At 48.2% G+C, this 121,896-nt stretch overlaps 5 protein-coding genes and 1 long non-coding RNA gene across 6 annotated transcripts; 5 read left to right on the forward strand and 1 right to left on the reverse strand.

Annotated features, from left to right (window-relative positions):
* Positions 1–5,126: 5,126 nt before the first annotated feature.
* LOC110354179 (uncharacterized) lies at positions 5,127–10,648 on the reverse strand. Its single transcript, XR_002405803.4, has 3 exons — positions 10,565–10,648; positions 10,425–10,482; positions 5,127–5,326 (listed from the first exon to the last, which is right to left on the reverse strand). It is a non-coding gene; the product is annotated as an uncharacterized lncRNA (long non-coding RNA).
* A 38,443-nt stretch (positions 10,649–49,091) lies between these two features.
* Positions 49,092–58,867, forward strand: LOC140002504 (maestro heat-like repeat-containing protein family member 7). Its single transcript, XM_072037771.1, has 19 exons — positions 49,092–51,184; positions 51,792–51,862; positions 52,005–52,133; positions 52,275–52,354; positions 52,514–52,637; positions 52,919–53,008; positions 53,095–53,199; positions 53,421–53,598; positions 54,328–54,434; positions 54,794–54,943; positions 55,165–55,319; positions 55,681–55,819; positions 56,094–56,231; positions 56,410–56,586; positions 56,943–57,098; positions 57,368–57,469; positions 57,679–57,781; positions 57,994–58,053; positions 58,700–58,867. Exons 1-19 carry the CDS (start codon positions 50,878–50,880, stop codon positions 58,825–58,827), a joined length of 2,499 nt encoding a protein of 832 aa, XP_071893872.1. The 5' UTR covers positions 49,092–50,877; the 3' UTR covers positions 58,828–58,867.
* A 4,475-nt stretch (positions 58,868–63,342) lies between these two features.
* Positions 63,343–71,726, forward strand: LOC140002505 (maestro heat-like repeat-containing protein family member 7). The gene is made up of 19 exons (XM_072037772.1): positions 63,343–63,799; positions 64,407–64,477; positions 64,620–64,748; positions 64,890–64,969; positions 65,129–65,252; positions 65,534–65,623; positions 65,710–65,814; positions 66,036–66,213; positions 66,943–67,049; positions 67,409–67,558; positions 67,780–67,934; positions 68,296–68,434; positions 68,709–68,846; positions 69,025–69,201; positions 69,558–69,713; positions 69,983–70,084; positions 70,294–70,396; positions 70,609–70,668; positions 71,315–71,726. The coding sequence occupies exons 1-19, from the start codon at positions 63,493–63,495 to the stop codon at positions 71,440–71,442; spliced, it is 2,499 nt and encodes an 832-aa protein (XP_071893873.1). The 5' UTR covers positions 63,343–63,492; the 3' UTR covers positions 71,443–71,726.
* Positions 71,727–74,327: 2,601 nt separating this feature from the next.
* Positions 74,328–84,340, forward strand: LOC140002506 (maestro heat-like repeat-containing protein family member 7). Its single transcript, XM_072037773.1, has 19 exons — positions 74,328–76,414; positions 77,022–77,092; positions 77,235–77,363; positions 77,505–77,584; positions 77,744–77,867; positions 78,149–78,238; positions 78,325–78,429; positions 78,651–78,828; positions 79,558–79,664; positions 80,024–80,173; positions 80,395–80,549; positions 80,911–81,049; positions 81,324–81,461; positions 81,640–81,816; positions 82,173–82,328; positions 82,598–82,699; positions 82,909–83,011; positions 83,224–83,283; positions 83,930–84,340. Exons 1-19 carry the CDS (start codon positions 76,108–76,110, stop codon positions 84,055–84,057), a joined length of 2,499 nt encoding a protein of 832 aa, XP_071893874.1. The 5' UTR covers positions 74,328–76,107; the 3' UTR covers positions 84,058–84,340.
* Positions 84,341–86,945: 2,605 nt separating this feature from the next.
* Positions 86,946–96,712, forward strand: LOC140002507 (maestro heat-like repeat-containing protein family member 7). The gene is made up of 19 exons (XM_072037774.1): positions 86,946–89,029; positions 89,637–89,707; positions 89,850–89,978; positions 90,120–90,199; positions 90,359–90,482; positions 90,764–90,853; positions 90,940–91,044; positions 91,266–91,443; positions 92,173–92,279; positions 92,639–92,788; positions 93,010–93,164; positions 93,526–93,664; positions 93,939–94,076; positions 94,255–94,431; positions 94,788–94,943; positions 95,213–95,314; positions 95,524–95,626; positions 95,839–95,898; positions 96,545–96,712. The coding sequence occupies exons 1-19, from the start codon at positions 88,723–88,725 to the stop codon at positions 96,670–96,672; spliced, it is 2,499 nt and encodes an 832-aa protein (XP_071893875.1). The 5' UTR covers positions 86,946–88,722; the 3' UTR covers positions 96,673–96,712.
* Positions 96,713–99,560: 2,848 nt separating this feature from the next.
* Positions 99,561–109,320, forward strand: LOC140002508 (maestro heat-like repeat-containing protein family member 7). The gene is made up of 19 exons (XM_072037775.1): positions 99,561–101,644; positions 102,252–102,322; positions 102,465–102,593; positions 102,735–102,814; positions 102,974–103,097; positions 103,379–103,468; positions 103,555–103,659; positions 103,881–104,058; positions 104,788–104,894; positions 105,254–105,403; positions 105,625–105,779; positions 106,141–106,279; positions 106,554–106,691; positions 106,870–107,046; positions 107,403–107,558; positions 107,828–107,929; positions 108,139–108,241; positions 108,454–108,513; positions 109,160–109,320. Exons 1-19 carry the CDS (start codon positions 101,338–101,340, stop codon positions 109,285–109,287), a joined length of 2,499 nt encoding a protein of 832 aa, XP_071893876.1. The 5' UTR covers positions 99,561–101,337; the 3' UTR covers positions 109,288–109,320.
* The last annotated feature ends 12,576 nt before the right edge of the window (positions 109,321–121,896 follow it).

The raw sequence follows: 121,896 nt of genomic DNA on the forward strand, positions 1-121,896 counted from the left end.
TACATCTTTCACCATGCACACAGAACATACACAGTTCAAGATTACACAGGTATTACCTGTTGGCTAACATAGCAGATAGCAAGGAATAACACTCCACTAGCAGAAACATTAGTGTGCCTACTATCTCCTAGGGAGGACACAGCCGATGAGTCTCTCCTAGACAGGTCGCTGTCAGGTAAGTCGGGAAGGGTTGGATTTTTCTTCTTGGAATGGACAGAATCTTGATGCTGCTGAGCTGTTGTCTTCTAATGCTCTGCTTGATGTTTGTTTTTGTTATTGTTGTTTTATTTTCTTTGTTTATTATTGTTGTTTTCATATTGATATTTTTCCCCCTCGTATGCTTGAGCTGTTGGCTACTACCATCTCAGCTACTGCACTTCTGTTTGTGCTTTCACTTTTGTCTTGAACAGCTTTAGCCCACATATTTTCTTCTGTCTTAATAACAACTTTCTCAGTGAAACTGAGTCTTAGTTTCAGAGCTGTCATGAGTCAAACCAGGCCTGGATCACACTCAGCTGAACCCTTGGGCCGTGGCTTACAACAGCATCAGCATTCACAGCTAACAGATTTACTCAGTGTTATTGATAAGCCTGGGTTATACTCTGTCCATCCCTGCTGAGCTTAATGACTTATCTGCTAGGCTGCCTAGTCTGCCTTCAGTAATGGCACTCACGTAGTTGTGTTGCCCAAACCACAATGCTAGAGAACATCAAGTCTGCAAAGTCATTGTTCAACTTTTGCAGATGCTGTAACCAAGTCAGTGATAGCACCTAATTCACTGCCCTTTCTATTTATGCATTCTGATGAAGACTAATCATACAACCACCTACTCCTTTCTTTTAAGTATTATTCAATCATCATTTAGGAAGGAGTCTATCAGTGCCTACTTGATATTATTATTTTCTGTCTCTAGGAACCATGTAAAAAATACACACACACACCCATACCTGGGAATTTTGTGTAAAAGGAATCAAAATCATCATTTTGTGATAAGTTTAGTGAATTTTTAGTTGTCCCAAGATAAGCTTGGTTTTGCTCCATGTTTACACCTTGGGCCAAAAAGGAGGTGTTTCCTTGAAGAGAAATTCTGTCGTGTATGTGATCAGCTTATCAATTACATAGCAATCTTATAATAGACTAGTATTTTTGCTTTATGTTTTTAGGTGCCTAAGTATTTCCAAAATCCTTACTTCTATCCTTGTCAACCTTTAAAAACAGTTATAATGCACCAGTGTAATTATATTCATAGAAACCTAAGAACAAATACTAATATAGCGAAATAAATTTTATTTTCCATATGTAATGAGCTGCACATCTGTACATAAATAAACCCTTAGAACTGAGAGCTATACTATTTCCACAGGAAATCAAATCCTTTACAATGGCATTAGGCCTGACTTTCCCTGTTTATAATAATTTATTTTCTCTGATTTGAGAATTTAGAAAGCAAGTTTTTGGAGTAGAGAATCTCTCTAGCCCTCCTTATTAGTCAGCTATAAGCCTCTTTCAGGGAGTAATTGGTTTAAATTAATGGTGGTATAATTGGGGAATTCATTAATTAATAAGAGATTTTACTTTCCACAAAGATATTAACATTTTTCATTTTAAAGACTATAGAATTTTCTCTCTTATAGCATATTTTGTTTGTTTTCCAGCAAATTCAATGTAGACTAGATATCCTGCTTTCTCTTTGGAAAAAAAAAAAATCATATATTTGCAAGTAACTTAAAAATAAGTGCACCTAAAGTTTTTTTTGAAGTAAGAATCATTGATTATTTTTTCCAGCAGCTCAAGTTCAGTACCATTCATCTGCACTACTGAATGCATGAGGTATTATCTGATACAGGGTCCTGATTTTTTAATAAGAATTTTGCATTTTGACAGTCAGTGAGACAGTCTCAGGTAATTTATGAACTCCTTTGCTCACAAATTAAACTGATTCTATTCTGGAGGAATCCATGAACTATTTTTTTCATGTGTGACAGTGTGATGCATGTTTTCCATGATGAAGTGATACCTTCCTAAACCCCTGTCTTTCCATAAGAGATTACTGATAATCTTCACTTTACTGAAAAGAGTCTCTCAGATTTATAACAATTATGCTGACTAATTTAACAATAAATGCCAATTGGCTGGCTGAAGTGCTCAGATGGGTCAGCAGTAAAATAGGCATTGCAGCAAAGGATTATCTACTGTTAATATAGATCATTGCTCCTTTTTTTTTTTTATAAAAAAAAAAAAAAAGTGAATATCAGCCACCCATTGCCTATATGTTGTTCACTGTTTCCTCTGGGGCAATTAAAATGATTTTAGCTGGAATATATTTCAATATAATTTAGCAGAAAGCAGTGGGTGTGGAAAGAGCACAATCAGTTTTGAATAAGTGAGGAATACTTGCAGTGGCCTGAGTTTAATAATGAACAAATTGTTTTGATGTAGTAGGCCAGTTGAAGGGAAAACACAAAGTAACCCCATAATGAAACTAAACACAGAAATAAAGATTGCTGTGCAGATTTTCTAGGCATGAGCATCAGTAAGGTATGAGCTTTCTCACAGCTGGTTTTTACTTCGTTTTACCCTATTAGGTTAGGTATTTTTCAGATTTGAAGAGTTTACCAACAACAGTGATGGGTGTGTTGCTATTTGTCACTGAAGAAATTCTCTGCTTAAAAGATGGCTGATGGCTTGTTCCCTTCCAGAGCCCTCTGCAGTTCCCTTCCAGAGCCCTGTGATACTGATCTGTATCAAACATACATTACTTTATAGTTCTTTATAGTCAGCAGGGAACTGACACAGAAGTCCTACACACCTCACTGGAGTTCACACCTTCTTATGTGTTTACCTCCATTATATAGTGTTTGGAGGGGATGAGGGAATCACTTGCAAATTGGATACTTATATTTTGTTAGATAGCCAAAGTTGTACTGGTCTCTCTCTATAAATTACTACCTTTTAAAGCAGTTTATTTGGCTGAGTCATTCCACATCCACTCTGAGCATATGTGCTCTCTTAAAGTACTGTAAATCTAACTGCCCTCTAAATCACCTTGGAGACTTCTCTTCTGTCAAAGACAGGATTAAAGCTATCAAGAGTATTTCAAAGGTTATGTCTTTCCAAAAATCATAATACTGGTTTTATTTTATGACTATGCAAAAGAATTATTGATTTATCCAAAGGTAGCAAAGACACTTTCTGAAAGTATTGAAAGGGATTTTGAATTAGAATGGTGAAGTGCCTATTGCCTGATGGCTGGTACTCTACAGCAGATAGCAGCTCTCCATCGTTACAATATATGCAACAGTCAGGCTTTTGCTAAAATGTGTTTAAGATTTAGAATGTATTATTTATTAAATAAACTTGACTTTCATTTTCTCTTCTATTATTCCAAAATATTTTTTGCATTTCTATTCAGAACAAGATGTTAAGATTGTAGACTTTCCTACTAGATGGGTGGTTTAAAAACACTAAAGAAATATATAACAAAAGGCAACATATACCCATATGAAGACTTGCCTGTGGCTTTCTGTAGCAGTTATATGCTTTTGAAAATTATATGCTTTTCTGTAAAAAATATGGGAGCAAATCTAAAGGAAAACAATAGAATCATCCAGGGTTGTTAATAAAGGAAAAGAACAACAGGGCTAAGAATAGGACAAGAAATATCTCCAGATATAACTGCAGAAAGAAATGGTAAGGAAAAAATGCAAATATCATACAGCACTATGAAAGCTAAGCACTGGAGGAAAGCTTTATAATGGAGGTTAAAATTCCATTTCTTCCAACAGTGCTGAACAGGATACTTAGTATTGCTGAAACAAGAATCTATGCTATTGAGCTAGAGAGACTCAAAAACAAAAGACATCTACTGAAAACCAACTAGAAAATTTACCTATACAGCTCCTGGTAATTGGTTGCATGGCTGAGGATATTTTGTTTGTTTTTTTTGAGGTGGGAGCAGGGAAAGGAGGATATGTGTGAACTCTAAGCAACTTGACCACATCCTTGCTTCAGTACTACTTAAAACCACAAAAACATCAAGGACATTCCTAGCTGTTTCTTCATAGCTGAAAAGGGTAATTATTTTTTTGTATCTCCAGCTTGCGGAGTGCCACTCTTACATAAAAAGGGAAGGAAGCCGCCTAGTAATTATGTACACACTGAAATGTACTCAAGCCATTCATAGCTCTTAAGGTCTTTCAGAAAACAGAAGTTTAGTGGCCCACAGTACTAGATCAAGTCCAAATTCTTTCTTTTCTCCCCAGTACATATAGGGGTAAAAAGGGTTGAAGGAAGAAGGTTGTTCATCACCCTAGAAAAAAAAAAATATAAAAACAAATAATCCTTAATTTACAATATATATATATGCAAAAAAAAAAAAAAATCTGATGTATTTGTTTATAAGATGTATTATATATAGTAATTTGACAAATAAATTAGAAAATAGTTACCCAGAAGCAAAGTGTAGCTTCCTGATTTCAAAAAGCATTGTAAATCAGGTGGATGCCTTTATCAGTACATAAAACCATCTATTCCATGGACTTCCACTGATATAAAGATGGGAAAATGAACTGAAATGACTCACAGCTGCACAAACACACAAAAACAAAGGTAAAGTAGTTTTCCCACACCAAAGCCTTAGTTCAGCATGTATTCAATCAAGATTGTATTCTTCTATCTTAGTAATTAAGCTGAAGATAAAGTGTACTTTCTTCTCACATTTCTGCTCTTTTGTACAAATAAATTGCTGTCTTCTGCTACACTTCCCCTGAAATTCTTATTTAGTTTTACATAGCCTGATGAACAATTTATTATAGAATAAGTTAGTTTCTATACTGTATAGCATGTAAAAATCTCAGCATGAATGGTGAATTCCACCGTATACATGTAACTTTTCAAACTGTTGTGGCTTAACCCACCAGGCAGCTCAGCACCACACAGCCTTTCACTTACCCCCACACACACCCCAGTAGGAGGGGGGAAGAGAATCAGAGAACAAAAGTAAAAGCTTATGAGTTGAGGTAAAGAGGGCTTAATACAACAGAAAAGGAAGAAAAATAATAATAACAGTAATAAAAATAATATGTGCAAAGCAAGTGATGCACAATGCAATTGCTTCCTACCTGATTCCTGATGCTCAGGCTATCCCCAAGCATCCCTCTACCCGGCCCAGACACCCCATATAAGCATGATGTCATATGGTATGGAATATCCCTTTGGACGGTCTGGGTCAGCGGTCCTGGTTCTTTCCCCTCCTAGCTCCTTTTGTGCATGCCCTGCCAGCGAGGAAGCTGGGGATCATGAGATGCTGAAGAGTCTAAGCACTTCTCTGCAACAATTAAAACTGTGTTATCAACCTTATTCTCATCTTAAATCCAAAGCACAGCACCGTAGCAGCTGCTAGGAGTAAAATTAACTTTGTCCTAGCTGAAATCAGGACAAAAACTCTAAAAATAAATAAATAAAATAAATAAATTTAAAAAAAAGTTTCAAACAAATAAACTAACATTGAATTGTGACAAAACATGTCCAAAAAAAAAAAAAAAAAAAAGTAGCAGAATGGATTCTCAGCCATGTGCCAGTGCCCAGATGCATCCTGAAGAAGATGCACCTCACTTTGTTCTCATCTCACATTTGCACATCAGTACTGCTCATCCCTCTATTGCAATTTCATGCAAATGATCTCCTTTCCCTTCCCCAACAAAGCAGGGCCCAGTCCTCTCACCTTTCACCCTCACTTCCCAATACTCTACCCAAGATCTACTTCATCTACTTCATCTCAGTCTATGCTGCATTTGCTTCACTATGCCTCCATATTCAGAAGGGAAAGCACAAGTTCTCTGCAAGAAATGCAAGCTCAGGTACTTGTTTTATGCACGTATCAAAGCAATTTGCCAGCTGGTATCGTTGGTTTTATGTAGATGATCTTACAGGCCAAATGAAAACTTCCTTACAGAAAATTTCATTGCTATCACTTTAAAGTGATTACACTCCCCAACTGACATATACACCACTGTTTCCAAACAACTGCTAGAGTCACTGAAATCTCCTAAAATAAAGGATGCAATGAAACATGTAGCCAAAACTGAAACACTTTACCTACACTGTATTAACGATGCACTTAGGAAACTACAAAGGACATAGCTTGTAAAGAACTGTCAATTGGTGCTGTCTGCAACACAAGATTAACAAATCTTATTGTTTGAGACCATGTACTAATTTTGCGTATGATTTTTCATATGTCAGCTGACTGAGCTCTCTATATTCTCCTATATACTCTTAAAATTTGCATACAAACTCAACGTATCTAAAGGGTATCTGAAACCAAGAATACTTACATATGCCATTTTTTCAAAAACAAACCTCCCTCCCCCAGTCTGCATTTATTTTTACTTCCACAATATTAATTTTAAATATTTTTAACAAAGAAGGTCTAATTTTCAGCCTAATGCAAACCATTCCCCATGAAACATGGGAAGTATCACACAATGCATATACTTTATGCAATATACTATTGCATAATAGTATTTCTTAGATGTAAAGGAATAGGTGATGGTATTGGAAGCTTTATCTGTTATTTCTGTAGACTTTGGAAAAAAAAAAAAAAGATATTTTGAAATGTATTATGTAACACTGTTTTTGAGTTCTTGAACGTTGTTTTTTCATGAGTAACATTTCATTTCACATAATAGAATTAGCATAAGAAAGTAATCCTAGTATTTGAAAAGGAAGACATCTGTCCTGTTCTTAGGGGCAGAGCTTGAACCAGCGCTTATCAACAAGGTTATTCAAATTTCCCAAGCTAAGACCCATGTTTGCTTGATTATGCTATCATGAACTTTGAAATCATTTAGTCTGGAGTACTCTGTGCTCTGAATGCCTAAATGAAATGATCTGTGTGCACATGTTCAAGGCAATGAACTGCCCAAACAAGATCAGAGTAAAAGAATTTGTAGTCAAATTCCTTTGTTTTCATGACAAAGGGTTTACATGCTGTGTGCTTTGTTGCAGACAGTTGCAAAGTTTATTCTGCATAGGAATTTCATTCAGAGCATTTGATTGAATCTTTCTTGGCCATATTTTACCTTTCAACAGTGTATTATAGATTACTGAAGAAAGAGTCAGAACCTCCATCTACCTGCTGCATCTGAATAACAAGACAAATATAAACTTGCATACAATCGTTAAAACCCTGCTGAACTTAATTACCTGCAAACTGCAGCTGCAGCTGTCAAGGATTTTTATATGAGTGTGCAATTCTTTACTGCTCTAGAATGTGTTGTGTGCAGGCTCCAAGAGGACCACAGAGATAAAACCTGTCCAGTATTTCCAGCGTCTCCACCAGCAAACACCAGATTGGCCTTTACAGCCAATGGATGTAGATAACATACTAGACATTCGAAAAGGAGGGACAAGAATCCTGACAGACACTGGATTTGAAATTGCAGAAAGTATAAATAAAGGAGAGGACCTGATAGAAATGATAAATGGCACTGGCTGGGGCTCAATCAGATGACAAAATACTATGATATTTTAATAAAATCCAGCAAGTTACATTTCCACATGTTGAAGTAAGACTGTATGGACAACTTCTGTCCTCTTCTGATTTGGGGATATTTGTCTTTTCAATTTTATTATTGATTTTTCTGTTTCTTTTTATAACTCACGAATAGACACACACAAAAAAGACAGTTAAAGGTTTTAGTAAATGTGATGTTTGGTTTAACTGAGTTATATTTTCTACTCAAAACAGTGATTCACCCCTTTTATTAGGCCATCTCCCCAAAGCCGGCAGCTTTCATGTTCAAGACCAGAATGAGATGAAATTAACAACTGCATCTTTTCACTAATTTTAGAAAAAAACACCTCTCAGAGCTGCACCTCTCTTTCCCTTTCCTGATGTTATTAACTACTGATTTAATTTTTACTGAAAATCAGGTTTAATTGATGACATTTGACTATATTTAAGCTAAACTGTTAGCTCTTGCTCATATTATAATTATAACATGAGCATGCTTAGAAATTAAATTGAAGACAAAATCGGAATTACCCAGCCACTCACAAGCTTCCTTCTGCTCATGATTTGCATTAGCAAGCTTATTTGTGGTGATACTTTAGTAATATGGCAGAGACTAGAGACCTATGTCAGGAGTTCTCATCAACAGTTTGTTTCTTTCATTTACAGCTCTGGGTTGAATATTACCTTGAATACTGCCATTCTGAACTTGTAATTACACTTCTGTAGCTGGCTCACTTCGAACTGGAACAGCAGTACCATGAACATAAAACAGCATTCAAGGAGGTATTTAATCTTGTCACAATAATAAATAAATAAATAAGTGAAAAGCTTGTTTGCTTTTTACAAGGATTTCAGGATATTATTTCATTAGACATAACTCAGGTTAACATTTTCTTGGGATTTAATGTAGGATTAATATTTGTTTACAAAGTCCATTGTTTTGTAGGAAGTATAGTTTCCTCACAAAAGTACTACATTTGCCTAGAATTAGAGCTGATAACTTGAGGAACATAATATAAAGATCTTTTTTTTTTTTTAGTTAACTTATGTTAATCCTAAGAACCAGAATTGTGCTTAAATTTCTAGGTCCATCAACTTTAAGAAAATCTTAACCAAAACTTACATTAAAAATAAAAATACTAATGGTGTTCACACATCTTAACATAGTACACAGTTAAGAGTTTCTTCAGTCTGTTCTTCATATAATTTTTAACTATAAGTTTCCCTGGTTTATATCTTCATTTTAGGGATAACACATACTCAAGCACTCTTTTATTTCATATTAATGCTGATATAGCTTAAACTAAACTGTAGTAATTTTTATTTAAGATATTTAGATAATTATTACAAATTTGTTTTTAAATATCCTAATTGTTCTAATAGAAACAAACAGAAAAAAAAGTGTTTCCAAATACAAATACTTTTTAAAAACTCACATGTGCCTACATTAGTGCCTATGAAGCCAATAAAATGAATCAAGCAAAGATTACACATTTTTAACTTTAAAAGTAAGCCTTATGTGCATTTAATGATTTGAAGTCTTTTTCAGATCTTCTTTTCTGAGATATGTGGAAAGGTCTATTTCATTTCTTTTAAATTTAAAGATATCGATACACAAAATACCATAGTATCTTTGTAATACAAAATTACTTATTTCAGACAGAATCACAGAATTGTAGGGGTTGGAAAGGACCTCAAAAGATCATTGGGTCCTACACCCTTGCGAAAGCAGGTTCCTTGGAGCAGGCTTCCCAGGTAGGCATCCAGATGGGCCTTAAATATCTGCAGATAAAGAGACTCCACAACCTCCCTAGGCAGCCTGTTCCAGGGCTCCGTCACCCTCACCGTGAAAAAGTTCTTTCATATGTTGGTGCAGAATTTCCTGTGCTCTATCTTGTGACCATTACTCCTTGTTCTGTCCCCACAAACCACTGAAAAGAGGTTGGCCAAGTCCCTTTGTCTCCCATACTTAAGGTGTTTATAAGCATTGATAAGGTCCCCTCTCAGTCTTCTTTTCTCCAGGCTGAACAGACCCAGCTCTCTCAGCCTCTCCTCATAAGATGCTCCAGGCCCCGTATCATCTTTGTGGCCCTCCGCTGGAGTCTTTCCAGGAGATCCCTGTCTATTTTTGTACCGGGGAACCCGGAATTGGACACTATTCCAGGTGAGGCCTGACCAGGGCAGGATAGACAGAAGGGATATGAATAGAATGGATAGACAGAAGTCTATCCATTTTTCAATTCTATAGGATGCAAAAAATAATTCTCTTCATCCCAGATGTTAAGGTAGTGTATTCACAACCATAACTAAAGGAAAAAAAAAAAAAAAAAAAAAAAAAAAAAAACACTTGAATATCAACATTATTTCCATCATTTTAAAGGTTTTAATGGTCAATGTTTCTCAACCAGAATTTTTATGCAATGTCAATTTATTTTAACAGTAAGAATAATATTTAGTAGAAAGAGCTCTGCTTTTCCCGTGTGTCATGAATTCCTTCCTTGTTATTTGCACAACTGTTAGAGGAAATGGACTATTTGGGATAGGAAGGAAAAGACTGTCAAAAAAAAGCAAGTGCCATAACAACAAGAAAAAGACAGAGGTTTTCAGTTAAAGTGATTCAGTAGTTATTCAACAGGCAAAATTAATACAACCCACAGATTTCCATCAGTTTATAGAGACAACTAGAGATACAGCCTTAAAACAGCAACAAGCTCAGTGTATTGCACATCACCAACTACAACAGACACCCCTATGCCCCTCCTCCCCTAAACAGTGCCCCAAAGCTTCTCCATGTTAGTCAGCGTTATTCAACATACAACAAGAACAGCCATCTGTCTTAAACTACACATATCCTCTGATTTGGTAAAAAATCAAAATAAGGAAGAAAAACACCAGCTCAAAAGCCCACCTCTTTAGTGCTCTCAACAGCCTCTCCCCAAGGACCTTCAAACATAATAGCTAGAAGCCTGCAAGGCCAAATAAATAAATAAATCAAAGACTTGATGTGGTTTGACAACTTTTAGTCATACATATGAGAAAATACCATACCTTTCAGCTAAGAGGAAAAAAGCAAAGTGAGTTCCTATTATGTCCCATCAGCTGTCATATACTGCCAGAAACAATATATATTCCTTCCTCTTAATCAAAATTAAGTGACTTCAGGTGCCCCTGTGCAAGAGGAGTGGTGGGAAGAATCACTGGTTTTGGGGGTTTGACATGTCTTATATAGTACCACAGCATTCAAACACTTCCGTGTGTTAATAGGAGCAGCTTACTCTTCAAAATGTTTTTTGCCAGTGAGGCACAGGAAGACACTGTTTTCACTTGTGAGAGCAAAGATGGAGGAACTTCTTTATTTTGGAAAAAATAGAAGGTGAGCCAGAAAGATTAAATTTCAACAGGACCCAGACTATGGAATACTAAGGTTGTCTGCATGGAGAAATTGCTAATTTGCTGGAGTGATAAAAAAGACACAGGAAACAAATCCTTCTATAGACATTCTGTGAATTCACACTTACAGTTACTACAGTCCTGTTTCACCATATAAACAGCCTTCTAAAGGAAGAATGCAGACTGATTAGGTAATGACAGTGTAATAACAGGTTGCAACATTTCAGAAGTGACTAAGTGACTTGGGATTTTCCCTTAGGAGTCAAGTTCTATTGAAAGCTCTTTTAAATGTATAAACAGGAATTGGTGACATAAACTATACACATATATGTTGATAAACATGAAAACTGAAATCACATTGAAGCTGCCACATAATGATTAAAATAGTTGCTGCATATTTTTAAAACTCTTTTGTACAGAATTCAAAAACATCAGAATTTTATTTCAGTGTCACCCTGCTTCTTACATTGCAAGGAAAAAAGAAACTGTGAGAACACGTAGACTCACTTATAATCTGTAACCAAATATTTCACCTTAATCCAGACATGGTTTTTGATTGAGACACTAATAAAACTCAGATCTAACCTTTTGATGGTTTTACCTAGACCATACTTAAATACATTTTGGAGGACACAACAGGCAGTTTCAGACAGGAAGGAAGGAAGGAAGGAAGGAAGGAAGGAAGGAAGGAAGGAAGGAAGGAGGGAAGGAGGGAAGACAATATCTTGTCAATTTTTGACTTCTACATACCAAAGCATGAAATAGATTCCCTGGTCATTTATCTTCATTAAAATGATGCATCAGGAATTTCAGAAAAAATCTGATTTATCAGGATAGTCTTATAACAGCAGCCTGGAAAACTAATCTCCCTCTCTCTCTCTCTTTTTTTTTTTTTTTTTTTTTCCCAGTTTTCCTTTGTCATGAATCTATGGTACAACATAAAAAGTAAAAGAATATTAAAACAATCCCAGTCTTTCTACAACAGCTCCCATAATCTTTCAGTTACAACTCCTTGACCTATGCCAATTGTGTAATTCATTATTTAAAAGAGAAAGTGATAAACTTATACCAGGAGAGCAAAACAGTCAAGTAAGTGTTGGGTATTGATGATGAGACGTTACCAGGAAATCTTGAAATTGGTTTATTACCTACTTATACGTTATTTGAATTCAGATCTTACTTATAAATTCAGGCACATTCTCCATTAGGTGATTACAATTACTATGTCTATAATTCAGCTCCTGAATCAATTCTATCAAGATGAAGATGATCCACTTAATGATATCTCATTTGCTGAACAATGATGAGTTTCTTTAATAAAAGAAATAATAATAATAATAACAATAATAATAATAACAATAATAATAATAATCTGTAAGAAGGCTAGACACAGTGGACTCCAAAAATGCACTCTACAAATAAAGTCCTGTTTTCTCTGGCATGGTGAGTCACCACCTAGCATTTGCATGGTGGAGTGTTACGTATAGATGGAACTGTCAAAAACTAGTTTTCATTATACAGGATGATAAATGTAATCCTCTTGAGAGAAATTTCTCGGCATAATGAAATCTAATCTCTCTAATTTCAACATTGGTGTCTGTACTTTTGTAAATAGATCCAGAGGACTGGAAGGCAAAAGATTCACTGTCTCTTCACTTCTGTTTTCTCAGCTTCCCTCTAATTACTGCTTTCTTTAGATGGGTTTCACACCTTATCACTCTCTCTGTCAGCTGTGATGAGAGAGAAGGGGAAGAGGCAGTAATGCCCCAAACTGAAAATGTTTCTTTCTTCCATGCACTTTCCTCCATGTACAATATGTTTCTCCCATTGCATCTGTCATAATGGTTCCCAGATGAAACATAGCAAGGTGTGCAAACAAAATCTGCTAGACCTATGCCAGCTCTGCCCAGTTAAATTTTTGTCTATTGTGAGTTCATGTACATTCTCCCATGCATTTAGACCACTTGACTAAAGCAACTATGTTGCAGTTTTGTCTTCCTGATTTCCTTGATTATTTGCTGTGTCAAATCTTTGTCAAAGCTTCTCCTTTGACCCTTTCCCTATCCCAAAACAGAGATATCTTACCAATGGTCAAGCCAGCTAAGCTAAAGAAGAAGTAGGCAGAGTAACTGCTGACAAGTGGCAAAGAGACCACTACAGTAGACTCATATGAACTCATATAAAGCTTGTTTTCAGAAAAGATTGGGAACTGCTGTTTTCCAGCATAAAATACCAAAAGAATCAAGATAAGGTATAATACTCTTAAACTTTTCCTCTTCTACAAAGAGATTTCAGTGCTTATATGCCCACTAAATAGTTTGTGTTTCTACAACAGAATTTACCCAAGGACCTCTGTGTATATATTCTGTATACATTGTGTATACATTGAGCTATATGTCTGTGTGAAAGAGAAATCTTTCCATCAAGTAAGGCAACATGGTCAGAGCAAAAGCAGCAGCACAACCTAATAAGCTCCGTATTCTGCTCCAATTTTTACTTTCATTTTGGCCATTTAATCCACTTTCACTGCATGCTTATGTCAGAAATTACATTAAATTATACATTATTAATGACTACTTTTATTCCACTCATTAATATCTGTGTGGATAAAGATGAAGGATGTGTCTGTTTTATAGTGTGCTTCAGAAAGTGAGATTTTTTAGATAGGCAGTAGAATCTATGTAAGAAGCTATTATTTGTTTCAAAACACAAACAATACTTTCTCCTTTATTAAAAAAAAAAAAAAAATCTGAAAAGATTACACAAAGAACCAAATAGCTGGCTACTGGTCTCTAAAAACCGTTTTAGCTTGTGAAATCCATGACTGGACACATAAAGCATAAATGTGCTTTAAAAAATAGATTATTCTATTATACATTCATCTGTAAGTATAAAGTAGCAGTATTCATCTAGCGTACCACTTTTTCAAAGAGAATGGATCAGATCAAATATTCTTAATTCACATGCAAAAGCCCATTGTTTTCATTGTGGTTGTCCATCATGTGGATGGAAGAAAGTAGAGCATGAAGAGTTACAGAAAAGGGGAAAAAAAAAAATCTATTACAACAGGAATCAAGACAATTGCCAAGATGTGATATAAAATAGAGTCAGTAAAGGTAATTTAGTACTCTTACTGAGAGTGGGAAAGAAATAATTCTCTTTCTTGGTCTCATCCCATAAAATTACTGAGGGTTTGCAACATCTTTCTTTTGTTGTAGCCTAACATCTGGTCCACTCAACAAGCTTATCAGTAGTGTTACTGCATTTTATGTTTCCATATAAGTTTTTGTGTTGCTACCTATATTGCCAGAGTTACTTTATCTGATTACACTGTCGTTTTGGTAGTTTGTTCCATTTCCCATTTGGGAGCAAACCCTGTTTCTTGACAACTGGAAGAACCCACACAGGTACAGTTTATGAATTCTGGTCCATAATGAAGTTGCTATACTGTTAACTGCTTCAACAGTAAGCTATTTCTTGAACTAAGTCCTAATATATTACCCACCATGTCTGGAAGGGGCAAGCAAATCTGCTCTATTTGTACACTTCAAGCAGAGGGAAAGCTAGGGTTGATTAAAATGGGGGTCAGGGGCCAAGAAGAGTGAAAAATCCCCCAAACAAAATAACAGCTGGGACCCAGCAGCCATTAATAATAACACTGAAGACAGCTGCACGCAGGTGAATCTGACCCCTTTGCTTTCAACGTTAGTACCTGCTGGAGAGACTGTCAGATGAGACAGTAATGTGTTCTCTTTGTGAATATGTGTGAAAACTGCTTTCCTATGGTTTCTCTAGGACAGACAGAGCTGAGTTTTCCTGAAGTGAATGCTGGGATTACATACATTCACAGTACCCAATAATAAAGCAAATGATGAAATCTGAAGGATTTATAGAATTGCTCTTTTCCTGCAAAGTTGCCACAAGCTCCTTCTGGTGGTCTGACTGCACCATTCTACTTCAGAAGCTGCTCTTAACAGTGAATGAAAGCTCGCAGAAGAATTGAGGGCAATGAGGGACAGTTCTTGTTCTGAATACTTAGAAATTTGTCCCCAAAGATGTAAGGGTTTTTTTTTTTTTTGGGGGGGGGGGGGTGTTTTGGTTTAACACATTCAATTTAACGCATTCAATGAGTGAGCTATGGAAAAGAAATGTAAATATGACCTTTTCCAGCTAGCATGGCTCCACTGGAGGAGTCAATCCTCTCATAAGACAGTAATAAAAAGACCTTATATTTCACGAGACATCACTTTCTTATAACTGGGAATTCTGTTAGTTAAAGAAATCAGTGTTTTATCATGTTTTATCTGGAGCTAGTTTCTGCCTTTCTTCAGGTAGGTAGTCACTTGCTTTGCGAGTCTTCTGTCACAAACATGAAGTTTGAATTTCCAGTCAGGGCTCCATATCTAGATGTCTTTCTGCCAGAGGCTTCAGAGGGAAACGTGATAAACTGATACCATCCAGCCAGTACAATATAGTTCTTAGCTTCTTCACCCTCTGGTTCTCATGCAGACACAGGAGGCAGTGGCATTTCTGCTTATGTGCGTCTAATATCTTTTCTGATTGAAATAAGCATAATAATTTTAAAATATAATGAAAAGGTTGAAAGTTAAAGTAATCATGCTGAAATGATTATAAGTTAAGAAAATGTAATACAGAGTCACTTTTTTTTTCCCATACAGAAGGAACTATGAAGATTACGCTGTGGTCAGTACTTAATGTTATCTCCATTTGCTCTTGTTCAGTGTGAGTTCAGGTCTTCAGATGGCCCCTCTGTGTCTGTGGGAGTAAGTATAAACTTCAGTACTGGTATTTGTAGGAAAAAACAAAAACAAAAACAAAAACAGAAACAGAAACAGGTGTTTGCTTGTCAAGTCAGTTATAGTATCCATAATAACTAGTTTGCACAAACCAACATTTGTTTGTGGTGAGGTAAACAGATGGTGGAAAATGCATCATATTTTCATACCTGATGCAAACACTTTTTTAAAAGCTTTTACAAATATTGCTTCAGTAAAGTTAACAGTGTCACAGACAAACATATTTAGCACCTCTTTTCACTTCTAATTCAAGGTACTGATGCATTTGTACTTTCTCTATCCACATCTATATTCCTCAAGTCATATATTATCCTTTAGATACTTAATGCTTGATTGCATTTTGGCCCTCTGCAAGTCAGAGAGACTTTTGCCATTGATGTAACTACTAACAAGATTACTTCTCCATAACCTGTTTTTACTTTAACCATAAGCTTTCTACCTATTTCATAATTCTGCCACTGCAGCTTAGATCTTCTGAATACACAGGTAACTTCAAGCAGACAATACTTTAATCTCTGATACTACTCATCTGCTTAGATCTGCTAAGCGTTTGTAGGATTAGGGGTTCTGTGATGACTCTGATCCAATTTTAACACACATGCTGGAAAGACACATTATCTTACTGTTTGTTGCTTAGAGCTCTGGTTAGAAACAAAGCACCTCATGGCTGTAGGAGGGCATAGAAATGAATATACTTCCCCAGTAACAAAGAAGTGTCTCGATTTCAAGGTACCCTCTATCATTTGTAAATGTTACCTTACTAATGTGAAACACAACCAGGTGAGCCTACTATAATAGCAGCATGTGCAATGATTCTTGTTGGAGTCAGAATACAGGTACTCCTACATGCCTGAAGCTGAACCTCTATGACATCTCTGGATGCTTTTAGCTCTCACGAAACTGAACAGGTCTGTAGGGACATATGACATACATCCATGGGTCCTGAGGCTGATGGATTTGCAAAGCCTCTCTCCATCATATTTGAAAAGTCTGGGCAGTCAGGTGAAGTCCCTAGTGACTGGAAAAAAAGGGAAACAATACTCCCACTTTTAAAGAGGGCAGAAAATAAGACATATGGAGCTGCCAACTGGTAAACCTCAACTCTGTGCCTGGGAAGACCATGGAAGAGATCCTTCTGGAAGCAATGTCAAGGCACGTGCAAGACAAGGAGGCAGTTAGAGACAGCCACCACTGCTTCATCAAGGAAAAACCATGCCTTACCAATCTGGTAGCCTTCTATGATGGCATGACTGCATCAGTCAACACGGGAAGACAGACTGATGTCATCTGCCCGGACTTCTCTAAGGCTTTTGATGTGGTCCCATATGGTAGCCTTATCTCTAAATTGGAGATATATGGATTTGAAGGGTGGACTATTCAGTTTATGAATAGAAGGAATTAGATGATTTTTAAGGTCCCTTATAACCCAATCTGTTCTATGATTTCAATGAAAGGTTGACAGTGGAAGCCGTAATATGAACAAAGCCTGAGAGTTTTGTCTGTATCTCACCAATTCCACTTGTCTTGGAGCTTTGATTGATGTTTTCTACAAGTCTTAGGTTAAAAGAGACCCCATATATATATATATATATAAATATAATCTCAAATATATATATATTTATATATATATATATATACATATATATATATATATAAATATCATTTCATTCAACACAAAACTACTTCATTTAACTTTCTAATTGAGAGATGAATACTGATCTTGTCTTGGAATACAAGTCATGGTCATCTCCATGCATTCTGCCCCTTTCTTTCACTTAATTTTCTTTGCACAGTGTGAACAAACACTCTCTGCTTGATCATTTGTTGGAGCTTTTGTCAGTAGGACAGAGGTATAACCCACCACTCACAAAAATCAGCTGACAGATTTAGTAGGTAGACTCACCTCAATTATTTCTTTCTACAGCTTTGTACAACTAGCTTACTAGCCTTGCTTTACCTTAATAAGAAGACAGAGACATTGCTGGAGGCAGAGCTCATGTTACATTTCTAAGATTTAATTTAAGTAGAAATCACACTATATTGTTTGCATTGGCTATAAGGGTGACTAGGAAAATTAATTCCTGTTGTAGACAGTAGGATGAAATCAGACCTCTGACCAAAAGAACTTACTATTTAATGTGGGAGGTAAGATTCAACAAGTCACTACAGCAAAACCTCAGACAATTGATGTAGATTCACACATAGCTCAAAAGGCAACAGCTAAACAGACAATATTGCTACTGCTGCTTCAGGATTATTCTACTAATACAGATAGCAGCAAATAAGTCAAGTGCTCATTAAAAATACAAGCTAGTGCAAGGTCTTACCATAGTAGTTTTGTTGGCTTGTGTTTTGTTGTCGATTTTATTTTAGCATCAGACAGGCTAAAAGGAAACTGGAGGTTGTGGTTTACAGCATTGTAAAACCAATGGCAAGCAAACTGCAGTCAGACATAAATTAGGAGATAAAGTTTCTTTTTAAAGTGTTGTGTAATTCAAAATAAAATATTAATATTGAAGTTAATAAGTATTTCCAGAATCCTGTAGAATCTGTTGGGGTTTTTGTGCTGCTTTGACTCTGGTGCTTATTTCCTCACAGAATAGACTCAGTAAGAGAGAAGGAGGTTTCCTGTAAGTCAATTTTGTCACCCAGTCATCCTGACTTGAAGCCTAACCTAATAAAATTTAAGAACAATATTGTACCATTGAAGGTTAATTTTGTTTTCAAAATCACTCTACACGGTGTCATCTGTAGGACTTTGTAAAAAATAGAACTTTGAAAAAAAAAAGGGGGGGGAGCCTGACAGTTCTCAACTTTCATTGGTGTAAAATTGAGATATATTTTCATTTCTATCAAAGGGAAGGCAATGGACTTGTTCTCAAATCCATTTTCCCACTAAGTGGAACAGAATCTACAGTCCTGTCTCTTGAAGAAGAGAAGAGAAGTCATGAAGTAACCTCTCATCTCCATATCCTGAATCTGGAAAACCTTTCCAAATGTGGTCATTAGAACTATAATTTTTCTAAAGAATATTTTGGTTTTAACAGACAAATGACTCATCTATTTTTTTTTTTCCTTTCTTTCTGATTTTATTTTTAATCTGCTTTGGCTATAACAGAGACTGCCATAGCAGCACCCAGAGGGGATGCTGCACTGCTGATGCCTGACTCTATAGATATTATACTTGTTCAGAAAAAAAAAAATAAAATAAAAATAAAGACAATTTCTTCTAACCCACATTATCAGTGATCAAGTAAGACTAGGGAGGTACTGTCAGGAAACAGGAAAGATAAATCAAGTGTAATGTTGCACCTTCGCAATGTCTTTGATAGGTGGAAATAGTTTAAAGGAGAACCAGCATCATCTTTCCATCCACTTCTCCTACAGCTCCTGTCAGTTAATGAATAGTATCATGTAAGCAGAAGGAAAGAAGAATGAGCAGCCAGGGGCCCTATAGCTTATGTTATGTCCTGACAGTGTTCTCTGTAAATCGTAGAGCTCTATTTGCATTGTCACTTTCCCTGGATTTCCTTAACAATAATAATAAAATGCAAGAAACTGCAAGGCAGAAAAGAAAATGCATTTATGAGCATAAATTACACATTTAAAGGAATACTGCATCTCTACTGTAGGAATCAGAGTTCAGTAAATACAGAGATTGTGTCAAATGTAGTCTAAAATAAACACTGTGATTAAAAAACAGAACAGAATAAAACAAAACTCCTAGACTGCTGCTGAATCAATTTTTTTTTTTGTAAATGTGATTAAGATTTAATCTCTCTGTCATAATATTACGAAAACAAAAATGAAAAATGAAGACATTTGGACAGTATAATAATAATAAGAAGAAAAATAAGAAAACTGTCTCAAAGCACAGTGGCTATGTTTACTCTCTTCTTCAGTAAATTTCTAAATGAGCAGTCATTGGCAATAACAAATGGTGCATATTTCTATGAGCATAGACTATAGGGCTGCTCAATTTCAGACACTGCTTCATGGCACTAGTATTCAGGATAGTAATAAAAGGGGAGTAAGAAAAGAGAACAGAGCAAGAAAAGAATGAACAAAATTAATATTAGCAGAGAGAATTTAGAAGAATGGGAATATAATATCACTACAGAAGGAAAACAGTAACACTTGTATCTGATTCAACGGTACAAGTCACAGAAGAGTGTCTTATCTGACAGTAGTCTTGGCATCAAGTCCAGTGTAACTGAACCTAGTATGAAACTACATCATGAATTTGTGATTATTCAGTGTTTGTTGATCAACTACAGATAATAATTTAGAAAAAAGAGACTTATCAGTTTTCATCTCCAATTTTTGCCAATACACCTGCATATTTTTGTGGAATCCATATATAATGATACAGTGATACAGTAGTCACAAAAACTTTTTATTTCAGTGAAGATCAAAGTCTTCATTTCCAAATACAGATTCTTTAGATATTTCTTAAGTATCAGACACTTTAATAGATTAAATCTACTTTTATTTACATCTAGACACCAAGTTTAAAAGTAGCTCTGTATCTCAATTAGAATACATCCTTCCAGATCACATCAAATAGCCCTGAAAATCACTCCACAATCTGACAATTGGTTATCATAATGCAATAAGCCATAAGTCCCATATGCTGTGCCTTAGGACACTGAAGCTAAGCATCTGTTCTGCTACACCACATTGTACATTAAGATGACTGTGAAAACCTGACTTCTTCTAAACGGTTCATAGCAAGTGGAAACCTATTTCAGATAAACCAACAGAAACAAAGACTCCAAAGCTGTTTCCCTTCATAAGCTACAACTCAACATCTTGCTCAGTGTTTCCAAAGCCATATGTTACTTTTCCTTTCTATTGTTTAATATATGATATATATCATGTTCTCCTTATTCCCATCAGTGGCTATCATTGATTAAGTTTGGTGATGCCTGTCACAACTTATACTTTAATCAGATATAGGAACTAACTCCTTCATTCCTGTTCATTCTGTATAGTAACACATGACACAAGTAAAGGGGTAGTAGAGACAAGACTGCAAGACTAGACCAAGAATTGAAAGGCCGAATAACCAAACATACATAAACTCTAATGGAAACCGCAAACATTTACTGGCTATTGTTTATTTCAGAAAGAACAAGAATACCAAGTGTAATGCAGGAATTTTAAGAACTTTTGCTGAGTAGAAATTAATTGAGCACTTGACTTGGTGACATTTGATTTGCACATTTACAAGGTTGTGAGAATTGTGAGAACTTTATGGACACAATCTGTTTCCTAAATAAAAGACAGATTTACAAAGATTATATGGATTTATGGATTTATTCTGGAAGGAAAAAAAAAAAAAAAAAGAAAAAAAAAGAGAGAGAGAGAGAGAGAACATTTTAGGATTTCAGGATTACCAGGTTAAAAATTAATAATAATGATAATGATAATGATAATGATAATGATAATAATAATAATAATAATAATAATAATAATGTCTTTTGGGCAAGCATTAATCATAAAACATAGGGAAAAGAACTACAATAAATCATGGATTAACAGAACAATTTATGTTGGAAGTGACATATTGAGATCATCTAAGTCCAACCCTCCTGTTCAAGAATGGCCACATACAGCAGGTTGCTCAGGACTACGTCCAGTCAGGTGTTGAATATCTCCATGGAGGTTAACTCCACAGCCTCTGTGGGCAACCTGTGCCAGTGCTTGGTTACCCTTTCTTGTGTTAAGATGGAATGTCATGTTGTTTTTTTTTTCATTTGTTCCCATTTCTTCTTTCTTATTTACTACTGAGAAAAGTCTGGCTCTCTTGTCTTCATTCCTTCTCGTCAGGTGTTTATGTACATTGATGAGATCCCCCTGAGACTGTTCTCCAGGCTGGAGTCCCAGCTCTCTCAACCTCTCCCCATACAAAAATTGGCCCAGTTCCTCCCTCGTCTTTGTGACCTTTTGCTGGACTCACTTTAGTAAGTCTATATCTTTATGGTACTAGTAATCGCAGTAAGTCTAAACAAACTTAAATAAGTTTATTCGTTGCTTTCTAAAATGTTGTAGAAAAGAGAAGTGACACAACACCTATTGCAAAGAAAAAGAAAATTTTCTTTGAAGAAGAAAGGAATTTGCATGTGACACAAGTTATTTTTTATACTTCCATTTGATTCCCTTTCAGATTAATAAAAACCTTAGTAGACACCAAAAGCAGAGGAAAATTTGCTGCAACATGCAAAAAGAGAACAAATCATTGAAGAAAAAGAAAACCAAGTAAAATACATAGATAATGTATTATCTATGTAGAAACTATTAACTGTAGAAACTTTTCTACAGATACAAGGCCACAATGACACAAATGAAAGCAGAAAGGCAATGCTACAGCAGCAGTAGTTGACAGTTAAGAAAAGGCCCAGACATAGGCACACTTCTGAAAAAGAGGAAGTCAATAAAGCAATCACAATCTACAGCAATATGTGAATATTCTGGAGTAAATACGCACAAGTAGAGATAAGCTAGAAAACTGTTCAAACTTTACATGACGATTCATTTTACTACTTCCTCACCTAATACTTATTTTCTCTTTTTTTTTTTTTTTTTTTTTTTTCTCTAGGCTTCTTCCACGATTGAAATGATCAGACATACATATTGAATCTGCCCATACATGCTCTGGCTCTTTTCTGTGATACTGGATACTCTTCTATACATTGGCTCATGTAGGTACCTAAGATGCCAGATGCTCTTTCTGTAATTTGTCAGCAAAATGTCAGAGGTGTCTAAAAGATGCCTTTTGGATCACATAGTTCCTCAGCGCACCTCTGCCTTGCTTTAGCCTTCATATCCCATCAGGGCATGCTGACAGTTCTACACAGCATGTTTATGCAAAGGTTGTCGTTAGGCCACCATTTTTGGGAGAGCCACTCCACCATGAGACCTGCCATTCCTGAGAGTAGTCTAAAGGTCTCAAATTCTGTCCGTTCTGACTGCATAACCCTGTAAAAAAGTATACAACAGAATGGCTGAGATCTCAGCCACACCCTCTTTACAGCACCACTTCACTTACTCTAACACAAACTTTAGAGACACTAAAGCAATGACATGGAGAATATTACAGCTTTTGCAGCACACGAAGCAAAAGCAATGGAGCACATATTACCTGAGGCAGGTAAAAAGCAAAAACCTAAAAAGACTTCTTTACAACTTTTAATTCTTGGGTATCTTTTCTTCTTCACAAATTATTATAGAGTTAATATTATTTTCTCTCTGGGGATGGAGTTTTGGAAGGATAACTAAATAAACTGGTCTAAATGGTATAAATTAATCCAGTGATTTTTGTGTTGATTCATGCTCATTAAGGATCAATGTTTGAGTCTACATTCTGTCTCCCATCTGCAGTTATTTTAGATTATACTTTCAGTTACATCTTTGTCTTTCTGTCCTTTTCCTTTTTTTTCCTGTCATACACCACTATTCTTCTCATCACTGCAAAATGCAAAGAGCAAAATTGAGTTCTCAAGCAGCTCAACCACAAACCACCTTACTCTGATGTTACTACAGTATTCTATCCTGTATGTTTGTTTATTTTCTCTCTTGCAGGAATTTTGATTTTCTCAACCAGACACATTGGCACAATTATTTTTACCTTATTTTATGCACCCTGCTGTGTATGTCTACAGGCTCACAGCAAACGTCTGCTCCCTCAGCAGCTGATAATCTTCCAAGCTCTGTGGGACTTGTTTACTAGTCTGTGCCAAAGGGGCACAATGTTCTTTGCGTGGCTCTAGAAGAGAGCTGCTGAATTTTTTACAAAGATGAAAATCAATGATGGGAAAAAACAAGGATGAATTTGCTGTCACTTAATTACATCAAAACAGTACATTTTTGAAGGACAGTCCCATTTACTCAATCCTGCTATTGTAAAGACATAAACCTTATAATTATTTGGGCTGTATTTTGTGGCTGCTTTTGCTGTTGTTGTTTTGTTTTGTTTCTAAACTAAAGCATAAATAACCAATCAAAACCTGATCTGAGGAAATTAGAATGGGATTTTGATTCTTTTTTACAATATCCAGGTTAAAATATTGGCAGATGATGTCAAATGTATATTATGGATATATAAAATCACTATATAGCCTAGCTAAGTGCTTAATCATGCCAAATTTGTTGTCTCTCTATATCCAGTATGTGCTGTTGAATCAGATCTCCACATATATATATTTTTAAAGCAACCACCTACACTATGACATAAATAAGATGAAACAAATAGGATTTTTTCTCCCTGTGCTCTACTGCACTGGGGAGACAACATGTCCCACTGGACAACAGAACCTAATTTTATTTCATGCAGTCATATTTCCTGTCCCAATTCAGCCCCTGGGTGTGCTGGACAAGTCATTTCACTTCTACTCCCATGATACAGGATCTACAATACTGACCTCAACTGCAGATTGCTTTGAGATTTAATGATGGAAACAAAATAGAGAACACAGGAATTATCATAATAATTAATATTTAATTGTTTGCACATCAGCAAAAAATGAAATTAAAAGGTAGTGTAGTAATCTTAAAACAGTAAATTCAGCTTTTGAAGACTGCTTTGCTGTGCATTTGCTAAACTTTATATTGATGGTTCCCAAAGTCTGTTTTCCAAGAAAACACTGTTACTTTTCACCTAAAGGTACATCAATTATCAGCAACTTCCCTTATGAACAATCACTTACTATAGATACATGAATTGCTTCTGTGAAATTTGAGTGTTTGTCTTAATACACTTGAATACTTTTAGCATGCTCAGATTTTCCTTTTCTACAAGGTAGAATAACTAATAACCACTTCTGTTAAACTATAAACTGATGGGACAAGCTCCAGGCAAAATTTAACACAACCAAACTTCACTAAAAGGTTGAGCTGGAACAGTATGCTTCTGAGATGGATTCCCTTTGGAGTAGAAATGAACAAATTGACTACTTCAGCTTTATCACCCTGAAACTCTCAAAATCATACAAGGTCATATTGCAGATTTTTCTGGAGTTTTGTTGTAAGAGTCTTACTAAACATAATCCTCAGAAAATCCTTCTGGTTTTGGTATCATCCCTTTAAAGAGCTTGGGTTAATTGAGTTAGCAAGATTAAAAATTAAGCGTGCTAAATAGCAGAAGTCAGCATCAGATTCTGCAGTTCATGCTACTAATAACAATTGCAGTAGGCCATTCATATCATGGTACCAACATCCACCTATTAATTCTAGTGCCTTTGGTGGGTACAAAATCAGGAATAATGTTTAAATTGGCTATTCTGATTGAGTAAAACATTTTACATGTATTTCTGAGTGTTGTTATTTGCCTTACTAGCCTGAAATATGATTAAGTGGTCATGATTATAACTGCATGATATAAGCAATAGTCATAGCTGTATGCTTGTGTTGTCGGTTTTAGAGCACGTAACAAATACATGCAGCTACAAATAGAAACTTTTTTTTTCTTGTATTCTAACCTATGTCTTCTATCCTAGTGGGAGTCCAGAAAAAATGAAAAAGATATGTACCAAAGTAAAATTATGTGACTGCTTTTCTCCTAGGGCTCTCACGAGAACAAAGGCATGGATATTGGGGGCAAATAGTCAGACATCATTTGACATGAAAAATAAAATAAATGCACCAGCATCAAGGACAAAAGGAATACAGGCTTGAGTAATAGGTCAAATTTCAGGCATCCTGCTGAGGTAACTGACAAATTTCCTGTCATGTCATGTGGAGTCACCAGGTGAAAGAATTTGCTATATAATGGTTAAAAAAACTTTGATAATATTCAATTATGGTAACTTTTTCTTCTTTACATGATATACAACTCAGGTATTTGGATGAACAGAATAATATCTGAACCTACAGCACAAGTGACAGATATAGTCATGCTGTGGTTTAACCTGGCAGGCAGCTAAGCACTACACAGCTGTTTGCTCACTCCACCCCAACCACCCCCAACTCCACCCCAGCTGGAACACACAAAAAACATGATGCACAGAGCAATTGCTTGCTACCCACTGAATGATGCTCACCCACTCCCCGAGCAGCAGCAACCCCACACACTACCAACCCCCCCAGTTTTATTGTTCAGCATGATGCCATATGGTATGGAATATCCCTTTGGCTAGCCAGGGTCAGCTGTCCTGGCTGGTGCACCCCCAGCCTCCTTTCAGGCAAGGCAGCATGAGAAGCTGAAAAGATCTTGGCTCTACATAAGCACTGTTCTGCAATAGCTAAAATATCAGTATGTTATCAGCATTATTCTCATTTTAATCCAAAACACAGCACCATACAGGCTACTAGGAAGAAAATTAACTCTATTACAGTCAAAATCACCCCTTATTCTATATCATCTATGTCATGCTCAGGTACACTTTCTAATACATCTCAATTAATCAACACCTCCTTTCCTGTCTTTTGATATATACAAACAGCTATAATTCCCATAGTTTATGGGTCATCCCTCTAAAATGTCCATTGAGGTTTTTTAGTCCATGGTCTGGGATCCATCTGCCATTAACAGTCTTGCAGTGCAGGAGAGATAGTGTGTGGTGTTGAACTGTTGCATGCTGAAGCCAGTTCTTTTTCCATCACCACTGTGCTTGTCCAGTTCTGTCACCACTGTACTTTTCTCAGTTCCATCAAAATTCATTTTTCATTAGTCTGGGTGATTCTTACTTTAATATCGTTGATATGGCATATAGTAACCATAATAGTACTGACATACAGTGTTATATAGTAATTAACATCATACAATTCAAATTATTGTCTACTCTAACCCAACATCAAAACCCCTAGAGGTAGACATTGGACTTCCCCATCCTTCCACATTGCCCATCAAGTGCAACCTGGTCTTTGAGCAAAAGTAATCCCACTGATGAATTTGCCTTTACCCGAGGCAGAAATAGCCCAGACTGTCCTCCCCAGCATGCTCCTTCTGTGCACTACAGGGACTTCATCCCCTTCTATAGTATGTAACAGTTTTATTGGGCAGGGCCAGGTTGGCTGGTAGATCAAGTGGTGGTGTTGACTAACCATGATTCGCAGTGTTGACCAACCCTGTGGCTTTTGCCAAATGTGTATCCCAATGTTTGAATGTCCCAACACCCATTGCTCTCACTGTAGTCTTTAACAGGCCATTGTGTCATTTGGTTTCCCTTGAGGCTGGTGCCTGATAGGGGATGTGATACACCCATTCAATGCCATGCTCTTTGGCCCAGGTATCCAAGTTGTTTCAAAGATGAGTTGGATTGTCTGATTCAATTCTTTCTGGGATGCCATGTCATGACAGAACATGCTTTACAAGGCCCAGCATAGTGTTCTGGCAGTGGCATGAAGCATGTGATGTTTCCAACCATCCAATGGTTGCTTCCATCATTGCAAGCACATGGTGCTTGCCTTGGCAGGTTTGTGGGAGTGTGCTATAATCAATCTGCTAGGCCTCCCCATATTGATGTTTAAGCCATCATCTTCCATACCAGAGGCTTTAACCTCTTGGGTTACTTAATTGCAGAACATGTTTCATATTCATGGATAGCCTGTGCAATAATGCTTTATGTTCTTCAGTGGCCTGACTGTTGGATGCATGAGAATCTATGTGACGTAATGTTACAACCAGGGTCTCTACTCAGGCAGCAACATCTTGCCATGATGTGGCAGCCCTGACAGGTTTCCTTCTGTGCTGCCAGTTTCTCTGCTTCCATTGCTGTCACCACTCCCACAGGGCATTTGTCACCAGCCATGAGTCAGTACAGAGATAGAGCATGGGCCACTTTTCCCATTCAGCTATATCTAAAGCTGTCTAAATGGCTTAAAATTCTGAAAATTTGCTCAATTTACCCACTCCTTCAACTGATCACTCCTTGTCTCTCCAATCGATGAATCACCTTATGGATGGAAATTAGGGTGTCTTGGTTGATGCAATATTACCACCAGAGCACCACTGAGGTAATGATCAGTACTTGATATTCTTCAACCATCAGCAACAGAAGGGTCCTCTGAGAAACTGGGCAAGGTAGACAGCTGTTTAATTATCTCTGTCTCCAAAGAACATGCCAAAAGCTTGTCAGTACCCTTTTGGGTCTTTAAAGTATCCTCTCCTGAGTTAGTCTATGCCAATGATGCACAGAGCATCCAGGCCAGTCACTATGGGGTGCTTTTACCACTCTTTCCCAGTTAGGCTCACTTTGGTCTCCAATAGAATTAGTTGTTGGGATCATATCCCATCCAAAACCAGGGCAAGTCAACAGATTACAAATGGAAAAACTTATGAAAATAAAACTAGGCAAGTACCTTCTGTAGATGGAATATCTGAGAGTTGACCATGATACACAAACTAAAACAAATATCCATGATAGAACAAAGATGGAATGAGGTAATATGGGACCACTAATTAATTTTGAAAATATTTATTTTCTTTTCCCTTTGACATATCCACTAACTTTTAAATTTATCATTACTCTTATTGGATAGTATTGGTAATGAGCTGCCTACTTTGGTTTAATCTGAATATATTGCTGCTAAGATTTAGCAGCCTAATGAAATATGAATAAATAATATTTTCAGTGTCAAAGCAGTTCTCCCTATGCAATATCACTATATTACAATAAGTTTTGTAAGCTCTCTGTGCATCTACATCCAGTGCTATGCTTACATGGAATGCAGATAAGCTCATTTAATAAAGAAAATTACTAATTATTCTGTAGCTTAATAAAGAAGGCCATATGGGAGATATTCAGATGTTTTCCTTAAGGGAACCTACTTTTCAGAAATATGAAAGAAACACATTTGAGGGCATATTCTAATCTAATATAAAAGGCTACGGAAACTGATAAACAATACAGAAATTCATATTTTAAACAAGCATATATTAAAAATATGTCTTTAAAAATTATGTTGAAAAATGAACTTTTAGCTCATTGATTCAGACATGAAATTCCACATAACAGGAATTGCATATTTTTTTCCACTGATCAGTCATTTCTTTGAGGCAGTTAAACAAGTTCTTGCAGAAATTCTAAACATTAACAAATCAAATTATCAGTTGTTCATGCAAACTTTGACTCTGCAAATATTAAGGGAAAAATAAGATTCGGATCTGTACATTCAAAAGTAGCTACTATACTGCTACCATATAATAACATGAATAAATACCAAAACACTTACAAAGTTTGATGCCAAAAATCTAATATCACAAACTATAAAATTAATCAGTGAATCCAATAAACCTGAACACAGCTCACTGGCCCACAAAATCATTTTGGGGATAGGAAAATTTAACATGTGCAGTACAGAGATAGTTCAGTGTCCTTTAGATTTCCCATGTGGATGGCAGTGCTCATTACTGGTGATTACAACTCAAAGTGGTAAGTGGGCTCTGATGGGTAGGGCACCTACATTCAGCAAAGAGGGATTTCTTGAACACTAAACTACTTTTAGCATGATTCTTAAGATTGTGTTGAAAACCACCTACACGTTCAACATTTACACCTTTAGAAAGAACATACACATCATGGGAGCAATTACTGTTAGAATAATTATTGTTTTTTCCTTGCTTTCTCTCCATGTCCATGTTAATTTGGGAAAATAAAATCTCCAAATGTTTAAAAATGGTGAGAAAAACAGGTGTCAATGCAGTATTTCCTGAATTAATGTATATTTTTAAAATATTAGTACAATTTTGCAATTCTTCTACAAATGAATAACTTACAGAAAAAAAAAAAAAAAAGTAGGTCAAGTTAAATCTATGGTGCAGTTCTACTGTAAATTGATTATATTATTATTAAAATGCACTTGGCAGTTGATTTGTGCCAAGACAGCGCATTCATGTTTCTAAAAAAGTTAAATGAGTTTTGGTAAATCCTTCTCATCTCTGAACTGGAACCTTTTCCTACTGTGTTTGAATCAAATGCATCAATGCACTGAAACCCACAGAACCAACTGTATGTCTGTGCCTGGAAACTTCTGCTACATCCAGTTTAACAGAGCAAAAAATTCTTTGAAGGCAGGGTCCCAAAATGTACTGCACTTTACCATAAAGCAAGGGATGTAACTTGCAAAATGTTTCCTTCCCAATGTGGAAGACAGTATTTCACTTTTGTTTCTAGTGTGCTTATAAATTAAGATGGGTGTATCTCCTTGACACTGCGAATTTTCTTAGGTGATTTTGCATCTAACCAATGCTCTCCATCCCTTTCTGATTCAGTTGAAAGGGTGTGAATTGTAAAGAAAAAACATTAGAAATTGCTTTATCAAGGGCAAACAGTTCTGCATACTATATGTCATTAAACCAATTTATTTCTTTTTATATATATATATATGTATATATAGGTGTGTGTATACATATATACGTGTGTATATACATATATACACACACCTATATATACATATATATATATTTGATATCTATATCTAGATAGATAGATAGGTAGATTGATAGATATTTGATTTGATAAATTTGATGTCCCTAATCTTGAAATCAGGCACAGAAAAATCTACATGCAGAGTATTAGGTGTTTTCTAGTCAACAGATTATAGGCAGAACACAGTAAGCACCCTAGCATAACTGACCAAAGTTGAGACTCAGACTGTGGATTTGAGACATGACAACACTCTGAGTGTGGACTAAACTCCGTCCATGGACTGGGGTCCTTGTTCAGCTCTTAAGATTCTGCAGTGCATTTATTTCTGACCCTGTAATCAGTGCTTAGTCAGCCTAAGACCACTCTCACGTTTGCATAACCTATACTGAAGTATCACTTGGTCTCTTACTAGTTATTCTTTGACTTCTCTGGGTTCCTCATTAAGCTTTCTTTTAGACTAATAGAGCAGGAGACAAAGGAGCGCAAATTTAGCCACGCTAAGCCAGGTTTAACCAAAGTGTATACCTTACCCTTGCTTTTTAAAACCAGTGCAGATTTGTGGTGATTATCTGTTCCTTTGTTGAGAAAAGCTTTCCTTTGTTTTGGCTATGCAGACAAGCTGCGTATGTACAGATAGAGCATTGCTGTTGCTGAGGAGACAATCCACCGTTATGAGGAACTAGATCAGCAGTTGTAGATATTAAAGATGATGGTCCTTAACTGCTTTCCCAGTCTCTAGCCCTGCAGAATTTGTTACTAACCTGTGGAATACACCATGGCAGATTTGCCTGGGCAAGCTTAAACATACATTGAACATAACACAAAGTACAAGACTGTCCAAAACAGATGCATGCCATGTGTCACAGCCACCTTCCACCACTCCACTTTCAGTTTAGAAACAAAACCAATCTGATGATTATTAGCAGTCACTGATGTTACTGTGTGACTTCTCAACCTTATTTTGTCAATGATATCTTAGCAAGGTTCTGGACAGGTTGTTGTGTTCTACTTAACTCCTGCTTCCTCATTGTTCTTACATTAGAGTGGAAATTCTCTACTGCTTCCTCTCCTAAACTGATGCATATTTGTAAATAAATTTCAGTTTTACTATTTTTAACTGACCAAAATGATTCCTGTAATTATTTGAGTTTCTGGCAATTTTTGTACCAAAACTGCTCCAGTTAGTGTTCCTATTCTTTTCTAATTTTCACTGCATCCATCAACACTTATAAAAATTCAAATCAACATTTCACACATCCACATTAGCTATGACTAGAGAAACAACTTACTAGTTCTTTTGAAAAAATCTACCCCCAATGAAAATTTAATAAATAATATTACAAAGTAAAGGAATTAGGATGTTGTGATACCAATTAAATAATGCAATGCTAATCTTACTTTACTCATAGTAATCGTGGTATTGATGACTTAGGATAAACAACAAAGCATGGCATATCCTCATAAAAAGGTAATGATTGGCAATACCTGGCAATAATCAAAATGATATTAAGCTGAAATATACTTGAGATTATAATTTTTTGTAAATATATTTGAAACTGTTAAAGAAAGGAAAGGCTTGGTTATTTTATCTGTTTGGCTCCTTATCACTTGTCACAGATGATAACTGTTTTCTCACTATATTCCCCCTTCACTCCGAATTAGTGACCTTTTACTATGATGGGATTTTCTTTTCGGCAAAACACACTAAAGATATGCAGGGGATGGATGTAGATCCTTTGTGCGTCATCAGTTTTGATGGTAAAAGCTAGGCTCCAAAAATCTAAGAGACACCTGCCCAAGTTCCATAGTCTTCTCTCTCACACAGTATGTCGGGAGCACGCTTGAAGTTCAGAAGATCTGTGGCTGAAATAATACAACTCCACTGCAGACAGATCTCCTTAAACTGTTGAATTTTTATGAGAAATAATAAAAACTAGCAATAGAACTAAATTGATGCCATACGCATAGCTCTCTGTAGTTATAGATTCTAATCATAAATGTATCTAAAACTATCTTTTGAAGTGGCTCCCAATCCCTCAGATCTTCAACTCTAACAATTCTCATTTTACTCCCACAGCTCAGTCTCCTCAATCCACACATTCTGTCCTTCAAAGGTCTCTGTCTTTCCAGTCTTCTAAGGAGACAGATCTTCAGTCTCATACACCATTTAACAAGTGACCCCCATTTTTTTGGATGAAGACAAGCCATGATCTTATATTGTCTTTATGAGAAACACATTTGAGTTGGCCAGCAGAAGCAGATTACAAGCCAATTTCTTTGACTGACCTGTGAAGATCCACATTTCTTTTATATCCTTTCCATTCTGGAAGACTGAGCAAGCTTTAATCTCTCGGTCAGTGACTACCATGCTTCAAGTTCAAAGAATAAAACATAATCTAGTGGAAACATATGATTTACTGTTACTATCACCAGGCCAGCACCCTCACGATTTAGAACACATTACCTGTGAGTCCTTCCTGAAATTTCATCAAGAGGAGATTAAAATCATGGAATATCATCCAGTTCCAACCATATCATCAAAACAAAATGTTATCCACTAATTATTACAAATCTGGGGGATCTTAAGGGTTTGCTTAATTTGTTTTTTTTTTTTTTTTTTTTTTTTTTTTAACCTTCTCTTCATTGTTCCTGCTTCTCTTAATCTTTTCCTTCCACCGTTATTTCTTCTCTACTGATCCCAGCAGACCATACTTCGCTTTCTCAGGTTTTCATGTCATCCTCACCTTTATCCTGCTCTAATTCTCACCTTCTTTTGTGCATTCTATTTTTTATTATTATTATTACATATATATATATAAATCATGTATTCAACTCATATTTTTTACTTCCACATCCTTTCTCTTCCTTTGGTTATTACCAAATATTTCTCTTCCTTCCTCCCACTTGATCTCCTCTCTATTTCCCAGCAGTTAATAGGAACTCTGCAGCTGACAGACTCTTGCCTCTCAACATCTTTGAGGCCTCCTACATGTACTCTACCTAAGAGCTAAAGTAAAAGGAACACCAGACACAATATGAAAAAGGGACCTCATTAATGACCGTATAATTACAATTTTCTTATCAAATTGCCAAAAGCTATCAGCATTTAATTGTTATGATTTGAATATATCCAGCCTCAGCTAATATGAGGAAATCCTAGAAAGTATATTTGGGACTATTTTGTAGTTCCAAGAGGTATTTAAGTCTTTACCATCTATCTTTACTGATATAGCACCAAATGGATGCAATTATGCCATTCCAGACCTTTTATTCTTTATATGGAAAGATGAAAGCTCTATTAACTCAGAGCATTATTATACTAGATTAACTGTATCCCTGAGGTTTTCCAGTGTTATGACTATTGTTAATATGTTACATCTTCTATGTATACACAAGATCTGAGATTATCTAGACACCTGAATGCAGTCATTCTAAAGGAAAACAGTTATTGTTGTGCAATTTGGTATTGCTACTGGTATAGAAGGATCCTGTATAGAACGTGCTTAGCATAAATAGCTAAATTTTCTGAAGCCTAAGGCTGCAGGCGGTTGAATTTTTACCCAGTTATAAGTAAGGATGGTCACAAAGATGTCTTGAACTAGAAGATAAGAATGTAAGAAAGACTGTGCTAACAGATTCTGCATTCATCAGCACATTCTACAACCCTGAAGATAGGAGAAAACTGCTCACGTAGAGACAATGAAAGGAACCAATCAAGAGCAGAGATCTCCAACCCTACTATCACTGTTCATATGGACTGCCGAGTAAGGGGTTGGAAATGTAGAGTGCAAGGACACAACTGCCCAAAGATTTATTTGTCCCTTCTTAGAGGCACCCAGCTTGAGCTGTTGCTGTAACTTTAACTCTGCAGGTTTTGCTTGTTGGTGTTTTTTGTTTGTTTGTTTGTTTTTGGTGGTGGTGGTATAAGGTTTTTTTTGGTGGTTAACTCTCATAAATTCCATAACAGCTTTGTGACATATAATTTTCTTTATTGTCAACAAAATGATGAATTTATTTCTCTGTTTCTAGTAGCTGTTTACTCCTGGTAGCTAATAACTTGGTGACAGTACCTGTTTTATTTTTAATTTTATAATAAAATAAGTTGTATAAATTTAACTCAGGCATTAGAGAGAATATATGACCCTTTTGTACAACATATATAATATTTCTGCTGTGTGTGGTTAATTTTAAACTTACTGTGTTTTTTGAATCTCTTATTCAGATTATTTTAAGTAGTGCTACTATGGTTTTTCAGATACATGCTTGGATGCAACTTTGAATTTTTTGTACAGGAAAAAAAAAAAAAAATCAGGTACCTTGTTCTGAACCAATATGTCAATATATATATATATATATATTAAAAAAAAAAAAAAAAGACAAAACATTTTACATAAAATAGACTTCATTGTCCACCTCCAGTGGGACTCTCGTGGAAATTCTGGGAATCGTTTTGTCCTTTAAAACATGTACTTAGGACACTTTGGCTGGAGGCAAGGTTTTCCATCTGATCAGGAAAGCGAGAGACACAAAGTCGATTCTTAGGGAAAAATACTGCTAGCTAGAGTGATCTGCTAACAAATATGCTTTGTTTTCTGAAAAGCAGAAGTGCCAATGTTTTTTTTTCATACCATTTCTGATAGACAGAAATGAAAAATTCAGAGTACATAGACTGTTTTCTGACATAACAGATTAGAGATTGCCATTGCAGTTTCTTACACTGTCTAACCAAGCTTACTGAATACAGAAATATACTCACTGCCACGAAGATAATGTCTCACACTGATCTCTCTCTTCATTGTCTGTATTTATCTTGTCATAATCCTACATGAGAAGGGAAAAGGCAAAGAAAGAAGATGTACTTAATTTGTTTTCAAAGTGGGATCTGTTTTCTTAACTGGAAGTACTGGGACACTCGAGATATACTCATCTGCTTCATGCTTTATCTAACGTATTTCTTTTCACTGGCACCTTGATCACAGAGTCTTCAATAACCCCAGTACTGTGCTCCACAGTACTGTAATCCATACTGCAAAGCAACTCTGTCACCAGACTTTACCCAGGTTGAACAAGAAATCTGCTGTGGAAATGGAAACCTAAGCCTACAATTTCACAACTTAAATCAGAGCCTTAAACCCTGAGCCATCATAAAATATTACTTACTATACAAGAAACCGTGTGTATTAAAGAAATACGTTGTCCTGAGAACAAGTTGGTGGAATTTATGTTTTTATGCTCTCCACTTCACTAGGCAGAAGACAGATTCTGACTAGAATTTAACAAATATGTGACAAAGCATGCTACATTTTGCCACTAGCTTTATCACCGCTTACAAAATAACATTTACTTTGACATTTAAATTGGCCTTCCTTTTGCTCCTACATACATTTCTCTCTATACTCTAAACACAATTTTATGTTTTGTCATGACAGCATTACTCTGACGAATGGTCTATACCAGTTATGTTTCAGTATATACAGGATCATGCCAGTTTCTGGTGGCTCAGTACCTGCACCATACACAGGATTATGGGACAAATCCCACAGCTTTATCGGCATACTAGTTGCACTGATTGCAACAGTGTTACTACTGTGGGTAAGATAGCTGTGATATATTTAGTACAACTGCATCAGCTATATATCAAGAGATATAAATTCTGAAAGTTATCAGTGTTGTATGCTATTTTAAAAAATCACATTTGTGTGTGTGTGTGTTTTCTTTTTCATTTTAGCAGATGCATTGCATGGCAAAATCCTTCATGGCAGAGAAAAAATAAACAACAAACAAAATGCATAAATGGAATGAATTAATAAATGAATATAAAATAAAATGTGTTCAAAGAATGAAGAGGAAAAAAATAAGAAAAGAAATAAAAACAGCTCTTAAGACTAGCAGATAGTCTTTGAGGCACTTGACCAACAGCTCCCAAAACAGAGGTTATAAAACATTTTGGGGTCATGGAAGCTATCACTGAGGTCATGAACTTGATGGAAATTCTGTTGTAGAAGGTTTTTTTTCCAACCAGAAGTGTTGATAGCTGATGTGAGCTGGGAAACAACAGCTGCCACAGAGAAACCTGCCCTCTCAGACTTAAAAAAGAAAAAAATCATTTAAAATCATAAACTCATAACACAATGATAAATAAAGAACAGTGCATTGTAGATAAAACATAGAGAATTTATACACAAAAGCAATATTAAATCTGAGGGCCTAGATAATAAATGGAAAATATTTTCAAATGTTATCTTGAATATCATTAACAAATGGCTGTTCCACTGGAAATACATCTAATTTCAGCTTGGAGACCATTTCAAAGAAGATCAGGGAGATTTCTTATGCTACATGAGGTAAGTGAATACTACTATGTGATTCTTATCTACATACAAAAATAAATACATCTATTAGTAATTTAAATTGTTTCATGTTAAATATATACATATATATATTGGTCAGTTTTGGACCAAGCTGTCTTTCAGTCTCTGCTCATGGAAAGTCCTGACCAGGAACATTCTTATGGAGATTAGGCGGAAACAGAGAGTGTTTCGCTACTGGAAGGAGGGCCAGGTGACATGGAAAGAATACAGGGATGCTGCTCGTGTCTGTAGGAAGAAAATTCGTGTGGCTAAAGCACACCTAGAGTTGAAGCTGGCTGTGTCTGTGAGAGAAAATAAAAAGGGTTTTTTTAGATATGTGAATGGAAAAAGGAGAACTAAAGAATACATAGGGCCGCTCCTTGACAGGGAAGGTCTTCTCACAGACGATGACATAGGCAAAGCAGAGACGCTTAACGCCTTCTTTGCCTCTGTCTTCAATGCCGATGATGGGCTTCGGGACCCAGGGTGCCCCGAGCTGGAGGACCGGGACGGTGGGGATGACAAACTCCCAACCGACCCTGAACGTGTGCGGGATCTGCTACTCCACCTGGATCCCTACAAGTCCATGGGTCCGGATGGGATTCATCCCCGGGTGCTGAAGGAGCTGGCGGACGTCATCGCGGAACCTCTCTCAATTATTTGTCAACGATCCTGGGAGTCTGGAGAGGTCCCGGTAGACTGGAAGCTGGCAAATGTTGTGCCGATTTTCAAGAAGGGTCAGAAAGAAGACCCTAGCAATTACAGGCCTGTCAGTCTCACATCAGTGCCTGGTAAAATCATGGAGAAGATGGTTCTCGAACGTATTGAGGCGCACCTGGGGGACAAAGCAGTCATTGGTCCCAGCCAGCATGGGTTTGTGAAGGGTAGGTCCTGCCTAACTAACCTGATTTCCTTTTATGATAAGATCACCCGTATGGTAGACCAAGGGAAACCAGCTGATGTGATTTTTTTGGACTTCAGCAAGGCTTTTGACACGGTTTCCCATAGGATCCTACTGGACAAAATGTCCAGCATACAGCTAAATAAAAACATCATACGATGGGTGAGCAATTGGCTAACGGGCAGGGCCCAAAGGGTTATGGTGAATGGGGCTGCGTCAGGCTGGCGGGCGGTCACCAGTGGGGTCCCTCAAGGCTCCATTTTAGGGCCGGTACTTTTCAATATTTTTATAAACGATCTGGATGTAGGAATAGAAGGCATTTTGAGCAAGTTTGCTGATGACACCAAACTTGGAGGAGTTGTGGACTCGAATGAGGGTGGAAAGGCCTTGCAGAGGGATCTGGATAGGTTGGAGAGCTGGGCGATCGCCAACCACATGAAGTTCAATAAGAGCAAGTGCCGGGTCCTGCACCTGGGACGGGGAAACCCTGGCTGCACGTGCAGACTGGGCGATGAGACGCTGGAGAGCAGCCTAGAAGAGAGGGATCTGGGGGTCGTGGTAGACAACAAGTTGAATATGAGCCGGCAGTGTGCCCTGGCAGCCGGGAGGGCCAACCGTATCCTGGGGTGCATCAAGCACGGCATCGCTAGTAGGTCAAGGGAGGTGATTGTCCCGCTCTACTCTGCGCTGGTGCGGCCTCACCTCGAGTACTGTGTGCAGTTCTGGGCACCACAGTATAAAAAGGACATGAAACTGTTGGAGAGTGTCCAGAGGAGGGCTACGAAGATGGTGAAAGGCCTGGAGGGGAAGACGTACGAGGAACGGCTGAGGGCACTGGGCCTGTTCAGCCTGGAGAAGAGGAGGCTAAGGGGAGACCTCATCGCAGTCTACAACTTCCTCGTAAGGGGGTGTCGAGAGGCAGGAGACCTTTTCTCCATTAACACCAGCGACAGGACCCGCGGGAATGGAGTTAAGCTGAGGCAGGGGAAGTTTAGGCTGGACATCAGGAAGGGGTTCTTCACAGAGAGAGTGGTTGCACACTGGAACAGGCTCCCCAGGGAAGTGGTCACTGCACCGAGCCTGACTGAATTTAAGAAGAGATTGGACTGTGCACTTAGTCACATGGTCTGAACTTGGGTAGACCTGTGCGGTGTCAAGAGTTGGACTTGATGATCCTTAAGGGTCCCTTCCAACTCAGGATATTCTATGATTCTATGATTCTATGATTTCCTTTTCCTGATTCATCCTTCTGACAAGAAGTTTTTAATTATCTTATTTCCTATTTACATAACTAAAGCCAAACTTTTTTTTTTTTTTTTTTTTTTTTTTTTTTTTTTTTTACTTGTGTTTTGCTAAGCTTTTACAGGCATGCATTTAAAATTTTTAAAGATTATTTTGGACTATTAAATGAATTAAGACTTGATGACATATGACATACCTCAGAAATAAGGTCGAGATTCTGGAAACAAAATCACCTATAAATGTGTTTTTAAATGTTGTGGAAGGAAAAGAGCTCTTTACATTGACAGACAGTGAAAAGAGCAGCCTCAAAACTGTTTTATATACATGGGCTATTTTACTTAGAGATTAATAGAAGCTCAAGATGAAGAAACTTTCTACTCTTGTCAGGATGAATGAAGGACAGCTTCACTGGCACAAGATTTCTACACAGATATCTTCCAAATACACTTTGGAAACCATCATAACTTAGCATGAACTCAGCACTAGTTGGCAGTTAAATTAAGTTGATCAAGAATAACATTTAGGAACTTAGCTTTCCCAACAGAAATTTTGCTAAAGAGCCTTAGATATGTCAGTTCTCTGCTCTTGAGATGTGTATGGACTACAATAATGTATTGGGTTTACATGGCAAGGGTTTGGTAGCAGGAGGCTGCGGGGGTGGCCTCTGTGAGCAGAGCCCAGCAGCTGCCCCATGTCAAATCAGAGCCAGATCCAGTTGGCTCCAAAGGGACCTGCTGCTGGCCAGAGCCAAGCCAGTGAGCAACGCTGGCTGGGACTAAGGAAGAGCAAATTTAAGATATAGAGAAACTGCTGGGAGAGAGGACTGAGAAAATGTGAGAGAACCAGCCCTGCAGGCCCCAAGGTCAGTGCAGCAGGAGGGCAGGAGGTGCTCCAGGCATGCAGCAGCACTTCCCCTGCAGCCTGTGGAAAGGCCCCCGGTGGAGCAGGCTGTCCCCCTGCAGCCCCTGGGTCCCACATGGAGCAGATCTCCACACTGCAGCCTGTGAAGGAGCCCCCGGTGGAGCAGGTGGATGTGGCCTGGAGGAGGCTGCGGCCCATGGAGAGCCCCTGCAGGAGGAGGCCCCGGGCCAGAGCAGCAGCCCGTGGAGAGGAGCCCACGCAGGACCAGGGGTTTGGGGGTAGCTGCCGCCCGTGGGGGACCAGTGTTGGAGCAGCTTGTTCCTGGGGGATGGACCCCGTGGTATGGAGCCATGTGGGAGCAGTTCTTGAAGAGCTGCTGCCTGTAGGAAGCCCATGCAGGAGGATGGCATCCCATGGGAGGGACCCCACATGGAGCAGGGGCAGAGAGCGACCATGAAGGACCAGAGGAGATGAAGCATCATGAGTTGACCGCAGTCCCCATTCCCCTGTGCCACTTGGGAGGAGAAAGTAGAATAGGGTCAATATGGGAAAGGTGGATTAAACTTGTTTGTTTGTTGTTTGTCTGTTTGTTTGTTTCTCACTTCTCTAGCTTGTTACTAATAGGCAGTAAATTTCTCTAATCTCTCTAGGCTGAGTATGTTTTGCCCATGACGATAATTATTGAGTGATCTCCATGTCCTTATCTCAGCCCTTAAGCCCTTTTCATCGTATTTTCTCCTGCATTCCCTTTGTGGAGGAGGAGTGAGAGGTCGGTTTTGGTGGAGCTCAGGAGTATAATGTTGGACATCTTTACAAAATAAGGGTATAATACTTTTTATACTGATGGGTTCTCTTCTTTCCAATATGCCCATTCCTTTAAAAGATTGCTAGTATCTTCATTTGTGATAGTAAAGTAGAGTCTTACACACATTCTAGTGGGGAAGGAAAAGAATCTAATCATTCTATGCTGAGACTCTCTTGATTAATTTCAGTCTTTTCTTGCTTTTCTGTTGTTCTGTTTGACCTGCTAGTATGGTATGTCAGATTTATAAAAGTCCATTCATGCTTCACTGTCACTTTTCTTTTTTATTAAAGCACTGATATCTAGAAATTGTAATTTAGTTAAAGGTGAAAGCCTGTTTTTGTTGGTTTTTTTTTTTTGTTGTTGTTGTTTTTTGGTTTTTTTTTTTTTTTTTTTTTTAAAGTATCTATCTTTAGAAATGCGATGCGTAAGCAGAAACATTAAGGTATCAAAGAGTGACCGAATAGCAGTTTTTGGATTACTGGTTGTTGTCTAACTTTTGACATCTGGCATTTTACTCAACTCCCTAAAGAACATGATTCTTAAGTGAAATTGCTGTGGAGAACGTGATACAAGCTAATTAGTACCAACAGATGAAGTATTGATTTATTACCAGAAGTGAAACCTGCTGTAGGAAGGAAAAGAAAATCATTTGTAAATGTAAATAAATGCTGGTGATAAGTGTTTATAATCTTTGCTTTAAAAATACGATTGCACAGAGGATTGTACAGAGGGTTTATATGAAAGGTATCTGCACCTATACTGTTGGAAGAGGCAGGAAACAAGACGTAGCAGATGAAGTTGTCACATGGCCTCTTCACCTTCTTGGCTTTCAATTTGTGCTTTCTGTCACAAACTCCATAGCCCAAATCAGAAAGCATGGCAGGTAGAGGCTACATGAGAGGCCAGAAAAAAAAGCTAGGGGCTTAAAATAATGAGAACATAGTCAGCCTCTGTAATGGAAGAAATTTGACTGTGCTTTCAGCACAGTAGTTGAAAATTAGCAAATAAGACCTGCTGGTGCTTGCTGGATTGATGCCTCAAGATTCTAACCACAAAATCCTCATTGCGTAGCCTTCTAGATTTACAAAAAGAAAAAAGCCTTGAATGATTGTAGCCCAATCATAACACCAGACAGCCACATTTTGGAGAGCAAAAGGTTGGTGAAATAAGTCCCATTCTTAGACTAAATTTGCCGTCTACACTCCTCTAGTCAATGAAGAGAGATGGACATGGAAAAAGACAATTCATCTCATCCATCTTATGACAGAATGAATAGTTCTCTGGAGACAGCGATTTCTCTGCACTGTCTAGAGAGTGAACCTGATGACTACCTTAGATTAGAGCTGTATCTTTTTGATGGCTGAAATAAAATAAGATGAATCTAAGACAAAATGACTAGAATTTCTAGAAACCCATTTATTTTTCTTTCATCTCATGCTACCTGCAATCACTGGCAACAATACAGATGACTACATTTTCTCTGCTCATTAATTTCAATCCAACAACAATTCTTACTTAGCCTAATATATTTTTTTTTCAAAAATGCCAGATTCTGTTCAAGCGTAATACATTTCTACTAAACTTTCAACTCTGTTTAATTTTTGAAATAGATTATTTTATCCTGCATCATAAAATATGCAGTATTTCATTTTATTTAAAAAGTCAGAACAGTGGTCTGTGAGATGTAAAATCTCCGTTTATTAGCTCTCTGTCACCTTTCCATTTTATCTTTTTACCAGTAATGGCTATTTAAAGACAGATCTATAGGAACTATAATATTTGAAAAGTAGCATTATGTAATTAGTAAGAATGTTATTTTAGTTCAACAGAAAGGCTTTTAGTAGCTTGTTTTTCTTTACTGGAACAAATTTCCTTTTTGGTTTCCTTTTATCCTGCCTGGGCTTGTGCTTCCCACTTTTACAGACAAGATGTAAAAACCTCCTTTCTAACTTGCACGAGCTGATTTTGGATCCAAAGGCACATAGTTTGGAATTGCTCCATATAATTTCTGCTTAAGTATCTATCTGTCTTCTTCCTTCCAGAGTAAATGAAAAAGAATGTTGAAAATGAATTGAATTTTGGTTGTGCCTTTAACAGACCGTTCTGCTCAACTTGAACTGGTGCCAGTCAGTAGCAAATTAACACTGTATAGAGCTGGACAGAATTTGGATGAACAGTATTGTGAGAGAAAGCCTGTGCAGGCCACTCAGAACATGTAATGGGTGATGAAACAAGAATCTTGCTCTGGTTGGTAACTAAAGAGAAGCAATCTATCCTTCAGTTATAAGTTATTAGCATTGAAAGTTGAAAAAATAAAAGCACAATGTTTTTCTGCTTCCAATGTTTTTGACTGAATGATACAGAATATTATCATAAATAAAACTACTAATTGGATTATGGGTACCTTTCCAATGCTAGTAATTCAATAATATGCTGCAGACTTGCATATTTACGGCACTGTTTGGAAATCCAAAATTATGAATGAATTTTTGTATACCTAGTTCATTTCCAGACTTTTTATATATGTGTATATATGTGTGTGTATATATATATATATATATATATATATATACATACACACACTTTTTTGACTGTAAAATATGTTCTATTCATCAAATCAGGAATTAACACAGTGGTAACAAATAGTATAAAAAGGTGAGTTAAAATACTAGTTCACTGGTGGAGTAGATCCAACAGGGCACAACCCATGGTGGGGTGTGGTGCCAGGCTGATGTTTATGGTTGGTGCACACAGTATGCACATAAACTCAGAACTCTGCTCTCCATTCACCTAATGGTATTTACATCCTGAAACAAGTGCCCAGAAGGATTATGGTATCTCCTTGGAGGTGTTCAGGACTAAACTGGACATGGCCCAGAGCAACCTGATATGGTTATTCCCATGTGAGCAGGAGGCTGGATTAAGATGATCTCTGGAGGTCATCACCTTCCACCCTGGATTATAATTCTGTGTGATGAGATTATGTTACCAAGTGCTCTTAAACAGTCCGTGATGCTGCTCAGTAATAAAGCAGAAGTGGAAATACAGCATTAGCTAATGCATCTTTGAATACTCATGTAGCCTAACCTTGTGGCAGAAGATAAGTTTGTGAGACAGCATAATGATACACTGTTGGTACATGTTAATAATCAGATGCAAGTCTAAGAGAGCCTAATTTGCATGCTAAGATGCTTAGAAGAGTCAGTTTACGCTGATACATGAATGTGGAGAGCTACTGAAAGAAGCTCAGAAGGCTGGAATCCTTACCTTGACTTTACATTTACTGCACTCATCAATACTCGGTGTCACTTCCACACAAGTGGTGTGGAAGAAAAAAAAATACAAGAAAAAAGTTAGCAAGAAGCAGAGTGAATTGAAAAGGCAACGGATATGTAAAAGACTCAAGAATTTGATACTTTAAAACAAAATTCAATGCTTTATAAATATTTTTTTGAATACTGCATTCAAGCTGAAATCTAATTATTATTAATTTGATCATCAGTGGAACTTCTATGCTGTAAATCTGAATTCTTACTTAGTCTTGAAAATTAGTTTTGAAAAAGTTTTTTTGGTTTGTTTTTAGTTTAAGTGACCTATTCTTTCTTTTTATTGCTGAGAATTTGCCAAAGATAGCAGAAAGAAGTGGTCTTTTGTTGTAAGGTTCCTGCCTTTTGTTGTGTGTGAGCTTCTTCTAGAACCTTCCAGAAGGATCATCATGTTCTAACCAGCTCACATCTGGGGATGATTGCAGCATGTGTATGAACACTGAGCTGCAAGACCTATCACACCACATTTAATTTTTCTAACTGAGCCCTGGAAAGCTAGGTCAGACCCTGCATGCTTTGGCTGGCAGCTGTCAGGTACAAAAACGTGAGGTGCATGAGGCTGCAGGCAAGATTTTAAAAGCCTATTGGCCACTTAAGATAAAACATGTTAATACTAGTATTGTGGGCAGTTAGCATCTCCCCACAATGCTGGTAAACCCAGGTAAACCTGGCACTAACAGTCTCACTACTTTGTGTCCACTGTTTTCTTCCGCCCCCCCCTCCCCCCCCCCCTTTTTTTTTTAACCAAAAAGGAATGGAATAATTGCTCATAGGTTTGTTTGTTCTGCAGTAGCATTTATCTAGAAATCACCCTTTTCAGGGCTCAGCTGACAAACTTGATGAAGCAGGTGCATTGCATGAACAAATAAGTGTTGGCAAGATAAAGTGTCATATCAGTTGTAGTTGTGATTCTGAAACAAAATCAGCAATGTTAATTCCAGTTTCACTGAGGGGGGGATCAACAAGGTTTGTCAAAGTGATAGTGATTTTTTGTCCTCTAAAGGAATGGGAAAAACATCTTTATTCTGTACTCTGGTTTTATTTAAGCAACGGAATGCTTTCCTTCCTCTTCATGGGCTTTCAGACTGAAAAAGCTTTAGCAGTCTGAACTGTAACCATTGCTTTGTTATAATACATAATTGAAGTTGTTTTAACAAACTAAGAGAACTCTGTTTGATGAACAGTGTTACTAAAAGATTGTCCTTGATGGCCAAGTCATTACAACCTGGGCTTAAAAATATTTCTATGGAATGAATCTCTTTCTGTTTTCATCAATGACATGACATTTTTAAAAAGCTTCTTTTTCTTATTCTTGGAGAAAGAAGACTACATCACTGAGTTTTGTCAAGCTTGTGATGGGACGGCAAAATTTAAAATATGTAAGACAAGTAGTTACATGCCCACCAGAAGAGTAGTCCCTTTGCTCCTGTAGTTGGAAGTATTTGCATTTATAAGCATTGTTGTGTTTATGTAGGTCTCACAGTTGATAAACTGGGAACTGCTGTCACCTCAATTGTCACGCTAATAACCGCGCTATACAGTGTTCTCCCTACTGCTGTGTTGACATATTATCTCAGAAGTTAGCCTAAAATAGCTTGCCTGTAAGCTCTAAAATTTACAGCTCTGTCTCTTGGATGTAAACACCATGCCCAGCCTGATGAGGATGAGAGGTTCAAATCTAACACAACAAAAAATATGTTTGAAGGCACTGTTGTAACAACACACCTTTTGCACCAGTCTAGCACTGCATGTGCTAAGAATTTTTTCAGCTGTACCCACAAAAGAAACCAGCATTTTAATTTAGGAGTAATATATGTTCATCCAATCTCAACATCATTGATGTAACCAAAGTGCAAAAGAAAGGTTAATTGTAGGAATTATCTACATGAAAGCTATTTTTCTTTCAGTTTTCAACAGTACTCTTTTTAGAATAATTATTCCAACATACATCTGCAGACTTTGATTTCCTGGCTTTAGCTTAATATATATGTGAAACTCCCTGCTGTATGTGTAGATGAATCATAATACAGAATATGATACTTTATTGATAACTTTGCACCTCATCCTTTAATGAGGCTTCCCAGCCTGGGCCACATTTAATTGCAAGCTGGTTATATATATTTGGATACATTTATTTGAATTCAATGATATAAACAGTCTTAGAAATATGTGTAAAAAAAATAATTCCTTGAAGAAAAAGGGAAAAAAAGCTTTAAAATATTCTTATTAAAGGATAAAGAAAATAGAAACAATTCCAAGCTTGTACTCCAAGTGTATTCTCATGGAAGTACAGCTTTTAAAATAGTTCAGTATGTAGGTCTACATACAGTGCATTTTCAGAACATCAGCCTACAAGTAAATATGACAACACTTTGTCCAGTTATTTCATTTAATCTGGCAATTCAGAGTACAATGAATATAAACATTTAGTGCAGAAAATACACATACTTGAAAGACAACTGAATTCCATCACTGATTTCAAGTAGAACAGCTCCCACAAGAGATATACCTGTCAAACTGCCATCTAGAATGGACAAAGTTTGAAAAACAAGGAAATAAGTGAATCATGCAAGTCTTTTTAACTCACCAATTTGGCTGTATTCCTCCTGCAGAGTTGCACATCTTTGCTTTTCCTCTAAGCAGGCAACATGCAAATTTAATTAGGAATTTAGTTTGATTGCAGGGTTTCTGATGTGTGAATGTAACCCCAGATAATAACTTCAGTACAAGACTTCACAGAATCACAGAATCATCTAGGTTGGAAGACACCTCCAAGATCACCTAGTCCAACCTCTGACCTAACGCTAACAAGTCCTCCATTAAACCATATCACTAAGCTCTACATCTGTGGTGGATCTGCTCAACTGGGCAGCTGAGCTCCACAACAACTGCTCTCTCACTCCCCCTCCTCAAAGAGGAACAGGGAGAAAATATGATGAAAAGGGCTCAAAGGTTGAAATAAGGACAAGGAGATCACGCAGTAATTATTGTAAGAAATTCTTCCTGCCATCCCATCCTGTGAGTCCACCTGTGGTAGGTGCGCCCGGGTAGAAGAACTGCTCAGCCTCCTGGCAGAGCTTCGGGAGGAGGTGGGCAGGCTGAGGAGCACCAGGGAGTCGGAGAAGGTTGAACTGTACTCTGCCAGCCCTGGGACAGATGCGTCAGGCAGACACAGCAGAGGAAATGGAGGATCCCCTACCCTCTGGCCATCAGGCAGAAGGAGTGCATCTCAGTGACGAAGGGATGGAAGTTTAGATCTGCTCGGAGCAGCAGGCGAACCCTTCCTTGCCTACCTCACCTTCCTTTCAGGTGTCCTGAACCAACAGACTCTGGAACTAATGGACACACAAACGATGATGTGCATGAAGGTCCATCCAGGTTGGAGGGGTTTTCTAGGGCAAGTCAGCCTTCCCCAGTATCACGACCACCTCCATCAAGAAAAAGAGAAGGGTTACTGTCATAAGCGACTCCCTTCTGAGCAGAACAGAGGGCCGCATACGCCAACCTGACCAAACCCATGGAGAAGTCTGCTGCCTCCCAGGAGATCAGGGTAAAAGATGTTTCTAGAAAGCTCACTCGCCCTGGAAGGCCCTCTGAGCATCATCCATTGCTGTTCTATCTCGACAGCAGCTTCAAAGTGGCAAAGGGAAGTCCAAGGGCAATCATAGGGGACTTCAGGGCATTGGGGCAATGGGTGAAAGGATCAGGGGCACACATAGCATTTTCCTCTCTTGGTAGCAAGGAATAATAGGGAAAGAAAGAGGCAGAGGCAGGTAATAAATAGGTGGCTCCCATGGTGGTGTCATGGACAGAATTACGGCTTTCTCCATCATGGGATGGCCCATACAACTGCAGGCCAGCTAGTGCCTGACTGGAAGCACCTTTATCAGAGGAGGAGAAAGATTTTGCACAGTTAGTTAGCAGGGCTGATCGACAGAGCGTTAAACAAGATCTGAAAGAGGAAAGGGATAACAACAGACCCACTGGTGATATGCTAGGGGATGGCACACCAAAATGGGAGGGACTGTGCGCTAGCAAGATCATTCGGCCTGCTCTATGCCACGCTGGGTACACTGGAGCACATTTGGAATGTTTCTGCACTGATGCACCCAGCATGAGGGACAAGCAGGAGGAGCTGGAAGCTTCAGCTCCATCCCAGAACAAGCGAGACTTGGTGTGCTGTGATGGACGGTTATGGGCTCTTCAGGAAGGATAGGCAGGGCAGGCGAGGCAAGGGGCTGGCACAAGGACGTGGCCGAGAGCTTCTGGGTAAGGATTAAGGGAGAAACCAATCACGTGGCTGTTGCAGTGGGTGTTTGCGATACCAATGAATTATTGGCTAAGGAACTAAGAGAGAGCTCTCTTAGCTCAGCTGCCCTTGTCCTGATGGGGGACTTCAACTTGCCAGACATTAACTGGGAAGACCACACAGCTGTTACAAGCAGGTCCAGGAGATTCCTCACACACCTTGATGACAATTCCTTGGTACAGCTACTGAGGGAGACAACAAGGAAAGGTGCCATCCTAGACCTGTTGCTTGTGAACATAGAGGGTGTGGTGGGTGAAGTGGTGATGGGCGGCCATCTTGGCCATAGCAATCATGAAGCAGTTGAGTTTAAAAATCTTTGGCGATAGGAGGAAGACTGCCAGTACACCTGCTTTTGGCAGGGAGGTTGGACCCGATGATCTCTTGAGGTCCCTTCCAGCCCCTCCAATTCTGTGAACTTTGGACACGGGGAGGGCAGAGTTCAGGCTGCTCAGGGAACTAGTTAGGAAGATCCCCTGAGAAGCTGTTTTGGAAGGTATCGGGGTCCATCTTTTTAAGCACGACCTCCTAAGAGCATAGGAGCAGGCGATTCCAAAATGTTGGAAGTCAAGCAGGCGGGGCAGAAGGACAGCTTGGCTGAGCAGGGATCTTCTTCTAGAGCTAAAGTGGAAAAAGAAAGTGTGTGGCCGCTGGAAGCAAGGTCGTGTGACATGGCAGGGCTACAGAGGTGCTGTTTGCCTCTCTTGGGAGAAAATTCCACCACACACCAGCCACAGGACTCATCCCACCAGGTTTCGCTTATGCCGATGATTTCGTAGCTGTGGGACAGGGCCAAGACTTCTAGCTCATCCATTTGATTCCTCATACTGCATGCTTTTGTGTAGAAGCACTTCAAATGCGCCTCCCTACACTCAGCGCCTTGTGGAGCTGACCGCAGGACCTCACTAGCACACCGTCCCTCTGATTCTAGCGCACCATCCCTCAGCTCATCAGCGGTGTGCCTAGTTTTATCCCCTTCCTCCTTCGACTCTAGTTTAAAACCCTATCCATCAGCCCTGCCAACTCCTGAGCAAAAATCCTTACCCCTCTCTGAGAGAGTGTGGTGGTTTTACTTGGGTAGGCAGCTGAGCTTCACCACGACCGCTCTCTCACTCCCCCTCCTCAAAGAGGAACAGGGAGAAAATACGATGAAAAGGGCTCAAGGGTTGAGATAAGGACAAGGAGATCGCACAGTAATTATCGTGACGGACAAAACTCAGCATAGGGAGATAGTAAGATTTATTGCTTATTAGTAACAAGCTAGAGAAGTGAGAAACAAAGGAGAGAAACCAAAAGCACCTTCTCCCCCATCTACCCTCTTCCACCTCCTCCCCCCGAGCAGTACAGGGGAACGAAGGAACGGGGGTTATGGTCAGTCTACAGTGCTTCTTCTCTGCCGCTCCTTCTCGGTCACTCTCGTCCCTTGTGCTGTGGGGTCCCTCCCACGGGATGCAGTCCTTGCTGAACCGATCCGGCATGGGCTTCCCACAGGCAGCAGCTCTTCCAGAAATGCTCCAGATATGGGTCTGTACCATGGGGCCCATCCCTCAGGATGCTTTCAACCTGGGTCAACTGCTTCAACCTGGGTCCCCCACAGGCAGCAGCTCCTGCCAGGTCACCTGCTCCTGCATGGGCTCCTCTCCACAGGCAACAGGTCTGGCCCGGAATCTGCTCCGGCAGGGGTCTTCCACAGGCGGCAGCCTCCGTCAGTGCAGGGCCACCTGCTCCACCGCGGTCTCCTCCACGGGCTGCAGCATGGAACCCTGCTCCACCGTCGTACTCCATGGGCTGCATGGGGACATCCTGCTTCACCACAGGCCACAGGGGACTTCTGGTCCAGTGCCTGGAGCACCTCTCCCCCTCCTTCTTCACTGACCTTGGCACCTGCAAGGCTGTTCCTCACTGCTCTCACTCTCCCAGCTGCTGTATGTGGCACAGTGTTTTTTTCCCTGTCTTAAATATGCTCTCACAGAGGCGCAAAACAACATCGCTTATTGGCTCAGCTCTGGTCAGCAGAGGGGCCCTTAGCAAACATGGGGCAGCTTCCAGATCCTTCTCACAAAAGCCACTCCTATGGCCCCGTGCTACCAAAACCTTGCCACATAAACCCACTACAGGGAGGCGCATCTCATCTGGTGGTGGCAGGCCAGTGTCACATAGACCCTCCCATGATCAACAAGCCCAAAGTTCTACCAGTTGCACCAGTCCCGAAGCTACGTGTTAATGTGATGAGTCTGCTTGTCAGCATTGGAATTCTGTGTGCATCCTCCCTATCGGAAGGACAGAGGCAAACACAACCTGTGCCCCTGATCCTTCAAGTAGTCGCCCCAAAGCCCTAAAGCCCCCTTTTTTTAATAAGCGTTAGTAACAAAAACTTGAACAAGGTGGAGATAAATCAACTTGGCTACAACATTAAAGATGAGCTTTGCGCAGTGGTCAGTTGCTGGCTGGCTTGAGGCGCGTGGCTGAGGGTCTCTAATGAATTGTATGACTGATTCGGGCGCGTGGACAGCACATGTGGTTACGGGGAAAGTATATGTAGCAGAGAAAAATGGCAATAAACGCCTTCTGCTCAAGAGGCATCGGGAGACCGTGTCTTTCATCCCTTCAGGTCTGCCCCCTTCCAACTCAGGATATTCTATGATTCCAAGTGTGGAACCCAGCATTTGGCCTTGAATGCCACGCAGCTGGATGCGGCCCGTTGATCCAGCCTGTCCAGATCCCTCTGCAGAGCCTTCCTGCCTGCCCTCAAGAAGGTCAATGCTCCTGCCCAGCTTGGTGTCGCCCACGAACTTACAGCGCCCGGTGGGGTCCATCCAGCCCAGGCGCGTGTCACAGTGGCACCCATTGTGACGTCACTTGGTGACACCCCAGGGCTCCGCCTTATAAGAGCGCAGCCGTGGCTCAGACCCTCAGTGTCGGTGCACGGCAGTGACGGACAGGGCAGGAGCACAGGGCCTTCGAGGAGTCCCCGAGCATAGCCCACGTCCCACAATGCCGCAACCGCCCGCCCAGAGGAGCCGCCGGTTTCTCCTTGCGAGCTCTCCCAATCCAGAGGCTCTTTCTGAATGGGATGAGGAGGGAGGCATGCCCCCCAGGCAGCCCAGGCTGGCCTGGCAGGAGACCTGGTCTTCTAGGGGCAGCAACCGGCCAGCAGAGGACAGCTTGCTGGCAGAGGACAGAACCCCAGTCGAGGCCATTTTGCCGGCAGAGGACAGCAGCCCGGCAGAGGCCACTGCTCAGGCAGCAGTCAGCAGCCAGGGAGAGGACAGCAACGATGAGTCGCAGCTGCTGGATCCCAGTGAGTCTTAGGGATGGGGTGGGGAGGGTTGGGGACAGTGAGACCTCAGCTTGACTCTGGGACTCCTTTCCTGGGTAAAGTGGCGCTTGGGCTGACGGGGCCGAGCTTCCTCCGCAGCACCACAGAATCCCAGGACGCTTTGAGCTGGGGGGGACCTCGGCGATCACGATGCTTCCCCCCAGCCCAGGCTGCCCGAAGCCCACCCAGCCTGGCTGTGGGCAGTGCCAGGGAGGGGGCACCGCAGCCTGCGCCAAGACCTCACTGCCCTGGGCGTGAAGGATAGAAATCCCTGCCTGTCCAAAAGAAACCTGCCCTCTTTGAGGTTAAAGCCGTCACCCCTTGTCCTGTCGCTGCAGTCCATGATGAAGATCCCCCCCCAGCTTTCCTGGAGGCCCCTTTGGGCACGGGGAGGCCGCAGCGAGGTCCCCCCGCAGCCTTCTCCAGGCTCCACAAGCCCAGCTCCCTCAGCCTCTCTTCCCAGCGGAGCTGCTGCAGCCTCTGGGCATCCCCGCGGCCTCCCCACGTCCTTCTGGGGCTGGGACCCTTCCTCTTCTCACCCCTGCATTCAGCCCCTCGCTGCAGCACTCTTTCCTTTCCTCCTTTCCAGATAAGGCATGGAAACTGCGCAGAGACAAGGCCGTGGAATTCATCAGGGCGTATGTCAGAGGCAAAGAAAAGGTAATGGCAGCTGCTTGCATCACAGCTGTGCTCCCGGCGCTGCCCTCCAGGAGTCCCACACAGCCCCAGACCCCTCAAGGCTTTGGTCCTGCTGGCCGTGGGTGTCCCCCTAATGCTCTGTTGGTGTCTTTGTGGCTGCCAGGACGACGAGGAGCAGAAGATGCTGTTCCTCAGCAAAATCTGCGATCTGTGCAGAACTGTCACAGAGAAGGGTGTGCCGATGAACTTGCATGGCTTCTGCAGCAAACATAAGCTGGTGGAGAACATCATGGTGAGAGGATGCGCAGCGGGTTGGGGAAGGGGCAAGGCCCCCCGGCACCAGCCCCCTGGGAGGCGAGGGCTGGGGCAGCGCTGGCTCTGCTGCTGCTGGGTGCCGGCAGCTCCAAGGTCTCATCCTGCTTGTGCTCTGCAGGCGCTACTGGAAAAGGAGCCCGTGGACAGCTTGCGCACAGAATTCCGGCAGAAGGCCATGGAGACTGTCACCGTCCTCAGGTGCGTGCCCAGCCCCTGGTGGCAATGTCCTGGTGGCCCTGAAGCTGGCAGGGAGGCTGCCCGTCCCTCCCAGGGATGCCCGGCCAAGGGAGGTCCGTGTCCTCCTTCATAAGCCTCGAGGCACTGCGTCCAACAGGCTCCTCTCTCTCTCTCCTTCAGCAACACCGTACCGACAGCACTGCGTGGCAAAAAGGAGAGACTCCTGCATGTGTGCTGCAAGAGCGTCTTCTTTCTGCCTCTGGAGTCGGACATGCCAGAGACAGAAGGAGTGCTCTACGCCAAGGTATGTGCTGGGTGAGGTACCGGCACCCCCAGTCCTGCTGAGCTGCTGCCTTGCTTCCCCGTGCTGACACAACCAAAGACCAGTGATGGGCTGGGGTCCAGATTTGCTTTCCCAACCTCACCCCTTCCCCTTCCCCGACCTGATCTTGTGCTGTAGGAGGTCTGCACGCAGCGGCTTTTTAGCCCCAAAGCCACTCCTGAACTCCAGAGGGGCTCAGAGCCAGCTCCTGGGGGTGAGGAGGGCCACAGAAGTAATTCGATGCTCTTCTGTCCTCCCTGCAGACTATGAGTGCCATGGACCTCATGCTGGTGGCCTTCATACTCAACTGTCCAAAGACCAGTTCCAGCACAGAGTTGCTGAATATTTTGGAGGTTTGGCATTTGCAAAGAATTTCCAAAGAATCCTCTCAGGTCACATTTGCAGACCACTGTCAACCCAGCAACTTCTCTCCTCACAGGCGCTGCTGGACTTTGCCCACTCCAAAAACCCAGCTGTGCGTGAGAGAGCTGTGAGGAGGATTGAGAGGCTGGGTGATTTCATCGTCAGGTATTTTGTGACTGAGGTAAGGCACAAGGAACCCTCCACCCTTTCCTGCATCCCAGAGCATCCTGCCACTCAGGGGTGCCTGTGAGGCAAACCTGGATGCACGTGAGTGCCTCAGCACTGTGAAGCGAGGGTCTTCGTCCCTCCTTTGCCCCTGCTCTTCCCTCCCCAGGCCGTGCTCTCTCAGGGGCTGGCTCTGCCTCCACTAAGCCCTTTGTCTCTCCTCCCTTCCTCCCCCAGAACTCAGATGACTATGAAAAATACAAGCACAGCCACGATGATTCTAGAGAGCTCTACATCCCCATCCTGGGCAAGCTGCTGGGCCACCTCTTCATTTTCAGCAATAGCAATGATTCCTTTGGACGCGCAGCTTTGGATGCTCTTTTTCACTTCTACAAAATCGTCAGAGAAGGAAGAGGTAAGAAGGTGTGGTGGGCAGCGTCCGTCTGCACACAGACATCTACTGATTTGTCTACTTGTTTTCCCCAAGTATTGTGAAGGATTATTCTTTTGCTTGGTGGAGGCTGCCCACGGAATTCTGCCAGGTTCCCTGACCTCCTCTGCTCCTCACAGCAGCTTCCCGCAGCATTCTGGCTATCGTTTTCTGCAGAAGCTAGACGCACACCTGATGTCCAGGAGCAGTTCTCTGCTGCTGTCCTTCCCAACCCTCCCCAGATCACCTACCACGCTGTTTTGTGGTCTCCCCCAGTCTAAGCCATCAATCGATGAGCACTTCCCAAACCACATCTTCCCTGAGGAGTGAACAGCAGAGCCAGCCGTGCATCACCAGGGATGGTGACGCCCTCCAGAATGCTCCCTGACTGTTTGCTCCCTGCCGTCTTAAAGGCAGGTGGTGTCAGGAGGCTTCCTGCACATCCTGACCCCGAGCAGAAGGGGATCTGTGACACGCTGCTACCCCCACGGCACCCAACGCCATTGCTTCTCCTCCTTCTGCATCATCCCTGAGGTCCCTCTTGCTCCCAGCACTCCTCACCTTGCGCTTTACATCCCTGCCCATCACTCTCCTCACCATGGGTCTGAGCCTCCCTCCTCAACCATTCCTAGTGAAAGTGCTTTTCATTATTTGGCAAGCTTGTTGGCAAAGATGCTCTTCCCTACTGACTCTTTGGTGTTGCCCCCTGTTTAGAATGCAGATTGAGAGAGGACATGGAAAATTATGCAAAGAGACACAAGAATTTGGAGCATACAACACTTCCATTTTCTATAACATCAACTCCCTGTGAAATTGCCAAGGTAATGAGCTCTGGCCTTGCTGGGGATCTTGTCCGCAGCATCAGCAGGCATCTCGTGTGAGCAAAGGGGTCCAGAACTGGTGGGGCTGGCACGGCCTCAGTCGCCCTGGTGAGAGGGTTCCTCTTGTCCCCAGGCTGGGGCTATGCAAAGGCTGCTCCCCTGTGTCCTGGCAGCAGCTCCAGCCCTCCTGGCCACCAGCAAGCCCTGGTTACCTGCAGGGCCAGCACTCTGGCCCCATATGCCCCATCCTCACCCCTTCCCCCGAGGGCCCACTCTCCAGAGCTGCCCTTGCTGCTCAGCTAAGCAGCACCCTTGGGACACTCAGTGCGGCATGTCTTCGCTCCTCCTTCTTCCCACAGGGGTTTGGAGGACATCTCTTCCCTGCTGAGAGGCTGGACATCATCCTCACAGCCCTTGAAGCTTTACAAGACTCCAGCATCCATGACAAGCAGGGGGCCTGCAGCGTGCTGGACGCAGCCTTGGAGGACCCTGACTACTGGCTGACAGATGTAAGTGGCCTGTGGCCATGGCCCTGCCCTTGAGCTCTTCCAGGCGGTGTTCCTCTCTCCTTCCCTGCCTCCCTCCCTGCTTCCCTCGCACATTGAGGTCTCTTGGGCTCCAGAAGCAACCTGAAGCCAGCAGAGAGCAATGGAAGGGGCCAAAGTTTAAGTGGCAGCTGTGGAAATGGTTGCAGTCTGCTGGCAACACCATTCCCACTTTGTCCCCCAAGGTGCCAACGATCATGGAGTGCATCAGGAAAAACCTGGGCAGCATCCACACGGCATCGGCGCGGCAGTGCCTGGACTCCCTGCTTCTCCAGCTGACCAACGTGATGCCCAGGGAAGAAGTCAAGAACCTGCTGCAGTTCTCTCCGCCACATGACAGGTCCTGGCCTTAACATCCTTGAGGGCTTGTTCCGCGTCGGGAGATGCACCCGGGGACTCTCTGCTTGCCACACCAATGGCAAAGAGCAGGACATCCCCAAGGAGCACAGCCCTCCTTCCCACCAATGTGTTCCAGCCCTACTGGGCCAGCCAGGGCTGCAGCAGCCCAGCTGTCCAAGGCAGCCCAGAGTCCCCCTGCCCCCAGGGAACACCAGCTCAGCCCCCTCCTGCTTGCCCAGGCTGGGCCCTCAGTGCTCCCCAAGTCACAGGGGCTGCAGGACAGCCTGGGTCCTCTGGGGCTGGCCCAGTTTGTGGCCCTGCGGCTGAGGCAGCCTCACTGACAGAGTATTCTGGGCTTGCAGCACTGACCTGGGCATGTGGGAGGTGATCCTGGCCATGCCGCAGACCTTGGAGAAGGTTCTAAACATCATGATGGAAGACTTGCCGCTGTACAACTGGTGCACCGCTGTCAGCGAAAACACCTGCATCCGTCGCTTGGCTGTGAGTTCCCAGATGAAACCTTGCTCCCAGCAGGGCTACGTGTGCCCCTTCAGGCACACAGGCACAGCCCTGTGCCCATCTACCCCCAAACTGCCAGCTCCCGCAGGACGTACGGACACATGGTCCCTGGGGCCGGCAAGCCCCCGTAGCTCCCCGCGCCTGGTGCCTCTTTTGTGCCAGCTGGCGCTGCCCCATCCCTGCCCAAAGGTGGGAGAAGAAGAGGCTGCAGGGAGCCCTGCAGGCCCTGCCAGGCTCTCACTGCTCTTTCTTGCAGATGCTGGCCCAGAATCACATTTCTGAGGAGGACTTTGGTAACCCAGTGCACCTCCAGAGCTACCTGAAGCACCCAAGCCCAGAGATGCGCTTGGTGGTTCTGAAAGGGCTCTGCACCGTGTCAGAGAGACCTGAGAAGGTGAGCGGGCCATCATCAAGCAAAGCCATGTTGGCAGCCTGGGGCTTTGCTCTTCTGCCCTCCCGTCCCTCCCCGCGGCCAGGAAGCAAGGCAGGAGGCTGGTGCTCAGGAACCAGAGCCCTTTGCCCAGGGTGGTCTCTCACTGCCTCACGGAAGGGAAATGGTGTCTTTCCTACAGGCAAGAAAACTTCAGGTCCTGCTGCCAGACATCCTGGAGGCCCTGCAGGACACCAACACAGACGTGGTGATGAAGGCCCTGCTTGTGCTGAAAAACGTGATGGCTCATGTGGAGAGGAGGAAGGCCAGTGGCCCGGCTCTGCAGCTGGCTGAGAAGCTCCTGCCACTCTTTGACCACGTAAGTGTGCTGCGGGAGCCCGAGCCCTCAGCTGGGCCCCCTGTAATGAGGGCTGCCCTTCAGCCCGGCCCTGTGGGCAGCACTCAGGCAGGGCCTTCCCAGTCTCCTCGTCAGCCCAGGCGCTGGGGAGCTCTGCTTGGGCATGGCTGGTGCGGCTGGTGGCGAAAGTGGGGTGGCTGGCGGGCAGCCTGCGATGGCAACCGATTGCATTGCCCTTCACGGGCACCAGGCCTTGCAGCTGCCCCTGAGCAGCTCCTCTGGGAAGGATCCAGCGCTGAAGCATCTCACAGTGCTGTGAGCTCCCTTCACATCGGCCATGCTAATGCTGAAATTCCTCCTGTCCTCCTCCCTGCCAGGCGTCCAGCCAGGTGCAGGAGCACTCCATCTGCCTCTTCCAAGCCGTGGTGGGGGCTGTGCTGCGGCAAAGGAAGAAGAAAATGAAGAGCACCGTGCACAGGAGCCTTCTCCCACTCTACTTTCACACGAGAGACCAGAGTGAGAGCGTAGCAAAGGTACAGATCTCAGAGCTGAGCAGTTACGTGGGCAAGGCTGTGCCGACACCACAGGGTTGCTCTGGGGGATCTCCGGCCGGCAGCATGAGCTGCCTCCGGTGGTGGCTGTCCCGTGGCCTTGCCTTGGCCACTGAACCCAGTGCACGCTGTCCCCCACCACAGCCTCCCATAACACGCTGGGAAAGGCTCACAGCCCTGCCAAGAGGAGGGGACAGAGGGTCTCCTTCCCAAGGCTGTGGTGCTACCTCCCAACCTCTGTTGCTCCGCAGGCCTCTGGGGAAGCTCTTGCCGTGGCTGCAGAGTTTCTGCGATGCAAAGAGCTCAAGCGCTTGGCCCAGACAGAACAGATGTGGAGGATCGGGGAGTGCTTGGTAAGGACCCAACTTGGTTTGCCCCAGCTGGGCAAATGTGCCCAGCCAGAGCCCGCTGCCTGCAGCCGCATCCTCGCTCCCTTCCTTCCAGCACAGAGCCCCAGGGGGCTCTTCTGCAGGCCCCTCTGCCCTCCCTGCCCCCAGGATGCTGGAGGAGACCCTGGAGAGGGTGTGCAAGCCCCGTGACCTTGCGTTCTCTCTCTCTCCAGCTGCAGCAGGACAGAGGCAGAGTAGAAGAATACCTGCAGCAGAGCCAGCCCTACCTGAAGGCCACTCAGACCCTTTTGCGACTTGAGGCCGTCAGATTCATTGGTGAGCCCAGCCCCTGGGTCCCTCTTGGGGCAGCCTTTGGCAGCCCCAGGCACTGCCCTGGCAGTGAGGCACAGCCCTGTTGCCCCCAGAGCCCCCCGACTGGGCTCTTGCTCCAGGGTGCAGGAGGGGGCACAGCCTGGCTGGCCAGGCCAGGGGCTGTGCTGCTGGGAGCGTGCTGGGGAGCGGGGCTCTGATGGGATCTCTGTGTCTAGGTCTTGCTGCTCGCTACTGCAAGGACCAGAGCGAGGAGAAGCTGAATGAAATCCTCAGTGGTGAGTGAGGGCAGTGGGGGGTGTGCTAGTGCTGGGGGGACAGCGGCAGAGGCCCCCGTGCCTTGCCCTGCTCCAGGGAAATGCTTCGGGGCGGAGGAGCAATGCAGCCATAGGAACGAGGGAGAGGAGACGGGGTAGCCCGTGGTGTCAGGGAATGGCCTCCCAGCCTGGAGCTGGGCAGTGCCGCTGGAAGGGTTGAGTGTCCCTGAGGAAGAGTCAGGGGAAAGGGCAGTAAGGCTGACAGAAGGTGGGAGCCTGTTGTAGAGCACGCAACCAGGACGAAGAGGGAGATGAAACAGCCTACAAGCAGCTAGGAGCAGGGTCACGATTGCTAGCCCTTGCTCTCATGGGGAAGCACAATAGCGAGAGGAAAGAGTCCAGGAGATTCCTGGAGTGTGTGAATCCTCCCAAGGGATGGAGGCAGGTGGTGAGGGAACCAGCTTGTGAAGGTGCCCCACTTGACCTGTGGTGCGCAGGTGGGTGCATCTGGGACATTGCTGAGCAGCAGCTTTCAACGGATTCCTTTGTCCCTCCTGCTCCTCCTGGCCTGGGGAAGAGTCGAGTGGGGCTGGCATGGTCTGCAGGGGATGCCTGGGGATCTCTGGAAGGAGAGGGGTTTTCATCTCTGCTCTTCTTTTTTTTGCAGTCCTCCAGCCTTCAGAGAAAGACCCGGAACCCATGGTCCGTTCCCTGGCAGTTCAAACCACCCTGATCCTGACGTCAAGGCATGACGCAATGCCAAGACGGAGATTTCCACTGCCGTGGTGCTGCTAGCCCCGCAGCAGTCCTCAAAAGAGCAATATATATTTTAATAGAACTAGGTTGTTGTCTCATTATTCCAGCAGCTCCTTCAAAGTGACTCGGTGCCATGACGCTGAGCTAACTTGGAGGCCACCAAGGACGTCTTTCCCCTGGGCCCGGTGACTGCATGGTGCCTACTCAACCAGTGAAAGAGTCACAGAACCCTTGCGCTTGGAAAAGTGCCTTCAGCTCAAGTCCAAGCGTCAGCTAACACTACCAGGCCCACCACAAAACCACGGCCCTTAGCGCCAAGTCCACGCATTTCTTTAATAGCTCCAGGCCTGGGGACTCCAGCAGTGCCCTGGGCAGCCGGTTCCACCCTTTCCATGAAGAAATTCTTCCTGCCATCCCATCCTGTGAGTCCACCTGTGGTAGGTGCGCCCGGGTAGAAGAACTGCTCAGCCTCCTGGCAGAGCTTCGGGAGGAGGTGGGCAGGCTGAGGAGCACCAGGGAGTCGGAGAAGGTTGAACTGTACTCTGCCAGCCCTGGGACAGATGCGTCAGGCAGACACAGCAGAGGAAATGGAGGATCCCCTACCCTCTGGCCATCAGGCAGAAGGAGTGCATCTCAGTGACGAAGGGATGGAAGTTTAGATCTGCTCGGAGCAGCAGGCGAACCCTTCCTTGCCTACCTCACCTTCCTTTCAGGTGTCCTGAACCAACAGACTCTGGAACTAATGGACACACAAACGATGATGTGCATGAAGGTCCATCCAGGTTGGAGGGGTTTTCTAGGGCAAGTCAGCCTTCCCCAGTATCACGACCACCTCCATCAAGAAAAAGAGAAGGGTTACTGTCATAAGCGACTCCCTTCTGAGCAGAACAGAGGGCCGCATACGCCAACCTGACCAAACCCATGGAGAAGTCTGCTGCCTCCCAGGAGATCAGGGTAAAAGATGTTTCTAGAAAGCTCACTCGCCCTGGAAGGCCCTCTGAGCATCATCCATTGCTGTTCTATCTCGACAGCAGCTTCAAAGTGGCAAAGGGAAGTCCAAGGGCAATCATAGGGGACTTCAGGGCATTGGGGCAATGGGTGAAAGGATCAGGGGCACACATAGCATTTTCCTCTCTTGGTAGCAAGGAATAATAGGGAAAGAAAGAGGCAGAGGCAGGTAATAAATAGGTGGCTCCCATGGTGGTGTCATGGACAGAATTACGGCTTTCTCCATCATGGGATGGCCCATACAACTGCAGGCCAGCTAGTGCCTGACTGGAAGCACCTTTATCAGAGGAGGAGAAAGATTTTGCACAGTTAGTTAGCAGGGCTGATCGACAGAGCGTTAAACAAGATCTGAAAGAGGAAAGGGATAACAACAGAACCACTGGTGATATGCTAGGGGATGGCACACCAAAATGGGAGGGACTGTGCGCTAGCAAGATCATTCGGCCTGCTCTATGCCACGCTGGGTACACTGGAGCACATTTGGAATGTTTCTGCACTGATGCACCCAGCATGAGGGACAAGCAGGAGGAGCTGGAAGCTTCAGCTCCATCCCAGAACAAGCGAGACTTGGTGTGCTGTGATGGACGGTTATGGGCTCTTCAGGAAGGATAGGCAGGGCAGGCGAGGCAAGGGGCTGGCACAAGGACGTGGCCGAGAGCTTCTGGGTAAGGATTAAGGGAGAAACCAATCACGTGGCTGTTGCAGTGGGTGTTTGCGATACCAATGAATTATTGGCTAAGGAACTAAGAGAGAGCTCTCTTAGCTCAGCTGCCCTTGTCCTGATGGGGGACTTCAACTTGCCAGACATTAACTGGGAAGACCACACAGCTGTTACAAGCAGGTCCAGGAGATTCCTCACACACCTTGATGACAATTCCTTGGTACAGCTACTGAGGGAGACAACAAGGAAAGGTGCCATCCTAGACCTGTTGCTTGTGAACATAGAGGGTGTGGTGGGTGAAGTGGTGATGGGCGGCCATCTTGGCCATAGCAATCATGAAGCAGTTGAGTTTAAAAATCTTTGGCGATAGGAGGAAGACTGCCAGTACACCTGCTTTTGGCAGGGAGGTTGGACCCGATGATCTCTTGAGGTCCCTTCCAGCCCCTCCAATTCTGTGAACTTTGGACACGGGGAGGGCAGAGTTCAGGCTGCTCAGGGAACTAGTTAGGAAGATCCCCTGAGAAGCTGTTTTGGAAGGTATCGGGGTCCATCTTTTTAAGCACGACCTCCTAAGAGCATAGGAGCAGGCGATTCCAAAATGTTGGAAGTCAAGCAGGCGGGGCAGAAGGACAGCTTGGCTGAGCAGGGATCTTCTTCTAGAGCTAAAGTGGAAAAAGAAAGTGTGTGGCCGCTGGAAGCAAGGTCGTGTGACATGGCAGGGCTACAGAGGTGCTGTTTGCCTCTCTTGGGAGAAAATTCCACCACACACCAGCCACAGGACTCATCCCACCAGGTTTCGCTTATGCCGATGATTTCGTAGCTGTGGGACAGGGCCAAGACTTCTAGCTCATCCATTTGATTCCTCATACTGCATGCTTTTGTGTAGAAGCACTTCAAATGCGCCTCCCTACACTCAGCGCCTTGTGGAGCTGACCGCAGGACCTCACTAGCACACCGTCCCTCTGATTCTAGCGCACCATCCCTCAGCTCATCAGCGGTGTGCCTAGTTTTATCCCCTTCCTCCTTCGACTCTAGTTTAAAACCCTATCCATCAGCCCTGCCAACTCCTGAGCAAAAATCCTTACCCCTCTCTGAGAGAGTGTGGTGGTTTTACTTGGGTAGGCAGCTGAGCTTCACCACGACCGCTCTCTCACTCCCCCTCCTCAAAGAGGAACAGGGAGAAAATACGATGAAAAGGGCTCAAGGGTTGAGATAAGGACAAGGAGATCGCACAGTAATTATCGTGACGGACAAAACTCAGCATAGGGAGATAGTAAGATTTATTGCTTATTAGTAACAAGCTAGAGAAGTGAGAAACAAAGGAGAGAAACCAAAAGCACCTTCTCCCCCATCTACCCTCTTCCACCTCCTCCCCCCGAGCAGTACAGGGGAACGAAGGAACGGGGGTTATGGTCAGTCTACAGTGCTTCTTCTCTGCCGCTCCTTCTCGGTCACTCTCGTCCCTTGTGCTGTGGGGTCCCTCCCACGGGATGCAGTCCTTGCTGAACCGATCCGGCATGGGCTTCCCACAGGCAGCAGCTCTTCCAGAAATGCTCCAGATATGGGTCTGTACCATGGGGCCCATCCCTCAGGATGCTTTCAACCTGGGTCAACTGCTTCAACCTGGGTCCCCCACAGGCAGCAGCTCCTGCCAGGTCACCTGCTCCTGCATGGGCTCCTCTCCACAGGCAACAGGTCTGGCCCGGAATCTGCTCCGGCAGGGGTCTTCCACAGGCGGCAGCCTCCGTCAGTGCAGGGCCACCTGCTCCACCGCGGTCTCCTCCACGGGCTGCAGCATGGAACCCTGCTCCACCGTCGTACTCCATGGGCTGCATGGGGACATCCTGCTTCACCACAGGCCACAGGGGACTTCTGGTCCAGTGCCTGGAGCACCTCTCCCCCTCCTTCTTCACTGACCTTGGCACCTGCAAGGCTGTTCCTCACTGCTCTCACTCTCCCAGCTGCTGTATGTGGCACAGTGTTTTTTTCCCTGTCTTAAATATGCTCTCACAGAGGCGCAAAACAACATCGCTTATTGGCTCAGCTCTGGTCAGCAGAGGGGCCCTTAGCAAACATGGGGCAGCTTCCAGATCCTTCTCACAAAAGCCACTCCTATGGCCCCGTGCTACCAAAACCTTGCCACATAAACCCACTACAGGGAGGCGCATCTCATCTGGTGGTGGCAGGCCAGTGTCACATAGACCCTCCCATGATCAACAAGCCCAAAGTTCTACCAGTTGCACCAGTCCCGAAGCTACGTGTTAATGTGATGAGTCTGCTTGTCAGCATTGGAATTCTGTGTGCATCCTCCCTATCGGAAGGACAGAGGCAAACACAACCTGTGCCCCTGATCCTTCAAGTAGTCGCCCCAAAGCCCTAAAGCCCCCTTTTTTTAATAAGCGTTAGTAACAAAAACTTGAACAAGGTGGAGATAAATCAACTTGGCTACAACATTAAAGATGAGCTTTGCGCAGTGGTCAGTTGCTGGCTGGCTTGAGGCGCGTGGCTGAGGGTCTCTAATGAATTGTATGACTGATTCGGGCGCGTGGACAGCACATGTGGTTACGGGGAAAGTATATGTAGCAGAGAAAAATGGCAATAAACGCCTTCTGCTCAAGAGGCATCGGGAGACCGTGTCTTTCATCCCTTCAGGTCTGCCCCCTTCCAACTCAGGATATTCTATGATTCCAAGTGTGGAACCCAGCATTTGGCCTTGAATGCCACGCAGCTGGATGCGGCCCGTTGATCCAGCCTGTCCAGATCCCTCTGCAGAGCCTTCCTGCCTGCCCTCAAGAAGGTCAATGCTCCTGCCCAGCTTGGTGTCGCCCACGAACTTACAGCGCCCGGTGGGGTCCATCCAGCCCAGGCACGTGTCACAGTGGCACCCATTGTGACGTCACTTGGTGACACCCCAGGGCTCCGCCTTATAAGAGCGCAGCCGTGGCTCAGACCCTCAGTGTCGGTGCACGGCAGTGACGGACAGGGCAGGAGCACAGGGCCTTCGAGGAGTCCCCGAGCATAGCCCACGTCCCACAATGCCGCAACCGCCCGCCCAGAGGAGCCGCCGGTTTCTCCTTGCGAGCTCTCCCAATCCAGAGGCTCTTTCTGAATGGGATGAGGAGGGAGGCATGCCCCCCAGGCAGCCCAGGCTGGCCTGGCAGGAGACCTGGTCTTCTAGGGGCAGCAACCGGCCAGCAGAGGACAGCTTGCTGGCAGAGGACAGAACCCCAGTCGAGGCCATTTTGCCGGCAGAGGACAGCAGCCCGGCAGAGGCCACTGCTCAGGCAGCAGTCAGCAGCCAGGGAGAGGACAGCAACGATGAGTCGCAGCTGCTGGATCCCAGTGAGTCTTAGGGATGGGGTGGGGAGGGTTGGGGACAGTGAGACCTCAGCTTGACTCTGGGACTCCTTTCCTGGGTAAAGTGGCGCTTGGGCTGACGGGGCCGAGCTTCCTCCGCAGCACCACAGAATCCCAGGACGCTTTGAGCTGGGGGGGACCTCGGCGATCACGATGCTTCCCCCCAGCCCAGGCTGCCCGAAGCCCACCCAGCCTGGCTGTGGGCAGTGCCAGGGAGGGGGCACCGCAGCCTGCGCCAAGACCTCACTGCCCTGGGCGTGAAGGATAGAAATCCCTGCCTGTCCAAAAGAAACCTGCCCTCTTTGAGGTTAAAGCCGTCACCCCTTGTCCTGTCGCTGCAGTCCATGATGAAGATCCCCCCCCAGCTTTCCTGGAGGCCCCTTTGGGCACGGGGAGGCCGCAGCGAGGTCCCCCCGCAGCCTTCTCCAGGCTCCACAAGCCCAGCTCCCTCAGCCTCTCTTCCCAGCGGAGCTGCTGCAGCCTCTGGGCATCCCCGCGGCCTCCCCACGTCCTTCTGGGGCTGGGACCCTTCCTCTTCTCACCCCTGCATTCAGCCCCTCGCTGCAGCACTCTTTCCTTTCCTCCTTTCCAGATAAGGCATGGAAACTGCGCAGAGACAAGGCCGTGGAATTCATCAGGGCGTATGTCAGAGGCAAAGAAAAGGTAATGGCAGCTGCTTGCATCACAGCTGTGCTCCCGGCGCTGCCCTCCAGGAGTCCCACACAGCCCCAGACCCCTCAAGGCTTTGGTCCTGCTGGCCGTGGGTGTCCCCCTAATGCTCTCTTGGTGTCTTTGTGGCTGCCAGGACGACGAGGAGCAGAAGATGCTGTTCCTCAGCAAAATCTGCGATCTGTGCAGAACTGTCACAGAGAAGGGTGTGCCGATGAACTTGCATGGCTTCTGCAGCAAACATAAGCTGGTGGAGAACATCATGGTGAGAGGATGCGCAGCGGGTTGGGGAAGGGGCAAGGCCCCCCGGCACCAGCCCCCTGGGAGGCGAGGGCTGGGGCAGCGCTGGCTCTGCTGCTGCTGGGTGCCGGCAGCTCCAAGGTCTCATCCTGCTTGTGCTCTGCAGGCGCTACTGGAAAAGGAGCCCGTGGACAGCTTGCGCACAGAATTCCGGCAGAAGGCCATGGAGACTGTCACCGTCCTCAGGTGCGTGCCCAGCCCCTGGTGGCAATGTCCTGGTGGCCCTGAAGCTGGCAGGGAGGCTGCCCGTCCCTCCCAGGGATGCCCGGCCAAGGGAGGTCCGTGTCCTCCTTCATAAGCCTCGAGGCACTGCGTCCAACAGGCTCCTCTCTCTCTCTCCTTCAGCAACACCGTACCGACAGCACTGCGTGGCAAAAAGGAGAGACTCCTGCATGTGTGCTGCAAGAGCGTCTTCTTTCTGCCTCCGGAGTCGGACATGCCAGAGACAGAAGGAGTGCTCTACGCCAAGGTATGTGCTGGGTGAGGTACCGGCACCCCCAGTCCTGCTGAGCTGCTGCCTTGCTTCCCCGTGCTGACACAACCAAAGACCAGTGATGGGCTGGGGTCCAGATTTGCTTTCCCAACCTCACCCCTTCCCCTTCCCCGACCTGATCTTGTGCTGTAGGAGGTCTGCACGCAGCGGCTTTTTAGCCCCAAAGCCACTCCTGAACTCCAGAGGGGCTCAGAGCCAGCTCCTGGGGGTGAGGAGGGCCACAGAAGTAATTCGATGCTCTTCTGTCCTCCCTGCAGACTATGAGTGCCATGGACCTCATGCTGGTGGCCTTCATACTCAACTGTCCAAAGACCAGTTCCAGCACAGAGTTGCTGAATATTTTGGAGGTTTGGCATTTGCAAAGAATTTCCAAAGAATCCTCTCAGGTCACATTTGCAGACCACTGTCAACCCAGCAACTTCTCTCCTCACAGGCGCTGCTGGACTTTGCCCACTCCAAAAACCCAGCTGTGCGTGAGAGAGCTGTGAGGAGGATTGAGAGGCTGGGTGATTTCATCGTCAGGTATTTTGTGACTGAGGTAAGGCACAAGGAACCCTCCACCCTTTCCTGCATCCCAGAGCATCCTGCCACTCAGGGGTGCCTGTGAGGCAAACCTGGATGCACGTGAGTGCCTCAGCACTGTGAAGCGAGGGTCTTCGTCCCTCCTTTGCCCCTGCTCTTCCCTCCCCAGGCCGTGCTCTCTCAGGGGCTGGCTCTGCCTCCACTAAGCCCTTTGTCTCTCCTCCCTTCCTCCCCCAGAACTCAGATGACTATGAAAAATACAAGCACAGCCACGATGATTCTAGAGAGCTCTACATCCCCATCCTGGGCAAGCTGCTGGGCCACCTCTTCATTTTCAGCAATAGCAATGATTCCTTTGGACGCGCAGCTTTGGATGCTCTTTTTCACTTCTACAAAATCGTCAGAGAAGGAAGAGGTAAGAAGGTGTGGTGGGCAGCGTCCGTCTGCACACAGACATCTACTGATTTGTCTACTTGTTTTCCCCAAGTATTGTGAAGGATTATTCTTTTGCTTGGTGGAGGCTGCCCACGGAATTCTGCCAGGTTCCCTGACCTCCTCTGCTCCTCACAGCAGCTTCCCGCAGCATTCTGGCTATCGTTTTCTGCAGAAGCTAGACGCACACCTGATGTCCAGGAGCAGTTCTCTGCTGCTGTCCTTCCCAACCCTCCCCAGATCACCTACCACGCTGTTTTGTGGTCTCCCCCAGTCTAAGCCATCAATCGATGAGCACTTCCCAAACCACATCTTCCCTGAGGAGTGAACAGCAGAGCCAGCCGTGCATCACCAGGGATGGTGACGCCCTCCAGAATGCTCCCTGACTGTTTGCTCCCTGCCGTCTTAAAGGCAGGTGGTGTCAGGAGGCTTCCTGCACATCCTGACCCCGAGCAGAAGGGGATCTGTGACACGCTGCTACCCCCACGGCACCCAACGCCATTGCTTCTCCTCCTTCTGCATCATCCCTGAGGTCCCTCTTGCTCCCAGCACTCCTCACCTTGCGCTTTACATCCCTGCCCATCACTCTCCTCACCATGGGTCTGAGCCTCCCTCCTCAACCATTCCTAGTGAAAGTGCTTTTCATTATTTGGCAAGCTTGTTGGCAAAGATGCTCTTCCCTACTGACTCTTTGGTGTTGCCCCCTGTTTAGAATGCAGATTGAGAGAGGACATGGAAAATTATGCAAAGAGACACAAGAATTTGGAGCATACAACACTTCCATTTTCTATAACATCAACTCCCTGTGAAATTGCCAAGGTAATGAGCTCTGGCCTTGCTGGGGATCTTGTCCGCAGCATCAGCAGGCATCTCGTGTGAGCAAAGGGGTCCAGAACTGGTGGGGCTGGCACGGCCTCAGTCGCCCTGGTGAGAGGGTTCCTCTTGTCCCCAGGCTGGGGCTATGCAAAGGCTGCTCCCCTGTGTCCTGGCAGCAGCTCCAGCCCTCCTGGCCACCAGCAAGCCCTGGTTACCTGCAGGGCCAGCACTCTGGCCCCATATGCCCCATCCTCACCCCTTCCCCCGAGGGCCCACTCTCCAGAGCTGCCCTTGCTGCTCAGCTAAGCAGCACCCTTGGGACACTCAGTGCGGCATGTCTTCGCTCCTCCTTCTTCCCACAGGGGTTTGGAGGACATCTCTTCCCTGCTGAGAGGCTGGACATCATCCTCACAGCCCTTGAAGCTTTACAAGACTCCAGCATCCATGACAAGCAGGGGGCCTGCAGCGTGCTGGACGCAGCCTTGGAGGACCCTGACTACTGGCTGACAGATGTAAGTGGCCTGTGGCCATGGCCCTGCCCTTGAGCTCTTCCAGGCGGTGTTCCTCTCTCCTTCCCTGCCTCCCTCCCTGCTTCCCTCGCACATTGAGGTCTCTTGGGCTCCAGAAGCAACCTGAAGCCAGCAGAGAGCAATGGAAGGGGCCAAAGTTTAAGTGGCAGCTGTGGAAATGGTTGCAGTCTGCTGGCAACACCATTCCCACTTTGTCCCCCAAGGTGCCAACGATCATGGAGTGCATCAGGAAAAACCTGGGCAGCATCCACACGGCATCGGCGCGGCAGTGCCTGGACTCCCTGCTTCTCCAGCTGACCAACGTGATGCCCAGGGAAGAAGTCAAGAACCTGCTGCAGTTCTCTCCGCCACATGACAGGTCCTGGCCTTAACATCCTTGAGGGCTTGTTCCGCGTCGGGAGATGCACCCGGGGACTCTCTGCTTGCCACACCAATGGCAAAGAGCAGGACATCCCCAAGGAGCACAGCCCTCCTTCCCACCAATGTGTTCCAGCCCTACTGGGCCAGCCAGGGCTGCAGCAGCCCAGCTGTCCAAGGCAGCCCAGAGTCCCCCTGCCCCCAGGGAACACCAGCTCAGCCCCCTCCTGCTTGCCCAGGCTGGGCCCTCAGTGCTCCCCAAGTCACAGGGGCTGCAGGACAGCCTGGGTCCTCTGGGGCTGGCCCAGTTTGTGGCCCTGCGGCTGAGGCAGCCTCACTGACAGAGTATTCTGGGCTTGCAGCACTGACCTGGGCATGTGGGAGGTGATCCTGGCCATGCCGCAGACCTTGGAGAAGGTTCTAAACATCATGATGGAAGACTTGCCGCTGTACAACTGGTGCACCGCTGTCAGCGAAAACACCTGCATCCGTCGCTTGGCTGTGAGTTCCCAGATGAAACCTTGCTCCCAGCAGGGCTACGTGTGCCCCTTCAGGCACACAGGCACAGCCCTGTGCCCATCTACCCCCAAACTGCCAGCTCCCGCAGGACGTACGGACACATGGTCCCTGGGGCCGGCAAGCCCCCGTAGCTCCCCGCGCCTGGTGCCTCTTTTGTGCCAGCTGGCGCTGCCCCATCCCTGCCCAAAGGTGGGAGAAGAAGAGGCTGCAGGGAGCCCTGCAGGCCCTGCCAGGCTCTCACTGCTCTTTCTTGCAGATGCTGGCCCAGAATCACATTTCTGAGGAGGACTTTGGTAACCCAGTGCACCTCCAGAGCTACCTGAAGCACCCAAGCCCAGAGATGCGCTTGGTGGTTCTGAAAGGGCTCTGCACCGTGTCAGAGAGACCTGAGAAGGTGAGCGGGCCATCATCAAGCAAAGCCATGTTGGCAGCCTGGGGCTTTGCTCTTCTGCCCTCCCGTCCCTCCCCGCGGCCAGGAAGCAAGGCAGGAGGCTGGTGCTCAGGAACCAGAGCCCTTTGCCCAGGGTGGTCTCTCACTGCCTCACGGAAGGGAAATGGTGTCTTTCCTACAGGCAAGAAAACTTCAGGTCCTGCTGCCAGACATCCTGGAGGCCCTGCAGGACACCAACACAGACGTGGTGATGAAGGCCCTGCTTGTGCTGAAAAACGTGATGGCTCATGTGGAGAGGAGGAAGGCCAGTGGCCCGGCTCTGCAGCTGGCTGAGAAGCTCCTGCCACTCTTTGACCACGTAAGTGTGCTGCGGGAGCCCGAGCCCTCAGCTGGGCCCCCTGTAATGAGGGCTGCCCTTCAGCCCGGCCCTGTGGGCAGCACTCAGGCAGGGCCTTCCCAGTCTCCTTGTCAGCCCAGGCGCTGGGGAGCTCTGCTTGGGCATGGCTGGTGCGGCTGGTGGCGAAAGTGGGGTGGCTGGCGGGCAGCCTGCGATGGCAACCGATTGCATTGCCCTTCACGGGCACCAGGCCTTGCAGCTGCCCCTGAGCAGCTCCTCTGGGAAGGATCCAGCGCTGAAGCATCTCACAGTGCTGTGAGCTCCCTTCACATCGGCCATGCTAATGCTGAAATTCCTCCTGTCCTCCTCCCTGCCAGGCGTCCAGCCAGGTGCAGGAGCACTCCATCTGCCTCTTCCAAGCCGTGGTGGGGGCTGTGCTGCGGCAAAGGAAGAAGAAAATGAAGAGCACCGTGCACAGGAGCCTTCTCCCACTCTACTTTCACACGAGAGACCAGAGTGAGAGCGTAGCAAAGGTACAGATCTCAGAGCTGAGCAGTTACGTGGGCAAGGCTGTGCCGACACCACAGGGTTGCTCTGGGGGATCTCCGGCCGGCAGCATGAGCTGCCTCCGGTGGTGGCTGTCCCGTGGCCTTGCCTTGGCCACTGAACCCAGTGCACGCTGTCCCCCACCACAGCCTCCCATAACACGCTGGGAAAGGCTCACAGCCCTGCCAAGAGGAGGGGACAGAGGGTCTCCTTCCCAAGGCTGTGGTGCTACCTCCCAACCTCTGTTGCTCCGCAGGCCTCTGGGGAAGCTCTTGCCGTGGCTGCAGAGTTTCTGCGATGCAAAGAGCTCAAGCGCTTGGCCCAGACAGAACAGATGTGGAGGATCGGGGAGTGCTTGGTAAGGACCCAACTTGGTTTGCCCCAGCTGGGCAAATGTGCCCAGCCAGAGCCCGCTGCCTGCAGCCGCATCCTCGCTCCCTTCCTTCCAGCACAGAGCCCCAGGGGGCTCTTCTGCAGGCCCCTCTGCCCTCCCTGCCCCCAGGATGCTGGAGGAGACCCTGGAGAGGGTGTGCAAGCCCCGTGACCTTGCGTTCTCTCTCTCTCCAGCTGCAGCAGGACAGAGGCAGAGTAGAAGAATACCTGCAGCAGAGCCAGCCCTACCTGAAGGCCACTCAGACCCTTTTGCGACTTGAGGCCGTCAGATTCATTGGTGAGCCCAGCCCCTGGGTCCCTCTTGGGGCAGCCTTTGGCAGCCCCAGGCACTGCCCTGGCAGTGAGGCACAGCCCTGTTGCCCCCAGAGCCCCCCGACTGGGCTCTTGCTCCAGGGTGCAGGAGGGGGCACAGCCTGGCTGGCCAGGCCAGGGGCTGTGCTGCTGGGAGCGTGCTGGGGAGCGGGGCTCTGATGGGATCTCTGTGTCTAGGTCTTGCTGCTCGCTACTGCAAGGACCAGAGCGAGGAGAAGCTGAATGAAATCCTCAGTGGTGAGTGAGGGCAGTGGGGGGTGTGCTAGTGCTGGGGGGACAGCGGCAGAGGCCCCCGTGCCTTGCCCTGCTCCAGGGAAATGCTTCGGGGCGGAGGAGCAATGCAGCCATAGGAACGAGGGAGAGGAGACGGGGTAGCCCGTGGTGTCAGGGAATGGCCTCCCAGCCTGGAGCTGGGCAGTGCCGCTGGAAGGGTTGAGTGTCCCTGAGGAAGAGTCAGGGGAAAGGGCAGTAAGGCTGACAGAAGGTGGGAGCCTGTTGTAGAGCACGCAACCAGGACGAAGAGGGAGATGAAACAGCCTACAAGCAGCTAGGAGCAGGGTCACGATTGCTAGCCCTTGCTCTCATGGGGAAGCACAATAGCGAGAGGAAAGAGTCCAGGAGATTCCTGGAGTGTGTGAATCCTCCCAAGGGATGGAGGCAGGTGGTGAGGGAACCAGCTTGTGAAGGTGCCCCACTTGACCTGTGGTGCGCAGGTGGGTGCATCTGGGACATTGCTGAGCAGCAGCTTTCAACGGATTCCTTTGTCCCTCCTGCTCCTCCTGGCCTGGGGAAGAGTCGAGTGGGGCTGGCATGGTCTGCAGGGGATGCCTGGGGATCTCTGGAAGGAGAGGGGTTTTCATCTCTGCTCTTCTTTTTTTTGCAGTCCTCCAGCCTTCAGAGAAAGACCCGGAACCCATGGTCCGTTCCCTGGCAGTTCAAACCACCCTGATCCTGACGTCAAGGCATGACGCAATGCCAAGACGGAGATTTCCACTGCCGTGGTGCTGCTAGCCCCGCAGCAGTCCTCAAAAGAGCAATATATATTTTAATAGAACTAGGTTGTTGTCTCATTATTCCAGCAGCTCCTTCAAAGTGACTCGGTGCCATGACGCTGAGCTAACTTGGAGGCCACCAAGGACGTCTTTCCCCTGGGCCCGGTGACTGCATGGTGCCTACTCAACCAGTGAAAGAGTCACAGAACCCTTGCGCTTGGAAAAGTGCCTTCAGCTCAAGTCCAAGCGTCAGCTAACACTACCAGGCCCACCACAAAACCACGGCCCTTAGCGCCAAGTCCACGCATTTCTTTAATAGCTCCAGGCCTGGGGACTCCAGCAGTGCCCTGGGCAGCCGGTTCCACCCTTTCCATGAAGAAATTCTTCCTGCCATCCCATCCTGTGAGTCCACCTGTGGTAGGTGCGCCCGGGTAGAAGAACTGCTCAGCCTCCTGGCAGAGCTTCGGGAGGAGGTGGGCAGGCTGAGGAGCACCAGGGAGTCGGAGAAGGTTGAACTGTACTCTGCCAGCCCTGGGACAGATGCGTCAGGCAGACACAGCAGAGGAAATGGAGGATCCCCTACCCTCTGGCCATCAGGCAGAAGGAGTGCATCTCAGTGACGAAGGGATGGAAGTTTAGATCTGCTCGGAGCAGCAGGCGAACCCTTCCTTGCCTACCTCACCTTCCTTTCAGGTGTCCTGAACCAACAGACTCTGGAACTAATGGACACACAAACGATGATGTGCATGAAGGTCCATCCAGGTTGGAGGGGTTTTCTAGGGCAAGTCAGCCTTCCCCAGTATCACGACCACCTCCATCAAGAAAAAGAGAAGGGTTACTGTCATAAGCGACTCCCTTCTGAGCAGAACAGAGGGCCGCATACGCCAACCTGACCAAACCCATGGAGAAGTCTGCTGCCTCCCAGGAGATCAGGGTAAAAGATGTTTCTAGAAAGCTCACTCGCCCTGGAAGGCCCTCTGAGCATCATCCATTGCTGTTCTATCTCGACAGCAGCTTCAAAGTGGCAAAGGGAAGTCCAAGGGCAATCATAGGGGACTTCAGGGCATTGGGGCAATGGGTGAAAGGATCAGGGGCACACATAGCATTTTCCTCTCTTGGTAGCAAGGAATAATAGGGAAAGAAAGAGGCAGAGGCAGGTAATAAATAGGTGGCTCCCATGGTGGTGTCATGGACAGAATTACGGCTTTCTCCATCATGGGATGGCCCATACAACTGCAGGCCAGCTAGTGCCTGACTGGAAGCACCTTTATCAGAGGAGGAGAAAGATTTTGCACAGTTAGTTAGCAGGGCTGATCGACAGAGCGTTAAACAAGATCTGAAAGAGGAAAGGGATAACAACAGACCCACTGGTGATATGCTAGGGGATGGCACACCAAAATGGGAGGGACTGTGCGCTAGCAAGATCATTCGGCCTGCTCTATGCCACGCTGGGTACACTGGAGCACATTTGGAATGTTTCTGCACTGATGCACCCAGCATGAGGGACAAGCAGGAGGAGCTGGAAGCTTCAGCTCCATCCCAGAACAAGCGAGACTTGGTGTGCTGTGATGGACGGTTATGGGCTCTTCAGGAAGGATAGGCAGGGCAGGCGAGGCAAGGGGCTGGCACAAGGACGTGGCCGAGAGCTTCTGGGTAAGGATTAAGGGAGAAACCAATCACGTGGCTGTTGCAGTGGGTGTTTGCGATACCAATGAATTATTGGCTAAGGAACTAAGAGAGAGCTCTCTTAGCTCAGCTGCCCTTGTCCTGATGGGGGACTTCAACTTGCCAGACATTAACTGGGAAGACCACACAGCTGTTACAAGCAGGTCCAGGAGATTCCTCACACACCTTGATGACAATTCCTTGGTACAGCTACTGAGGGAGACAACAAGGAAAGGTGCCATCCTAGACCTGTTGCTTGTGAACATAGAGGGTGTGGTGGGTGAAGTGGTGATGGGCGGCCATCTTGGCCATAGCAATCATGAAGCAGTTGAGTTTAAAAATCTTTGGCGATAGGAGGAAGACTGCCAGTACACCTGCTTTTGGCAGGGAGGTTGGACCCGATGATCTCTTGAGGTCCCTTCCAGCCCCTCCAATTCTGTGAACTTTGGACACGGGGAGGGCAGAGTTCAGGCTGCTCAGGGAACTAGTTAGGAAGATCCCCTGAGAAGCTGTTTTGGAAGGTATCGGGGTCCATCTTTTTAAGCACGACCTCCTAAGAGCATAGGAGCAGGCGATTCCAAAATGTTGGAAGTCAAGCAGGCGGGGCAGAAGGACAGCTTGGCTGAGCAGGGATCTTCTTCTAGAGCTAAAGTGGAAAAAGAAAGTGTGTGGCCGCTGGAAGCAAGGTCGTGTGACATGGCAGGGCTACAGAGGTGCTGTTTGCCTCTCTTGGGAGAAAATTCCACCACACACCAGCCACAGGACTCATCCCACCAGGTTTCGCTTATGCCGATGATTTCGTAGCTGTGGGACAGGGCCAAGACTTCTAGCTCATCCATTTGATTCCTCATACTGCATGCTTTTGTGTAGAAGCACTTCAAATGCGCCTCCCTACACTCAGCGCCTTGTGGAGCTGACCGCAGGACCTCACTAGCACACCGTCCCTCTGATTCTAGCGCACCATCCCTCAGCTCATCAGCGGTGTGCCTAGTTTTATCCCCTTCCTCCTTCGACTCTAGTTTAAAACCCTATCCATCAGCCCTGCCAACTCCTGAGCAAAAATCCTTACCCCTCTCTGAGAGAGTGTGGTGGTTTTACTTGGGTAGGCAGCTGAGCTTCACCACGACCGCTCTCTCACTCCCCCTCCTCAAAGAGGAACAGGGAGAAAATACGATGAAAAGGGCTCAAGGGTTGAGATAAGGACAAGGAGATCGCACAGTAATTATCGTGACGGACAAAACTCAGCATAGGGAGATAGTAAGATTTATTGCTTATTAGTAACAAGCTAGAGAAGTGAGAAACAAAGGAGAGAAACCAAAAGCACCTTCTCCCCCATCTACCCTCTTCCACCTCCTCCCCCCGAGCAGTACAGGGGAACGAAGGAACGGGGGTTATGGTCAGTCTACAGTGCTTCTTCTCTGCCGCTCCTTCTCGGTCACTCTCGTCCCTTGTGCTGTGGGGTCCCTCCCACGGGATGCAGTCCTTGCTGAACCGATCCGGCATGGGCTTCCCACAGGCAGCAGCTCTTCCAGAAATGCTCCAGATATGGGTCTGTACCATGGGGCCCATCCCTCAGGATGCTTTCAACCTGGGTCAACTGCTTCAACCTGGGTCCCCCACAGGCAGCAGCTCCTGCCAGGTCACCTGCTCCTGCATGGGCTCCTCTCCACAGGCAACAGGTCTGGCCCGGAATCTGCTCCGGCAGGGGTCTTCCACAGGCGGCAGCCTCCGTCAGTGCAGGGCCACCTGCTCCACCGCGGTCTCCTCCACGGGCTGCAGCATGGAACCCTGCTCCACCGTCGTACTCCATGGGCTGCATGGGGACATCCTGCTTCACCACAGGCCACAGGGGACTTCTGGTCCAGTGCCTGGAGCACCTCTCCCCCTCCTTCTTCACTGACCTTGGCACCTGCAAGGCTGTTCCTCACTGCTCTCACTCTCCCAGCTGCTGTATGTGGCACAGTGTTTTTTTCCCTGTCTTAAATATGCTCTCACAGAGGCGCAAAACAACATCGCTTATTGGCTCAGCTCTGGTCAGCAGAGGGGCCCTTAGCAAACATGGGGCAGCTTCCAGATCCTTCTCACAAAAGCCACTCCTATGGCCCCGTGCTACCAAAACCTTGCCACATAAACCCACTACAGGGAGGCGCATCTCATCTGGTGGTGGCAGGCCAGTGTCACATAGACCCTCCCATGATCAACAAGCCCAAAGTTCTACCAGTTGCACCAGTCCCGAAGCTACGTGTTAATGTGATGAGTCTGCTTGTCAGCATTGGAATTCTGTGTGCATCCTCCCTATCGGAAGGACAGAGGCAAACACAACCTGTGCCCCTGATCCTTCAAGTAGTCGCCCCAAAGCCCTAAAGCCCCCTTTTTTTAATAAGCGTTAGTAACAAAAACTTGAACAAGGTGGAGATAAATCAACTTGGCTACAACATTAAAGATGAGCTTTGCGCAGTGGTCAGTTGCTGGCTGGCTTGAGGCGCGTGGCTGAGGGTCTCTAATGAATTGTATGACTGATTCGGGCGCGTGGACAGCACATGTGGTTACGGGGAAAGTATATGTAGCAGAGAAAAATGGCAATAAACGCCTTCTGCTCAAGAGGCATCGGGAGACCGTGTCTTTCATCCCTTCAGGTCTGCCCCCTTCCAACTCAGGATATTCTATGATTCCAAGTGTGGAACCCAGCATTTGGCCTTGAATGCCACGCAGCTGGATGCGGCCCGTTGATCCAGCCTGTCCAGATCCCTCTGCAGAGCCTTCCTGCCTGCCCTCAAGAAGGTCAATGCTCCTGCCCAGCTTGGTGTCGCCCACGAACTTACAGCGCCCGGTGGGGTCCATCCAGCCCAGGCGCGTGTCACAGTGGCACCCATTGTGACGTCACTTGGTGACACCCCAGGGCTCCGCCTTATAAGAGCGCAGCCGTGGCTCAGACCCTCAGTGTCGGTGCACGGCAGTGACGGACAGGGCAGGAGCACAGGGCCTTCGAGGAGTCCCCGAGCATAGCCCACGTCCCACAATGCCGCAACCGCCCGCCCAGAGGAGCCGCCGGTTTCTCCTTGCGAGCTCTCCCAATCCAGAGGCTCTTTCTGAATGGGATGAGGAGGGAGGCATGCCCCCCAGGCAGCCCAGGCTGGCCTGGCAGGAGACCTGGTCTTCTAGGGGCAGCAACCGGCCAGCAGAGGACAGCTTGCTGGCAGAGGACAGAACCCCAGTCGAGGCCATTTTGCCGGCAGAGGACAGCAGCCCGGCAGAGGCCACTGCTCAGGCAGCAGTCAGCAGCCAGGGAGAGGACAGCAACGATGAGTCGCAGCTGCTGGATCCCAGTGAGTCTTAGGGATGGGGTGGGGAGGGTTGGGGACAGTGAGACCTCAGCTTGACTCTGGGACTCCTTTCCTGGGTAAAGTGGCGCTTGGGCTGACGGGGCCGAGCTTCCTCCGCAGCACCACAGAATCCCAGGACGCTTTGAGCTGGGGGGGACCTCGGCGATCACGATGCTTCCCCCCAGCCCAGGCTGCCCGAAGCCCACCCAGCCTGGCTGTGGGCAGTGCCAGGGAGGGGGCACCGCAGCCTGCGCCAAGACCTCACTGCCCTGGGCGTGAAGGATAGAAATCCCTGCCTGTCCAAAAGAAACCTGCCCTCTTTGAGGTTAAAGCCGTCACCCCTTGTCCTGTCGCTGCAGTCCATGATGAAGATCCCCCCCCAGCTTTCCTGGAGGCCCCTTTGGGCACGGGGAGGCCGCAGCGAGGTCCCCCCGCAGCCTTCTCCAGGCTCCACAAGCCCAGCTCCCTCAGCCTCTCTTCCCAGCGGAGCTGCTGCAGCCTCTGGGCATCCCCGCGGCCTCCCCACGTCCTTCTGGGGCTGGGACCCTTCCTCTTCTCACCCCTGCATTCAGCCCCTCGCTGCAGCACTCTTTCCTTTCCTCCTTTCCAGATAAGGCATGGAAACTGCGCAGAGACAAGGCCGTGGAATTCATCAGGGCGTATGTCAGAGGCAAAGAAAAGGTAATGGCAGCTGCTTGCATCACAGCTGTGCTCCCGGCGCTGCCCTCCAGGAGTCCCACACAGCCCCAGACCCCTCAAGGCTTTGGTCCTGCTGGCCGTGGGTGTCCCCCTAATGCTCTCTTGGTGTCTTTGTGGCTGCCAGGACGACGAGGAGCAGAAGATGCTGTTCCTCAGCAAAATCTGCGATCTGTGCAGAACTGTCACAGAGAAGGGTGTGCCGATGAACTTGCATGGCTTCTGCAGCAAACATAAGCTGGTGGAGAACATCATGGTGAGAGGATGCGCAGCGGGTTGGGGAAGGGGCAAGGCCCCCCGGCACCAGCCCCCTGGGAGGCGAGGGCTGGGGCAGCGCTGGCTCTGCTGCTGCTGGGTGCCGGCAGCTCCAAGGTCTCATCCTGCTTGTGCTCTGCAGGCGCTACTGGAAAAGGAGCCCGTGGACAGCTTGCGCACAGAATTCCGGCAGAAGGCCATGGAGACTGTCACCGTCCTCAGGTGCGTGCCCAGCCCCTGGTGGCAATGTCCTGGTGGCCCTGAAGCTGGCAGGGAGGCTGCCCGTCCCTCCCAGGGATGCCCGGCCAAGGGAGGTCCGTGTCCTCCTTCATAAGCCTCGAGGCACTGCGTCCAACAGGCTCCTCTCTCTCTCTCCTTCAGCAACACCGTACCGACAGCACTGCGTGGCAAAAAGGAGAGACTCCTGCATGTGTGCTGCAAGAGCGTCTTCTTTCTGCCTCCGGAGTCGGACATGCCAGAGACAGAAGGAGTGCTCTACGCCAAGGTATGTGCTGGGTGAGGTACCGGCACCCCCAGTCCTGCTGAGCTGCTGCCTTGCTTCCCCGTGCTGACACAACCAAAGACCAGTGATGGGCTGGGGTCCAGATTTGCTTTCCCAACCTCACCCCTTCCCCTTCCCCGACCTGATCTTGTGCTGTAGGAGGTCTGCACGCAGCGGCTTTTTAGCCCCAAAGCCACTCCTGAACTCCAGAGGGGCTCAGAGCCAGCTCCTGGGGGTGAGGAGGGCCACAGAAGTAATTCGATGCTCTTCTGTCCTCCCTGCAGACTATGAGTGCCATGGACCTCATGCTGGTGGCCTTCATACTCAACTGTCCAAAGACCAGTTCCAGCACAGAGTTGCTGAATATTTTGGAGGTTTGGCATTTGCAAAGAATTTCCAAAGAATCCTCTCAGGTCACATTTGCAGACCACTGTCAACCCAGCAACTTCTCTCCTCACAGGCGCTGCTGGACTTTGCCCACTCCAAAAACCCAGCTGTGCGTGAGAGAGCTGTGAGGAGGATTGAGAGGCTGGGTGATTTCATCGTCAGGTATTTTGTGACTGAGGTAAGGCACAAGGAACCCTCCACCCTTTCCTGCATCCCAGAGCATCCTGCCACTCAGGGGTGCCTGTGAGGCAAACCTGGATGCACGTGAGTGCCTCAGCACTGTGAAGCGAGGGTCTTCGTCCCTCCTTTGCCCCTGCTCTTCCCTCCCCAGGCCGTGCTCTCTCAGGGGCTGGCTCTGCCTCCACTAAGCCCTTTGTCTCTCCTCCCTTCCTCCCCCAGAACTCAGATGACTATGAAAAATACAAGCACAGCCACGATGATTCTAGAGAGCTCTACATCCCCATCCTGGGCAAGCTGCTGGGCCACCTCTTCATTTTCAGCAATAGCAATGATTCCTTTGGACGCGCAGCTTTGGATGCTCTTTTTCACTTCTACAAAATCGTCAGAGAAGGAAGAGGTAAGAAGGTGTGGTGGGCAGCGTCCGTCTGCACACAGACATCTACTGATTTGTCTACTTGTTTTCCCCAAGTATTGTGAAGGATTATTCTTTTGCTTGGTGGAGGCTGCCCACGGAATTCTGCCAGGTTCCCTGACCTCCTCTGCTCCTCACAGCAGCTTCCCGCAGCATTCTGGCTATCGTTTTCTGCAGAAGCTAGACGCACACCTGATGTCCAGGAGCAGTTCTCTGCTGCTGTCCTTCCCAACCCTCCCCAGATCACCTACCACGCTGTTTTGTGGTCTCCCCCAGTCTAAGCCATCAATCGATGAGCACTTCCCAAACCACATCTTCCCTGAGGAGTGAACAGCAGAGCCAGCCGTGCATCACCAGGGATGGTGACGCCCTCCAGAATGCTCCCTGACTGTTTGCTCCCTGCCGTCTTAAAGGCAGGTGGTGTCAGGAGGCTTCCTGCACATCCTGACCCCGAGCAGAAGGGGATCTGTGACACGCTGCTACCCCCACGGCACCCAACGCCATTGCTTCTCCTCCTTCTGCATCATCCCTGAGGTCCCTCTTGCTCCCAGCACTCCTCACCTTGCGCTTTACATCCCTGCCCATCACTCTCCTCACCATGGGTCTGAGCCTCCCTCCTCAACCATTCCTAGTGAAAGTGCTTTTCATTATTTGGCAAGCTTGTTGGCAAAGATGCTCTTCCCTACTGACTCTTTGGTGTTGCCCCCTGTTTAGAATGCAGATTGAGAGAGGACATGGAAAATTATGCAAAGAGACACAAGAATTTGGAGCATACAACACTTCCATTTTCTATAACATCAACTCCCTGTGAAATTGCCAAGGTAATGAGCTCTGGCCTTGCTGGGGATCTTGTCCGCAGCATCAGCAGGCATCTCGTGTGAGCAAAGGGGTCCAGAACTGGTGGGGCTGGCACGGCCTCAGTCGCCCTGGTGAGAGGGTTCCTCTTGTCCCCAGGCTGGGGCTATGCAAAGGCTGCTCCCCTGTGTCCTGGCAGCAGCTCCAGCCCTCCTGGCCACCAGCAAGCCCTGGTTACCTGCAGGGCCAGCACTCTGGCCCCATATGCCCCATCCTCACCCCTTCCCCCGAGGGCCCACTCTCCAGAGCTGCCCTTGCTGCTCAGCTAAGCAGCACCCTTGGGACACTCAGTGCGGCATGTCTTCGCTCCTCCTTCTTCCCACAGGGGTTTGGAGGACATCTCTTCCCTGCTGAGAGGCTGGACATCATCCTCACAGCCCTTGAAGCTTTACAAGACTCCAGCATCCATGACAAGCAGGGGGCCTGCAGCGTGCTGGACGCAGCCTTGGAGGACCCTGACTACTGGCTGACAGATGTAAGTGGCCTGTGGCCATGGCCCTGCCCTTGAGCTCTTCCAGGCGGTGTTCCTCTCTCCTTCCCTGCCTCCCTCCCTGCTTCCCTCGCACATTGAGGTCTCTTGGGCTCCAGAAGCAACCTGAAGCCAGCAGAGAGCAATGGAAGGGGCCAAAGTTTAAGTGGCAGCTGTGGAAATGGTTGCAGTCTGCTGGCAACACCATTCCCACTTTGTCCCCCAAGGTGCCAACGATCATGGAGTGCATCAGGAAAAACCTGGGCAGCATCCACACGGCATCGGCGCGGCAGTGCCTGGACTCCCTGCTTCTCCAGCTGACCAACGTGATGCCCAGGGAAGAAGTCAAGAACCTGCTGCAGTTCTCTCCGCCACATGACAGGTCCTGGCCTTAACATCCTTGAGGGCTTGTTCCGCGTCGGGAGATGCACCCGGGGACTCTCTGCTTGCCACACCAATGGCAAAGAGCAGGACATCCCCAAGGAGCACAGCCCTCCTTCCCACCAATGTGTTCCAGCCCTACTGGGCCAGCCAGGGCTGCAGCAGCCCAGCTGTCCAAGGCAGCCCAGAGTCCCCCTGCCCCCAGGGAACACCAGCTCAGCCCCCTCCTGCTTGCCCAGGCTGGGCCCTCAGTGCTCCCCAAGTCACAGGGGCTGCAGGACAGCCTGGGTCCTCTGGGGCTGGCCCAGTTTGTGGCCCTGCGGCTGAGGCAGCCTCACTGACAGAGTATTCTGGGCTTGCAGCACTGACCTGGGCATGTGGGAGGTGATCCTGGCCATGCCGCAGACCTTGGAGAAGGTTCTAAACATCATGATGGAAGACTTGCCGCTGTACAACTGGTGCACCGCTGTCAGCGAAAACACCTGCATCCGTCGCTTGGCTGTGAGTTCCCAGATGAAACCTTGCTCCCAGCAGGGCTACGTGTGCCCCTTCAGGCACACAGGCACAGCCCTGTGCCCATCTACCCCCAAACTGCCAGCTCCCGCAGGACGTACGGACACATGGTCCCTGGGGCCGGCAAGCCCCCGTAGCTCCCCGCGCCTGGTGCCTCTTTTGTGCCAGCTGGCGCTGCCCCATCCCTGCCCAAAGGTGGGAGAAGAAGAGGCTGCAGGGAGCCCTGCAGGCCCTGCCAGGCTCTCACTGCTCTTTCTTGCAGATGCTGGCCCAGAATCACATTTCTGAGGAGGACTTTGGTAACCCAGTGCACCTCCAGAGCTACCTGAAGCACCCAAGCCCAGAGATGCGCTTGGTGGTTCTGAAAGGGCTCTGCACCGTGTCAGAGAGACCTGAGAAGGTGAGCGGGCCATCATCAAGCAAAGCCATGTTGGCAGCCTGGGGCTTTGCTCTTCTGCCCTCCCGTCCCTCCCCGCGGCCAGGAAGCAAGGCAGGAGGCTGGTGCTCAGGAACCAGAGCCCTTTGCCCAGGGTGGTCTCTCACTGCCTCACGGAAGGGAAATGGTGTCTTTCCTACAGGCAAGAAAACTTCAGGTCCTGCTGCCAGACATCCTGGAGGCCCTGCAGGACACCAACACAGACGTGGTGATGAAGGCCCTGCTTGTGCTGAAAAACGTGATGGCTCATGTGGAGAGGAGGAAGGCCAGTGGCCCGGCTCTGCAGCTGGCTGAGAAGCTCCTGCCACTCTTTGACCACGTAAGTGTGCTGCGGGAGCCCGAGCCCTCAGCTGGGCCCCCTGTAATGAGGGCTGCCCTTCAGCCCGGCCCTGTGGGCAGCACTCAGGCAGGGCCTTCCCAGTCTCCTCGTCAGCCCAGGCGCTGGGGAGCTCTGCTTGGGCATGGCTGGTGCGGCTGGTGGCGAAAGTGGGGTGGCTGGCGGGCAGCCTGCGATGGCAACCGATTGCATTGCCCTTCACGGGCACCAGGCCTTGCAGCTGCCCCTGAGCAGCTCCTCTGGGAAGGATCCAGCGCTGAAGCATCTCACAGTGCTGTGAGCTCCCTTCACATCGGCCATGCTAATGCTGAAATTCCTCCTGTCCTCCTCCCTGCCAGGCGTCCAGCCAGGTGCAGGAGCACTCCATCTGCCTCTTCCAAGCCGTGGTGGGGGCTGTGCTGCGGCAAAGGAAGAAGAAAATGAAGAGCACCGTGCACAGGAGCCTTCTCCCACTCTACTTTCACACGAGAGACCAGAGTGAGAGCGTAGCAAAGGTACAGATCTCAGAGCTGAGCAGTTACGTGGGCAAGGCTGTGCCGACACCACAGGGTTGCTCTGGGGGATCTCCGGCCGGCAGCATGAGCTGCCTCCGGTGGTGGCTGTCCCGTGGCCTTGCCTTGGCCACTGAACCCAGTGCACGCTGTCCCCCACCACAGCCTCCCATAACACGCTGGGAAAGGCTCACAGCCCTGCCAAGAGGAGGGGACAGAGGGTCTCCTTCCCAAGGCTGTGGTGCTACCTCCCAACCTCTGTTGCTCCGCAGGCCTCTGGGGAAGCTCTTGCCGTGGCTGCAGAGTTTCTGCGATGCAAAGAGCTCAAGCGCTTGGCCCAGACAGAACAGATGTGGAGGATCGGGGAGTGCTTGGTAAGGACCCAACTTGGTTTGCCCCAGCTGGGCAAATGTGCCCAGCCAGAGCCCGCTGCCTGCAGCCGCATCCTCGCTCCCTTCCTTCCAGCACAGAGCCCCAGGGGGCTCTTCTGCAGGCCCCTCTGCCCTCCCTGCCCCCAGGATGCTGGAGGAGACCCTGGAGAGGGTGTGCAAGCCCCGTGACCTTGCGTTCTCTCTCTCTCCAGCTGCAGCAGGACAGAGGCAGAGTAGAAGAATACCTGCAGCAGAGCCAGCCCTACCTGAAGGCCACTCAGACCCTTTTGCGACTTGAGGCCGTCAGATTCATTGGTGAGCCCAGCCCCTGGGTCCCTCTTGGGGCAGCCTTTGGCAGCCCCAGGCACTGCCCTGGCAGTGAGGCACAGCCCTGTTGCCCCCAGAGCCCCCCGACTGGGCTCTTGCTCCAGGGTGCAGGAGGGGGCACAGCCTGGCTGGCCAGGCCAGGGGCTGTGCTGCTGGGAGCGTGCTGGGGAGCGGGGCTCTGATGGGATCTCTGTGTCTAGGTCTTGCTGCTCGCTACTGCAAGGACCAGAGCGAGGAGAAGCTGAATGAAATCCTCAGTGGTGAGTGAGGGCAGTGGGGGGTGTGCTAGGGCTGGGGGGACAGCGGCAGAGGCCCCCGTGCCTTGCCCTGCTCCAGGGAAATGCTTCGGGGCGGAGGAGCAATGCAGCCATAGGAACGAGGGAGAGGAGACGGGGTAGCCCGTGGTGTCAGGGAATGGCCTCCCAGCCTGGAGCTGGGCAGTGCCGCTGGAAGGGTTGAGTGTCCCTGAGGAAGAGTCAGGGGAAAGGGCAGTAAGGCTGACAGAAGGTGGGAGCCTGTTGTAGAGCACGCAACCAGGACGAAGAGGGAGATGAAACAGCCTACAAGCAGCTAGGAGCAGGGTCACGATTGCTAGCCCTTGCTCTCATGGGGAAGCACAATAGCGAGAGGAAAGAGTCCAGGAGATTCCTGGAGTGTGTGAATCCTCCCAAGGGATGGAGGCAGGTGGTGAGGGAACCAGCTTGTGAAGGTGCCCCACTTGACCTGTGGTGCGCAGGTGGGTGCATCTGGGACATTGCTGAGCAGCAGCTTTCAACGGATTCCTTTGTCCCTCCTGCTCCTCCTGGCCTGGGGAAGAGTCGAGTGGGGCTGGCATGGTCTGCAGGGGATGCCTGGGGATCTCTGGAAGGAGAGGGGTTTTCATCTCTGCTCTTCTTTTTTTTGCAGTCCTCCAGCCTTCAGAGAAAGACCCGGAACCCATGGTCCGTTCCCTGGCAGTTCAAACCACCCTGATCCTGACGTCAAGGCATGACGCAATGCCAAGACGGAGATTTCCACTGCCGTGGTGCTGCTAGCCCCGCAGCAGTCCTCAAAAGAGCAATATATATTTTAATAGAACTAGGTTGTTGTCTCATTATTCCAGCAGCTCCTTCAAAGTGACTCGGTGCCATGACGCTGAGCTAACTTGGAGGCCACCAAGGACGTCTTTCCCCTGGGCCCGGTGACTGCATGGTGCCTACTCAACCAGTGAAAGAGTCACAGAACCCTTGCGCTTGGAAAAGTGCCTTCAGCTCAAGTCCAAGCGTCAGCTAACACTACCAGGCCCACCACAAAACCACGGCCCTTAGCGCCAAGTCCACGCATTTCTTTAATAGCTCCAGGCCTGGGGACTCCAGCAGTGCCCTGGGCAGCCGGTTCCACCCTTTCCATGAAGAAATTCTTCCTGCCATCCCATCCTGTGAGTCCACCTGTGGTAGGTGCGCCCGGGTAGAAGAACTGCTCAGCCTCCTGGCAGAGCTTCGGGAGGAGGTGGGCAGGCTGAGGAGCACCAGGGAGTCGGAGAAGGTTGAACTGTACTCTGCCAGCCCTGGGACAGATGCGTCAGGCAGACACAGCAGAGGAAATGGAGGATCCCCTACCCTCTGGCCATCAGGCAGAAGGAGTGCATCTCAGTGACGAAGGGATGGAAGTTTAGATCTGCTCGGAGCAGCAGGCGAACCCTTCCTTGCCTACCTCACCTTCCTTTCAGGTGCCCTGAACCAACAGACTCTGGAACTAATGGACACACAAACGATGATGTGCATGAAGGTCCATCCAGGTTGGAGGGGTTTTCTAGGGCAAGTCAGCCTTCCCCAGTATCACGACCACCTCCATCAAGAAAAAGAGAAGGGTTACTGTCATAAGCGACTCCCTTCTGAGCAGAACAGAGGGCCGCATACGCCAACCTGACCAAACCCATGGAGAAGTCTGCTGCCTCCCAGGAGATCAGGGTAAAAGATGTTTCTAGAAAGCTCACTCGCCCTGGAAGGCCCTCTGAGCATCATCCATTGCTGTTCTACCTCGACAGCAGCTTCAAAGTGGCAAAGGGAAGTCCAAGGGCAATCATAGGGGACTTCAGGGCATTGGGGCAATGGGTGAAAGGATCAGGGGCACACATAGCATTTTCCTCTCTTGGTAGCAAGGAATAATAGGGAAAGAAAGAGGCAGAGGCAGGTAATAAATAGGTGGCTCCCATGGTGGTGTCATGGACAGAATTACGGCTTTCTCCATCATGGGATGGCCCATACAACTGCAGGCCAGCTAGTGCCTGACTGGAAGCACCTTTATCAGAGGAGGAGAAAGATTTTGCACAGTTAGTTAGCAGGGCTGATCGACAGAGCGTTAAACAAGATCTGAAAGAGGAAAGGGATAACAACAGACCCACTGGTGATATGCTAGGGGATGGCACACCAAAATGGGAGGGACTGTGCGCTAGCAAGATCATTCGGCCTGCTCTATGCCACGCTGGGTACACTGGAGCACATTTGGAATGTTTCTGCACTGATGCACCCAGCATGAGGGACAAGCAGGAGGAGCTGGAAGCTTCAGCTCCATCCCAGAACAAGCGAGACTTGGTGTGCTGTGATGGACGGTTATGGGCTCTTCAGGAAGGATAGGCAGGGCAGGCGAGGCAAGGGGCTGGCACAAGGACGTGGCCGAGAGCTTCTGGGTAAGGATTAAGGGAGAAACCAATCACGTGGCTGTTGCAGTGGGTGTTTGCGATACCAATGAATTATTGGCTAAGGAACTAAGAGAGAGCTCTCTTAGCTCAGCTGCCCTTGTCCTGATGGGGGACTTCAACTTGCCAGACATTAACTGGGAAGACCACACAGCTGTTACAAGCAGGTCCAGGAGATTCCTCACACACCTTGATGACAATTCCTTGGTACAGCTACTGAGGGAGACAACAAGGAAAGGTGCCATCCTAGACCTGTTGCTTGTGAACATAGAGGGTGTGGTGGGTGAAGTGGTGATGGGCGGCCATCTTGGCCATAGCAATCATGAAGCAGTTGAGTTTAAAAATCTTTGGCGATAGGAGGAAGACTGCCAGTACACCTGCTTTTGGCAGGGAGGTTGGACCCGATGATCTCTTGAGGTCCCTTCCAGCCCCTCCAATTCTGTGAACTTTGGACACGGGGAGGGCAGAGTTCAGGCTGCTCAGGGAACTAGTTAGGAAGATCCCCTGAGAAGCTGTTTTGGAAGGTATCGGGGTCCATCTTTTTAAGCACGACCTCCTAAGAGCATAGGAGCAGGCGATTCCAAAATGTTGGAAGTCAAGCAGGCGGGGCAGAAGGACAGCTTGGCTGAGCAGGGATCTTCTTCTAGAGCTAAAGTGGAAAAAGAAAGTGTGTGGCCGCTGGAAGCAAGGTCGTGTGACATGGCAGGGCTACAGAGGTGCTGTTTGCCTCTCTTGGGAGAAAATTCCACCACACACCAGCCACAGGACTCATCCCACCAGGTTTCGCTTATGCCGATGATTTCGTAGCTGTGGGACAGGGCCAAGACTTCTAGCTCATCCATTTGATTCCTCATACTGCATGCTTTTGTGTAGAAGCACTTCAAATGCGCCTCCCTACACTCAGCGCCTTGTGGAGCTGACCGCAGGACCTCACTAGCACACCGTCCCTCTGATTCTAGCGCACCATCCCTCAGCTCATCAGCGGTGTGCCTAGTTTTATCCCCTTCCTCCTTCGACTCTAGTTTAAAACCCTATCCATCAGCCCTGCCAACTCCTGAGCAAAAATCCTTACCCCTCTCTGAGAGAGTGTGGTGGTTTTACTTGGGTAGGCAGCTGAGCTTCACCACGACCGCTCTCTCACTCCCCCTCCTCAAAGAGGAACAGGGAGAAAATACGATGAAAAGGGCTCAAGGGTTGAGATAAGGACAAGGAGATCGCACAGTAATTATCGTGACGGACAAAACTCAGCATAGGGAGATAGTAAGATTTATTGCTTATTAGTAACAAGCTAGAGAAGTGAGAAACAAAGGAGAGAAACCAAAAGCACCTTCTCCCCCATCTACCCTCTTCCACCTCCTCCCCCCGAGCAGTACAGGGGAACGAAGGAACGGGGGTTATGGTCAGTCTACAGTGCTTCTTCTCTGCCGCTCCTTCTCGGTCACTCTCGTCCCTTGTGCTGTGGGGTCCCTCCCACGGGATGCAGTCCTTGCTGAACCGATCCGGCATGGGCTTCCCACAGGCAGCAGCTCTTCCAGAAATGCTCCAGATATGGGTCTGTACCATGGGGCCCATCCCTCAGGATGCTTTCAACCTGGGTCAACTGCTTCAACCTGGGTCCCCCACAGGCAGCAGCTCCTGCCAGGTCACCTGCTCCTGCATGGGCTCCTCTCCACAGGCAACAGGTCTGGCCCGGAATCTGCTCCGGCAGGGGTCTTCCACAGGCGGCAGCCTCCGTCAGTGCAGGGCCACCTGCTCCACCGCGGTCTCCTCCACGGGCTGCAGCATGGAACCCTGCTCCACCGTCGTACTCCATGGGCTGCATGGGGACATCCTGCTTCACCACAGGCCACAGGGGACTTCTGGTCCAGTGCCTGGAGCACCTCTCCCCCTCCTTCTTCACTGACCTTGGCACCTGCAAGGCTGTTCCTCACTGCTCTCACTCTCCCAGCTGCTGTATGTGGCACAGTGTTTTTTTCCCTGTCTTAAATATGCTCTCACAGAGGCGCAAAACAACATCGCTTATTGGCTCAGCTCTGGTCAGCAGAGGGGCCCTTAGCAAACATGGGGCAGCTTCCAGATCCTTCTCACAAAAGCCACTCCTATGGCCCCGTGCTACCAAAACCTTGCCACATAAACCCACTACAGGGAGGCGCATCTCATCTGGTGGTGGCAGGCCAGTGTCACATAGACCCTCCCATGATCAACAAGCCCAAAGTTCTACCAGTTGCACCAGTCCCGAAGCTACGTGTTAATGTGATGAGTCTGCTTGTCAGCATTGGAATTCTGTGTGCATCCTCCCTATCGGAAGGACAGAGGCAAACACAACCTGTGCCCCTGATCCTTCAAGTAGTCGCCCCAAAGCCCTAAAGCCCCCTTTTTTTAATAAGCGTTAGTAACAAAAACTTGAACAAGGTGGAGATAAATCAACTTGGCTACAACATTAAAGATGAGCTTTGCGCAGTGGTCAGTTGCTGGCTGGCTTGAGGCGCGTGGCTGAGGGTCTCTAATGAATTGTATGACTGATTCGGGCGCGTGGACAGCACATGTGGTTACGGGGAAAGTATATGTAGCAGAGAAAAATGGCAATAAACGCCTTCTGCTCAAGAGGCATCGGGAGACCGTGTCTTTCATCCCTTCAGGTCTGCCCCCTTCCAACTCAGGATATTCTATGATTCCAAGTGTGGAACCCAGCATTTGGCCTTGAATGCCACGCAGCTGGATGCGGCCCGTTGATCCAGCCTGTCCAGATCCCTCTGCAGAGCCTTCCTGCCTGCCCTCAAGAAGGTCAATGCTCCTGCCCAGCTTGGTGTCGCCCACGAACTTACAGCGCCCGGTGGGGTCCATCCAGCCCAGGCGCGTGTCACAGTGGCACCCATTGTGACGTCACTTGGTGACACCCCAGGGCTCCGCCTTATAAGAGCGCAGCCGTGGCTCAGACCCTCAGTGTCGGTGCACGGCAGTGACGGACAGGGCAGGAGCACAGGGCCTTCGAGGAGTCCCCGAGCATAGCCCACGTCCCACAATGCCGCAACCGCCCGCCCAGAGGAGCCGCCGGTTTCTCCTTGCGAGCTCTCCCAATCCAGAGGCTCTTTCTGAATGGGATGAGGAGGGAGGCATGCCCCCCAGGCAGCCCAGGCTGGCCTGGCAGGAGACCTGGTCTTCTAGGGGCAGCAACCGGCCAGCAGAGGACAGCTTGCTGGCAGAGGACAGAACCCCAGTCGAGGCCATTTTGCCGGCAGAGGACAGCAGCCCGGCAGAGGCCACTGCTCAGGCAGCAGTCAGCAGCCAGGGAGAGGACAGCAACGATGAGTCGCAGCTGCTGGATCCCAGTGAGTCTTAGGGATGGGGTGGGGAGGGTTGGGGACAGTGAGACCTCAGCTTGACTCTGGGACTCCTTTCCTGGGTAAAGTGGCGCTTGGGCTGACGGGGCCGAGCTTCCTCCGCAGCACCACAGAATCCCAGGACGCTTTGAGCTGGGGGGGACCTCGGCGATCACGATGCTTCCCCCCAGCCCAGGCTGCCCGAAGCCCACCCAGCCTGGCTGTGGGCAGTGCCAGGGAGGGGGCACCGCAGCCTGCGCCAAGACCTCACTGCCCTGGGCGTGAAGGATAGAAATCCCTGCCTGTCCAAAAGAAACCTGCCCTCTTTGAGGTTAAAGCCGTCACCCCTTGTCCTGTCGCTGCAGTCCATGATGAAGATCCCCCCCCAGCTTTCCTGGAGGCCCCTTTGGGCACGGGGAGGCCGCAGCGAGGTCCCCCCGCAGCCTTCTCCAGGCTCCACAAGCCCAGCTCCCTCAGCCTCTCTTCCCAGCGGAGCTGCTGCAGCCTCTGGGCATCCCCGCGGCCTCCCCACGTCCTTCTGGGGCTGGGACCCTTCCTCTTCTCACCCCTGCATTCAGCCCCTCGCTGCAGCACTCTTTCCTTTCCTCCTTTCCAGATAAGGCATGGAAACTGCGCAGAGACAAGGCCGTGGAATTCATCAGGGCGTATGTCAGAGGCAAAGAAAAGGTAATGGCAGCTGCTTGCATCACAGCTGTGCTCCCGGCGCTGCCCTCCAGGAGTCCCACACAGCCCCAGACCCCTCAAGGCTTTGGTCCTGCTGGCCGTGGGTGTCCCCCTAATGCTCTGTTGGTGTCTTTGTGGCTGCCAGGACGACGAGGAGCAGAAGATGCTGTTCCTCAGCAAAATCTGCGATCTGTGCAGAACTGTCACAGAGAAGGGTGTGCCGATGAACTTGCATGGCTTCTGCAGCAAACATAAGCTGGTGGAGAACATCATGGTGAGAGGATGCGCAGCGGGTTGGGGAAGGGGCAAGGCCCCCCGGCACCAGCCCCCTGGGAGGCGAGGGCTGGGGCAGCGCTGGCTCTGCTGCTGCTGGGTGCCGGCAGCTCCAAGGTCTCATCCTGCTTGTGCTCTGCAGGCGCTACTGGAAAAGGAGCCCGTGGACAGCTTGCGCACAGAATTCCGGCAGAAGGCCATGGAGACTGTCACCGTCCTCAGGTGCGTGCCCAGCCCCTGGTGGCAATGTCCTGGTGGCCCTGAAGCTGGCAGGGAGGCTGCCCGTCCCTCCCAGGGATGCCCGGCCAAGGGAGGTCCGTGTCCTCCTTCATAAGCCTCGAGGCACTGCGTCCAACAGGCTCCTCTCTCTCTCTCCTTCAGCAACACCGTACCGACAGCACTGCGTGGCAAAAAGGAGAGACTCCTGCATGTGTGCTGCAAGAGCGTCTTCTTTCTGCCTCCGGAGTCGGACATGCCAGAGACAGAAGGAGTGCTCTACGCCAAGGTATGTGCTGGGTGAGGTACCGGCACCCCCAGTCCTGCTGAGCTGCTGCCTTGCTTCCCCGTGCTGACACAACCAAAGACCAGTGATGGGCTGGGGTCCAGATTTGCTTTCCCAACCTCACCCCTTCCCCTTCCCCGACCTGATCTTGTGCTGTAGGAGGTCTGCACGCAGCGGCTTTTTAGCCCCAAAGCCACTCCTGAACTCCAGAGGGGCTCAGAGCCAGCTCCTGGGGGTGAGGAGGGCCACAGAAGTAATTCGATGCTCTTCTGTCCTCCCTGCAGACTATGAGTGCCATGGACCTCATGCTGGTGGCCTTCATACTCAACTGTCCAAAGACCAGTTCCAGCACAGAGTTGCTGAATATTTTGGAGGTTTGGCATTTGCAAAGAATTTCCAAAGAATCCTCTCAGGTCACATTTGCAGACCACTGTCAACCCAGCAACTTCTCTCCTCACAGGCGCTGCTGGACTTTGCCCACTCCAAAAACCCAGCTGTGCGTGAGAGAGCTGTGAGGAGGATTGAGAGGCTGGGTGATTTCATCGTCAGGTATTTTGTGACTGAGGTAAGGCACAAGGAACCCTCCACCCTTTCCTGCATCCCAGAGCATCCTGCCACTCAGGGGTGCCTGTGAGGCAAACCTGGATGCACGTGAGTGCCTCAGCACTGTGAAGCGAGGGTCTTCGTCCCTCCTTTGCCCCTGCTCTTCCCTCCCCAGGCCGTGCTCTCTCAGGGGCTGGCTCTGCCTCCACTAAGCCCTTTGTCTCTCCTCCCTTCCTCCCCCAGAACTCAGATGACTATGAAAAATACAAGCACAGCCACGATGATTCTAGAGAGCTCTACATCCCCATCCTGGGCAAGCTGCTGGGCCACCTCTTCATTTTCAGCAATAGCAATGATTCCTTTGGACGCGCAGCTTTGGATGCTCTTTTTCACTTCTACAAAATCGTCAGAGAAGGAAGAGGTAAGAAGGTGTGGTGGGCAGCGTCCGTCTGCACACAGACATCTACTGATTTGTCTACTTGTTTTCCCCAAGTATTGTGAAGGATTATTCTTTTGCTTGGTGGAGGCTGCCCACGGAATTCTGCCAGGTTCCCTGACCTCCTCTGCTCCTCACAGCAGCTTCCCGCAGCATTCTGGCTATCGTTTTCTGCAGAAGCTAGACGCACACCTGATGTCCAGGAGCAGTTCTCTGCTGCTGTCCTTCCCAACCCTCCCCAGATCACCTACCACGCTGTTTTGTGGTCTCCCCCAGTCTAAGCCATCAATCGATGAGCACTTCCCAAACCACATCTTCCCTGAGGAGTGAACAGCAGAGCCAGCCGTGCATCACCAGGGATGGTGACGCCCTCCAGAATGCTCCCTGACTGTTTGCTCCCTGCCGTCTTAAAGGCAGGTGGTGTCAGGAGGCTTCCTGCACATCCTGACCCCGAGCAGAAGGGGATCTGTGACACGCTGCTACCCCCACGGCACCCAACGCCATTGCTTCTCCTCCTTCTGCATCATCCCTGAGGTCCCTCTTGCTCCCAGCACTCCTCACCTTGCGCTTTACATCCCTGCCCATCACTCTCCTCACCATGGGTCTGAGCCTCCCTCCTCAACCATTCCTAGTGAAAGTGCTTTTCATTATTTGGCAAGCTTGTTGGCAAAGATGCTCTTCCCTACTGACTCTTTGGTGTTGCCCCCTGTTTAGAATGCAGATTGAGAGAGGACATGGAAAATTATGCAAAGAGACACAAGAATTTGGAGCATACAACACTTCCATTTTCTATAACATCAACTCCCTGTGAAATTGCCAAGGTAATGAGCTCTGGCCTTGCTGGGGATCTTGTCCGCAGCATCAGCAGGCATCTCGTGTGAGCAAAGGGGTCCAGAACTGGTGGGGCTGGCACGGCCTCAGTCGCCCTGGTGAGAGGGTTCCTCTTGTCCCCAGGCTGGGGCTATGCAAAGGCTGCTCCCCTGTGTCCTGGCAGCAGCTCCAGCCCTCCTGGCCACCAGCAAGCCCTGGTTACCTGCAGGGCCAGCACTCTGGCCCCATATGCCCCATCCTCACCCCTTCCCCCGAGGGCCCACTCTCCAGAGCTGCCCTTGCTGCTCAGCTAAGCAGCACCCTTGGGACACTCAGTGCGGCATGTCTTCGCTCCTCCTTCTTCCCACAGGGGTTTGGAGGACATCTCTTCCCTGCTGAGAGGCTGGACATCATCCTCACAGCCCTTGAAGCTTTACAAGACTCCAGCATCCATGACAAGCAGGGGGCCTGCAGCGTGCTGGACGCAGCCTTGGAGGACCCTGACTACTGGCTGACAGATGTAAGTGGCCTGTGGCCATGGCCCTGCCCTTGAGCTCTTCCAGGCGGTGTTCCTCTCTCCTTCCCTGCCTCCCTCCCTGCTTCCCTCGCACATTGAGGTCTCTTGGGCTCCAGAAGCAACCTGAAGCCAGCAGAGAGCAATGGAAGGGGCCAAAGTTTAAGTGGCAGCTGTGGAAATGGTTGCAGTCTGCTGGCAACACCATTCCCACTTTGTCCCCCAAGGTGCCAACGATCATGGAGTGCATCAGGAAAAACCTGGGCAGCATCCACACGGCATCGGCGCGGCAGTGCCTGGACTCCCTGCTTCTCCAGCTGACCAACGTGATGCCCAGGGAAGAAGTCAAGAACCTGCTGCAGTTCTCTCCGCCACATGACAGGTCCTGGCCTTAACATCCTTGAGGGCTTGTTCCGCGTCGGGAGATGCACCCGGGGACTCTCTGCTTGCCACACCAATGGCAAAGAGCAGGACATCCCCAAGGAGCACAGCCCTCCTTCCCACCAATGTGTTCCAGCCCTACTGGGCCAGCCAGGGCTGCAGCAGCCCAGCTGTCCAAGGCAGCCCAGAGTCCCCCTGCCCCCAGGGAACACCAGCTCAGCCCCCTCCTGCTTGCCCAGGCTGGGCCCTCAGTGCTCCCCAAGTCACAGGGGCTGCAGGACAGCCTGGGTCCTCTGGGGCTGGCCCAGTTTGTGGCCCTGCGGCTGAGGCAGCCTCACTGACAGAGTATTCTGGGCTTGCAGCACTGACCTGGGCATGTGGGAGGTGATCCTGGCCATGCCGCAGACCTTGGAGAAGGTTCTAAACATCATGATGGAAGACTTGCCGCTGTACAACTGGTGCACCGCTGTCAGCGAAAACACCTGCATCCGTCGCTTGGCTGTGAGTTCCCAGATGAAACCTTGCTCCCAGCAGGGCTACGTGTGCCCCTTCAGGCACACAGGCACAGCCCTGTGCCCATCTACCCCCAAACTGCCAGCTCCCGCAGGACGTACGGACACATGGTCCCTGGGGCCGGCAAGCCCCCGTAGCTCCCCGCGCCTGGTGCCTCTTTTGTGCCAGCTGGCGCTGCCCCATCCCTGCCCAAAGGTGGGAGAAGAAGAGGCTGCAGGGAGCCCTGCAGGCCCTGCCAGGCTCTCACTGCTCTTTCTTGCAGATGCTGGCCCAGAATCACATTTCTGAGGAGGACTTTGGTAACCCAGTGCACCTCCAGAGCTACCTGAAGCACCCAAGCCCAGAGATGCGCTTGGTGGTTCTGAAAGGGCTCTGCACCGTGTCAGAGAGACCTGAGAAGGTGAGCGGGCCATCATCAAGCAAAGCCATGTTGGCAGCCTGGGGCTTTGCTCTTCTGCCCTCCCGTCCCTCCCCGCGGCCAGGAAGCAAGGCAGGAGGCTGGTGCTCAGGAACCAGAGCCCTTTGCCCAGGGTGGTCTCTCACTGCCTCACGGAAGGGAAATGGTGTCTTTCCTACAGGCAAGAAAACTTCAGGTCCTGCTGCCAGACATCCTGGAGGCCCTGCAGGACACCAACACAGACGTGGTGATGAAGGCCCTGCTTGTGCTGAAAAACGTGATGGCTCATGTGGAGAGGAGGAAGGCCAGTGGCCCGGCTCTGCAGCTGGCTGAGAAGCTCCTGCCACTCTTTGACCACGTAAGTGTGCTGCGGGAGCCCGAGCCCTCAGCTGGGCCCCCTGTAATGAGGGCTGCCCTTCAGCCCGGCCCTGTGGGCAGCACTCAGGCAGGGCCTTCCCAGTCTCCTCGTCAGCCCAGGCGCTGGGGAGCTCTGCTTGGGCATGGCTGGTGCGGCTGGTGGCGAAAGTGGGGTGGCTGGCGGGCAGCCTGCGATGGCAACCGATTGCATTGCCCTTCACGGGCACCAGGCCTTGCAGCTGCCCCTGAGCAGCTCCTCTGGGAAGGATCCAGCGCTGAAGCATCTCACAGTGCTGTGAGCTCCCTTCACATCGGCCATGCTAATGCTGAAATTCCTCCTGTCCTCCTCCCTGCCAGGCGTCCAGCCAGGTGCAGGAGCACTCCATCTGCCTCTTCCAAGCCGTGGTGGAGGCTGTGCTGCGGCAAAGGAAGAAGAAAATGAAGAGCACCGTGCACAGGAGCCTTCTCCCACTCTACTTTCACACGAGAGACCAGAGTGAGAGCGTAGCAAAGGTACAGATCTCAGAGCTGAGCAGTTACGTGGGCAAGGCTGTGCCGACACCACAGGGTTGCTCTGGGGGATCTCCGGCCGGCAGCATGAGCTGCCTCCGGTGGTGGCTGTCCCGTGGCCTTGCCTTGGCCACTGAACCCAGTGCACGCTGTCCCCCACCACAGCCTCCCATAACACGCTGGGAAAGGCTCACAGCCCTGCCAAGAGGAGGGGACAGAGGGTCTCCTTCCCAAGGCTGTGGTGCTACCTCCCAACCTCTGTTGCTCCGCAGGCCTCTGGGGAAGCTCTTGCCGTGGCTGCAGAGTTTCTGCGATGCAAAGAGCTCAAGCGCTTGGCCCAGACAGAACAGATGTGGAGGATCGGGGAGTGCTTGGTAAGGACCCAACTTGGTTTGCCCCAGCTGGGCAAATGTGCCCAGCCAGAGCCCGCTGCCTGCAGCCGCATCCTCGCTCCCTTCCTTCCAGCACAGAGCCCCAGGGGGCTCTTCTGCAGGCCCCTCTGCCCTCCCTGCCCCCAGGATGCTGGAGGAGACCCTGGAGAGGGTGTGCAAGCCCCGTGACCTTGCGTTCTCTCTCTCTCCAGCTGCAGCAGGACAGAGGCAGAGTAGAAGAATACCTGCAGCAGAGCCAGCCCTACCTGAAGGCCACTCAGACCCTTTTGCGACTTGAGGCCGTCAGATTCATTGGTGAGCCCAGCCCCTGGGTCCCTCTTGGGGCAGCCTTTGGCAGCCCCAGGCACTGCCCTGGCAGTGAGGCACAGCCCTGTTGCCCCCAGAGCCCCCCGACTGGGCTCTTGCTCCAGGGTGCAGGAGGGGGCACAGCCTGGCTGGCCAGGCCAGGGGCTGTGCTGCTGGGAGCGTGCTGGGGAGCGGGGCTCTGATGGGATCTCTGTGTCTAGGTCTTGCTGCTCGCTACTGCAAGGACCAGAGCGAGGAGAAGCTGAATGAAATCCTCAGTGGTGAGTGAGGGCAGTGGGGGGTGTGCTAGGGCTGGGGGGACAGCGGCAGAGGCCCCCGTGCCTTGCCCTGCTCCAGGGAAATGCTTCGGGGCGGAGGAGCAATGCAGCCATAGGAACGAGGGAGAGGAGACGGGGTAGCCCGTGGTGTCAGGGAATGGCCTCCCAGCCTGGAGCTGGGCAGTGCCGCTGGAAGGGTTGAGTGTCCCTGAGGAAGAGTCAGGGGAAAGGGCAGTAAGGCTGACAGAAGGTGGGAGCCTGTTGTAGAGCACGCAACCAGGACGAAGAGGGAGATGAAACAGCCTACAAGCAGCTAGGAGCAGGGTCACGATTGCTAGCCCTTGCTCTCATGGGGAAGCACAATAGCGAGAGGAAAGAGTCCAGGAGATTCCTGGAGTGTGTGAATCCTCCCAAGGGATGGAGGCAGGTGGTGAGGGAACCAGCTTGTGAAGGTGCCCCACTTGACCTGTGGTGCGCAGGTGGGTGCATCTGGGACATTGCTGAGCAGCAGCTTTCAACGGATTCCTTTGTCCCTCCTGCTCCTCCTGGCCTGGGGAAGAGTCGAGTGGGGCTGGCATGGTCTGCAGGGGATGCCTGGGGATCTCTGGAAGGAGAGGGGTTTTCATCTCTGCTCTTCTTTTTTTTGCAGTCCTCCAGCCTTCAGAGAAAGACCCGGAACCCATGGTCCGTTCCCTGGCAGTTCAAACCACCCTGATCCTGACGTCAAGGCATGACGCAATGCCAAGACGGAGATTTCCACTGCCGTGGTGCTGCTAGCCCCGCAGCAGTCCTCAAAAGAGCAATATATATTTTAATAGAACTAGGTTGTTGTCTCATTATTCCAGCAGCTCCTTCAAAGTGACTCGGTGCCATGACGCTGAGCTAACTTGGAGGCCACCAAGGACGTCTTTCCCCTGGGCCCGGTGACTGCATGGTGCCTACTCAACCAGTGAAAGAGTCACAGAACCCTTGCGCTTGGAAAAGTGCCTTCAGCTCAAGTCCAAGCGTCAGCTAACACTACCAGGCCCACCACAAAACCACGGCCCTTAGCGCCAAGTCCACGCATTTCTTTAATAGCTCCAGGCCTGGGGACTCCAGCAGTGCCCTGGGCAGCCGGTTCCACCCTTTCCATGAAGAAATTCTTCCTGCCATCCCATCCTGTGAGTCCACCTGTGGTAGGTGCGCCCGGGTAGAAGAACTGCTCAGCCTCCTGGCAGAGCTTCGGGAGGAGGTGGGCAGGCTGAGGAGCACCAGGGAGTCGGAGAAGGTTGAACTGTACTCTGCCAGCCCTGGGACAGATGCGTCAGGCAGACACAGCAGAGGAAATGGAGGATCCCCTACCCTCTGGCCATCAGGCAGAAGGAGTGCATCTCAGTGACGAAGGGATGGAAGTTTAGATCTGCTCGGAGCAGCAGGCGAACCCTTCCTTGCCTACCTCACCTTCCTTTCAGGTGCCCTGAACCAACAGACTCTGGAACTAATGGACACACAAACGATGATGTGCATGAAGGTCCATCCAGGTTGGAGGGGTTTTCTAGGGCAAGTCAGCCTTCCCCAGTATCACGACCACCTCCATCAAGAAAAAGAGAAGGGTTACTGTCATAAGCGACTCCCTTCTGAGCAGAACAGAGGGCCGCATACGCCAACCTGACCAAACCCATGGAGAAGTCTGCTGCCTCCCAGGAGATCAGGGTAAAAGATGTTTCTAGAAAGCTCACTCGCCCTGGAAGGCCCTCTGAGCATCATCCATTGCTGTTCTACCTCGACAGCAGCTTCAAAGTGGCAAAGGGAAGTCCAAGGGCAATCATAGGGGACTTCAGGGCATTGGGGCAATGGGTGAAAGGATCAGGGGCACACATAGCATTTTCCTCTCTTGGTAGCAAGGAATAATAGGGAAAGAAAGAGGCAGAGGCAGGTAATAAATAGGTGGCTCCCATGGTGGTGTCATGGACAGAATTACGGCTTTCTCCATCATGGGATGGCCCATACAACTGCAGGCCAGCTAGTGCCTGACTGGAAGCACCTTTATCAGAGGAGGAGAAAGATTTTGCACAGTTAGTTAGCAGGGCTGATCGACAGAGCGTTAAACAAGATCTGAAAGAGGAAAGGGATAACAACAGACCCACTGGTGATATGCTAGGGGATGGCACACCAAAATGGGAGGGACTGTGCGCTAGCAAGATCATTCGGCCTGCTCTATGCCACGCTGGGTACACTGGAGCACATTTGGAATGTTTCTGCACTGATGCACCCAGCATGAGGGACAAGCAGGAGGAGCTGGAAGCTTCAGCTCCATCCCAGAACAAGCGAGACTTGGTGTGCTGTGATGGACGGTTATGGGCTCTTCAGGAAGGATAGGCAGGGCAGGCGAGGCAAGGGGCTGGCACAAGGACGTGGCCGAGAGCTTCTGGGTAAGGATTAAGGGAGAAACCAATCACGTGGCTGTTGCAGTGGGTGTTTGCGATACCAATGAATTATTGGCTAAGGAACTAAGAGAGAGCTCTCTTAGCTCAGCTGCCCTTGTCCTGATGGGGGACTTCAACTTGCCAGACATTAACTGGGAAGACCACACAGCTGTTACAAGCAGGTCCAGGAGATTCCTCACACACCTTGATGACAATTCCTTGGTACAGCTACTGAGGGAGACAACAAGGAAAGGTGCCATCCTAGACCTGTTGCTTGTGAACATAGAGGGTGTGGTGGGTGAAGTGGTGATGGGCGGCCATCTTGGCCATAGCAATCATGAAGCAGTTGAGTTTAAAAATCTTTGGCGATAGGAGGAAGACTGCCAGTACACCTGCTTTTGGCAGGGAGGTTGGACCCGATGATCTCTTGAGGTCCCTTCCAGCCCCTCCAATTCTGTGAACTTTGGACACGGGGAGGGCAGAGTTCAGGCTGCTCAGGGAACTAGTTAGGAAGATCCCCTGAGAAGCTGTTTTGGAAGGTATCGGGGTCCATCTTTTTAAGCACGACCTCCTAAGAGCATAGGAGCAGGCGATTCCAAAATGTTGGAAGTCAAGCAGGCGGGGCAGAAGGACAGCTTGGCTGAGCAGGGATCTTCTTCTAGAGCTAAAGTGGAAAAAGAAAGTGTGTGGCCGCTGGAAGCAAGGTCGTGTGACATGGCAGGGCTACAGAGGTGCTGTTTGCCTCTCTTGGGAGAAAATTCCACCACACACCAGCCACAGGACTCATCCCACCAGGTTTCGCTTATGCCGATGATTTCGTAGCTGTGGGACAGGGCCAAGACTTCTAGCTCATCCATTTGATTCCTCATACTGCATGCTTTTGTGTAGAAGCACTTCAAATGCGCCTCCCTACACTCAGCGCCTTGTGGAGCTGACCGCAGGACCTCACTAGCACACCGTCCCTCTGATTCTAGCGCACCATCCCTCAGCTCATCAGCGGTGTGCCTAGTTTTATCCCCTTCCTCCTTCGACTCTAGTTTAAAACCCTATCCATCAGCCCTGCCAACTCCTGAGCAAAAATCCTTACCCCTCTCTGAGAGAGTGTGGTGGTTTTACTTGGGTAGGCAGCTGAGCTTCACCACGACCGCTCTCTCACTCCCCCTCCTCAAAGAGGAACAGGGAGAAAATACGATGAAAAGGGCTCAAGGGTTGAGATAAGGACAAGGAGATCGCACAGTAATTATCGTGACGGACAAAACTCAGCATAGGGAGATAGTAAGATTTATTGCTTATTAGTAACAAGCTAGAGAAGTGAGAAACAAAGGAGAGAAACCAAAAGCACCTTCTCCCCCATCTACCCTCTTCCACCTCCTCCCCCCGAGCAGTACAGGGGAACGAAGGAACGGGGGTTATGGTCAGTCTACAGTGCTTCTTCTCTGCCGCTCCTTCTCGGTCACTCTCGTCCCTTGTGCTGTGGGGTCCCTCCCACGGGATGCAGTCCTTGCTGAACCGATCCGGCATGGGCTTCCCACAGGCAGCAGCTCTTCCAGAAATGCTCCAGATATGGGTCTGTACCATGGGGCCCATCCCTCAGGATGCTTTCAACCTGGGTCAACTGCTTCAACCTGGGTCCCCCACAGGCAGCAGCTCCTGCCAGGTCACCTGCTCCTGCATGGGCTCCTCTCCACAGGCAACAGGTCTGGCCCGGAATCTGCTCCGGCAGGGGTCTTCCACAGGCGGCAGCCTCCGTCAGTGCAGGGCCACCTGCTCCACCGCGGTCTCCTCCACGGGCTGCAGCATGGAACCCTGCTCCACCGTCGTACTCCATGGGCTGCATGGGGACATCCTGCTTCACCACAGGCCACAGGGGACTTCTGGTCCAGTGCCTGGAGCACCTCTCCCCCTCCTTCTTCACTGACCTTGGCACCTGCAAGGCTGTTCCTCACTGCTCTCACTCTCCCAGCTGCTGTATGTGGCACAGTGTTTTTTTCCCTGTCTTAAATATGCTCTCACAGAGGCGCAAAACAACATCGCTTATTGGCTCAGCTCTGGTCAGCAGAGGGGCCCTTAGCAAACATGGGGCAGCTTCCAGATCCTTCTCACAAAAGCCACTCCTATGGCCCCGTGCTACCAAAACCTTGCCACATAAACCCACTACAGGGAGGCGCATCTCATCTGGTGGTGGCAGGCCAGTGTCACATAGACCCTCCCATGATCAACAAGCCCAAAGTTCTACCAGTTGCACCAGTCCCGAAGCTACGTGTTAATGTGATGAGTCTGCTTGTCAGCATTGGAATTCTGTGTGCATCCTCCCTATCGGAAGGACAGAGGCAAACACAACCTGTGCCCCTGATCCTTCAAGTAGTCGCCCCAAAGCCCTAAAGCCCCCTTTTTTTAATAAGCGTTAGTAACAAAAACTTGAACAAGGTGGAGATAAATCAACTTGGCTACAACATTAAAGATGAGCTTTGCGCAGTGGTCAGTTGCTGGCTGGCTTGAGGCGCGTGGCTGAGGGTCTCTAATGAATTGTATGACTGATTCGGGCGCGTGGACAGCACATGTGGTTACGGGGAAAGTATATGTAGCAGAGAAAAATGGCAATAAACGCCTTCTGCTCAAGAGGCATCGGGAGACCGTGTCTTTCATCCCTTCAGGTCTGCCCCCTTCCAACTCAGGATATTCTATGATTCCAAGTGTGGAACCCAGCATTTGGCCTTGAATGCCACGCAGCTGGATGCGGCCCGTTGATCCAGCCTGTCCAGATCCCTCTGCAGAGCCTTCCTGCCTGCCCTCAAGAAGGTCAATGCTCCTGCCCAGCTTGGTGTCGCCCACGAACTTACAGCGCCCGGTGGGGTCCATCCAGCCCAGGCGCGTGTCACAGTGGCACCCATTGTGACGTCACTTGGTGACACCCCAGGGCTCCGCCTTATAAGAGCGCAGCCGTGGCTCAGACCCTCAGTGTCGGTGCACGGCAGTGACGGACAGGGCAGGAGCACAGGGCCTTCGAGGAGTCCCCGAGCATAGCCCACGTCCCACAATGCCGCAACCGCCCGCCCAGAGGAGCCGCCGGTTTCTCCTTGCGAGCTCTCCCAATCCAGAGGCTCTTTCTGAATGGGATGAGGAGGGAGGCATGCCCCCCAGGCAGCCCAGGCTGGCCTGGCAGGAGACCTGGTCTTCTAGGGGCAGCAACCGGCCAGCAGAGGACAGCTTGCTGGCAGAGGACAGAACCCCAGTCGAGGCCATTTTGCCGGCAGAGGACAGCAGCCCGGCAGAGGCCACTGCTCAGGCAGCAGTCAGCAGCCAGGGAGAGGACAGCAACGATGAGTCGCAGCTGCTGGATCCCAGTGAGTCTTAGGGATGGGGTGGGGAGGGTTGGGGACAGTGAGACCTCAGCTTGACTCTGGGACTCCTTTCCTGGGTAAAGTGGCGCTTGGGCTGACGGGGCCGAGCTTCCTCCGCAGCACCACAGAATCCCAGGACGCTTTGAGCTGGGGGGGACCTCGGCGATCACGATGCTTCCCCCCAGCCCAGGCTGCCCGAAGCCCACCCAGCCTGGCTGTGGGCAGTGCCAGGGAGGGGGCACCGCAGCCTGCGCCAAGACCTCACTGCCCTGGGCGTGAAGGATAGAAATCCCTGCCTGTCCAAAAGAAACCTGCCCTCTTTGAGGTTAAAGCCGTCACCCCTTGTCCTGTCGCTGCAGTCCATGATGAAGATCCCCCCCCAGCTTTCCTGGAGGCCCCTTTGGGCACGGGGAGGCCGCAGCGAGGTCCCCCCGCAGCCTTCTCCAGGCTCCACAAGCCCAGCTCCCTCAGCCTCTCTTCCCAGCGGAGCTGCTGCAGCCTCTGGGCATCCCCGCGGCCTCCCCACGTCCTTCTGGGGCTGGGACCCTTCCTCTTCTCACCCCTGCATTCAGCCCCTCGCTGCAGCACTCTTTCCTTTCCTCCTTTCCAGATAAGGCATGGAAACTGCGCAGAGACAAGGCCGTGGAATTCATCAGGGCGTATGTCAGAGGCAAAGAAAAGGTAATGGCAGCTGCTTGCATCACAGCTGTGCTCCCGGCGCTGCCCTCCAGGAGTCCCACACAGCCCCAGACCCCTCAAGGCTTTGGTCCTGCTGGCCGTGGGTGTCCCCCTAATGCTCTGTTGGTGTCTTTGTGGCTGCCAGGACGACGAGGAGCAGAAGATGCTGTTCCTCAGCAAAATCTGCGATCTGTGCAGAACTGTCACAGAGAAGGGTGTGCCGATGAACTTGCATGGCTTCTGCAGCAAACATAAGCTGGTGGAGAACATCATGGTGAGAGGATGCGCAGCGGGTTGGGGAAGGGGCAAGGCCCCCCGGCACCAGCCCCCTGGGAGGCGAGGGCTGGGGCAGCGCTGGCTCTGCTGCTGCTGGGTGCCGGCAGCTCCAAGGTCTCATCCTGCTTGTGCTCTGCAGGCGCTACTGGAAAAGGAGCCCGTGGACAGCTTGCGCACAGAATTCCGGCAGAAGGCCATGGAGACTGTCACCGTCCTCAGGTGCGTGCCCAGCCCCTGGTGGCAATGTCCTGGTGGCCCTGAAGCTGGCAGGGAGGCTGCCCGTCCCTCCCAGGGATGCCCGGCCAAGGGAGGTCCGTGTCCTCCTTCATAAGCCTCGAGGCACTGCGTCCAACAGGCTCCTCTCTCTCTCTCCTTCAGCAACACCGTACCGACAGCACTGCGTGGCAAAAAGGAGAGACTCCTGCATGTGTGCTGCAAGAGCGTCTTCTTTCTGCCTCCGGAGTCGGACATGCCAGAGACAGAAGGAGTGCTCTACGCCAAGGTATGTGCTGGGTGAGGTACCGGCACCCCCAGTCCTGCTGAGCTGCTGCCTTGCTTCCCCGTGCTGACACAACCAAAGACCAGTGATGGGCTGGGGTCCAGATTTGCTTTCCCAACCTCACCCCTTCCCCTTCCCCGACCTGATCTTGTGCTGTAGGAGGTCTGCACGCAGCGGCTTTTTAGCCCCAAAGCCACTCCTGAACTCCAGAGGGGCTCAGAGCCAGCTCCTGGGGGTGAGGAGGGCCACAGAAGTAATTCGATGCTCTTCTGTCCTCCCTGCAGACTATGAGTGCCATGGACCTCATGCTGGTGGCCTTCATACTCAACTGTCCAAAGACCAGTTCCAGCACAGAGTTGCTGAATATTTTGGAGGTTTGGCATTTGCAAAGAATTTCCAAAGAATCCTCTCAGGTCACATTTGCAGACCACTGTCAACCCAGCAACTTCTCTCCTCACAGGCGCTGCTGGACTTTGCCCACTCCAAAAACCCAGCTGTGCGTGAGAGAGCTGTGAGGAGGATTGAGAGGCTGGGTGATTTCATCGTCAGGTATTTTGTGACTGAGGTAAGGCACAAGGAACCCTCCACCCTTTCCTGCATCCCAGAGCATCCTGCCACTCAGGGGTGCCTGTGAGGCAAACCTGGATGCACGTGAGTGCCTCAGCACTGTGAAGCGAGGGTCTTCGTCCCTCCTTTGCCCCTGCTCTTCCCTCCCCAGGCCGTGCTCTCTCAGGGGCTGGCTCTGCCTCCACTAAGCCCTTTGTCTCTCCTCCCTTCCTCCCCCAGAACTCAGATGACTATGAAAAATACAAGCACAGCCACGATGATTCTAGAGAGCTCTACATCCCCATCCTGGGCAAGCTGCTGGGCCACCTCTTCATTTTCAGCAATAGCAATGATTCCTTTGGACGCGCAGCTTTGGATGCTCTTTTTCACTTCTACAAAATCGTCAGAGAAGGAAGAGGTAAGAAGGTGTGGTGGGCAGCGTCCGTCTGCACACAGACATCTACTGATTTGTCTACTTGTTTTCCCCAAGTATTGTGAAGGATTATTCTTTTGCTTGGTGGAGGCTGCCCACGGAATTCTGCCAGGTTCCCTGACCTCCTCTGCTCCTCACAGCAGCTTCCCGCAGCATTCTGGCTATCGTTTTCTGCAGAAGCTAGACGCACACCTGATGTCCAGGAGCAGTTCTCTGCTGCTGTCCTTCCCAACCCTCCCCAGATCACCTACCACGCTGTTTTGTGGTCTCCCCCAGTCTAAGCCATCAATCGATGAGCACTTCCCAAACCACATCTTCCCTGAGGAGTGAACAGCAGAGCCAGCCGTGCATCACCAGGGATGGTGACGCCCTCCAGAATGCTCCCTGACTGTTTGCTCCCTGCCGTCTTAAAGGCAGGTGGTGTCAGGAGGCTTCCTGCACATCCTGACCCCGAGCAGAAGGGGATCTGTGACACGCTGCTACCCCCACGGCACCCAACGCCATTGCTTCTCCTCCTTCTGCATCATCCCTGAGGTCCCTCTTGCTCCCAGCACTCCTCACCTTGCGCTTTACATCCCTGCCCATCACTCTCCTCACCATGGGTCTGAGCCTCCCTCCTCAACCATTCCTAGTGAAAGTGCTTTTCATTATTTGGCAAGCTTGTTGGCAAAGATGCTCTTCCCTACTGACTCTTTGGTGTTGCCCCCTGTTTAGAATGCAGATTGAGAGAGGACATGGAAAATTATGCAAAGAGACACAAGAATTTGGAGCATACAACACTTCCATTTTCTATAACATCAACTCCCTGTGAAATTGCCAAGGTAATGAGCTCTGGCCTTGCTGGGGATCTTGTCCGCAGCATCAGCAGGCATCTCGTGTGAGCAAAGGGGTCCAGAACTGGTGGGGCTGGCACGGCCTCAGTCGCCCTGGTGAGAGGGTTCCTCTTGTCCCCAGGCTGGGGCTATGCAAAGGCTGCTCCCCTGTGTCCTGGCAGCAGCTCCAGCCCTCCTGGCCACCAGCAAGCCCTGGTTACCTGCAGGGCCAGCACTCTGGCCCCATATGCCCCATCCTCACCCCTTCCCCCGAGGGCCCACTCTCCAGAGCTGCCCTTGCTGCTCAGCTAAGCAGCACCCTTGGGACACTCAGTGCGGCATGTCTTCGCTCCTCCTTCTTCCCACAGGGGTTTGGAGGACATCTCTTCCCTGCTGAGAGGCTGGACATCATCCTCACAGCCCTTGAAGCTTTACAAGACTCCAGCATCCATGACAAGCAGGGGGCCTGCAGCGTGCTGGACGCAGCCTTGGAGGACCCTGACTACTGGCTGACAGATGTAAGTGGCCTGTGGCCATGGCCCTGCCCTTGAGCTCTTCCAGGCGGTGTTCCTCTCTCCTTCCCTGCCTCCCTCCCTGCTTCCCTCGCACATTGAGGTCTCTTGGGCTCCAGAAGCAACCTGAAGCCAGCAGAGAGCAATGGAAGGGGCCAAAGTTTAAGTGGCAGCTGTGGAAATGGTTGCAGTCTGCTGGCAACACCATTCCCACTTTGTCCCCCAAGGTGCCAACGATCATGGAGTGCATCAGGAAAAACCTGGGCAGCATCCACACGGCATCGGCGCGGCAGTGCCTGGACTCCCTGCTTCTCCAGCTGACCAACGTGATGCCCAGGGAAGAAGTCAAGAACCTGCTGCAGTTCTCTCCGCCACATGACAGGTCCTGGCCTTAACATCCTTGAGGGCTTGTTCCGCGTCGGGAGATGCACCCGGGGACTCTCTGCTTGCCACACCAATGGCAAAGAGCAGGACATCCCCAAGGAGCACAGCCCTCCTTCCCACCAATGTGTTCCAGCCCTACTGGGCCAGCCAGGGCTGCAGCAGCCCAGCTGTCCAAGGCAGCCCAGAGTCCCCCTGCCCCCAGGGAACACCAGCTCAGCCCCCTCCTGCTTGCCCAGGCTGGGCCCTCAGTGCTCCCCAAGTCACAGGGGCTGCAGGACAGCCTGGGTCCTCTGGGGCTGGCCCAGTTTGTGGCCCTGCGGCTGAGGCAGCCTCACTGACAGAGTATTCTGGGCTTGCAGCACTGACCTGGGCATGTGGGAGGTGATCCTGGCCATGCCGCAGACCTTGGAGAAGGTTCTAAACATCATGATGGAAGACTTGCCGCTGTACAACTGGTGCACCGCTGTCAGCGAAAACACCTGCATCCGTCGCTTGGCTGTGAGTTCCCAGATGAAACCTTGCTCCCAGCAGGGCTACGTGTGCCCCTTCAGGCACACAGGCACAGCCCTGTGCCCATCTACCCCCAAACTGCCAGCTCCCGCAGGACGTACGGACACATGGTCCCTGGGGCCGGCAAGCCCCCGTAGCTCCCCGCGCCTGGTGCCTCTTTTGTGCCAGCTGGCGCTGCCCCATCCCTGCCCAAAGGTGGGAGAAGAAGAGGCTGCAGGGAGCCCTGCAGGCCCTGCCAGGCTCTCACTGCTCTTTCTTGCAGATGCTGGCCCAGAATCACATTTCTGAGGAGGACTTTGGTAACCCAGTGCACCTCCAGAGCTACCTGAAGCACCCAAGCCCAGAGATGCGCTTGGTGGTTCTGAAAGGGCTCTGCACCGTGTCAGAGAGACCTGAGAAGGTGAGCGGGCCATCATCAAGCAAAGCCATGTTGGCAGCCTGGGGCTTTGCTCTTCTGCCCTCCCGTCCCTCCCCGCGGCCAGGAAGCAAGGCAGGAGGCTGGTGCTCAGGAACCAGAGCCCTTTGCCCAGGGTGGTCTCTCACTGCCTCACGGAAGGGAAATGGTGTCTTTCCTACAGGCAAGAAAACTTCAGGTCCTGCTGCCAGACATCCTGGAGGCCCTGCAGGACACCAACACAGACGTGGTGATGAAGGCCCTGCTTGTGCTGAAAAACGTGATGGCTCATGTGGAGAGGAGGAAGGCCAGTGGCCCGGCTCTGCAGCTGGCTGAGAAGCTCCTGCCACTCTTTGACCACGTAAGTGTGCTGCGGGAGCCCGAGCCCTCAGCTGGGCCCCCTGTAATGAGGGCTGCCCTTCAGCCCGGCCCTGTGGGCAGCACTCAGGCAGGGCCTTCCCAGTCTCCTCGTCAGCCCAGGCGCTGGGGAGCTCTGCTTGGGCATGGCTGGTGCGGCTGGTGGCGAAAGTGGGGTGGCTGGCGGGCAGCCTGCGATGGCAACCGATTGCATTGCCCTTCACGGGCACCAGGCCTTGCAGCTGCCCCTGAGCAGCTCCTCTGGGAAGGATCCAGCGCTGAAGCATCTCACAGTGCTGTGAGCTCCCTTCACATCGGCCATGCTAATGCTGAAATTCCTCCTGTCCTCCTCCCTGCCAGGCGTCCAGCCAGGTGCAGGAGCACTCCATCTGCCTCTTCCAAGCCGTGGTGGAGGCTGTGCTGCGGCAAAGGAAGAAGAAAATGAAGAGCACCGTGCACAGGAGCCTTCTCCCACTCTACTTTCACACGAGAGACCAGAGTGAGAGCGTAGCAAAGGTACAGATCTCAGAGCTGAGCAGTTACGTGGGCAAGGCTGTGCCGACACCACAGGGTTGCTCTGGGGGATCTCCGGCCGGCAGCATGAGCTGCCTCCGGTGGTGGCTGTCCCGTGGCCTTGCCTTGGCCACTGAACCCAGTGCACGCTGTCCCCCACCACAGCCTCCCATAACACGCTGGGAAAGGCTCACAGCCCTGCCAAGAGGAGGGGACAGAGGGTCTCCTTCCCAAGGCTGTGGTGCTACCTCCCAACCTCTGTTGCTCCGCAGGCCTCTGGGGAAGCTCTTGCCGTGGCTGCAGAGTTTCTGCGATGCAAAGAGCTCAAGCGCTTGGCCCAGACAGAACAGATGTGGAGGATCGGGGAGTGCTTGGTAAGGACCCAACTTGGTTTGCCCCAGCTGGGCAAATGTGCCCAGCCAGAGCCCGCTGCCTGCAGCCGCATCCTCGCTCCCTTCCTTCCAGCACAGAGCCCCAGGGGGCTCTTCTGCAGGCCCCTCTGCCCTCCCTGCCCCCAGGATGCTGGAGGAGACCCTGGAGAGGGTGTGCAAGCCCCGTGACCTTGCGTTCTCTCTCTCTCCAGCTGCAGCAGGACAGAGGCAGAGTAGAAGAATACCTGCAGCAGAGCCAGCCCTACCTGAAGGCCACTCAGACCCTTTTGCGACTTGAGGCCGTCAGATTCATTGGTGAGCCCAGCCCCTGGGTCCCTCTTGGGGCAGCCTTTGGCAGCCCCAGGCACTGCCCTGGCAGTGAGGCACAGCCCTGTTGCCCCCAGAGCCCCCCGACTGGGCTCTTGCTCCAGGGTGCAGGAGGGGGCACAGCCTGGCTGGCCAGGCCAGGGGCTGTGCTGCTGGGAGCGTGCTGGGGAGCGGGGCTCTGATGGGATCTCTGTGTCTAGGTCTTGCTGCTCGCTACTGCAAGGACCAGAGCGAGGAGAAGCTGAATGAAATCCTCAGTGGTGAGTGAGGGCAGTGGGGGGTGTGCTAGGGCTGGGGGGACAGCGGCAGAGGCCCCCGTGCCTTGCCCTGCTCCAGGGAAATGCTTCGGGGCGGAGGAGCAATGCAGCCATAGGAACGAGGGAGAGGAGACGGGGTAGCCCGTGGTGTCAGGGAATGGCCTCCCAGCCTGGAGCTGGGCAGTGCCGCTGGAAGGGTTGAGTGTCCCTGAGGAAGAGTCAGGGGAAAGGGCAGTAAGGCTGACAGAAGGTGGGAGCCTGTTGTAGAGCACGCAACCAGGACGAAGAGGGAGATGAAACAGCCTACAAGCAGCTAGGAGCAGGGTCACGATTGCTAGCCCTTGCTCTCATGGGGAAGCACAATAGCGAGAGGAAAGAGTCCAGGAGATTCCTGGAGTGTGTGAATCCTCCCAAGGGATGGAGGCAGGTGGTGAGGGAACCAGCTTGTGAAGGTGCCCCACTTGACCTGTGGTGCGCAGGTGGGTGCATCTGGGACATTGCTGAGCAGCAGCTTTCAACGGATTCCTTTGTCCCTCCTGCTCCTCCTGGCCTGGGGAAGAGTCGAGTGGGGCTGGCATGGTCTGCAGGGGATGCCTGGGGATCTCTGGAAGGAGAGGGGTTTTCATCTCTGCTCTTCTTTTTTTTGCAGTCCTCCAGCCTTCAGAGAAAGACCCGGAACCCATGGTCCGTTCCCTGGCAGTTCAAACCACCCTGATCCTGACGTCAAGGCATGACGCAATGCCAAGACGGAGATTTCCACTGCCGTGGTGCTGCTAGCCCCGCAGCAGTCCTCAAAAGAGCAATATATATTTTAATAGAACTAGGTTGTTGTCTCATTATTCCAGCAGCTCCTTCAAAGTGACTCGGTGCCATGACGCTGAGCTAACTTGGAGGCCACCAAGGACGTCTTTCCCCTGGGCCCGGTGACTGCATGGTGCCTACTCAACCAGTGAAAGAGTCACAGAACCCTTGCGCTTGGAAAAGTGCCTTCAGCTCAAGTCCAAGCGTCAGCTAACACTACCAGGCCCACCACGGCCCTTAGCGCCAAGTCCACGCATTTCTTTAATAGCTCCAGGCCTGGGGACTCCAGCAGTGCCCTGGGCAGCCGGTTCCACCCTTTCCATGAAGAAATTCTTCCTGCCATCCCATCCTGTGAGTCCACCTGTGGTAGGTGCGCCCGGGTAGAAGAACTGCTCAGCCTCCTGGCAGAGCTTCGGGAGGAGGTGGGCAGGCTGAGGAGCACCAGGGAGTCGGAGAAGGTTGAACTGTACTCTGCCAGCCCTGGGACAGATGCGTCAGGCAGACACAGCAGAGGAAATGGAGGATCCCCTACCCTCTGGCCATCAGGCAGAAGGAGTGCATCTCAGTGACGAAGGGATGGAAGTTTAGATCTGCTCGGAGCAGCAGGCGAACCCTTCCTTGCCTACCTCACCTTCCTTTCAGGTGCCCTGAACCAACAGACTCTGGAACTAATGGACACACAAACGATGATGTGCATGAAGGTCCATCCAGGTTGGAGGGGTTTTCTAGGGCAAGTCAGCCTTCCCCAGTACCACGACCACCTCCATCAAGAAAAAGAGAAGGGTTACTGTCATAAGCGACTCCCTTCTGAGCAGAACAGAGGGCCGCATACGCCAACCTGACCAAACCCATGGAGAAGTCTGCTGCCTCCCAGGAGATCAGGGTAAAAGATGTTTCTAGAAAGCTCACTCGCCCTGGAAGGCCCTCTGAGCATCATCCATTGCTGTTCTATCTCGACAGCAGCTTCAAAGTGGCAAAGGGAAGTCCAAGGGCAATCATAGGGGACTTCAGGGCATTGGGGCAATGGGTGAAAGGATCAGGGGCACACATAGCATTTTCCTCTCTTGGTAGCAAGGAATAATAGGGAAAGAAAGAGGCAGAGGCAGGTAATAAATAGGTGGCTCCCATGGTGGTGTCATGGACAGAATTACGGCTTTCTCCATCATGGGATGGCCCATACAACTGCAGGCCAGCTAGTGCCTGACTGGAAGCACCTTTATCAGAGGAGGAGAAAGATTTTGCACAGTTAGTTAGCAGGGCTGATCGACAGAGCGTTAAACAAGATCTGAAAGAGGAAAGGGATAACAACAGAACCACTGGTGATATGCTAGGGGATGGCACACCAAAATGGGAGGGACTGTGCGCTAGCAAGATCATTCGGCCTGCTCTATGCCACGCTGGGTACACTGGAGCACATTTGGAATGTTTCTGCACTGATGCACCCAGCATGAGGGACAAGCAGGAGGAGCTGGAAGCTTCAGCTCCATCCCAGAACAAGCGAGACTTGGTGTGCTGTGATGGACGGTTATGGGCTCTTCAGGAAGGATAGGCAGGGCAGGCGAGGCAAGGGGCTGGCACAAGGACGTGGCCGAGAGCTTCTGGGTAAGGATTAAGGGAGAAACCAATCACGTGGCTGTTGCAGTGGGTGTTTGCGATACCAATGAATTATTGGCTAAGGAACTAAGAGAGAGCTCTCTTAGCTCAGCTGCCCTTGTCCTGATGGGGGACTTCAACTTGCCAGACATTAACTGGGAAGACCACACAGCTGTTACAAGCAGGTCCAGGAGATTCCTCACACACCTTGATGACAATTCCTTGGTACAGCTACTGAGGGAGACAACAAGGAAAGGTGCCATCCTAGACCTGTTGCTTGTGAACATAGAGGGTGTGGTGGGTGAAGTGGTGATGGGCGGCCATCTTGGCCATAGCAATCATGAAGCAGTTGAGTTTAAAAATCTTTGGCGATAGGAGGAAGACTGCCAGTACACCTGCTTTTGGCAGGGAGGTTGGACCCGATGATCTCTTGAGGTCCCTTCCAGCCCCTCCAATTCTGTGAACTTTGGACACGGGGAGGGCAGAGTTCAGGCTGCTCAGGGAACTAGTTAGGAAGATCCCCTGAGAAGCTGTTTTGGAAGGTATCGGGGTCCATCTTTTTAAGCACGACCTCCTAAGAGCATAGGAGCAGGCGATTCCAAAATGTTGGAAGTCAAGCAGGCGGGGCAGAAGGACAGCTTGGCTGAGCAGGGATCTTCTTCTAGAGCTAAAGTGGAAAAAGAAAGTGTGTGGCCGCTGGAAGCAAGGTCGTGTGACATGGCAGGGCTACAGAGGTGCTGTTTGCCTCTCTTGGGAGAAAATTCCACCACACACCAGCCACAGGACTCATCCCACCAGGTTTCGCTTATGCCGATGATTTCGTAGCTGTGGGACAGGGCCAAGACTTCTAGCTCATCCATTTGATTCCTCATACTGCATGCTTTTGTGTAGAAGCACTTCAAATGCGCCTCCCTACACGCAGCGCCTTGTGGAGCTGACCGCAGGACCTCACTAGCACACCGTCCCTCTGATTCTAGCGCACCATCCCTCAGCTCATCAGCGGTGTGCCTAGTTTTATCCCCTTCCTCCTTCGACTCTAGTTTAAAGCCCTATCCATCAGCCCTGCCAACTCCTGAGCAAAAATCCTTACCCCTCTCTGAGAGAGTGTGGTGGTTTTACTTGGGTAGGCAGCTGAGCTTCACCACGACCGCTCTCTCACTCCCCCTCCTCAAAGAGGAACAGGGAGAAAATACGATGAAAAGGGCTCAAGGGTTGAGATAAGGACAAGGAGATCGCACAGTAATTATCGTGACGGACAAAACTCAGCATAGGGAGATAGTAAGATTTATTGCTTATTAGTAACAAGCTAGAGAAGTGAGAAACAAAGGAGAGAAACCAAAAGCACCTTCTCCCCCATCTACCCTCTTCCACCTCCTCCCCCCGAGCAGTACAGGGGAACGAAGGAACGGGGGTTATGGTCAGTCTACAGTGCTTCTTCTCTGCCGCTCCTTCTCGGTCACTCTCGTCCCTTGTGCTGTGGGGTCCCTCCCACGGGATGCAGTCCTTGCTGAACCGATCCGGCGTGGGCTTCCCACAGGCAGCAGCTCTTCCAGAACTGCTCCAGATATGGGTCTGTACCATGGGGCCCATCCCTCAGGATGCTTTCAACCTGGGTCAACTGCTTCAACCTGGGTCCCCCACAGGCAGCAGCTCCTGCCAGGTCACCTGCTCCTGCATGGGCTCCTCTCCACGGGCTACAGGTCTGGCCCGGAATCTGCTCCGGCAGGGGTCTTCCACAGGCGGCAGCCTCCGTCAGTGCAGGGCCACCTGCTCCACCGCGGTCTCCTCCACGGGCTGCAGCATGGAACCCTGCTCCACCGTCGTACTCCATGGGCTGCATGGGGACATCCTGCTTCACCACAGGCCACAGGGGACTTCTGGTCCAGTGCCTGGAGCACCTCTCCCCCTCCTTCTTCACTGACCTTGGCACCTGCAAGGCTGTTCCTCACTGCTCTCACTCTCCCAGCTGCTGTATGTGGCACAGTGTTTTTTTCCCTGTCTTAAATATGCTCTCACAGAGGCGCAAAACAACATCGCTTATTGGCTTGGCTCTGGTCAGCAGTGGGGCCCTTACCAAACATGGATCAGCTGCTAGATCCTTCTCACAGAAACCACCCCTATGGCCCCCTGCTACCAAAACCTTGCCACGTAAAACCACTGCAACATCTAAACGTCTTTTAAAGACCTCCAGGGATAGGACCTTTCCTAAGCCCCTTATCTGATCAATACAACCACTATGTTAATGAAATCAGCTACTTACTGCCTCAGACCTATGAAGTTTAGAAATCCAGATACAATGTTATGAATGTCTACTGTGATATCAAGTGTCATCATTGATTTGGCAGCTCTTTCTTAATTGAAAGTAATACCATACACAGGGAATACTTGTATTTTACTGTGTTTTGAGGACAAAAAATAGTTTTTCTGTTCCAAACTATTTTTCAAAGTAATTCTCAAACATACATTGAGCATTTATGTAACAATATTTAACTTCTAAGCAGCAATAAGCAAGCATGCATTGCACTGCTGATACTTGCAGCTGAGAGAGACAGAGATAGAATAAGACTTGTGAATGCTCAAGTATTTTTCTGTTACAACTGTATGGCTTTTCATAATAAAGCACAGCTGGGGACCCAATTCGCACCAACTGAAAGCTACAACACTTTCTGGAAGACAACTGGAAAAGAAACCAGCCAAAGCAAATGCTCAGGGCAACAAGTGTTCTTAGAATTTTAAAACATGGGATTCTGCTGATTTTGTAGCAAGGCAAATGTGCACGGATCACAGCCCTGCAGGAGGGTGTTTCAAATGGAAGTCTTCCTAGCCATATTTAAGAGCTTATATTTTCTTAAAGAAAGTTAAATCAGATGGTCTAGCCACATAAAGTCCAATGTATCTGTCATGCATAACATTATTTACACTAACATTAACATTATAACATTTAATTTCTTTCATTAAAACTGCTGAAAAGCTGGCTTCACCTTTGCGTTTTCTAAGTTCTCAACAGAAGAAAAAAAGAAGGGTAATTCTGTAATTCTTAATCTTTTATGAAAAGCTCATTAAACAGAATGTTGTGGGTTTTTTGTTTTGTTTTGTTTTGTTTTGTTTTTTTATCATGAGTGAAACTTGGCAATGATAACTGCATAACCTAGTGAATGTCTTCAAAAAAAAGCCCTGACTTCAGAGTGAAAGTTTTAATTGTTCCTTAAGTTCTGCTTGTCAACAATTGACACAAATTTCACAGATTTCAGATAGCAATTAGCTTCCTTTGCTTTGTAGTATGCGACAATTTTATCACCTCTTCCAATCTTCTGGACTTTTGCAGGTTGTCAGAATGGTAAATTTGAAACTACTTGACCTCAAAAGATCAACAGTTATTTGATGCCAGCAAATGTCTGTTCTACATAGCATTTTTTCCCTTTGACATTAAAATGGAAGTAGCACTTCCAATAATATATTTACTTATATTTCTCATTCCATCTTTGCATAGAAGTGTAAAGAAAACTTATTTAAAAAAAAAAAAAAAGTAAATAAGTTGAAATTTAGATGTGCCTGTGCTTTCTTAATTATATAATTAAATCTGGAAATTTTGCATGGTTCCCATTGCTCTATTAACTGAGCCTTGTGTCACTAGAAATGAATGAAAGTAGATCAAATCAATAATCTGCCTTTCATTTTGACATATTGCACAGACAAAATAGAAAACAATGAGCTTTTGGGGAATCCATTAAAAAGGTAGCTCCATTCTGATGGGTATGAAATAGCTATTGACTCAGAGTTATGTCTTTCAAATGTACTCAAATCCCCTACCAGTGGAAATCAAGAGCAGAGTGATATTGATAAAAGGCAATTTTACATATTTTAAAAAATGGAATATATGAATGTGTCGTGGTTTAACCCAGCCAGCAGCTAAACACCACACAGCCGTTTGTTCACCCTCCCCCCTCCCTCTCTGGGATGGGGGAGAGAAACAGGAAAGTGAAGCCCGTGAGTTGAGATAAAGACAGTTTAATAAGACAGGAAAATAATAATAACAATAATAATAATAACAATAATGATGATAATAGTACTACTACTACTCATGTGTCCAAAACAAGTGATGCACAATGCAATTGCTCACCATTTGCTGATTGATGCCCAGCCTAACCTCGAGCAGTCCGGCCTCCCTCCCCTGGCTAGCCACCCCTATATATTGTTTAGCATGACGTCAGATGGTATGGAATACCCCTTTGGCTAGTTTGAGTCAGTTGTCCTGAGTCTGTTCCCTCCCAGCTCCTGCTGCACCCCAAGCCTGCCTGTTGATAGGACAGAGCAAGAAGCTGAGATGTCCTTGGCTTGGTGTAAGCACTGCTCTGCAACAATTAAAACATTGGGGTGTTATCAGCACTCTTCTTATCCTAAGCCAAAACATAGCATTCTACCAGCTACTAGGAAGAAAATTAACTCTGTCCTAACTGAAACCAGGACAGAATGGATGAATGAATGAATGAATGAATGAATGAATGAATGAATGAATGAATATTCAGTTGGGACAAAATTAAAATACCCAAGTGTTCCTGACATGCATTGAAAGTACGACTCTTCACAGTTCATTACTTGATTCAACTAAATTACTTATAAAACATTTTAATAAATTTCCAAAGGTGTTGCCAATGCTATTCCTTATTCCCTGTACAAATATCCATCTAGTCTGATTGTTCTTAAATCTCTGAATAAATACAGGTACCTTTAATCCTACCGGAATAGCTGAATTTCAGATTCTCTTTTCTGAAGAACTCAATGCAATTATATCCCACAAATAATAAAAATTTCTGTAAGATTAAAAAGAGGAAGATGAAATGCACATTTTAGAAAGTGATGATGTTCCCTCTGTAGTCATACTTGTCCTAAGATCTGTCCATTTCCAGAAGCTTCTTAGAAAGAATTAACCAGTGACAACAACTGCATATGTGTGGTCCCCTTTTGTAAATAACAAATATGTTGCAACTATGCTGAATCAGCAATGCAATAACAGTGAGTAATGGAAAAGGAAAAGGGTGAAATGAGATTCAGAGATGCTAGAAAGTAACTAAAACCAGAAAATCAAAACTAACATAACTGAGAGAAGAAGCTTTTTTATTCCCCTTTCCTTGTCAGAAAGCAATGACTAAAATTGAAACTTTTTATATGATAGCATCAGCTTTTTGTATTATTATTTTTTCTTGAAATTAAAATATAGCTTTAAGTTTTGCAGTATGCTCTATTGCAACCTTTTCAGAAGAATATTTTTTCTAAGACTTCATTTAGACAATATAAAACAGTTGTGATGTAGATATAACATATGTATATGACTATAATGTATTTAACGAGTTACTACACAACTCCAGGATACATTGTTTTAGCCTTTGACACATTATAAGCCCAGTTACACATATTCATACATGTCCATAATTTCAGAGACTCACACAAGCATAGTTCATGCAGGAAGAAGTGCTCTTTCTTCCCTTTGCCTCCTACCCCTGTTGGTGTTGACAGATGGGCAGATGCAAACACTGGTAATTCAAATCTACTATTGATGCACAGCTCTTTCAAATATATTTCCTATTTGCCATTTTGCATGAAAATATGATGAGAAAAAAAACTCAAAGACTGAGCTAAAGACAGGGAGATCACTCACCAATTACCATCATGGGAAAGACAAACTCAGTGTAGGGAGATTAATGTAATTTATCATTTATTACTAACAGACTACAGCAGTGACAAACTAAAAGCAAACTAACCCCCCCCCCCCAACCCTCCACCCACCCTCTTCTTCTGCTGTGCGGTGCAGAGGAAAGGGGAATGGGGCTGTGGTCAGTCCATAGCACTTTGTGATCTGCTGCTCCTTCATCCTCATCCTCTTCCCTTGATCCAATGCCACATGATAACCAAATCACAGGATTTATCATTAGGATGCAGCACCTGTTAATCCCTCTGTCATAGATGTAGTCTGTGTCTAAACCTGGGTTCAGACCAGTTTGCTTTTAATAGATCATTACAATTGGTATCTTCAGTGTTTTTAATAGTGCTGTTTACTGGGATAAAAGCAGTTTACTAGGTGAATAAAAAGCCATGTGTGCAAGCAAAGTAAAGCAAGGAATTCACTATTTCCCATCAGCAGGCCACTTCCAGGAAAGTAGGGCTCATCTTGCGCAACAGTTTCATGGGAAGACAAATGACATCACACTGAATGCTCTTCCACCCTTTCCTCCCCCTTTTCCCCAGCTTTTATTTGTGAGCATGACACCATATGAGACATTCCTCTGGTCAGCCTGGTTCTGTCCCCTCCGAGCTCCTTGTGCACCCCCAGCCTCCTCACCAGTAGGGTAGCATGAGAAACTGAAAAGTCCTTGGCTCTGTATAAGCATCACAACAACTAAAACATCAGTGTGCTTTCACCATTATTACCATCAAAAGTCAAAAACAGCATCATATGAGCCTTAACAAATAATATTAACTGTCCCAGCCAAAACACAACAGATGTTTACATCTAAGCCATGTAAATCTTCCCTTACAAGTCCAGTCCATCAGTTACTGCAAATATCACTGGAAATGATGTGGCAGGATCAAAGTGTCCTGGAGAGACTGAGTCACAGACGTGCATCCTAAGAAACTAGTCTTGTAACACTGGAGTAGTAGCAAATACAGCTTCTGATAAATAGGAATAAACTGCCAGTAATATATCTGCTTTCTGAAGAAAATTGGTGGTAAGAGGTAATGGCCTCATAAGAACATTGTGTCACTGCAGTGTGAAAACCACGTAAATCCTTTTCTTCCCAGATATGAAAGCCAAAGTGAAAAAAGAAACAACCACCACAACCTTCTGGAATGTTATGACTTTCTAATTATTCAGAACAAGACAAGTTTTTTTCCTTCTAGATTTACAGTTTCCAGATGTTTCAAGATTATAATGCCAGACTGAATTCTGATTTGACATCAAAAGAAGAAAAAAGGAAGAATAACATGTTTCAAAGGGAAGAAAGGGACAAAGCATGTTTGCTTTGGAAACATCTTCAACACATTTTTAAAAGAAAATCTTGCTTTTAAATATCATACAGACCTCCCTGCAAAATTGACTCCCGAAGCATTGATGTTTCAGTCTCCCAGACTAGAACCTGAGTAAATCACTCATCTATTTCATGTCTCAATTTACCCAGCTATAAGGTCCAGGAGGATATTGTTTTCCAGCCTCAAGCCCTTTCTGTTCAATACTGTATACTTGTCTAATTGGTTTATTCACAATCACTACATTTACGTGTTTACAAAGCTGTATCTGGGCATAGGGGAGGAGCATTGTGTCATTTTCTTTTGCCCAGCATGTACAGCTTGAGTTAGGAAGCCTGGGAGATGGGAAGGTTTCTCCTTCCTTGAGGGCATCTGAGGGAAGCCAGTGGGAATAAGGCAATGCTCGGCGTTCTAGTGGCTGGTCCCAGACTGCTTGCTTGGAAAAAGCACTCTTAAATGATTCATCAATATCTAACCAAGCTGGGCATACAGTAACATTTAAAAATATATACATTTGGGTAAATACACACTTTTGGGATCACTTGATACAGTACTATCCTTTTTGACTTGAATAACTAGTTTGAATTCTGGTAACAGCAACAGAATTACGGATCTTTGGTTCAAACCTCTTTGTTCAAAACCTATCAGGAATAAAGAAATAGAGATGGTTTTATGTCCTACAGCTACAAGGCACTTTTGGTCAGCACTCTGCCAGAAACTCTCTCATGACTTGTGTTTTTTGTATCAAATCAGGTTTTGGCATCTTTTGTTTTTCCTTCTGTGTTCTGGCTTGCTTTTGCCTCTTTCCAAATACCTCTCTGGCTCAAATAGACCAAATAGAAAACATTCAACCTAAAAGCTCCAACTTTTAAGTGGTTATATGTATGTCTTTCTTTCTATTTGGAAAAATTTAATCTCATAAGTTTCTGCAGTCATAAGTGTAGGGCAGGACTATATTCATACTCAGCTAAGTTTTTCCCTAAGCTTTATTAGCTTTAAACTAACAAGTACCTAATTTATTTTCTATTCTACAAAGCAGGCTATTCCTTTATTCACTTTGAGCCTCCTTGTACTCGGCTCTGGTGAGGCCACACCTCAAGTACTGTGTTCAGTTTTGGGTCCCTCGCAACAAGAAGGACATTGAGGTGCTCGAGTGAGTCCAGAGAAGGGCAACAAAGCTGGTGAGGGGTCTGGAGAAGAAGGCCTACGAGGAGCAGCTGAGGGAGCTGGGCTTGTTCAGCCTGGAGAAGAGCAGGCTCAGAGGCGACCTTATCGCTCTCTATAAATACATTAAAGGAGGCTGTAGTGAGATGGGGGTTGGTCTACTCTCCCATGTGCCTGGTGACAGGAGAAGGGGGAATGGGCTAAAGTTGTGACAGGGGTGTTTTAAGTTGGATATTAGGAAGAACTTCTTTACCAAGAGGGTTATGAGGCATTGGAATGGGCTGCCGAGGGAAGTGGTGGAGTCACCATCCCTGGAGATCTTTAAAAGACATTTAGATGTTGAACTTAGCAATATGGTTTAGTGGAGGACTTGTTAGTGTTAGGTCAGAGGTTGGACTTGATGATCTTGAGGTCTCTTCCAATCTAGACAATTCTGTGATTCTGTGATTCTGTGAGTTTCCCATTAAAGATATTGCATATCCAAACATCTTTTTTTATCTCAGCATCTTTATTGTCTTGGTATATATCAGAGGTATTTCTTTTGGTATTGAGATGTATTTATTGCAGTGACAACAAACCCTTCAACCTTCTCTGTGACAGATAAATTATTTCGTTCGGCCAAGTGGTCCTTAGGGAAGTTTGGAGATCAACAACTGGCAAAGGATAGTGACCTTTCTTCTGGGAATCATATATGGGTTTGCTCCTCCCAAGGTAGATGGATTTGGGTGTCCAACTTCTGTGTGTCTGCAGCTCCTAGGTTCTTCATAGAACAACTCTGTGTTTTTTGGTGGTCTTTTTTCAGTCTTAAGCAGCTGACTGATTCTTCTGAAACAAGATTTTTTTTTCACATAAAAGCTGACAGGTTTTCCCTCCAGCTGCTCTCTCTTTTGAAAGTGTTATACAAATTCTTTTCATTGATGTATATTACCTTTCAACTTTAGTCTAAATGGGTATTCTCATACGCATTTGTTATGGTGCCAACTTTGTTCTTTAGTTTAAATAACTCTTCTCTCCCTGTTATTTTTCTTCCTAGCACAGAGAATTCCCTCCTAGACTTTCTCATACAAGCAGTGCTCTTCCTGTTTATTTTCTTCAAATACGTGTCTTATTCCCCTTCTCTTTACATGCTCAGTTTAAATTTGTCTTTCATGAACTTCATCTGCATAGACTTCCAGATTAAATATTAGGAATCATTCTTGGTCCACGCCAACATACAACAATTTTCATTTAAGGATCTGTGTTTGGAAACCACCTCATGAGAAAGTAAAACTTGAGCATTATAATTCTATCCTTCTTTTATTTTCCAAATAAAGACAGACTTGAGATCCCTCAAAGAGCAAGCAGATAAACCACACCCACATGAATCTCATGGCAAATGTTAGCAAAGAACTATCAATAAGGTGGAAAATTATGAAAAGTTAAATGCTGTGGAGCATCACAATAAAAATGCATAGCAAATCTGAGGGTTATCTAGAATAATCATTATCCTGTTTTCCAGAGGAGGGTGAGACTTTTTTTAGTCTTCTAGACATAACCATGTAATCTGTTGTAAAGGAACTTCCCAGGTTTTTCTTCTAAATGAAGACAATGAAGTTGACATCTCCTACAAAACATTTTTGTGCACAATTTCATGTCTTCCTTTTTCATAAGCAATAAGTCATCTGCTTCACACTAGCAGTTAAACAGGTACTTAACTCATTTTATTGAATGAGTAGCTACCATATATATATATATACATATATATATACATATATATATATCCCACAGTTTGGGGGATAAATACTCCACCAAAATCTTTCCAGTCATGGTACTGAATTGCAACTCAAAGACAATTAGATTTCATGCAACCACAAAGACACAGCTGTGTTAAACTGGTTGGAATACTAGTACCACAACCTTCAGGATGCTGACACTGTTAGAGAACAGGGTTCAGAACAGGTTAATTTTTCCCTGCAGTGTTGAGTTCATAGGCTGAATGTGCAAACAAACTTTGCCCAGCATGAGCTCCACTCAAGTACAACCAAGAAGTGTTAAAGCTTAATGTGTTTGATTCCTTGTATTCCTCCCAGAAGCTTCTGCCCCTCCTGATTGCAGAATGTGGGTTATTTCTATCCCTACTATTCACTCCATATAAACATGAGTAATATGGCAGATTTCTGGGTGAAGGTATATCAAGGCATTGAACATGCTTCAATTTACATCTCCATGAATTTGCTTTCTATCCTTTTAGTCTCCTACTAGTTACCCTGTTGAATTCAGCTTCCCAATAATATATGATTCCAGGGAGAATTAAATACAGAAGCTTCAGCCACAGGAATGCAACACTCCTTCTTATGGCAGGCTTAACAGAACCTCATTATTTTCTGACAACTCCTCAGGCACACTTGTTTTGAAAATCCAGTGAAATAGGCTGCATTTAGATATGTAGCATGGCCATAAGTGCAAGTTATCCAATTTCAACAATCTCTGACCAACAATCTCTGACCAAATTAAATTGACTCCTGGAACACTGGGTTAATTTATCTGCATTTTGAAATCTTTGTTAACTATACTCAAAAATACAAGATAATTCTTTAGGAATATCCTAGCAGTCATGCTATCTAGTATGAGTAGAACCAGAGAAAACCAGAGAAAATCACAGAATCACAGAATTGTAGGGGTTGGAAGGGACCTCGAGAGATCATCAGGTCCAACTCCCCTGCCAAAGCAAGTTCCCTACAGCAAGATGCACAGGTAGGCACCAAATGGGCCTTGAATATCTCCAGAGGAGAGGCTCCATAACCTCCCTGGGCGGCCTGTTCCAGT

Source organism: Anas platyrhynchos, chromosome 4 (genome assembly GCF_047663525.1).
Source record: "Anas platyrhynchos isolate ZD024472 breed Pekin duck chromosome 4, IASCAAS_PekinDuck_T2T, whole genome shotgun sequence".
NCBI classification, from domain to species: Eukaryota; Metazoa; Chordata; class Aves; order Anseriformes; family Anatidae; genus Anas; species Anas platyrhynchos.

Bases quoted from the DNA above. Each gene is read 5' to 3' on its own strand.
- LOC140002504 (XM_072037771.1), top strand. From the start codon at position 50,878: ATGCCGCAACCGCCCGCCCAGAGGAGCCGCCGGTTTCTCCTTGCGAGC. The intron at 52,638-52,918 runs GTATGTGCTGGG...TCCTCCCTGCAG, and splicing joins AAGGAGTGCTCTACGCCAAG to ACTATGAGTGCCATGGACCT. The intron at 57,470-57,678 runs GTAAGGACCCAA...CTCTCTCTCCAG, and splicing joins GGAGGATCGGGGAGTGCTTG to CTGCAGCAGGACAGAGGCAG.
- LOC140002505 (XM_072037772.1), top strand. From the start codon at position 63,493: ATGCCGCAACCGCCCGCCCAGAGGAGCCGCCGGTTTCTCCTTGCGAGC. The intron at 64,478-64,619 runs GTAATGGCAGCT...TGTGGCTGCCAG, and splicing joins ATGTCAGAGGCAAAGAAAAG to GACGACGAGGAGCAGAAGAT. The intron at 64,749-64,889 runs GTGAGAGGATGC...TGTGCTCTGCAG, and splicing joins AGCTGGTGGAGAACATCATG to GCGCTACTGGAAAAGGAGCC.
- LOC140002506 (XM_072037773.1), top strand. From the start codon at position 76,108: ATGCCGCAACCGCCCGCCCAGAGGAGCCGCCGGTTTCTCCTTGCGAGC. The intron at 76,415-77,021 runs GTGAGTCTTAGG...CCTCCTTTCCAG, and splicing joins GTCGCAGCTGCTGGATCCCA to ATAAGGCATGGAAACTGCGC. The intron at 77,868-78,148 runs GTATGTGCTGGG...TCCTCCCTGCAG, and splicing joins AAGGAGTGCTCTACGCCAAG to ACTATGAGTGCCATGGACCT.
- LOC140002507 (XM_072037774.1), top strand. From the start codon at position 88,723: ATGCCGCAACCGCCCGCCCAGAGGAGCCGCCGGTTTCTCCTTGCGAGC. The intron at 91,444-92,172 runs GTAAGAAGGTGT...CCCCCTGTTTAG, and splicing joins AATCGTCAGAGAAGGAAGAG to AATGCAGATTGAGAGAGGAC. The intron at 94,432-94,787 runs GTAAGTGTGCTG...CCTCCCTGCCAG, and splicing joins TCCTGCCACTCTTTGACCAC to GCGTCCAGCCAGGTGCAGGA.
- LOC140002508 (XM_072037775.1), top strand. From the start codon at position 101,338: ATGCCGCAACCGCCCGCCCAGAGGAGCCGCCGGTTTCTCCTTGCGAGC. The intron at 102,594-102,734 runs GTGAGAGGATGC...TGTGCTCTGCAG, and splicing joins AGCTGGTGGAGAACATCATG to GCGCTACTGGAAAAGGAGCC. The intron at 108,242-108,453 runs GTGAGCCCAGCC...CTCTGTGTCTAG, and splicing joins TGAGGCCGTCAGATTCATTG to GTCTTGCTGCTCGCTACTGC.